General features: G+C 43.9%; 1 protein-coding gene across 1 annotated transcript; it reads left to right on the top strand.

The window, feature by feature from the left end:
• Nucleotides 1-43,392: 43,392 nt before the first annotated feature.
• LOC147662673 (pepsin A-like) lies at nucleotides 43,393-109,888 on the top strand. Its single transcript, XM_086950991.1, has 8 exons — nucleotides 43,393-43,540; nucleotides 54,877-54,994; nucleotides 79,810-79,928; nucleotides 81,715-81,911; nucleotides 87,319-87,435; nucleotides 92,454-92,598; nucleotides 102,762-102,860; nucleotides 109,699-109,888. The coding sequence occupies exons 1-8, from the start codon at nucleotides 43,523-43,525 to the stop codon at nucleotides 109,834-109,836; spliced, it is 951 nt and encodes a 316-aa protein (XP_086807117.1). The 5' UTR covers nucleotides 43,393-43,522; the 3' UTR covers nucleotides 109,837-109,888.
• Nucleotides 109,889-144,179: the final 34,291 nt, after the last annotated feature.

Below are 144,179 nucleotides of genomic sequence, written 5' to 3' on the forward strand. Positions count from 1 at the left end.
TCAGTAGTTGAAGTAGATGCCAAGTCTATCGTTACCGTCTTGTCAGAATCTTTCTTGCGTAGTTGTTCGTGCGGTAAAGGTTGCCTGGAGGTGCTTGTTTCACTATCAGAGACTATGCTCTCTTGGGATGAAGTTGTTTGTTGTTTCTTTCCTGTAAAACGTCTTTTGGCGTATACTTCTGCCCAAGTATAGGCCTCATTCAATTTATAATCTATTGTATCACGCTTAAATTTGCGTAATTTTGTCTCTTGCAGTTCTTTACCATATTTATCAAGTTTGGCATCAATCTCCTCCAAATATTTACTCCAAGGGTCTTCATCAATCCTTTCTGATAGTTCCCTTTTCAAATTGTAAATTTCCTCCTCTAGGTCTTTAATTGTTTTGGCAAGTTCTTCAACAAGTAACAGTATTAGGTCCAAGGAGCATTTATTCAAGATCTCGAACCATTTTTCCATAAACTTCGGGTTACTATTTAGTCGATATAGCATTGGTCTAATTGCCAGCCTCAATCCTCGTGGGATCCTTCTAACACGGTGGTATTGTATGAGAGTAGTTGCATGTAGACGTTGATTGAGTTCACGTTTTGAAAGGTATTCTAGTTGTTTGAGTTGTTGTACAACTGAGCCTCCCTGTGCATCAAAAGATTTGGTCTCCTTTATTAGCTTGTATATTTGTGTTGCTTCATCAGGCGTATATACTTTAGTGTTAGCTCGGTTGTCTGTTATTGCTGCTATAGATTCAAAAGACATTTTTTTACGTGGTGCTAATTCCTCGTGGTGCAGTAGTGAATTAATGAATAAATGGTTGGAAAAGGGGGAGGCCTCGTTATCATGGATTCTGAATTTTACACTAAGAAAGGGAATGAACATGTTCTAGATGGAGAAGTTTACCTCAAACTCCCACAAGACCCCACAAATGAGATATCCCACAACCTGGACCAAATTCTAGACAGAGCTGAAGAGTTAGGATGGATTACTCTCACAACAAAAAGATATCTAAGACAAATGTACCCGAGGAGACCCAAAATATACTTCTTGCCTAAAATTCATAAATGTTTGCGAAATCCTCCCATCAGGCCAATAGTATCAGGATGTTCTTCAATATTTGAGACCTTGGGCATATTCATCGATTCCCATATGCAAGCTTTCATACAAGACTGGCCTACTTATCTGGAGGATACCTCACATTTTCTGAGAAGCGTGAATTCTCTTAATTTGGAATCAGAGGAAATCTTAATACTTTGCACGATTGACGTTGTGTCATTATACACATCGATCCCTCACAAACTAGGCCTTGAGGCCATGGAATGGGCATTATTGAGAACGGACAAACCTACAGAGACAAAATATCTAATCCTGCAGTTATTGGAATTTTGTTTGAACAATAGCTACTTTTCTTGGCAAAATGCATACTACACTCAGTTGAGCGGTACGGCCATGGGTTTTCCTGGCGCATGCATCTACGCAAACATCTTTATGGCCAAATTTGAACTTGAGTACATACTAGAAAACATCACTTGGCAAACTGGCATCTTATACTATAAAAGGTACATTGATGATATCTTTTTAATTTGGAAGAAATCAAGAGCAGATCTGCAGCAGAACATTGACAGCTTGAACAAAGTGAACCCCAGGATTAAATTCACAAGTCAAATGAGCACCGTTACTTTACCATTCTTGGATGTTCAAGTCACAATTGAAGATAACACAATTGTCACGCAATTATACAAAAAACCCACGGATAAAAACACTTCACTTCAATATTGTAGCTTCCATCCAACCACTTTGAAAGACAACCTTCCAGTCTCACAATTTATGAGAATTAAAAGGATATCATCTAATGAGGACCAGTGCAACAGAAGTCTCGAACATCAAAAACAAAGTTATCTCAGTAAAGGATATCCCGAAAAACTCATTGACATGCAAATGGAAAGGGTCAAAACAATACCACGGACAGAACTTCTACAAAAAAAGACCAAAGTAGTGAATAGAAGAATGGTATTTGTCTCAAAGTATTCAACAGCAACAAGAGAAATCAAAAGAACTATAACTAGAAGATGGGAAATCCTACAAATGGAAAGTGATTTTGGATGTTTGTATGAGCAAAAACCTCTTTTTGCATACTTGAGGTCAAGAAACCTCAAAGAAATATTGAATAGATCTGACGACATGGAATTAAACATATCTACTCTCAAGGGCACAACTAAGTGCTATAATTGTAAGAACTGTAATAACGCAATCCTTGGCAATACGTTATCTCATCCTAGAACAGGAGAAAGCATAAGTTTGAGGCACTCAGCAAACTGTAATGCAGAACATGTGGTATACTCCATAAAATGCCCATGTGGATTATTATATGTCGGCAAAACAGACAGGAAATTGAGAATACGTTTGGCCGAACATAAAAGCAGGATCCGAAACAAAAATATGACATCACCACTGGCAAGACATTGGGTTGAAATGGGACACACCATTGCACAAATTCGATTCCAAATCATTGAACAGATCCCACAACGATTGGGCGTTGATAATGCTAAAATTCTCCTTAGGCGAATAACTTTTTGGATACGCAGATTACAAACTTTGATCCCAGACGGGTTAAATGACAAACTTGAAATGATATGCTTTCTGTAAATGCTAGTTTGAATTCCACAACAAGCAGCCAATTCCTCATAAGGCGAAAACTAACATGGCACTGTTAACAATAAGTTGCGAATGAAAAGACACTGATTACCGTATATTTTACACCATACTGTTTCTAATCTTTAGATTTATGAAATCCTTTTGTCTTTTGTTAATTCAGAAAAGTCAACAATTATGCTATTATGTGTATTGATTAGTCATGGTATCCAGAACGTTCTATAATGTTTGCATAAAATTATAACGCTTCTTCATCCCCTTTTTTTTCTCAATTAAGAATCACGATTTCTATTCACACATAGATGGAGCGTTTATTAAATATCATGAGCAACAATACTTTTGATGTAGTTCACACCTAATAACCAGAAACATTATCCCATTTAAACATGGCCGCTATCAGTTAGTGACGCAGTCCGTTTTTAATGTCAGGTTTCATTACCTAAATTAGAGAAGGGACTCATAATACCACAATAGCATCGGTACATATACCAGGGGAAGACGCCGTTACAGCGCCGCTTTACACGCATTCCCGGTAAGATTAGTGTTAGAAATGCCTCAGTAATATGTAAATTGCTTGCTAAGGCAATCGAATATCAAACTCGAAATTAGAAATACTATCCCATTTAAACATGGCCGCTATTAGATTGCGACATAGTCCGTTCTTAATGTCAGGTTTCACTAACTAAATTAGAGAAGGGACTTATAATACCACAATAGCATTGGTGCATGCACCAGGGGAAGACGCCGTTACAGCGCCGCTTTACACGCATTCCCGGTAAGATTAGTTTAGTTAATGTTCCAGCAATAGGCATATTGCTTGCTAAGGCAACTAAACACTAAACTCGAAACCTGTTTGCTTGTTCACCCTAGCATGGGAACACGCCGGTTTATAGCGAGACCACGAAACATTGACCAAAGGCTCGCAGGTAAACTTTTTTCCCTGATTATCATATCTACAACTATGTTTATAAATGTAACCATCTAAAAGCGGCAATAAACAACAATCATTATTGTTCTATCCCACCAGATCCCAGAATATTGCAGTTAAATTGAAAAGAACTGCAGGTGAGACTAGTGCTTGAGTTGACTCACAATACAAAGATAATCAATATACCCTCATAACTCTGTTGACTATTCACATGCATTACAAGACCGGTTAATGGTACTTATTTTTTTCTATTTTTTCAATTATTCCCAGATAGGTTTTCCTTTATATGGAATCAAGGTAAATTTTTTTAAAAGCTCTAACAGAGCCTTCAGTGCTTTCAGATGTTTGAATCATGTTACTGATTCATTTATGAATTTGTTTAGATACCTCCAATAACTTCACAAATTACGCAACCATACAACAAACAGTTATCTAGGTAAGAGTATTGTGCAATATTATTGATAGTTTAGTTTACACCTTCACAAGCATCGAGATTAATTAGGTGTTCCTTTCTTTCTTCTCTCTTTTTTTAGACCCCCGACGAAGGGGTGTAATCCCCGAAATGCATTGGGTTGTAGAAATAACTGTGTTGTGTATTGATTGATTTATGATATATGTATAAGCAATTCAAATTGACTGTTCATTGACTATGTACAAATTGATTCTATGTAAATAATTTTCACTGAAATCATGATAAAGCAATATGTGAGAAATATGTATTGAAAATGATTCATTATGCATGAAGCTTTATTCGTAGTGCGCACTAGAGTCCTGGTGATCTAGCGATCCCAGGCCATATTCATTATTCTATAGGAGTTCTGCAGGCACTAATCTAGTGCAGCACACATACCGTACAAACAATTTAGGTTGAACAACTGAGTGCAATTCCTCCAACCATTTATTCATTAATTCACTACTGCACCACGAGGAATTAGCACCACGTAAAAAAATGTCTTTTGAATCTATAGCAGCAATAACAGACAACCGAGCTAACACTAAAGTATATACGCCTGATGAAGCAACACAAATATACAAGCTAATAAAGGAGACCAAATCTTTTGATGCACAGGGAGGCTCAGTTGTACAACAACTCAAACAACTAGAATACCTTTCAAAACGTGAACTCAATCAACGTCTACATGCAACTACTCTCATACAATACCACCGTGTTAGAAGGATCCCACGAGGATTGAGGCTGGCAATTAGACCAATGCTATATCGACTAAATAGTAACCCGAAGTTTATGGAAAAATGGTTCGAGATCTTGAATAAATGCTCCTTGGACCTAATACTGTTACTTGTTGAAGAACTTGCCAAAACAATTAAAGACCTAGAGGAGGAAATTTACAATTTGAAAAGGGAACTATCAGAAAGGATTGATGAAGACCCTTGGAGTAAATATTTGGAGGAGATTGATGCCAAACTTGATAAATATGGTAAAGAACTGCAAGAGACAAAATTACGCAAATTTAAGCGTGATACAATAGATTATAAATTGAATGAGGCCTATATTTGGGCAGAAGTATACGCCAAAAGACGTTTTACAGGAAAGAAACAACAAACAACTTCATCCCAAGAGGGCATAGTCTCTGATAGTGAAACAAGCACCTCCAGGCAACCTTTACCGCATGAAAAACTACGCAAGAAAGATTCTGACAAGACGGTAACGATAGACTTGGCATCTACTTCAACTAATGATCCTTTTTTAGAGAAGGGTTCAAACCTAGGCAAACCACCGGATCAGATAACACCACAGGTTGGCGACAAAAGACAAGAAGAGGACAAGGCAAAAGAGAAAGAAAAGGAGAAAGAACAAGCGAAAAAACCGGGACTACGGAGTCAGAGCAGAACATAGTCATTAACATCTCCAAATATTCACCATCTAAATTTGAAATGCAGTTAATGAATAAAGGACCGACTTTCGTAAGTACTTACCGAACAAACGAGCTCGAGACCGAAGTGGCCTTTTTCAAATTTATGCGTATATTACGCTTGAAATACTTTTTCACCATTTTGAACCCAATAGAGTCACCGGATAATGTTACCAGCCAATTTAAGCCTAAAAGCAACTATATGGCTCCTGTGTCACACAAAAGCCTGGATTTATTTGAGACTCTAGTCAAGGCAGACATGGCCAAGATACAATACAAAAGCAAACTGCAAAATTTGACACGAGCAGAGCAGAGTGCATTGCGCACCCTGCGTAACAACAAAGATATAGTCATCCAAAAGGCTGACAAAGGGGGAGGCCTCGTTATCATGGATTCTGAATTTTACACTAAGAAAGGCAATGAACATGTTCTAGATGGAGAAGTTTACCTCAAACTCCCACAAGACCCCACAAATGAGATATCCCACAACCTGGACCAAATTCTAGACAGAGCTGAAGAGTTAGGATGGATTACTCTCACAACAAAAAGATATCTAAGACAAATGTACCCGAGGAGACCCAAAATATACTTCTTGCCTAAAATTCATAAATGTTTGCGAAATCCTCCCATCAGGCCAATAGTATCAGGATGTTCTTCAATATTTGAGACCTTGGGCATATTCATCGATTCCCATATGCAAGCTTTCATACAAGACTGGCCTACTTCTCTGGAGGATACCTCACATTTTCTGAGAAGCGTGAATTCTCTTAATTTGGAATCAGAGGAAAACTTAATACTTTGCACGATTGACGTTGTGTCATTATACACATCGATCCCTCACAAACTAGGCCTTGAGGCCATGGAATGGGCATTATTGAGAACGGACAAACCTACAGAGACAAAATATCTAATCCTGCAGTTATTGGAATTTTGTTTGAACAATAGCTACTTTTCTTGGCAAAATGCATACTACACTCAGTTGAGCGGTACGGCCATGGGTTTTCCTGGCGCATGCATCTACGCAAACATCTTTATGGCCAAATTTGAACTTGAGTACATACTAGAAGACATCACTTGGCAAACTGGCATCTTATACTATAAAAGGTACATTGATGATATCTTTTTAATTTGGAAGAAATCAAGAGCAGATCTGCAGCAGAACATTGACAGCTTGAACAAAGTGAACCCCAGGATTAAATTCACAAGTCAAATGAGCACCGTTACTTTACCATTCTTGGATGTTCAAGTCACAATTGAAGATAACACAATTGTCACGCAATTATACAAAAAACCCACGGATAAAAACACTTCACTTCAATATGGTAGCTTCCATCCAACCACTTTGAAAGACAACCTTCCAGTCTCACAATTTATGAGAATTAAAAGGATATCATCTAATGAGGACCAGTGCAACAGAAGTCTCGAACAACAAAAACAAAGTTATCTCAGTAGAGGATATCCCGAAAAACTCATTGACATGCAAATGGAAAGGGTCAAAACAATACCACGGACAGAACTTCTACAAAAAAAGACCAAAGTAGTGAATAGAAGAATGGTATTTGTCTCAAAGTATTCAACAGCAACAAGAGAAATCAAAAGAACTATAACTAGAAGATGGGAAATCCTACAAATGGAAAGTGATTTTGGATGTTTGTATGAGCAAAAACCTCTTTTTGCATACTTGAGGTCAAGAAACCTCAAAGAAATATTGAATAGATCTGACGACATGGAATTAAACATATCTACTCTCAAGGGCACAACTAAGTGCTATAATTGTAAGAACTGTAATAACGCAATCCTTGGCAATACGTTATCTCATCCTAGAACAGGAGAAAGCATAAGTTTGAGGCACTCAGCAAACTGTAATGCAGAACATGTGGTATACTCCATAAAATGCCCATGTGGATTATTATATGTCGGCAAAACAGACAGGAAATTGAGAATACGTTTGGCCGAACATAAAAGCAGGATCCGAAACAAAAATATGACATCACCACTGGCAAGACATTGGGTTGAAATGGGACACACCATTGCACAAATTCGATTCCAAATCATTGAACAGATCCCACAACGATTGGGCGTTGATAATGCTAAAATTCTCCTTAGGCGAGAAACTTTTTGGATACGCAGATTACAAACTTTGATCCCAGACGGGTTAAATGACAAACTTGAAATGATATGCTTTCTGTAAATGCTAGTTTGAATTCCACAACAAGCAGCCAATTCCTCATAAGGCGAAAACTAACATGGCACTGTTAACAATAGGTTGCGAATGAAAAGACACTGATTACCGTATATTTTACACCATACTGTTTCTAATCTTTAGATTTATGAAATCCTTTTGTCTTTTGTTAATTCAGAAAAGTCAACAATTATGCTATTATGTGTATTGATTAGTCATGGTATCCAGAACGTTCTATAATGTTTGCATAAAATTATAACGCTTCTTCATCGCCTTTTTTTTCTCAATTAAGAATCACGATTTCTATTCACACATAGATGGAGCGTTTATTAAATATCATGAGCAACAATACTTTTGATGTAGTTCACACCTAATAACCAGAAACATTATCCCATTTAAACATGGCCGCTATCAGTTAGTGACGCAGTCCGTTTTTAATGTCAGGTTTCATTACCTAAATTAGAGAAGGGACTCATAATACCACAATAGCATCGGTACATATACCAGGGGAAGACGCCGTTACAGCGCCGCTTTACACGCATCTCCGGTAAGATTAGTGTTAGAAATGCCTCAGTAATATGTAAATTGCTTGCTAAGGCAATCGAATATCAAACTCGAAATTAGAAATACTATCCCATTTAAACATGGCCGCTATTAGATTGCGACATAGTCCGTTCTTAATGTCAGGTTTCACTAACTAAATTAGAGAAGGGACTTATAATACCACAATAGCATTGGTGCATGCACCAGGGGAAGACGCTGTTACAGCGCCGCTTTACACGCATTCCCGGTAAGATTAGTTTCGTTAATGTTCCAGCAATAGGCATATTGCTTGCTAAGGCAACTAAACACTAAACTCGAAACCTGTTTGCTTGTTCACCCTAGCATGGGAACACGCCGGTTTATAGCGAGACCACGAAACATTGACCAAAGGCTCGCAGGTAAACTTTTTTCCCTGATTATCATATCTACAACTATGTTTATAAATGTAACCATCTAAAAGCGGCAATAAACAACAATCATTATTGTTCTATCCCACCAGATCCCAGAATATTGCAGTTAAATTGAAAAGAACTGCAGGTGAGACTAGTGCTTGAGTTGACTCACAATACAAAGATAATCAATATACCCTCATAACTCTGTTGACTATTCACATGCATTACAAGACCGGTTAATGGTACTTATTTTTTTCTATTTTTTCAATTATTCCCAGATAGGTTTTCCTTTATATGGAATCAAGGTAAATTTTTTTAAAAGCTCTAACAGAGCCTTCAGTGCTTTCAGATGTTTGAATCATGTTACTGATTCATTTATGAATTTGTTTAGATACCTCCAATAACTTCACAAATTACGCAACCATACAACAAACAGTTATCTAGGTAAGAGTATTGTGCAATATTATTGATAGTTTAGTTTACACCTTCACAAGCATCGAGATTAATTAGGTGTTCCTTTCTTTCTTCTCTCTTTTTTTAGACCCCCGACGAAGGGGTGTAATCCCCGAAATGCATTGGGTTGTAGAAATAACTGTGTTGTGTATTGATTGATTTATGATATATGTATAAGCAATTCAAATTGACTGTTCATTGACTATGTACAAATTGATTCTATGTAAATAATTTTCACTGAAATCATGATAAAGCAATATGTGAGAAATATGTATTGAAAATGATTCATTATGCATAAAGCTTTATTCGTAGTGCGCACTAGAGTCCTGGTGATCTAGCGATCCCAGGCCATATTCATTATTCTATAGGAGTTCTGCAGGCACTAATCTAGTGCAGCACACATACCGTACAAACAATTTAGGTTGAACAACTGAGTGCAATTCCTCCAACCATTTATTCATCAATCTTTCAATGGCCACTGTTGCACAGAGTCTGCAGAATCAAACGAGTTCACTGACAGTTTCTCATAGATGGTAACATTGTATTTTAATCTCACAAAGTTTGAGAATACCATCATTAAACACTCTCTTGATAATGTTCGGAAATGTTGTAACTATCATTCAATTATAAGGTCTATTTTTATATCATACATATGAACACTAGAGTATTGTTTACGTCTTTCATCTCATTTGACATATTATTTTCCATCTATGGAGAAACATCCTTATGTTGCGTATAAGCAGAATTGGGCTACATAAGCACGTTATTATTGCAGACCCAATTGTAGTTGCCAATCAATTAAAAAAAAACGGTCACGGTATTCTCCTAAAGTGACATGACAAATTAATCCCAAAAAGAAGCATGTATTTTTGAAAGCTCTTACAATGTGTCTCCTATTCAAAATCATGTGTCTGGAACGAGACAGAGAGCCAAGCATCGCCAAGACGCACTGTTCACGGCTCCTCAAGTGTGCAGTTATCTGTAATGAGAGACGCAATCAGCGCCATAAAGCGAAGGTATAACAAATGAAGAGCTACACTGGCTTTCGTCTCATTGCACCAGCACCAGATGTTATAGCATGTGCAAAATGAAGGAGTGCATTTTATTAATCAGGAATATTTCTAGAAATGTGAGCATCTGTTAAATGCATGTTATTTTCATATATGTCCTCCACCAATGCACTCATTTCCCAGGATAAACCTTTCCTGTCAAAGACAATCCGGTCTACCAAACTTGAGGGACGAACAGGTGTTGTTAAAACGCGTCTGATGCACAAACGCCTCAAACAAAAGCTGTAAGCGCGCGATAAAGTATGGAGCTGGCTTATATTCGTTGTCCACTATTGCTACGTAATTTAGAAATAAAAACGAGAGCCCGCTGTAGTATTTTAAGTGAATCAATTTAGAGAGACCGTAGAAAGCGTCCCTTGTTAAGAAGGCGCGTGCGGGTCACAAGTATCGCTATTGAAACAACCACCGCCATATTGAAGTGGTATACTGAGCATGATGTAAAGCTAACTTCAGTCTGTTATACCCAATATTACCGCATAGCTCACATAGAATTATAATGACCATGCTTTCGTATTTAGATGTTAAAAGATTGTTGAATACTGTAATGTGCGTAATGACGCACTGTTGTCTCCTGGGGGCATTGGAGTTATGCTGCCACCATCATGGTCAGGTCATATAGGTTGTGTTGATTTAGCTCCAGCTCTCGCATGCTCTTTTCCTGTCCCAACATTAGCTTTTTTCTCAGTCAAGGCCCTCTCAGCTTCACCTCTCTTTTCCTCCTTTTCCAGCTTTAATTTGGCCTGCTCTAACTTAACCCCTTTGCTGCGGGGTGTTTTCCCCCCGCTGGGCTGGGGAAAGGGGGGCCACGCGTGGCGCCGCTGTGCTTGTGACGAGCTCGGCTCGTCATGAGGCACAGTGCAGCTGCACTACAGCCACACCCGTTTTGGAACGTTCAGCAAAGCGGGGAAATTATCCCCGCGTGTGAACGTTCCAACGTGCAGCTCAACCGTGCCTCATGACGAGCTGAGCTCGTTATGAGCATGGAAGAGGATAAGCTTCCTTTCCTTCCTCCTGTACTCCAACTCCTCTGCGGTCAGGCCCCTGGAAGACACACTACGCCTGGCACCAGGAGGGATTTCCAATCCTGGGAGCAGGTTACCCCCTTCTCAACAGGCTGCATTCCAACACCCTCCTGTAGGTCCTGCTCTGAACCTTCCTCATCCTCCTCTCCCTCCTCATCATCTGTTTGTGACTGGTTGTCTTCTCCCGGTGCCCTCAAGGCCTTTTGGAGCTCTGCCTTCTTGGTGCTCATTTTAGCGGGCAGCCCGCTCTCCTGGCAAAACTCCTTGAGCTGAGCCATCGTGTAGCTCTCTACGATGACAAGATTTAATGCCATCTTTGCAGGTGAGGTCACAGGCACAACTGTCAGGTAGAGTGGGATTGAATTTGGAAACAAAATGACCAATCAGGAAGATTTTAGAAATTAAATTCGTCTTAGATATGGAATGGTATATGTTAGAAACTAGGTTTCTAGTTGGCAGAGGTATGCAGCCTGTCGAAGCAGGAACCACAATCCTAGGCAGGGTAAATCACAATACACCCTAAATGATCCTGTGCTCACCCTCTGGTAGCTTGGTACAGAGCAGTCAGGCCTAACTGAAGAGGAAATGTGTAAAATACACTCACAGTAACACAATAAAAACACCACAAAGTAACTCCACACCAGGTTAGGGAAACAGATACCAAACCAAAATAACAAAAATCAAACAAGTAGAAATTGAGATATGAATTTTTGAAGAATAGCGCTTAGAAGCAAAAATCGCTTAAATGGGTTATATGGTCATGCTGAACTGGGGTAAAGTTAAAAGGTTAGTCTGAACGCAATGCAGTGCAGGCTGAATACACGGACCCACTCCAGCCTGCTCAACCAAAGTACCTTGATCTGGGTCATCCTAGATGAAGATGTGAGCTGCGGCCAAAGAGATGCCTCAGTGTCGAGACACGCAGTGGTCGAGATGCGTTGATTTTCTCCATGTAACTCCGTGATGCATCTGTTTCGAGTGTGAGGCGCTGGTCCTGAATGTGATGCATGGCTGCTCCCCCAGTAGGTGATGCGTCGCTTCTGAAGACGAAGTGCTGATTCTGAGTGTGATGCCGCAGGTCTGCTGCATGCAACAAAGAGGATGCGCTGGTTCCGACTCACGCAAAGGTGAAGATGCGCCTGTTCCAATCTGGATGCATGGGTTCTGGTTGAAACAGCACTTTATACCCACTTTCAAGGGCATAAGACTGAGTTGGCACCACTTGGTAGAACACGACTTACAGAAACCAACATCTAGGTGCACCAGCAGGACAAGTTGAAGTCTTTGATGTACCTGAGACGTTTAAGAGGCGGTATGCCAGCAAGCCTTTGGAGGCACTCTGAGTTCAAGGGATGCATGCTCAGTCCTTCTTACCCAAACAGGAGAAGAGCAGGCAGCAGGGCAACTCAGCAAGGCAAGAGTCCAGCAAAGCGGCAGTCCTTCCAGTAGCCCAGAAGTTCCTATTACTGTCAGAATGTTCACAGGTCCAGAACTGTGCAGAAGTCACGATGTCAGAGGTCCATTACTTATACCCAGTTGTGCCTTTGAAGTGGGGGAGATTTCAAAGAAAGCTTTGAGGTGCACAGGGATTCTCCCTTCCTGCCCTGGATCAAGACTCACTGCAGGGAGGTATGCAGTCCAGTGTGTGGACAGGGCATGACCTATGCAGGTGTAACATCAACACAGTCTTGTCAGCCTGCTTCCTCACCCTTCGCATGATCCAAAAGATCTTCAGATGGATCCCCGTCTGCACCAGGAAAACGGTCACTAAAGCTCTGATCACCAGCTGGCTGGACTAATGAAATGTGCTGTACAATGGAATCATCACTCAACTTGTCACAGGCCCCAAACTATATAGAATGCAGCAACCAGAATCATACTAAACCTCTTCACATGGACTCACATCACCCCCACCTCAGGGACCTCCCTGGCTCCCACTCCAAAAGAGATGCAAGTTCAAGATGCTGACACACGCCTACAAGACACTCCACAACCAGGGTCCAGCCTACATCAACCACAACCTGAACTTCCACCAGCCAGACACATGGGCTCTGACTCCCTTGACCTCGCACATACTCCCCTCATCCGCCGAAGATACAGTGGAGGTTGTTCCTCCTCTTACTTTGGTGCCAAGTCCTTGAACGACCTGCAACTACGAACATCTCTCTATCTTACGGAATTCAGAAGGGAACCCAAGACCTGGCTATTCAATTGATCCCACCAAGGTTACAGCGCCTGGATACCCATGGGGGTGCTTAGCAGTACTGTTTGATTGATTGATTGATGTTTTGATAAGTGTGAGGCTGTGCCCAGCTCCTCCTTCCCATCACCCAGGATGGCACATCAACCCACACCTACGCTTCCTTTGTGTGTGGCTGTCTAGAGCAGGGGTCTCCAAACCGGTCCTGGAGGGCCGGATCCATGCCAGATTTTTTGGATATCCCCATTGAGATACATGTAGTTATTTTAAAAATCTGGCATGGATCCGGCCCTCCAGGACCGGTTTGGGGACCCCTGGTCTAGAGGGAGTACACCAAGCCATCTGTCACCCATTCCATACTGAACAGAAACAGGCAGCAGGCACCAAATGGCTAAAATAAGTAAATGCCAACTTTCTAAAATTGGCATTTGCTAAACTGTAATTTATAATCCAACTTCACCATAAAATGTGACTTTAAATATCAGTCTTGTGACACCAAACTTAAAAAGTCTATCTCTTCACAATAGTGAATTACACTTACAAGATGTAATAAGGTAATCACAATGTTATCCTATAGTAGAGATAGCCCTTGCATAGTGAAAAAATGAATTTGGAGGCATGTAAAACTTAAACATACATGTCCAGCATTTAATTTACAGTCCCTGGGTACATGTAGTGCATTCTCCTAGGGACTTATAAGTAAAATAAATATGTAAATTTGGATTAAGTCAATGTTACCATGCTTAGGGGAGAGAGCACGAGCGCTTCAGCACTGGACATCTGTGGTAAAGTGTGCAGAGTGCTAAAAGCAGCAACAATAAGGTCAGAAAAAGGAGGGAGGCCGGCAAAACTTTGGGGGAAGACCACCCTAGGCTGTCTGGTCTAACAGTAGTGTACACCACTGTATGGTACTGCACAAATGCAAGTCCTATCCTCACCGCTGATCACCAATGTTAGGAATTGGGTTACTGATTGACTGGGGTGTGAGTCCTGGTAAAGCAGAAACCAAAATCTTAGTCAGGGTAAGGCACAAGCAAACACATAATTAACCTGTGCTCAACCTCCTGGTAGCTAGGAACAGAGGAGTTAGGCTTAACTCAGTGGTAGTGTGTAAAGTATTTGTGCAACACTTCAAAAAGTAAAACAGTTAGAAAAATAGAGCTGACTTTGATACATAAAACAAGAACAGAATGACAATCAGTAGAACCAGAGTTATGTTTTTCTTACGAATAAACTGTAAAATGTGCCCAAAACAATAAAACACCAACCACAGTTATCTGATTGCATGGATCAAAGTCAAGAGTCCGGCAGAAGGTTGACTGTTGAATTTTTGTAACAAGCATTTACAATGCAATGGTTTCGCCTTTGGTAAAGTTAGAGCTATTGGCATTGTAAATGACAACATTTGTATTTATGTGTTGGTTTTGAAAACAAATAAATAAATGGCATTGTCATTTACATTGCCATTAGCTTCTGGATAGGAGCAGACCAGAGTGCCCCACAAGTTTTGAAAATTTCACGAAGATTCATCAATCAGCGCAAAAGACATTGGGAATAGAATGTTGCGGATTTCCTATGGAAAATAGGTCCCAACTATAACTACCTACTGGCGACCGGCAATAGGTAATTCATATATATATTTTTCCTTAAAGCCACACCACAGGTTTCTAGGCTCCCGAAAGGTGGTCGCCTAACTTGTGTTCTGATGTCTTTCACAGGTACAGGAGGCTCAGTTAGTATTCTGTTCCTGTAGCTGGATTTGATTTTGGCCAAGTTAGATGTAGACTTGCACTCTGATGCGCAATACGAGAAATCGTCTGTTAGTAAAAGTGACTGAGATGAAGAGAGTAGAGCAAAGAGTATAGATCGAGGGAGAAGGACTTGCACTCCTGTGGCGTTCAAAAAGCTTAAATGTCAGAGAAAGACATAAGAAGAAAAATAGATCTCAATGCGGGCAGTTGGAGGACACTCAACCAATCGGCGGGAACGGCCACAATCAAAAGCACTCACCTGGACCTGGACTTCCTCTGGCGGTGGTCGGCCGCGGAATGACCAAAAGAAACATGGACGACCAAAAAAATAAACCCCGCCCACCGCCGCACTGACGTCCTATAAGAGGCTAGATGAGAAAAAATCTCAGGAACGCCCACGAGTCGTCTCGCAGAATGACGGACGCCTCTCTCTTCTAATGGCTAGCCTCCATTTATGGAGCTAGCCAATGGAAGACAGAGGCGGGAATAAGCCACATACTTGTAAACAAAAGTTTTCGCCTGCGCAAAACGCTGCTTGCGCAGCTGTTCGCCAGGCGAAACCTAAACAGCATCATTTCATATTGAACAGAGCATCAAATATCAGTCCTCCTATCAGAACTTTGAATCAAGTATAATGGTTTGAATTCTTAATCCCCTTCACAAAACATTCACTTCATGGAAGTCTGTTCTGCTTTGTTGGTAGGGGTTGGGAAATATCATAAATAAGGGGCCTTCACTAGAAGCGGGCTCTGTGGATAGTCCATCAAGAGCAGCAGGAGGAGGGATCCTTTGCTAGCTCAGATTTTTCTCGCTTATGCTGTTCACTGTGTTTTTATATTGTACTTTTTGTTGTTGGTAGGGGTTGGGAAATATCATAAATAAGGGGCCTTCACTAGAAGCGGGCTCTGTGGATAGTCCATCAAGAGCAGCAGGAGGAGGGATCCTTTGCTAGCTCTGATTTTTCTCGCTTATGCTGTTCACTGTGTTTTTATATTGTACTTTTTGACGACTTTCATCTTTCAAATTGAACGTTGTAGGCCATTTTACGGTTATTGTCTTCAACTTTCTAAGGGTAATTTCATGTTTCTTGCTACAATTGAGAGTAGCAGGTTTTCACCCGGGTTAGGTTTGAGTTTTTACAATATTTAGTACTATTCAGGAAGGTAATGTGTTAAGAGTTTGCTTTATTGCTACACTTAACAAAGATGTCTTATTTTGGGTATGCATTTCACAACCATACCTATTATTATGTGCATTGTTGATGGAGGCATTTAAGTAGCATATGCGTTAGAATGTTGGTATTACGTTAACTAACCTCGTGTCAAGGTACATTTTTCAACTTGTAATTATTCATAAGACTTAACTACTTTTCATTTTAAATTATCGAACCACACTGGTAATTTGCTGCGCCGTTATTTGCACCCTGTTTACTGCCACAATGTTTTTCTTACGCGACGTTAAAGCACGCCTCTTGCCCCCAATGTTGGTATTTTTGCCAGAAGCCATGTGGCAGGGGATGATTGGTTTGTTGCCCTCCAGCCCGCTGATGAGCCACCTGTCTGGTCCCGCTTGTCCTTTGAGCCATCAACAACACGCGAATGTTCGAACCTCCACAGAGAGCGCGGTAACAACACGCAACAACTGCCTCACGCGGCTGGCAGCGAGTCCGGCTCCCAGCTGCCCGAAGGGTGAAGCTATTTGGCAAAAGTTGTGGGAGACAGCATTCCACGTCTCAACCCCCCCACCCCCCCTCCCTCCGACACTTGTAAACATGGGCAGCCGGTGCTCAACCGTAAGGGTGAATTAAAGATAGAGAATGGAACGCTGAGCCCTGGTCGGACCACGCTGCTTACAGGAAAGGGGGGTTACTCCTATCCAATTCAAACACACCCTGCAGCTCCCCTACCCCTCGCATTAACTTCTACTCGCCGAAAGCAAAACAAAAACATATTTCCTGCGTGGTCTGGGCAGGGCACGGCGGGTTTCCTGAAAAAAGGCCAGAATAGGAGCAGCCAAGGAAAGCCTCCCCTCCCTTCCATGCACGATAGTTTAGGAGAGATTAGTTAGATTCCTGTCCACTGAGCACTCCGTGATGGCTTCTTCCAAAGCACCCGCCTTGCACTCGTTTTCAGTAAGGCGCCCCCAGTGAAGCCAAGACATTGACACGGGAGGGTGGGGGTATTTTATACAAAACACGCACTAAAAGGACAACTTCCTCTGCAGCAGTTTCTTCTACATGTACTAGTTCATTTTACTCACTATTCTCAAAAGACAGAGTGCAACTCTCGGATTTGAGGAAAGGGGAATGTATTATAATTTATGGGAATGTTCTACCCACAGTAGGCTTCAACATTTTGACAGACGGGTTTCTAACTCTTAACCATGAAGGCACACTCGTTTTCTTCCATTACATAAACAGTAGGCTCCTAGACGGATTAGTACGCATCTATTAGGCAGCTCCTTTATAAGTATAAGTTAAACTGTTTACATGGTGTATTTGCCACTTTCAAAAACTCATTTCAGCATTGGTCGGAAGTAAGGCTCGGGAAGATTATGTGCTCTTCAGAGGATAACACTGTTAATCAAGTGAGAGAACCGGAATTATAACTTGGGCCTCTGGTTCCACACTGAGACGAAAATCATTAGACCAGAAAAGCACCCACTTCGTGCATGGCAGGACTGTCACTGTAGGCCATGACAAGCTTGTCTAAGTTTCACTGGCAAGATGTTATTTTCGCAGTAATGAATAAAAACATTTAAACCTGGAGCCTGATTTTATTTGTCCCGGGCCAGCAGCCAATCACAGCGCGGCCCGGGGAATGACGTCAGGGGGGTGTCCCGGGCCGGCAGCCAATCACAGCGTGGCCCGGGACACACGGCAACAAGGGGCGGGACTTAAAAAAAGAGTCAGAAACGCCCCCAATTCGCGTTCTGACCGGGAAAAAGTGACTGACAACGATGTCTTCCAATGGCTAGCCTCCATTTATGGAGCTAGCCAATGGAAGACAGAGGCGGGAGTGAGCCCTATACTGTAGGACATAAGATTTCGCCCTGGGTGGAGCACCTGCTTCGCAGTGCTACAGCCAGGGCGAAACCTAACAAGAGTCCAGTTCATCTTGAAGAGAGTCGCCGGAAGCAAAGAGTGTTGTGGGTAGTGAATGGCGTTGCACGAAGAGCAGGCTTGGCATTATAGATGGGCAGCTGGAGCTTTGCGTATGAGAGCCCCCAAGGGCTGTCGATGCTGCTGTGTGAAGAGATGGGCTGGCAGCGGCTCAAGTTGAAGTTCAAGTTCAGGAATTTGTATAGCGCACTACTCACCCAGAGGGTCTCAAGGCGCTTGAGGGGGGTGGGTGCAATTATTTATCGAATAGCCAGGTTTTTAGCTGCTTTCTGAAGGAGAGGTGGTTTTGTGTAAGGCGGAGGTGAGTGGGGAGAGAGTTCCAGGTCTTGGCCGCTAGGTATGAGAAGGATCTTCCTCCCATGGTGGATCTATGGATGCGCGGAATTGCGGCGAGGGCTTGGTTGGAGGATCGTAGTTGGCGGGTGGGTGTGTAGAAGGACAGTCGTGTGTTGAGGCATTCGGGTCCTAGGTCGTAGAGGACCTTGTGAGCGTGGGTGAGGAGACGGAACGTTATTCTCATGTTGACGGGGAGCCAGTGGAGGCCTTTCAGGTGACCGGAGATGTGAGCTTGACGGGGGATGTCCAGTATGAGTCTGGCTGAGGCGTTTTGGATGCGTTGGAGTTTTTTCTGTAGTTTGGCTGTGGTTTCGGCTTAAAGGGTATTTCCATAATCCAGTCGGCTAGTGACCAGTGCTTGGGTGACTGTCTTTCTTGTTTCGGTGGGGATCCAGCGGAAGATTTTTTTGAGCATGCGTAGGATGTTGAAGCATGAAGATGAGACGGCGTTGGCTTGTCTGGTCATCGAGAGGGAGGAGTCTAGGATGAAGCCCAGGTTACGTGCGTGATCTGTAGGTATGGGTGCTGTACCCAGGGCCGGTGGCCACCATGAGTTGTCCCAGGCGGAGGCAGATGATCCTAATATGAGGACTTCCGTTTTGTCCGAGTTGAGTTTTAAACGGCTGTTCTTCATCCATTCGGCTACTTCTTTCATTCCTTCGTGTAGATTGGTTTTGGCGGTGTTCGGGTCATTGGTGAGGGAGAGGATCAGCTGGGTGTCGTCTGCGTAGGAGATGATGTTGAGGTTGTGTTGTCGCGCGATGGATGCTAGGGGACTCATGTAAACGTTGAAGAGGGTGGGACTGAGTGATGATCCTTGTGGTACGCCGCAGATGACTTCGGTGGCCTCTGATTTGAATGGGGGGAGGCGGACTCTCTGGGTTCTTCCAGCGAGGAACGAGATGATCCAGTCCAAAGCTTTTCCTTGTATTCCGACGTTGCTGAGGCGTTGTATGAGGGTGCTATGACAGCCTGTGTCGAAGGCGGCGGAGAGGTAAAGTAGGATGAGGGCAACTGTTTCTCCGTTGTCCAGTAGTGTTCGGATGTCGTCTGTAGCAGCGATGAGGGCGGTTTCGGTGCTGTGTTTGGCTCGGAAGCCGGACTGTGAGGGGTCGAGGGAATTGTTGGATTCAAGGAAGGCGACGAGCTGACTGTTGACGGCTTTCTCGATGACTTTGGCAGGGAATGGGAGGAGTGAGATGGGGCGGTAGTTCTTAAGTTCAGAGGGGTCTGCTGAGGGTTTCTTCAGAAGGGCGCTGAGTTCGGCATGTTTCCACATTTCCGGGAAGGTAGCAGAGTTGAAGGAACAGTTGATGACATTGCGGAGATGGGGTGAGATGATTGAGTCTGCTTTGTTGAAGATGTGGTGGGGACATGGGTCGGTTGGTGAGCCTGAGTGGATGGAGTTCATCAGGCGGATGGTGTCTTCAGTAGTGATTGTGTTCCAGGCGCAAAGGTTGTGAGAGTGCTGTTTTGGTTCGGGGGTGGGTGGAGTGGACTGTTCTTCGGACTGGTTATCAAAGCTGTTATGTATGTCAGCGATTTTGTTGTGGAAGAAGGAGGATAAAGAGTTGCAGAGGTCTTGGGAGGGAGTGATGTCGTTGGTGCCGGCGGTGGGGTTGGTGAATTCTTTGACGATGTTGAATAGTTCCTTGCTGTTGTGGGCATTGTTGTCGAGTCGATCCTTGAATGCTGATTTCTTGGTGGATCGGATCAGTTGGTGGTGTTTGCGGGTGGCGTCCTTGAAGGTGGTCAGGTTGTCAGTGGTTGGGTTTTTTCTCCATGTTTTCTCGAGGGTGCAACATAACTTCTTGGATTTCTTAAGGTCATCGTTGAACCAGGGGGCCTTTTTATTACCTTGTTTGATCTGGTGGTTTTTCAAGGGTGCTAATTCATCAGCGCTGTGGGTGATCCATTGTGTGAGTTTGGTGGCAGCTTGGTTTGGGTCCGATGATATGGTAGGAGGGTTTTGGTTAAGCGATGTGAAGAGTTGGTCGGTGGTGATTTTGTTCCAGTTTCTTCGAGGAATAGGTTGTGGGGGGTTGTGGATCGTGGTCTTATTGTAGCTGAAGTGAACGCAGCTGTGGTCCGTCCAATGGAGGGCTGTGGTGTGATCGAAGGAGATGTGTTTGCTGGAGGTGAAGATAGGGTCGAGTGTGTGTCCGGCTAAGTGGGTGGGGGTGTCAACAAGTTCTTTGAGTCCGAGACTGGCCAGGTTGTCTAGAAGGGTGGTGGTGTTGCTATCGTTTTTCTTTTCCAAGTGGAAGTTGAGGCCTCCCAGTAGAATGTAGTTCTCGGAGGTGAGGGCATGTGGACTGATGAAGCCAGTGATGTCTTTGTTGAATTGTGTGCGGGTTCCGCGTGGTCTGTAGATGAGGGTGCCTCTAAGTGTGGTTCTGGGGTCAGTGTGGATCTGGAAGTGAAGGTGTTCGGCGGTCGCGAGGTTATCGTCGGAGCTGGTCGTGATTCGGATGGTGTTCTTATGGATGATGGCGATGCCACCTCCAGTTTGGTTGATGCGGTCCTTTCGGATGATCTTGTAAGCGTCCGGGATGGCTATGGCGATGTGGTTTCTGTGAGGAAGGCGACGTCCGGCGAAGCAGTGTCAAGTAGGTCGCAGAGTTCAGTGGCGTGTCGGTGGACCGAGCAGGTGTTCAGCAGGATGCACTTCAGGTGGTTAGAGTCGGAGCTATGGTTAGAGGAAGAGGATTTGGTGTGGGTCCTGATGCAGGCGAACTTGCAGGAGTGGCAGGCGAATGGTCCATGGGTGTGTCCTGGGGCAGCTTCGCAGCATTGTGGTGTAGGTCCGGGGTTAGGGGCAATGAGGGTAGCGGCGTCATACGATATGCGGTTGGAGTGGGGTTGGCAGGGGCCAAGGGGTCTGGCGCTGGGCGCAGTCCAGGCGTAGACGGGCTTACCTTTGGCGCACCTTCGGCGCGCATGGGGCGCGTCCGCTGCGCGCTAATGCAGCTGACATATGTGGATAGTGGAGGGGGCGGGGCGAGGGAGGGTCAGCTGGGAGGCGGGAGCGGGGTGGAGGGGCGGGCTGGAAGGCACAACAAAAAATGGCAGCAAAACGAAACGAAACAGGACGAGATTGGGGTGGGCAGAGGCGCAGGCACAATCAGGCACAGATAAGCAGAGAATACAATGTGAGCCTGCAAAAGCACTACGATGGCACACCAGCGCTACAGTATGCAACACACTTTGATTAGCACGATGTGGGCTGTTCAAAAATAGCGTTACGCTAAATTAGGCAATGCGGCAATATTAAGTGATCAGTCACTAAAGGGCGCAATGTTAAGGCACAAGACAATGATTGCAGTGAGAGCGCTACGATACCAGCTGCTGGAGCCAGGGAGCGAGGGGAGCGACCGCTTCTGACGGAGTGTGAATTTCGGTGCGGGTGCCTGGTCTCAGTGAGAATGAGCCCAAAAGCTTGTTGAAAGAAACAATTAACCATATCAAGCATACAGGAACTGAGAGGCACCACTTGGGGGCAGGATCTTACTGAAGACGTGTCCTGAGCTGCTGGTGGTCTTTGATGTCCCTGACACTCAAATCACGAGGCCAACATACTAGTCATGTAAGTCACTCTAAGGTCCTGGGTTCAAGATGGAGTTGCCGGTCTAGTTCTTCCCCAGGCAAGAGGGCAGCAGGAAGCAGGTCAGCATAGCAAGGCAGCAGTCCCTTTAGAGCTCCAGTCCAGCAGAGTGGCAATCCTTTCAGCCGCACAGCAGTCCTTCTTCCTGGCAGAGTGTCCAAAACAGTACGGAAGATTTGGTGTCTGAGGGCCTTCTTTTATTAACATGTGTGCCTTTCAAGTGGGAAAAACTTCTAGAGGTATGCCCTTGAAGTGCACAGATGCGATACATTCCTGGCTTTGGAACCAGACTGACTACAAGTGGTATACAGACCTTTGTGTGGAGACAGGACACAGCCTATTCAAGTATAGGTGAGGCTGTGACCAGCTCCTCTCCCCCATCCTGCCAGTGAAGGCCAATCTAGACACATCTAAGCTCCCTATTGTGTGTGACTGTCTAGGAGGAATATACAAAGCCCAACTGTCAATCACACCTATCCATGTGACCCAGAGACAGACTGTTGGCACCAAATGGCTACAGCAATAAAATGGCAACTTTTTAAAGGTGGCATTTTTTGAATTGTAATTTAAAATCTGATTTCACCATAAGGTAGGATTTTATATTAGTATTCCAGAGACACCAAGCTTGAGCTGAATATCTCTTTCCATTTGGAAATTACACTGATAAGATGTAATAAGTCAACTCCAATGTTATCGTACGGGAGAAATAGGCCTTGCACTAGTGAACAACTAATTTAAGAGTTTTTCACTACCAGGACATGTAAAACTGAAAAGCACATGTCCTAATTTTTAAATATATTGTACCCTGTCCTCTGGGCTGCTCAGGACTATCCTAGGGGTGGCTTAAATATATTAAAAAGGAAGGTTTGAGCCTGGCAAATTATTTATATTTTTTAGGTCAAAATGGCAGTTTAAAAGGCTACTTTAGTGAGTGGACAATCAATGCTGCAGGCCACTAGTTGCATTTCATTTACACATCCTGGGCACATTTAGAGACACTTTACTAGGGACTAATATGTCAATTACACTGTCAGAAAGCCTTTTGGCCCACTTGGAAGGGAGTAGAGTGTCGTCAGGTCCCAGTGCCCCTCCAAGACTTTCCCGCCGCCAAGATTTATACTTGCACGAAAAGATACCCTCAGGGGGGAAAGGGGTTTGGGACAGAGAAGAGACTGCCAAGTATTCACTAGTTTTTCTCCTTCTTCGGACTCATTTGGTGGATCTGTAACACTTGCATTAGATATACATTACTCTTACTATGTCTGTTCTATATTATCTTGCTTCTCTATATTATTTATTACCTACTTAGCTTTCACTTGGCCTCAGCTTCTCTTCTTAAGGAATTTGCATATTTTCAACTTAAAACTTCTATGTGTTTAATTTTTCTCTGCAAATAGAAAAAAGGTTATGTAAACATATCTCTGTTAACCTCTTTGTGTTTTGATTCGATTTTACTTCCAGGCTCCCATTCTTACCTCTTGTTTCACCTTCTAGTAACATTCGTAAATACCATGTATAAATACCCTTTTATATGGTGAATTCTTACTTCTAATGTTTGGTATGTTTTTTCTTTCAGGAATACTGACACTCGTGCTGCTCTCAATTTCAGGATTCAACTAAGCTACTGGTAAGTATTCTTGAAATAACTATAACGTGTAACTAATACATTCTGTCAGTAAACCTTTAACCTCTTAGTCTGTTATACTTGCTAATAACTGCAATGTGTACCTACACTACTTTTACAACCATATTCTGTAAGGGAAGAACAAACTTATACCACTGGTAACTCGATACTAACTCCCTAGTGAATTCACTGTTTCGTCACAATATATGACTTATAAGTATTCCTGTTCAAATTAACTTCACACGAAAGCTCGGTAAACCAAGCACATCAAAACAAGACGTGCTATTTCACCCTCACGTGTAATACAATGTAGCCACACAAGTTTTCCTTTGTGCATAATCCTTTTTTCGCCCTCATGTGCTCTCTCAGAACTCGCAGACGCAACTCGGTAAAAACAAAAGGAACAGTCTTATATTAGTCAGAAGACCTCTCAAGAACTCAAAGTACTGGAATTTCACTCAACGCAACAATTCTGAAAACGACGAAGCTGCGATGCCTATAACCAACTGCCTTTCACGCCACTTCAAGAAATGCTGCCTAATCCCCTGGAATCTCAGGTGAAGTGCGAGATTCCAGAGGCAACGTTCTGGGACATTCTGATGGGTGCACCTGGGGACGGGGAGATACACTAAACTGCTGACCTTTTTTTTGGGGAATTTCTTTTAGCACTAGCTCACCCCATACGTCTTACAATGTGAGTTTGTTTTTGGATAAAAACATTCATTGACTTCTTGTTCAAAACTGAATTACAGCAGGTTCTAACATGCACATGCCAATTGGGTACAAGCCAAAGTTACCATGTTTTAGGGAAAGAGTACAAGCATGATAGCCCTGGTTAGCTTTAGCAAAGTATGAAGAGTCATAAAGCAAGCAAAAAAGAAGTCAGCAAAAGCAGGATGTCTGAATGTAAAAGTTAGGGGTAAACCACGCCAAGGATGCCAAGGATGCCAAGTCTATCACTTCTTAACTGAAAATTAACGAGAATCACAATTAGGAAATTGCTGTTCTAATGTTAGTACATCTAGCCTTAGGTCTATTGGCCACTTCACCTCTGGATAAATAGTTAGGGTAGGTGATTTGTACCATGATTATTTGCAAGGCCTCCTTTAAGTAGGTTTTAAATTGTTCTTTCTACTGTCATTTTGTTTACTGTTTGGAGTAATTTTTTGCTAACTGTATTTTTTTATATTTGTGATTCCCTTCCCCTTTGTGAATATAAAATAAGAAACTTAGTTTAAGAGTAGGAAGTTGTCCACAAGTGTTGGACCTCACATCTTTAGGATGGTCTTTCCCTCAACTTTTTGCCTTTTACTTCTCATTTTCTGTTGGCCATATGACTTTGAGCACTTTACCACTGCTGATCAGTGCTAAAGTGCCTGTGCTTCTCCCCTAAAAATGGTAACATTGGTGTATACACAATTGGCATATTTACTTTACTTGTATGTCCCTTCTAAAGTGGTATGCCATATAACCAGGGACTGTAAATTAAATGCTAATAGTAGGCCTGGGTCACTGATTGTACCATCCACGCAAGTAGCACCCTGAAACATGTCTCAGTCCTGTCATTGCAAGGCCTGTGTGTACAGTTTCTGCCACTTAGACTTGGCATTTAACACCTATTACAACAAAAACAATACAGTGGTTTGAAGTTCTAAGCGAGTGTTTTAAGACCAGCACATAAATATATTCCCCATACACAACCTATTGCCAAGCCTTACAACTCCTATTTTACTTCACACAGATCACCCCTAAGGTGGGCCCTACGAGGCTCTAGGGCAGGGTGTTGTGTAACTAGAAGGCAGGACATATACTTTTGAGTTTTACATATCCTAGCAGGGACAAAGTGCTAAATTCGTTTTTCACTGCTAGGAGGTCTACTCATTCCATAGGCTAGAATTGAGGATTCATTAAATACCTTTAAGCTGTAATTCCTGTTTGGAAAGAAGTAGCTACTTCATGTTTATTATCTTTTGACTGGTGCACAAAGAGTGGGAGTAGTTCAAAGTTACATCTGAATAGGTTGTATCCTGCCTTCACACAAATGGCTGATTTACCCACTACTGGTAGCCTGTAGCCAGGGCTGAGCTAAAAGGGATATTTATGCACGTCAGAGGGTTCCTTCGAAGTCACCCCATACAACATAGGCACTTTTGAGTATAAGTTCTAAGGCTCTGGCCCTATCAAATCAGTATACTACTGGACCTGGAAATTAACTCTGCTGGAGTTAAAGCTGCTGTGCTGAAAGATTGCCACTTTGCTGTGCCTGACTGTTCTGTGGAACTACTTCCCTGATTTGTTGAGCTTCCCTGTTGCCTGTTGACCTCTGCCCTGCTCAAGAACCAAGAACTAACCGCCAGAGTGACTTCAGGGCTTGCTGACCTGCCCCTTTTCTGAAATCTCAGGGCATCAAAGATTCCAAGGACACAGCACTACCATGGGACTCTGTCACTTGTGAGTATGGTAGCACTACACCCTGGCCAAGTACCATTATTGAGTGCTCCTTGATTTGTACTCTTTGACCCAGTGCAAATTGAGTGATCTCTCTTTTCACCAACGTAAAGGTGTGTGCCCCAGCACTGCACTTACCGAAGCAAAATCGCCGCACCTGTGTTGCCGTAGCAACCCTGTTCCCTTCTACCACATGGGAGACAGTTCTGAAGGCTGCAGAGAGGTTGAGGAGGATGAGAACCGTAGTTTCCTCCTGGTCGAGGAGGTGTCTGATGTTGTCCGTAGCTGCAATCAGGGTTGTCTCTGTGCTGTGTCGTGGCCTGGAAGCCTGATTGGAGGCGTTGAGAAGGTTGTTCTGTTCAAGGTATGCTGTGATCTGGCACTTGATGGCTTTTTCCAAAACTTTGGTTGGGAAGGGGAGTAACTAGATGGATCAGAAATTCTTTAGTTAACTGGGGTCAGTGGAGGGTTTTTTCAGCAGAGGCTTGACCTCCACATGCGTTCATGCGGTGAAGACGGTGGCTGATGTGATGGATGTGTTGAGGATCTCTGTGAGGTTGAAGCTGATTTCTTCTCTCCCTAGGTTGCAAAAGTAGTGAGGGTAGGGGTCCGAGGATGCGCCAGAGTGGATTGAGTTCATGATGGTTGTGATGTCTTGGATCGAGAGCTGTTTCCAGAAGGATAGTCAGTTGATGTCAGTGGTGTTGATGTGTGAGTGGAGGCAGTTGAGGTTGGTTGGTTTCGGGGCGAAGCTCCGGTAGATGTCAGTGATCTTTTGTTGTAAGTAGTGTGCAAGGTGTCGCAGAGAGCTTGAGAGGGGTGAATCGTGGTTTAGGTGGAAACTGGGCAGGAGAACTCCCTGGTGAGGGAGAAGAGCTCTTTGGTGTGGTTGGTGCTTTCCTCGATTTGGATGGAGAGGGCGTCCTTCTTGGCTTCCCTGAGGTGGAGGTGGTAATTGTTGAGGGCTGATCTAAAATAGCTTAGGTCAGAAGGATTCTTTCTAGAGCACTAATATCTCTCTAGTTCCTTCCAGTATAAGTAGGGTATGTAGCTCGGACGTAAACCAGCTGCACATTTTGTGGTTCTGATGCCGGGGGGACATCCATAGGGGCAATGTTATCTGCTGCTGTGGTGATCCACTTAGAGAAGTTCAAGGTTGTTGGAGGGGTCAAGCCTGGTTCTTTGGGGGCAGACTTCCAGAGGCGCTCTGTGATTCCATTCCATTTTCAGGGAGGGTCAGGTGGGTGGTCTGGTTGGAGGTTCTGGGAAGCAAGTGAGGGTAAAGTGGATGATGCTGTGGTCAGTCCAGGTCATTTTCACTGTGTGAGAGAACTTGATTCTGTTGCTGGAGAAGAAGACAGCGTCCAGTGTATGTCCTGTGAGAGGCTGAGGTCACTCATGCTTTCCAGGAGGATGGTGGAGTTGGTGTTGATGGGATCTTCGGGGTGGAAATTCAGGTCCTTCCGTGGCATGCTTATCCTATGATCGAACGTTGAGTAGCTTGCAGTGGAGATTCCGGTGTCAGCAGGATAGGCATTATTGGAAAGTTAGTATTGCAGATGAAGTGGCAGTTCTGGCAGGTGAAGGGGCCTTCTGTGGTTCTGGTCACTGTGATGCAGCAGTTGGTGTCTCTGATGTGGATGAGGGACTGAAGTGCATTCAAAGTGTACCGGAGGGGGGACCACGGGTCCTGGTGTTGGGCGCACTACAGGCGTGGATGGGCACAGACAGGTTTGCCTTTGGCGCTCTGGTAGTGCACCTGCTACGCGGCCACAATGTGGCCTCCATTAAGTAGTTACTGGGGGGAGGGGTGCCGGGATGCAGCAATGGGGGGTAGGAAACAGCAGAAGAATGGGTGGCACAGCTAGAAACACTAACTAAGCAGGAACAACAAGGCTGACTAGCAGGGGAAGCAGGGGGCCAACTAAACTATACAGAAAAATTGAGCTGACTAGCCGGGATCGAGGGCACACAACTATACTAAAATAGGCTTCTTAGCAGGGTGATGGGGGTACACAAACTAAACAAAGTAAGGCAGACTAGGTGGAGGGGGACACTCGCACACAGGGCAACAGAACGCAGAACAAGGCAGCAGGCAGGGAGCTGCAATAGTGTCATGAGGGGTATCTGGCACAGTTGAAAGGGAACAAGTGATCTACAGCAGAGGGTGTTCGGCTGTGAAATCTCTCTTTGCGGTTATCTTTGTTTTAATCTACAGGCAAAGTTATTCCAGAATCCTCAGCAATCTTTGATTGCACAGCAATGAAGGAGCAGCCTACTCCTTCAGAGATGCTAATGGACTCTCAAGCTGTGCCTCAGGGAAACTGCCCAGGCCACTTTCTGCAGACTCCACCTGTCCCCAGTGGAGTCTCTAGTGGATTCATAGTTGAAAGCTCCAAGGGCTCTTGGTACTCTCAGATGCACAAGAGGAATAAAAGAAACATAATAGCCTTGGTGAAGACAACAAACTGAGCATCGTCAGCCCCAGGAGATGCAAACACTAGGTAGAAAGCAGGAGGCCAGCTGGTCATCTCACCTCGTGCCAGAAAGAGCTCAGCCTTCCACTCCTTCATGTTATTGGCGTGCATGAAGCTGCACTTCTCACTTGATCCTGAGTTATGTTTGGGTACCAGAGGCAGGTACCTACCTCTTCTAGTGCTGTCCAACGTTCGGCATTGCTAGCTCATCCAATCCTTTTTTTCACTTTGCATTCTACCGCTTGTAGTCTACTTGTTATAATGTGGTGGAATACCTGTTATGCAATGGCAATAATCCCCATGACTGGATAAGCTACTCATGAATTACATGGCAAAACCTGGGAGCACTGTTCAATCCTCTCCCACACTATTCAAAGTACATTTTCTAACGAGAACAACATTTGAGTTCATTCATTTCTGTACCTGTCATGGGGAACTGGTATGATCATGTTAGTGTATAATACGTGTGACTCAATATGAATATTACCTGCAACTGAGAGTGAGTTAAAATGCACCTTTCACAATCAATTTGACGTGGCAGAACCTACTGACTTTGATAGGTCACACTATGTGATTGCTTTCACACTGAGTTTTTGCATGCCTTCGATGCATGCAGCCCTGGCTGCTGTGCCCAGAGAACCTTTATTGCCAGACACAAAAGAAAGAAAATTAGAGGGAACGATCCTGACCCACTGTGAATCAGTATTATGTGAACCAACTTCATAATGCATAAATCGATTTGCAAAATGCCAATGGATGCAGTAGAAATTGGTGACCAAACTACAACCACTTCCACAGAATCAATGTTTGTACATTACAAACTGTAAAAATTATACTTTGCAGTTTCCAATTTTCAAAATGAAATCTTTGTACATGAAGGCCCTGGCCCTTTCTCTGGTTTGGTTGCCCCTACTCTGCACTTTGGAAGGTGTCATGTGTATGCACACAGAATGTGCAGGATTCCTAAACCTGGTGTTGACACCGCTCACTTGCCTCCACAGAGTACACCCTTTCTGAGTGCTTCTGGCCTCGTGGATTTCCCTCTGCTTTTCTTTCCATTTTATCTCTACAAAGTAAGCAGAATATTTTGAACCACTTATCATTATCAGTTGTTAATGCAGCTGCCAAGGTGAACATACCTGCAAGTTGAGTCGCTATTCTGAAGTTCTTTGGCCTTTCCCTGTGTTTTATCTGTAAGTGGTATCAGAGTTTTAATAGTTTATTATGACTTTGCTGTGTTATATTTTATTACAAGTTGATAAGAAATACACTTGGGGCCTTATTTGTGAAAACAGCGATGCAGCAGTGTTCACTGCATCCGCCTTGCTACATGATTGAAGCGTCATATTTACTGTATGATGCATCATGTCGCAAGGAATGACAGATATTGACGCAATGCCGTCCTAGAAGTGGGACAGTGCAATCTCATAGATTTCAATGCGCCACTTCTACAGGGCTTTTTGTGGGGGAACGACCACACTGCATACATTATACCTGGCGTAGGTATAATGGGATGTATGACATTACAACGCATGCTTTTACATCGCATGCCTTTACAACGCGGTTTTTACAACGCAAACCTTTACAACGCATAGCGCTTTGGGGTGCTGGATAGTGAATAGTTTAATTTACTATTCCAACTCCAGTCCCCGTGGACACTAGGGAAGGTGTTGGACAGTAAATTAAACGTATTCCCTATCCTAGAGCGCCCCCCAGCGCGATGCGTTGTAATGGTTTGCGTTGTAAAAGTTGCATCGTAAAGGCACTGCGTGGTAAAAGTTGCGTTGTTAAGGATGTTTCCTGTTATAATGTGGCGTAGAGGTTTTCAAATTGACGCATCTGCCTAGATGCGTCACTTTGCAAATTGGGTTCAATGTGGCACATTTTTTTATGCCGCCGGTGTCTCTTAAAAAGTGATGCACCGGCGGTGCAAAAGTGTCGCAAGGCCTCATAAATAAGGCCCTTGATTTTGAAAGATCCGTGGTAGGATTATTTACAGGGGAAAGAAAGTGGTCCCTTTTGAGAGGCCAATGATACACCTGAGGACCAACCAGGGGCAAAGATGACCTTTGTCTCCTTAAGGGATACAGCAAAGAACCAACACACTCCCTCTGACATTAGGGGTGGGCGGAATGTTTCATTTCACCCGCAGAAGTGGTGGAATTTGGTGACTCCGCGTTAGCCTTGTAACGCAGAGTTCTGTCAAAATCGGTGTGTGGCTGTATTTCTTCCCTCCAGGTTCCAGAAATGCAAGTGATTTTTGTAAAGCGGACAGTTGCAAGCGATCACAGCAAGAGGGCTGCTTCTGGAGTAGATTTGCTGCTTCTGGAGTAGATTTGCTGCCACTCAAGTAGATTTTCTACTTGAGTGGTAGCAAAATCAGCTCAAATGGCCGGGTGCTCTTGCGCACTTCATGGTGCCAATCATGCAGATTTTCTAACTGCTGCTCAGGTTACTGGACTAAATTGCAGTGTCAATGTAGCAATGTGTCAATGTAGCATTCCCCCCAAGGGGAATGTCCTCAAGGCGCTAAATTGGATCCTAACCCAAGGATTAAATACTTTTTAGAATCCTTTTGTAGAAAAAAGACAGTAAACCAATTTGAATTCATCCATTCGGTGTATTAATTATAGTGTTGTTACGTGAATTGACTTAATTCATGTAGTTTACAGGTTCCAGAATGCATTGAATGTATTACTTTGATCAATCATATTATCCGCATTCTTGGTCTTCCCTTAAACTTACCAATGCATTTCGGGCACAATGTCCTTCATCAGGGGGTAAAGTTTGTGAACCTCCGTGCAAGTCGCTTCGGTTCCTTTGAAGAAACCTGAATGCTTCATGGATGTCCGTAACATTCTGGTCCGGAGAACAATACCCCAGGAGCACCTTTCATCTTATATCAAGAAGAAGAGTACTCTGAACCTTTGTAAACCAGTTGTGCATGGGCTACTACTACCTTTTAAGTAAATTGCAGCGTGACATGCATAATTCTGCCCATTTGCAGAGTTCTACAGAATATTGCAAAGTTTTTATGTAACTCAACAGAATTCCGAAGAGTGGAACTCCACAAGTTCAGCCCACTCATATTTGACATAAGAAAAATATTGTTTTAAAGAAGCTAGGGTAGAAATAAGTAACAACAATAGAAAGATGCACAATTTGTGAATTGTGTATAACATGAAGTATACTAATAAGGTGCTGTTTCCTTTAGCATGAATTTTTCCCAATTATTTTTAGACGTGGATGACTGAATTGAGCAGAAGATATCTCACTGGGTAGATTTTCTCCTTGCACGAATTTCAGATATGAAGTATGCCCTCATGTTCAACTTTTATGAGAGGTAACGGCCAATGATATTTTACACAAAGCTTTCATATATTTTGTACAAAACTTTGCAAACTTCGCAGACACCTACATGGGATCTTACAATGTACAATTCACAATTTTGAGCTTTTAAAGCTATATGTGCACTAAAATGCACACGCCACAAACGTGCTAGTTATGTTATATGTTATGTTATATATGGATTTGTATCGCGCACTGCTACTCAAGAGTGTCCTGGCGTGTTGGGGAAAGCAGTGACAAAGCAGACCGGGGTGGTTATACCATTTGTTTAAACAGATAAGTTTTCAGAAGTTTTTTGAAGGTGGTTAGTTCTTTTGTTTGTCTTAGCGCATCCGGCAGGGCATTCCACATGGTGGATGCTCTAACCGCCAGGGACTGACCTCCCAGGGGGGCTCTTTTAAACCTAGGGATTACCAGCCGCCTTTGCGCAGCAGAGCGCAGATTACAGGTTGGGAGGTAAAACGCAAACCTAGCACTCCGGTAGGAGGGGCAGGGGCCATGAAGAGCTTTATGTGCCAGGACCAGGGCTTTAAAGCGTATTCGCTGAACAACCGGGAGCCAGTGAAGATTGCTCAGTTGCTTGCAGACACTTAGTCTCCTCGGGATGTCAAAGAGGAGCCTGACCACCGCATTCTGCACAACCTGTAATTTCCCCAAGAGATATCCATGAGTGCCGATGTAAAGGGCATTAGCATAGTCCAGGAGCGAGAGCATGAGCGCCCTGGCTACAGCCTCCTTTGCAACGCGAGGAAGAAGGGGGAAGAACTTCCTGAGGGCTTTCAGGGTACCAAAGCAGGCTCCTGAGAGTCTCATGATCTGTTCGCGGAAGCTCAGATCGGCTCCGAACCAGAACCCCAGGTTCTTGGCTACCCCACAGTCCCCTTTGGGACAGGGAAATCCCTTGGGCCAAAGGGATTCCCTGAATGCCATCGGAAATTGACCATAAAGGAGCACTTCTGATTTGTCCTCGTTGCACTTCAGGCTAGCCTGGGCCAGCCAGGCAAAAAACCGAGGAAAGACCACGCTGGACCTCAACCGTCTGGAGGTCGTCACCCTTCGAGGTGAAGAGGAGTTGGGTGTCATCGGCGTAAGCCCTAATTTTGGCCCCCATTCTCTCCGCCAGATAAATGAGGGGGGTCAGATAAATGTTGAATAGCAAGGGACTCAGTGTTGACCCTTGCGGGACCCCTGTGGCCACTTTACTGTCAGTTGAGTTAAAGGGGGGCATCCATACTTGTTGAGACCGATCTTCCAAGAATGCCTTGACCCAGGCAAGGGCCCTGCCCGTAATACCAATATCTGACAGCCTGGCGAGGAGCTGGAGGTGGGGTACTGTGTCAAACGTGGCAGAGAGATCCAGCAGGATCAATGCCGCTCTGCCGCCCCCATCCAGACATTCTCTGATGGCTTCAGTAACCTCCACCAACGCTGTCTCGGTGCTGAAGGATCTTTGGAAGCCTGATTGAGCAGGGTGCAAAGCACCCGAAGATTCCACAAATTTTTCGAACTGTCTGAAAGCTACCTTTTCACACTCTTTGGCCAGGGCAGGAAGAAGGGAAATGGGTCGGTAGTTGGATAGTAGGAGCGGATCTGCCGTAGGTTTTTTGATAAGGGGCAGGAGTTTGGCGTGTTTCCATTGAGGGGGCAGCATGCCTGATTGAAGTGACTCATTAATCAGGGCCCCCACCACAGGTGCAATTATTTCCGCCACCCCGCTCAGAATCCTCGCAGGGCAAGGGTCTGCTGGTGACCCCGATTTTAGGGATTTCAAAATGGACAGAACGTCCTTATCTTCGGCCCGGTCAAAATGCGTGAAGGGCTGACTCGGCATGTTATTCTGTGGTGACAACAAAGTAGGGAGGTGTTGAGCTGGGGTAGTGAGCCATAGGCTTGCCTGAATTGTTTGAATTTTATCAATAAAGAAGGTAGACAGCTCCTCGCACCACTCAGCAGAGATGGGGGCAGAAGATGATTCAGCCACCGGTGACATAAAGCTGCGAACAACAGCAAAGATCTCTTTACTGTTATTGTTGGCTCTGGAAATTCTCTCAGCAAAATAATTACTTTTGATTACGTTAATGGCGGCATAGTATTCTCTTTGTGCGGTGCGAAGAGAAACCTTAGCTCGGGGACAGTATTCCCGACGACAAGCCCGTTCCAATTTTTTGCATCCTAGCTTCGATGTTTTTAAGTGGTCGGTGAACCATGGTCTCTATGGAGGGTCCCGTATGCAACCACTCACAGAAGGTTGCGGGAGAGAATTGATGGCCCTGCTAATCCATTCCGAGAATCTCTCTACTGCACCCTCTAAATTGGAGGCTTTGACAGGTGATGTCAGAGCCAAGGCTGTGGCCAGAGCTTGGATGTTAATCTTTTTTGGAGGAGGGCCAGGGGTTTTCTTGCCCGGCAGGGAGGGACTGCTGATATCCCACGAAAAACTGACCAAGTAGAGGTCCGACCACGTTACTGGCCATGGATCCCCCAAATCAAGACTAAAGGTAGAGCAGACTAAGTCTAAAATGTGGCCACAAGTGTGGGTGGGGTGGCACACATGCTGGGTAAGGTGGGTGAGTTCACATAGGTCAGACATATCCCTTGTCCCCGGGGCCAGGGGGTTCTCAAAATGAATGTTAAAGTCGCCTAGCAGCAAGAACCTTGAGAATCTAATCACCCCTCAGGTAATGACTTCCTCTAGGGATTTAATAAAGGTGCCTGACGAGCCAGGGGGGCGGTAGATCAGAACTCCACCCAAAGTGAAATGCGGGGATAGGGCTAGAGAGAACTCCAGCGCTTCCCCTTGAAGAATTTCTCCTGTGCCTTGCTTTAACAATGTCCACCTGTCCCTGAAGATCACGGCAATGCCGCCTCCTTCACCCAACTTGCGGTCAAGTCTGGTGATCTTAAACCCCCGTCGAGTTGCAAGTTCAATCGCTGGTGCACAAAAGTCATGTAACCATGTTTCCATAATAAAGAGGAGATCTAGCTCCTCGTCCACAATCAGCTCATGTACATCTTCTGTATGTTTAACCAGCGAGCGTGCATTGATAAGAGCTGCTCGAATATTGGCCTTGTGTTTAATGCGAGCGGGAGAGGGTGAGGCAGAAGGTGATGTCTTGAAGTGAAAGTGGCAAAAGGGGCAGGTCCGTGACATAGAATGCAATACATCCCAGCGCTTATTGGTGGTGCATGAGTTGTTATTATACATAAGCAACAACTCACGGCTGTAGCCTAATATGTTGCCCCCAGCCCCTGGCTCATTATATCCAGCGTTTCTGGCTCTGTGCGCTGTCGGTGCGCGGACGGGCGCAGACGGGCTTACCTTAGGCGCACCTTCGGCGCGCCATCGTCGCGCCCATTGCGCGCGTCCGCTGTGCGCACGGGGACACATGTGCTTTGTATGGTGTGCTCCCCCGATAAGCTAGACCGCTAACTCCGGCCCAACCTAGCTTCGGGACACAACCCAAAATGGCACCTCGCCCTCCACACAATCGGCACAATCAGCCGCGGTGGAACGGGGTGAGGGAAGCCGCAGGAAGGTAGAAAGTGCTCTGGCAGTGATGTGCTCAAAAACGATATTAAAATTGGTATGTGACAAGTTTTAAAAATACATCGGCGCCAGCATCTAAATCATGCTAGCGCTGTCAGCGTGACGTAGAACAGGCACACAAATGGTCTGTTAAAATAACCCACTTCTTAGACCACACTACGCACCCACATCTGCATTGTACATGAAATGCTGAATACTTTTCACCTGTTAAATTATGGGATATTTGACCTGCCAAAATGTAACGAAAGGTGATATATTTTACTCATGCATTAATTACTGGGAATGTTAAATAACACTCAACTCGTGATTGCGACCCCTGTGCAAAGAAACAGGCTGGATCCTTACTGAGTGACCTCTTGGTGCACAGTATGTCCATCAAGTAACTAACATGTAAAATAAAGAAAATTGGGGGGGACTGATGTTAATATCCATTTGCCAGGCCTCATGCTCTCAAAATAATATGTGTCGATCTGAGGCCAAGAGTGTCCTTTGTTATGTAATTTTCCAAGACTCACCACTATAGAAGAGCACTCACAGCAGAGGGGTCACCTACACACAAGCATTGGCAAAGGGAGATATGCTATTCATCCCACTAGTTCACTTCTGCCAACCAGGGGCTCTGCTCTTTAGGTTCGGTCTTTCAGAAATCTAACAGCTGGGACTCAACTAGCTCAACCTAAGGATTACCTTGGAAAGTACTGTAAATTGCCACACTTTCTGTGGTACTTTGGCCACTGATGTGCTTCTTGGACCTTAAGTTATTGATTGTCACTTGAAGATTTCCAAACCAAACCCCAGATCCCAGGGTCACATCAGTTCATGTTCTAAATAGTAATGCAGCTATAGCATCTTTGAAGCTACGTGCGAAGGTAACTGTTTCGGTCCTTTCTCAGTTATGACCTTCTGAGTTTCATTAACAACTACAACTGTTAACACAGTTTTATGTGTTCGACAAGCATTTCACTGACAGGACTTTCCATTATTACTGGTTCCAATTGGTTGTCATAGTCTATCTGGACCCAAAGCATTACCCTTCCTAGAGTCAGCCTTGGCGCCTCGACTGCTTTACCAGTGGAGACTCAAATGTACGAAGAAGCCTTGGCAAATTATTCAGAACAGGAGTTCACATGTATGTGAAACATGATTGGAAAACAAATACACCAACCAAGGAAATTGCCCAGTGACCAAAGCTGCTTCAAAACCTTGAGGACAGTCCTGATATGGGGCCTGAAGCACAAAGCATTTTTGAGGTCATTAATTACCCAATATGCTTTTTGTTCTATACAAACATGAACAATGAATGGGTCGTTTCCAGGTGCTCTATCAGTCTTCCTTTCTATGTTATATGTATGTTTTTGGACTGATGTGTAGAAATACATTGTTCAATATTTATTCACAAATCTTTGGCCTGTGGGGGTTTGCACTTTTGGTAAGGTGTGTCTGTTAGTGTGTAGGTAGCTAGGTATTTTACAACAAGGATTTATCTATTAATTGTAATTAGCGTACTCCTTTGTTGTTTATTAGGATTCTAACTTTACATTGTAGAACATTCATTCTACTGGTTTGTTTACACCCTCTCGGGTGATTGGTGCACTATGCACATTAACATAACATATCATAGCTTATTTTAGGTTTAATGTGGGTTACTGATTGTCCGGTTCTTACTTATTGTTTGCTTTGTTCTTTTTGCAGGGCTTCTCTGAATTTGCGTGTAGGGTGGGTTCTCCTGTGTGTGGCTTGGAAGGGATTCCTCCATTTATCTACTGTGTTGTTGCTTTTTACTTTTTGAGCTATGGTGCTGTCATAGACTTACCACCATGGCATTTGGAATTTGGGTTGTCGACTGTGTCCAGAGCGGTGCAGTCTGCCGACCCAAGATTGTGTATATTAGTCCAATAGGTGGCTTAGTTTGTGTTCCATCAGTGGACTTCTTATAAGAATGTTGTAGTGAATAGCTACCTTTGTTAGAGGGACATAGGCTAGTGTAAACTGACTGTTTGTTGCATATACTAGACTTGATGCATATTGCTGGAGATGTCTCTAAATGCTTTGATTAAAAGGGTGGTAACCGCCTTGATTGGCTGTGTGGGTAAAGTTTAAGTATTGTTTGTACTATAGCTTGTTCGAAGTCTATTCATATTTTATAATATTGTATGTGGGGAGTAGTTGTTTCTTTTCATTTTCATGTGGTTTAGTAGTTTGTAATAAGTCTCACTTTGTTTAATAGGTAGCAAGGCGTATATGAGGGGTATATTAGTGTTTTGATATTTAGGATGCATGATTTAGATCAGAATGGTTTTGGACATATTTTGAAGGTTATGTCCAAAATCTATGTTTTGATATTGGCTTACGCTTAATAAGGTATTTGCTGTAGCAAATATAATAATGCATTTGTCATTATTTAGATTCTCATGTGGAGTGAAGGGTTTATCATTATGTGCGGTCATTAAGCAGGACAGCAGGAGTGTCACTGGTGTTTTTTTTATCTATTAAGCATTTTAAAGTGGATATGTCTGGTAGCTCTCTTGAGATTTGTGCAGATGCTTTAGGAATATTTTTGGAGGTGTATCTTTTAGTATTTTGGTTGTGGGCTCTTGGGGACTAGTGCTCTCCTGTTTTAAATCTTTAAACACATACATACTTCACTTTGGGTGACATTTGGGTGTGGTTGTGTTCTCTCATGTTAATAACATCCTTTTTTGTTGTAGCTCTCCCATAACATGAATTACAGTCGTTTTTGTACAATTCCAGTTAACATTTTCGGTGCTTGTGCTCGCTTGGCTGAATATGTAGCCCATTTCTTTTTTGGTGTGGCAAGTGTTGAACTGTTCTGCGACTCTTATATTGTATTCTAATTGAGGGTCCGGTTATGATGGCGGATGGACTTGAGTCTGTCTTCCATCGTCACGGGAATTGAGACAGTCGCCTAAATGGCGGTGGTCCTGCCCATGGAATCACAACTCAACCGTCACAGTGGTGGTCGCAATGGTAAAAATGCAGGGTTTGCATTTCACTGCACTATGTGGCAGGAACCATGCAGTGCCTGCCACATAGGTGCCCCCCAAGTGCAGGAAGAAAGTGCCCATGCTAAAGGGTGGCCCGCTACAGGCCCCCAAAGCCAATATCGGCCCGCCTTTCAATGGCGGGTGAACCGCCATTCAAGGCTGGCGGAGCTGAAGCACCCTAATATGGTCGGAGGGTGCCTGTTAGGCACCACCACCATTCTAGGTATGTTTTACAGGTCGCCAGGCAATCAGAATTATATCCTGTGGTGGACCCGTGGCGGACGGACTTCCCATCCACCAGCAAACCATTTGCCATCATAATTTGGCAGGCAGAGAATGGCCGCAACATAGAGGTGAATCCACTACCGGCAGACATCACCGCTATTGTAATGAGCCCCTATGTTTCTATTTTTATTGGCTAGCTTGCTTTTTTTTTGCCTCGTTTATTATCTTTTATGGTGGATGCTAATTAGTGTTCATGGTGAAGGCTAACTAATATTTCTGTGATCTTGTGGATGCATTGTTTTGTTTAATTTTGTTAATTAATGTTTATGCTTTATATTACATTAATTGGTGTAAGTATTTTTTGTTTGCTAATTATTTGATCATTTGAAATGTATTTAAAGTACTTTTTATATGTATTTAGAGGCTATTTTATTGTTATGACATTTAAATAATGTAGCTAGATGATTTATTGATTTATGTACTCTTTAATTTTTGTGTTGTTTTAATTAACATAGTTATTATATTATTTTGTAATATTGTATTTATTTTGTGCGCTATTAGTGTAGACGTTGTTGTGTGTTTTGATATTTTTGAATATTCATGTATAGGTAAGAATATTTTTGTTAAGGATATTTGTGGTTTTGATATTAGTAGAAAGTGATATTTTTAGCTGCAATATATTAGTCATCTATATATTTGTTGTTGGTAATTAAGTATAGGAAGGCAATATTTGTGTAAATTGTATATTTGTTCAGATATTTTTGTGAATCGATATTGTTTTCAACCATTTTGTCATTGATCCCAAATTTGTCACCTACCTCATTGTAAGTTTCTAAGTAGTTCCTTATAATAGTATGCAAGGTGCCTTAGTTCTGACACTGTGATATAATATAAACACGTTCTATAGGAAATGTGCATTTATGTGTTGATAGATTAGCCTGCCCTTGAAAGTAGGTTCGCATTCTTCCTAAACTTTATCTGACCTATGCTACTGACAAAAGTGTGCTTGCGTCACTAACATTACTTAAAGTTACAGAGATTAGAAGTGTTGGAAATGGTCTCTTATCTGGGCTTTTGATAAGATTTGTATCTCATATCTCACTCAAACCTTCTTATCAGGCTGTGAAGGTTGTGTGAGGGGCACCCACAGCAGTATATTAGGGACCCTCTTGACTTTGCCCTTCACAGCTGAAAACCTGAGTCTTAGGTTCATTCTGATACTTTGGACAGAAGTGAGAGCCATGAAGTGGCTGCTGCTCCTGGGGCTGGTGGCCCTCTCTGAGTGTGTAGTCAGGTGAGTAGTTACCAAAAAGCTTATTTCAGCAGAGGGTTCTGAAGGAGAAAGATTGAGGTATTCAGTTCCAAAGTACAGACTGAAAACTGTGTCACAGAGACTGGAGGACTGACATAGAAGGGGTCCTCAGAAGTTGTTCAACTAAGGGCACATTGAAATGGAGTTTGGCTGAGACTGTGCTGTGACATTTCCATATTGCTGATCAGATATCCATGAAATATGTAAGGTGTGACTACTTATGTTGTATACATGAAAAACTTTCTGTATAACAATTCAGAACTTACTTTTTTGCTAATTCTAAGCAGATTCAGTAGCAAATGCTACTATTTCATTTTAATTGTTGTCATATGATGATTGATCATACTTTGAAGAACAAGTGGCATAGTTGGTCCTTTGCATTCAACACACAGGGCTCAGATTTACAAAAAAATCATGCAACGTGGCACAGCAAGTAAAGTTCCTGGACTGCGATGCGCTAACAGTCAACAGGAGAGCTGTTCCATATCTACCAAGATGTGGTGCTGCTCTGCTTTCGCTCTGCGCTGGTCCACTTTTAGCTGCCATGTGCAGATACAGACACCCTTGCACCAGAGTGCAATGGTGCATGTGTTGTGGTAAGCATAGATTTTGTACAGGAAGGGATCCCTTCCAGCACAATGAAAAGTGGGAAAAAAGATACATGAACACATTTCTCCTTGTTAAACCTGCCCCTAGGGAGAACAGGATATTGGCACAAACCTCTGTCTGCAATGTTTTTAACATGAGGATGTGTCAGCACCCATGGTTGGTTGCATGGCAACACTCATGCACCCCCCATGGAATGCCATCTTGACCCAAACTACTTCAAGGAAGTGAAAGGCTCAGCTTTGCGTTACTTTTGATGATTTTCCAATACAAATCACAATTTGTGTGGAATTGTAAATCCCACACTACACTTTGTGGCAGGTTTGTTTTTAAAAAATAGCACAAACTCGAAGCAGTGCTGTGATATACAGAGTTGGTTGGTTGGCAGAAACACTTGCCACCCAGAGCCCGACAGCGGAGATAGAGTGTACTTACCAGGCAGCAATTCATATTGTAGAATATCATTAATGAAAAATGTATATGAATGAAACCTTTCCATTTCTGAAACGTGCCCTAACTAGTGAGTTTGGGAATAGTGATTATTAGTACAGCTCTGGATTTGGGGTTACCCATATTATCATTATTCTAAACCTGGGCCGATATGTCGGCCACATGCATGTGTCCCACTGGGTCATCTTGCCAGCCCATGATTTATCTGGCACAGAGAGCACCCATTGTGAAATGTGGTGCAATACTGCAAATGTAGGACTAATGCTTCCCAAAATATAGAGCAAAGAGATCTTGTTTACTTTATATTTACACACTTGTGGAGGTCAGTGCGTTATCAGCTGTCCCAGGCAGGGTGTTTAGCAACAAGCCAGACCCAGAGTGACTTAAAAGAGGTCTGCTTTGATGGACACCATTGCTGCAAGGCTTGTCTTGCTGACCCTTAAGGAGAACCTTTCAAAGGACTCATATCCCATTAAACACTGGACCGGTGAGTGTAGTGGGAGCTCCAGATACCCTCTGTAGCACTGAGTGCCTGTTTTTATTTCTGAGGCCACTTCCTCCTTCAAGGACCTGATGGTCAGATATTTAGGTACAGGTCTTCATCTCCTGGTTCACATAGTCAGAGGAGGCAGCATCCTCGGCTCCGAGCAGGCACCTCTCCATTGCTGAAGGCTCATGGTTGTGAGGGAGGGGGGCGTGAACCTGGCCATGCTAAAGGCTTGGATCATCAATAAATCAATCAATCCGGATTTGTAGAGTGCAGCAAATCACCCGTGAGGGTCTGCAGGCACTCCAATGCTGGCTGCTTCGTGGGGATCTGTTCATTCGAACAGCCAGGTCTTGAGTCCTTTCTTGAATTGCTGGAGCGTAGGGGAGGGGCAGGGGAAGGTTGTTGCAGAGATTGGAGCCCAGGTGTGAGAAGGAGCGTCCTCCGCTGTTGGCTCGATGTATCTGGGGATGAAGCGTCCTCCGCTGTTGGCTCGATGTATCTGGGGACGAAGCGTCCTCCGCTGTTGGCTCGATATATCCGGGGACGAAGCGTCCTCCGCTGTTGGCTCGTTGTATCTGGGGACGAAGCGTCCTCCGCTGTTGGCTCGATGTATCCGGAGACGAAGAGTCCTGCTTTGTTCGCTAGGTGAATCTGGGGAGTATCTATGAGGAAGATGGAGGCGGAACGTATGTGTCTGTTTATGTGCTTTGGTCCCTCGTTGTGCACGGCCTTGTATGCGTGGATCAGCATCTTAAACCTACACACATCTATATACTTGCTAATGCCCACGAACATACTGTTCCAACTATGGAAACACTTGTGAATTTAAAACTAATAAAGACAGAGGGAGGGTGTGTAGGGAGCCCCCCCATATTTCATGTGATGTGGGGACAGACAGCATCACAAGGGGAAACATTCCGGCTCTTCAGAAACCTTGCACCTGTGTGAAGGCATAAACTACAGGACTTTACAGGGACCAGGAGGAGAGTTCCTTGAACCCAAGTCTGACTGACAGTCCCAGGGGTACTCAGAGGGTGTTTAAAAATCACCAACCCCCTAAAGTCTATTCTGGATGTAGGAAGAGAGCTACATGAGTAGACTGGAATTCTTCAGCAGGACTTTAAAACAAAGGGACTGGTTTACAAAGAAGACACTGTTGAAATACTTTGTGTGGCCCATCGCCACTGTACCCGTGCACTGCTGATCTGAGCACAGGAAGGTTCTTTGTGTGGCCCATTGCCCCAGTGCTTCTGCATGGCTGATCTGAGCTGAGGCAAGGGTTTTGTGTGGCCCCTCGGCCCCTGTACCCCTGCACTGCTGAGCTGAGATGAAGTGCTTGGTGTCCCCATTGCCCCTGTACCCCTGCACCGCTGATCTGAGCAGAGGAAGGTGCTTTGTGTGGCCATCACCCCTGTACCCGCTGATCTGAGCTGAGGAAGCTGCTCTGTATGGCCCATACACTGCATGAAAATATCTTTGGGTATTTGTCAATGACATGGATTTTTCCACCTCGTGGTTCAAAGTGATACTATCATGAACCCTCACCTCACTCTTGACCCCTATCTAATGTCACTTGAAACCCTTGATGGAAAACAATCATGCTATTAACAGAGATCCTTGCACCTATATATGCCCATCATTTCATAAATACAATTGAGTCCTTCCTCAGGTTGAAGTTCAATGCCTCTTCTGCTCCTGCCCGCTCTGTCTTCCTCTTACTGTGTCTTCCTTCCCCACAGGATCCCTCTGACAAAAGTAAAATCCCTCCGTGATCATCTGAGAGAAGAGGGCAAGCTGAGCGATTACGTGAAGACGTACGAAGAAGTAGTGGCCAGTAAATTCTCCCAGACCGAGGACGCTGTAGTCACATATGAGTCAATGAGGAATTATTTGGATGTGAGTAAAAGAGCCCTTTTCAGCCACAAAAACCCTTCCTTATGAGGACTGTCTGCAACATGCCATGATTGCATGCATGTTTTTTTTTCTTGTGGACCCTATGAGCTATAGTGTCTGCCCATGGACAATCAAAGGCCCAGAGGGGTCTAAGAACATTGGGGAAGAGATGAGGGTAGAGGTGATTTACTTGTCTGCCCATTGTACCCTTGTATTTATAGGAGGCTTTAAAGATAATCACAAGGACTAGGTGGGTGTGTGGTGGGTCTGTCTTTGGTGGGGGTGAGTGTGTTGTGGGTGTGTGTGTGTGGGTGTTAATTGGGTACGTGGTGAGTGTGTGGTGTGTGTGTGTGTGTGTGGTGGGGTGTGTCTGTGTGTGATGGGTGTGTGGTGGATGTGTGGTGGAATGTGGTGGGAGTGTAGTGCGGGTGTGTCTGTGTGTGGTGGGTTGGTGTGGTGGGTGTGTGGGGAGTACGTGGTGGGTGTGTGGTGGGTGGTCAATGAAGGTCAGGCTACACTTCTAACACATCTGCATGAAAAGTGACATTACCTCCATGTGTGGCTGTTCAGCTATCCATTGGAACACTTTTGGATCATAAGACTCTACTTTTATGAATGTAGGGTACCTCTCTGGTATTTTAGCTGATAGGCTTAGAGCACAGAGGTTGAAAAGAGATGTGATGCAAAAAAAGATGTAAAAAAAGAGATGGGTAGCATTGTTCACATACCCTCCTCCTCTTTACTTATCAGGTCTTCCATTGAAACCAAACTGTGAAATAGGCTTTAAGGAAGAGCTTGTGCATGGTATGTTATTTTCTCAAGAGCATACAATGCTGCCATAGGCGGACCGTGGTGTCGTCAGGCTTCAGTACACTCTATACACAGATGAAGGGGCTCATTTATGGGGAAGTCAACCAGTGAAGTGCAACAAATGACCTTTCTACACTGCCTGACAGGGACTGGGCAGAAATATTCTGTATTTAAGGCAATGCTGCACATTCCTGTCCTTTCCCTTCTGCTTGCACCCTTTTGGCAGTCTAGTGCCAACGCAGGTCCCCGTGCACCATAGTGCCATGGTGCCTGCATTACATGCAGGATTGTTTCTGGGCAGAAAGGGTCACTTTGCTGCCTAAAAACAATCCTTCGAGGCAAATTCACGTTTCTATGTGTGCTGCAAAATGCAGCACAAATAGAAAGAGGAAGAAACTGGAAGAAACAGAGATATATTTCCGTGGTATGGCTGCCCTGGAAAGATGTGAGAGTTTTGCACATCCCAATGTTTACAAGTTCTTGTAAAACCTAGAAATTCGTTAAAATAAATGGGATATGTGTGGGAACACACGCAACACTCACGGAACACCTCCTCAAGGTGGAGTAATCAAATGCAGCGATTTACGATGTGTTGCACTACTCCAGATTTTGGCAGCCACTCAAAGCCACACAAAGTGGCTGTGCATGCCTTCAAAAATCTGTCTTAAATTTTGCATCGCTCCTGCACCACATTACATGGTGTAAGAGCGATGCAAACAGGTTCATAAATAGGCCCTGTGTATTCATTTTATTTGCTGTTTTTGTAAAGAGCAACTGCCTGGCCTCAATTTGAATGCACACATTGCATGTATGTCCTTCATGTTGTCTCTTCTCCGTTTTCAGCAGCCGCCTCAAACAAAATGTAGTGGGCGGTGGGTGGAGCGCGGGGAGGTAGGGAAGAACTAACCCATGTACCCAAACGGGGCCAGGATTATCTTGATTTTATTACATTGAGCATCAGACCCTACCTTTTAAAGTACTTTATGATGGTCTCACCATCCTCGCTGGTGCGGTTATATACAACCCCCCTGGATAACAAGTTAGTCTTAGTGCCAAACTACTAAATCAACTTCTGCCACTCTGTCTAAAACATAAAAACTATCTAATTGTTGCCGACTTCAATATGAGAAAAAGGATGCGCCAGGTGCTTCCCAGTTGGAATATGATATGGGGATCCTCAATCTCAAGCAGTGGGTAGTGGGCCCCACTCATATAGCCGGTCATACACTAGATCTACTATTTACTAATATCGAATCCACCAACATAAGAGAGGTCTACCCCTTATCTTGGTCGGACCACTCCCTCATATCTTTCTCATTTGACCTCCCCGATAAATCTCTGAAATCTAAGGTAGTCCCTCAGATTTCCAAACGAGCCTGGAGGCTAATCAACGAATCCAACTTTGAGAAACATTTCCAAGAGGCTAATGTTAAACTACTGGATGGCTCCCCTGTCTGCAATGACGTTGCTCTGCTAAATACTGGAATACTGCAAACATTAAACAATCTAGCCCGATGCGGGAATCCAGGAAAAAATCTATAACAGAAAAATGGTATACTCCTCACTTAAAAACTCTTAAAAGGGAATGTCAAAAATTTGAACATTTCCGGAGACAGTCTAAAGACAGTGAAGCCAGATTAGTCCATGTCCATAAACAGAGGCAGTATATTTTGGCCATCAAAAAGGCAAAGAAGCACTATTTTGCTCAACGCATTCAGGAAAACAGTAACTCAGCGAAGGAACTGTTTAAAATAGTGAAGGAGTTGAGTAAACCATCTAGCACTTCACAAACACTCACCCCTTCGGCTGAGGCCTATGAACGCATTAACACCTTTTTCTCTGAAAAAATCAAGGGAATCTACTCCACCTTCACTCCCCGAATTACTCAAAACAACTCCGACCATCTATCCAAGACTGTGATCCTTCCTGATGTCCTCACTGCTCCACCTGACCTAGGAAATGTACCCACGTTTAACCAGCTTCGACCTACTCTCCGAAGATGAGGTCCCATCAGCCCTGACCACAGTGAAAGCTGGCTCCCCCCTGGACCCTTGCCCCCACTTTGTGTTCTCAAGAGTTGCGTCCACGCTCTGCCCCTTGATAACACAACTTTTTAATAAATCTTTAAGCACTGCCATCTTCCCGGATGCCTGGAAACACGCCTCTGTAACCCCCCTTCTGAAGAAGGCGGGATCTGATATTCTCAACACAGAGAATTACAGACCGATCTCCCAGCTTCCCTACCTCTCTAAAGTCTTAGAGAAACTGGTGAATATGCAGCTGACCAGGTACCTAGAAAGTAACTCCCTTCTGGATTCTACCCAGACTGGCTTTCGAGCCAATAACAGTTCTGAGGCAACGCTGCTGGCAGTGTCGGACAGTATCAGATCCTCCACCGATCAAGGTGGAGCGGTGGCGCTGATACTGCTTGACCTGTCAGCGGCATTTGACACAGTATCCCACAACTGACTGTTGAACATACTTCGGAGCAAAGGCGTTCAATCTACGGCACTGAACTGGCTACAGTCTTTCCTGAGCAACCGCACTCAGGCAGTACATATGGGTCAGTTTCACTCCAGGCCCAACCCCATCAGCTGCGGGGTCCCCCAGGGCGCCTCACTGAGCCCCACTCTTTTCAATGTCTATATGTCATCTCTTGCCGACATTGGAAGGAAGTGGGGCATCGGCATCTGCTCTTATGCGGATGATACGCAGCTGATGGTGACCATGGATGAAGGGCCTGATGTAACCAAGACCAAGCAACATGACTGCCTTTCTGAAATGGCTCAGTGGATGCATGCCCATTGCCTAAAGATGAACGCAGGCAAATCAGAGATTTTACTGTTTGGTGGTGCCAAACGTGTATGGGATGCCACATGGTGGCCACCTTCACTGGGTTTGGCCCCCACTCCAAAGCAACATGCCAGGAACCTGGGAATTATCATGGACCATGACTTGTCCATGAAGGATCATGTACGATCCCTTTGTGGCAAGGGCTTTGCCATTTTAAAACTCCTAGCCAAGAGTTTCCCTTGGATACCCCAGGATTGCAGACGCTCAGTCACACAGGCCCTACTGGTCAGTCGCCTGGACTATGGCAATGCACTATTTGTGGGGATGAATGAACATCTGTTCTCTCGCCTGCAGGTTTTGCAAAATCTGGCAGCCAAACTTATTTGCAATAAGGGCAAACTAGACTTGGCATCGGAATGCCTAAAGACACTCCATTGGCTACCGATGCGTCAGAGGGCTGCCTTTAAATTGCTTAGCCATGCCCACAGGGCTTTATATAAAACTGGCCCCACAATTCTTCAAGGGAAGATAGAATTTTATGTTCCCACTAGGAACCTTCGCTCTTGTCAATCTGCTTTGGCCAAGACGAAACGCATCTACAAAGTTAGAACAGGTGGTCACTCTTTTTCCTACTTGGCAGCAACAAGGTGGAATGAGCTCCCCACCGACCTGAGACACACCATAAACTATCTCCAGTTTCGGAAAAAACTGAAAACCCACCTCTTCTCCAAACTCTAGCTTCTAGCATCCGCCATCAGTAGTTGCTATCTGGTATAAGCGCCGTGATATCCCGTGGGATGAGTGTTGCGCTCTATAAAAACCGCAAATAAATAAATAAATAATTACGGGTCAATAATAAATGTTTTTAAGTATCCTACTTAAGCTCCTGCTGCCCTCTTCCTGGGTCCCAGCAGCCCCTGGGGCAGACTCCCAGCCAATCCCTGTGCTGCACAGCAGTGCAGGGATTGGCCAGAGTGGGCTGAAAAGACACCCTGCTCACACCAGGGAGTATGCAGGACTTTTTCTAGCCTGGTTGCAGAATGCAGCCAGGTTGGAGAAACCTAAGTGCGCATGTGTGTTTTGGTTGGCCTGAGACGGCCAGCCAAACACACATGAGCACTTCGGGAGTGCTTCAGCACTCCTCCTCCACCCTCCCATGTCCCTCCCCTCCATGCACATGCTGGTGAACCAAAAATAAAACCATGCTAGAATATTGTTTTAAGGTTTCATTTGCTGGCTCTGCGCCAGGCAGTGGGGCGACGCTGCAAGGCCATTGCGGAGGAGCCGCCACTGCTCTTCTCTGCAGTAACCCTCCCTAATGATCCTTAGAGCATCTGTATCAAATATAATTCTCTTTGTGATGGGGCTATTACTCAAAGATGTATTAAAACATCATTTAAGCCTGAGTGATAACATCACCTCTAGTCATAGTTCAGACTCAGATCTGTGGACATGCCAGCCTGCAGAGGAAACTTACCTCAATAGTACATCTTGCAATATTAAGTTTGGGTTTAGAGCGAGGACACTAAACGTTCCAAGGAAAAGGGCAATCTATGCCTTCGGGACCTGAGTAAACCCCCAGTCATTGGTCACTCTCAGGGGGTGCAGACGGGTACAGAGGGCCTCCACCAGAGAAATAGGAAGCATTTAGATGCACTAATACCTGTTTGCGCTGACCTCACACCTGCAGATTGTCCGCCGCGGAATATGAGGCACAGGGATATCCGCTGGAAATGCACTATCTGCCAGTATTATATGAATGGTGATGGGGATGTTGTGAGCCTCAGAATGTGGAGACTTTACTTAACCCCTTCCCTGCTGATGACGAGGCCACACACTGTTCGTGTCCTGATGACGAGCTCAGCTCGTCATCACGCCCACCCCTGGAAATCCCTCTGGTGTGGGCACCAGAGGGATTCCCTCTTGGTACAGAGCAGGAATATCGCCGCAAAAATATCGCCTAACATAAATATCGCCGCAAAAATATCTACAGGAAGAAATATCGATGACAAAAATATCGTCTGACCAAAATATCGACAGACAGGTAAGTAATATCGTTAACATTAATATAGTTGTAATAAATATCGTTTACAAAAACATAGTTTACAATAATATCGTTTTTTAAATAATTATAAGTAATGTAGTGTTTTTAATGATTATTTTTAGTCAAAGTACTATTTTTAGTAGTATATTATTATTTAATAATGTATTTTCAGTTGAATTTAGTATTAATAGTTCCGTAGCGGGTTGTGGGTTTATAGGGGAGTAGGGTGGGAAGTAATTTAAATATAATGAAATAATACATTAATTAATGTTTTAAATGAATATAAATAGTGTAATAAATAATAGTTAATTAATTTCAATTAGTTAATTGAATAATAATTATGTAAATAATTATGTTAATTTTTTAATTATTTTTAGGTGTGTGTACAGGATTTTTTTAGTGAAAATGTTTTTGGGTAAAGGGGTATTTTTAGGGTTCAGGGTCAGTTTTCAGTTTTTGGGTAAAGGGGTATTTTTAGGGTTCAGGGTCAGTTTTCAGTTTTTGGGTAAAGGGGTATTTTTAGGGTTCAGGGTCAGTTTTCAGTTTTTGGGTAAAGGGGTATTTTTAGAGTTCAGGGTCAGTTTTTAGTTTTTGGGTAAAGGGGTATTTTTAGGGTTCAGGGTCAGTTTTTAGTTTTTGGGTAAAGGGGTATTTTTAGGGTTCAGGGTCAGTTTTCAGTTTTTGGGTAAAGGGGTATTTTTAGGGTTCAGGGTCAGTTTTCAGTTTTTGGGTAAAGGGGTATTTTTTGGGTTCAGGGTCAGTTTTCAGTTTTTGGGTAAAGGGGTATTTTTAGGGTTCAGGGTCAGTTTTCAGTTTTTGGGTAAAGGGGTATTTTTAGGGTTCAGGGTCAGTTTTCAGTTTTTGGGTAAAGGGGTATTTTTAGGGTTCAGGGTCAGTTTTTAGTTTTTGGGTAAAGGGGTATTTTTTGGGTTCAGGGTCAGTTTTCAGTTTTTGGGTAAAGGGGTTTTTAAATATAATGAAATAATAGATTAATTAATGTTTTAAATAAATATAAATAGTGTAATAAATAATAGTTAATTAATTTTAATTAGTTAATTGAATAATAATTATGTCATTAATTATGTAAATTTTTTAATTCATTTTAGGTGTGTGTACAGGATTTTTTTAGTGAAAATGTTTTTGGGTAAAGGGGTATTTTTAGGGTTCAGGGTCAGTTTTGGGTTTTTGGGTAAAGGGGTATTTTAATTATATATATGTATTATTGTTGTTATATAAAGTAATGTGTAAAATTAATTTATATGTCCACATTTATTAAGTTTATAATTAAAAAGTGTAGTAAATTTGTTTGAAATAGTTAAAAAATAAAAGTAATGTAATGTATTTTGTTAATAGTACTTATATTTATTTATTATGTAATGTAATTTTAATTATTTTAAAAAGTCGATATTTTTTACATCTATATTAATTACAACGATATTTTGGAGTCGATATTTATGTACTTACCTGTTTAAGTATAGGGTGTCGATATTTTTGTAAACGATATTTTTGCAACGATATTTATGTCAGCTATATTTTTGTTATCGATATTTTAACACCCTACCTCCCTCTTCTCCCCCAAAGCCTCGGGAGCTGGGGAAGAGCTTCCCCAACTCCCGAGCCCCCCCTGTGGTTTCCCTGAAATGACTATCAGCGTGCACATCGCGCTGACATCATTTCAGTGGAACCGAAACTGAAATGAGCCAAGAGGCTAATTTCAGTTTCCCTTTCTTCGTGCTCAGGGGGCTATCTCAGCCCCTGAGCACGTAGAAAGACAGGAGAGGTATCATTGGAAAGGGGAGAATCCCCCCTTTCCAATTGTACCCCTGCCCAATGGATCCCTGCTTGGGGATCGCCACAGGAGGGCGATCCCCAAGCAGGGATCCACCCACTAGACCCCAGGGAGGGGGGAGCGGCCCCTTGGGCAAGGGCCTTTGCTCCCCCCAATTTCTTTTTGGCAATGTTGTGTCTTTTTGCCCCCCCTGGGGGGCAGATGGGGGCATAAGCCCCCAATATGCCCCCCGGGGGGGGGCAAAAAGCCCACTCGACACCGGGGATTTTACAATAAAATTAAAATAAGGGAGGGGGCTGCCCAAAACGGGCATGCCCATGCCCCACCCCCCCACAATTGTTACAGTCGTTCTGCCCCCCCGGGGGCAGATGGGGTATTGGCCCCTAATCTGCCCCTTCGGGGGCGGAAAGCCCACTAGACACCAGGGTTTTCTTAGATAGTAAAAGTAAGGGTGGGGGCTGCCCAAAATGTGCATGCCCATGCCCACCCCACGGAATCATTACAGTCTTTCTTCCCCTCAGGGGGCAGATGGGGCATTGGCCCCTGATCTGCCCCTTTGGGGGCGCAAAAAGCCCACTAAAAACCAGGGATTTGTTATTTTACTTTTTTAGGGAGGGGGCTGCCCGAAACGGGCACGCCAATGCCAAACACCCACCCACCACCATTACAGCCTTTTTGCCCCCCCCGGATAGTAGATGGGGGCAGTAGTCTCCAATCTGCCACCCCCGGGGGGCAAAAAGCTCACTAGACACCAGTGATTTCTAATTAATATTTTCCCAAAAAACTCCCTGGCATCTAGTGGACTTTCTGACCCCCCTAGGGAGCAGATGGGGGCATTACCCCCCAATCTGCCCAGCCGGGGTGGCAAAAAGCCCACTAGATGCCAGGGATTTTTTTGGGGCAAATTTGAAATAAGGTGGGGCTGCCCAAAATGGGCATACCCATGCCCCCACCCCCTCTTCGACACAATTACAGCCTTCCTGCCCCCCTGGGGGGCAGATGGGGCAGTAGCCCCTAATCTACCCCCCCCGGGGAGGGCAAAAAGCCCACTAGACACCAGGAAGCAGAACAGGCTAAAAATGTATTTTTAAAAAATTGTAGCGTTTGGTATTCACAAGAAAGCACCGAGAATTATACTGTTTTGGGGTCATCCTAGTCACAGGCCTTTGGCCCACCCACACAAGTGAGGTATCATTTTACTCGGGAGAACAAGGGGAACGCTGGGTGGTAGGACATTTGTGCCGGCAGGGAGATCCCACACAAAAATGTATGGAAAAGTGTTTTTTTACCTAATTTTAAGGTTTGCAGGGAATTCTGGCATACCTCGCTGGACTCCCCCGGGTGTCTAGTTTTCAGAATTGTTTAGGTTTGGTAGTTTCACAAGATGGACGCCGAGCCCGGGGCAAAAAACTCTGGTGACCCCCACAAAATAAGGTAGTTTTGCTGTAGGTAATTTTTAAGTCTTCACCGTAAGATTTGGGCCTTTTCCAGTTGCAGCCACTAAGCCTACCCACGCAAGTGAGGTACCATTTTTATCAGGAGACCTGGGGGAATGCTGGGTTGGGGTATATTTGAGGATCCACGCAGATTCCACAACTTTACCACACAGAAATGTGAGAAAAAAGCAATTGTTTTTGCAAAATTTGAGGTTTGCAGTGGATTCTGGGTAGGAGGATGATGGGGGACCCACGCAAGCCATACCTCGCTGGACTCCCCTGGGTGTCTAGTTTCCAGAAATGTATGGTTTAGGTAGGTTTCCCTACATGGCCGCCGAGCCCGGGCCAAAAACTCATCGGAAATGCCTTGCAAAACCAGGTTGGTTTGTGATAGGTCATTTTGATGTCGCCTCATTAGGTTTTGGTCCCTTGCCTGTTGCGGGTCCTTGAGCCACCCACGCAAGTGAGGTACCATTTTTCTCAGAAGACTTAGAAGAACGCGGGGTGAGAGGAAAGTTGTTGATCCACGCAGATTCCAGAACTTTCCACCACAGAAATGTGCGGAACATGCGTTTTTTAGTACATTTTTTAGGTTTGCAAGGAATTCTGGGTAACAGAACCTGGTGTGAGGCAGTCAAGTCACCCCATCCTGAATTTCCCTGGGTGTCTAGTTTTCAAAAATGTATAGGTTTGCTAGGTTTCCTTAGGTGCCGGCAGAGCTAGGGTTAAAAAACGACAGGTAGGTAATTTGCCAAAAAAAGCCCAATTTTCACTGCGAAATTGAGGTGCAACCACGTTGTGTTTTTCGCCATTTGCTAACGCAGGCTCTAGGCAGACCCACGCAAGTGAGGTACCATTTTTCTCAGAAGACATTGGGGAAGGCCGGGTGGGTGGAAATATGTTGATCCACGTAGATTCCAGAACTTTCCACCACAGAAATGTGAGGAAAATGCATTTTTTTTTGTCAATTGCTTAGATTTGCAAGGGATTCTGGGTAGAAGTACCTGGTGGGAGGCAGTCAAGTCACCCCATCCTGAATTCCTCTTGGTGTCTAGTTTTCAAAAATGTATAGGTTTGCTAGGTTTCCCTAGGTGCCGGTAGAGCTAGGGTGCAAAAACTACAGGTAGGCACTTTGCAAAAAAGGGTCAATTTTTAACTGTGAAATTGAGGTATGACCACGTTGCATTTTGCCCCGTTTCCTGTCGCAGGCACAAGGCCGACCCACACAAGTGAGGTACCGTTTTTATCGGGGGACTTAGGGTAATTCAGATTTGTAAATCAACTGTTATTACCTTTTTGAGTTTTCCTTGATTTTATCCCTTCCCAATGAAAAACATTTTGTAAAAAAATATATTTTTGTAAAATGACCAATAATTCTCAGGCTAGTATGAGTATTCCCAACTTTGAAAATGTGCAAATATGTACTGTTTCTAATCTCTATAATTTGTACCCAATTCATAAATACATAGGTGTCTTTCATACCGATTTTTCCATGTATACATTTTCCCAGAATATTTGCTCTATACCCTGTACATATTAAAATACCATTGCTAGTTACTGCTCAGTTTTTGGCTCTGGGTTGGTTGGGATCTTAGCGAAACTACAAGTCCTGTATATCCCCACAACCAGGAAGGTCTAACGGATGTAACGGTATACTTTTTTTAAAGAGCAGTCAAAATTACAAGAAGTTACAGGTGAAAACCATAAGACAAAAGGCTGTTATTTTCAACTAATTTTCAATTTTTCCAATATTTAACTGTTAGTTTCTATAAAGAAACCTTCATGGATTTAGACAAACGACCCCTTTCTGAATTCAGAATTTTGTCTACTTTTCTAAAATGTATAGCTTTCCAGGATCCATTATTGCTTTTGAACTCATTTCTACCGTTAACCGGAAGGAGGTTGAAAGCACTAAAAATAGCAAAAATAGGCTATGTCCCAGAAAAATGCCAAAACTGTGTTAAAAATGTTGGTATTCTGACAAAAGACTGTCATTCCCTAAAATTTTAGAAAATTCTGATTTCAGCCCCAGATACCCTTTTTTGATAACATTTGCAGGGAAAAACCCAGAGGCTTTCATTTGCAACCCTTTTTCCACATTTTTCTGAAAAAAAAAACATTTTACTGTATTTTGCCTAATTTCTAGGACCCCTCCAAGGGAATCCACAAACCCTGGGCACCTTTAGAATCCACATGATGTTGGAAGAAAAGGACGCAGATTTGGCGTGGATACATTATGTGGTCAAAAAGTTACAGGGGCCTAAGCGCGCACTACCCCAAATCGCCAAAAAAGGCTTAGCACAGGAGGGGAAAAGGCCTAGCAGTGAAGGGATTAAGGAGCGAGGAAATCTTATTTGAGTATATTAAAAACTTTTACAACTAAGTGTGCATTGCGGGTGTGAGTGAAGAATATGAAGGAGTCACAGTTCTGCAAATTGTAATTTATTTTCCCTTCATTGTCCTTCAGGTGTGCTATTATGGCACAATCTCCATTGGGACCCCACCTCAGGCCTTTAGGGTGATGTTTGACACGGGCTCCTCCAATCTCTGGGTACCGTCCATCCACTGCAACAGCCCTGCCTGCAGTAAGTATGTGTATGAGCATGGAACAGTCAAGAGTCATACCTTCAATCCCTCATTTTATGTCACTCTTTATCAATGCAACTTCTTGAACTGCAGACACAACCACACATGCACACCAGCACATGCCCACACATACACACAATCACACACACAGCCACACACACACTCACACATGGACACACACATGCACACACACATACACATATAAGTGCAAACACACAGAAGCACACACATACACACACCAACACATGCACACACACCCACATATGCATGCACACATACACACACAAGTTCACACACACATGCACACACATGCATACACGCACACCCCCCCACATGCATACACACACAAACACACACACATGAACATATATTTCATGCAACAGAATTAAAAACAAGTTACGCTGTGGTGCGTGCTTTCTTCTGCCTGGCAGCTGGCCCAACAATGAAACATACACACATGCATGCATGCACACATGCATACACAGAAACACACACATACATTATATGTAACAAAATGAAAACCAATTTAAGCTTTATTGTGTGCTTTCTTCTACCCAGCATCAGGCTTAACAATACGATGCAACACGCATACACACACACGCACACATGCATGCATACACACACACACTCGCGCAGGCATTCTATGCAACAGAATAAAACACAATTCATACTAGCAGATCAATGGGGAGGAAAAATACCATTTAGCAATTACACAAGAATTGTTGTTCAATAGGGGTCCACTAGAAGGTAAGCGTGCATCAACAAGATTCACTTGAAGGCCTTGGAGCGAAGGGCGCTTACGGAGCCTGGTGGGGATGGAGTCAGGTCTGTTACCTTGAAGGGTGAACGCTCTACTAAGTTTTTCCAGTTGCATTAGCAATACTAGCTAGCTGATGTTTGATGTGTAATCACAAGAATGTTCTCACAAACAAAATATGGGGACAGAACTCACATTCAAACAATTTTCAAAGGGTTTAAGGGTCAGACAGGGATTCTGCCACAACCCAACCTGTATTTAGAACTGTACATGAATAACTTAGTAGTCTCTTTAGAAGAACCAGCATCCTCAGGAGTGCTACTAGAGAATGCATTGATTAGTACCTGCTCAACACAGATGGTCTTTCCCACTCACATAAAGCTCTTAAAAAGAGATGCCTGTTACACAGAGCTGGAGCACGAAGCGCTGAAAATAAGTAAAACTATCACCAATCCAAAGCAATGGTCTTTAGAAAAATCCGAGGTCAAAGAACAACCAAAACCAGTTTCTGCTAAAGGAGGACATCTGACCAATTAAACCTGGGGTCAGATTTATCAAGGTTTTGTGTCAAACTAGTGCCATGCAGGGGGGCTCAAGGGCGCTGCGAAACCTAAGTGAGATGTAGCATGCCACTGAAGCCCACTTTGTGTGGCCCTGCACGGCTGGATACATCTGGAGTAACACAACATACCTCGCTCCCTTGCATTACTCTGCCCCAGGGAGACATGCCATGGATCGAGCGTGGGTGTTCACACGCATCCACCCATGGATTTTGCTGCATTCACAGATTTATAATTAGTGGTAGACCTGCGATTGCATCAACATTTGACACCTCCCCAGGTAAGGCAATGTGAGGAGAAACATCTTTATTTCTCCTTGTGTCTTCCTCTTTTTTTTTCTTATTTAATAGCCACAAATCGAAATGCATTACAGGAGCAAAAGAATTCATAAACAACAAACCAATAATAAGAATAGGCAGAACACAGAGGGGCATAAACAGAAAAGACATAACAACATTTTTGTAATTATCCAATACAGATACCGTTGTGATAAATGGAAACAATTGTATAGTGTAGAGGATTAGGAATGACGGAAAGAAAAATACTTTGAATTCTCAATCCCATTGGAGGCAAGACCTTGTCCTTTTAAATTTAAGCCAAGAGCTGGGGCCTCTAACTTTAGCTAATGCCATCTCCATTTCATAAATTTCCCTTAATAAGGCCCAAAATTCATTAATACTTGGACTCCTACTCCGGATCCAAGAACGAGTGATACATACACGAGCACAGGTCTATATATTAGAAGCCAAGGATTTATTAAAACAGCCTAGCTCTGAGAATATTATCAAAGCCAGCTCTTTGTCAGTGACCGGATTATCGTACTGCCCAGACTGCGAGGACGAGGGTAATGCTAGACCCAAAATTCGTGGGACATGTAAAAAACAAATGACGTAAGTCAGCGGCAAATTCCTGAAATTTCCGACAGTATGATTTTGTTTAAACTTAAATTAGTAGTCCATTTAGAAATTCACTCCGGAGTATAATAAAGCATAAATGTTAATCTAATTTGCTGAAGCTTCAAATTGACTGATGTTACCGCTGAATCAAATGTTTCTAAAGATTCATTCATCTCCTCCTCAGTTACATTGTAATTAAAGATCTGACTTAGTTTAGCTGCTATCTGTACACCATCATCAGTAACCCTCCCGATGAGTTTCTGCCTATAACTCCTCGTCTAGTAATGCCAAAGAATGCAGACAGAACCTCAGAGGGGCTAGGTAACTCTGTCAAACCTCGCCCCCGAATAAAATAATCCCTGACTTGCAAGTACTTATAGAAATAAGTTTGTAGCAGGCTGAATTCTTCTTTCAGAGACTGAAAGGATCGGAAATCCTGTCCGTCATATACATGACCCAGCTGTATCACACCCTTACGTTTCATTTATTTTCCAGCATGGTCGTGGAATATACTAGGCAATAAAGGATTCCCTCATAATGTAGTGTATACATGTAAGTCAGGAAATACATATGTCTTAGAAATTTCGCGCCATATATTAGTTATGTCCCTAACTATTTTGAATCGTACCCACTTGTAGTAATTCGGGTCAGATGATTAAATACACAGAACCGAATCCACAAATCAAGTGGTATGAAAGCCTGCTAGCACCAATTTCAGGTCCTTTGACTAAGCTCTGTATTCGCCCGGCAAATGCAGCCCAAAAATATAATTTAAAGTCTGGAAGTTTGAAACCACCCTGGGAAAGAACCAAATAGCTGTTCTTCAAAAGTTATAGCGGTCAAAGCGTTTACCAACATACTTGAAAAAGCAGCAATATCGTCCGCGTATGTGGTTAGTTTGAGATCCATCCCATTTAAAGTAACCGGGGTTATATCAGCACTGGATAATAAATCCTTAATAAATGGCTCAATTTAAATGGCGAACAGTAAAGGGGACAGCAGACAGCCCTTTGGACTACAAAACAAGCAGATGATTGGCCGTTTAGTTTGATGGCAGCTGTTGGGCTCCTATATAGCTTTCGTGCTGCCGAGATGAACCCTTGACCGAGACCTCTAAAAGACATTGTTGCCCATAAAGCTCCCCAACTTACTCAGTCAAAGGCCTTCTCGGCGTCCAGCATCAACATCCCCAACTGCTGGCCTAGTTGTCCCGAGACATTGAATGCCGCAATCGAATTATTAATATGTGCAGCTGTGTCTCTTCCAGGAACAAAACCATGTTGCTGCTCTGAGATTAACCGTTAGCCGCAGCCGTTTTTTGCGGCAGTGTGGCAGTTTGAAAGAGTGGGTGGGCTGCGTCAGCTGTTGGACGTTCGCAGCACCAGCAAATTAGTGCTTGCGACGTCCAACGTCCGACGGCAGCAGGGAAGGGGTTAATAAATGAATAATGGGGGGCAAAACTGTAGCAAGAATTTTAGAACAAGTTTTGCATCTGCATTTATCAGTGCTATTGGCCGGTAAGAGCTCATATCATCTTCAGGCTTCCCTTTTTTAGGAAAAACAACAAAATTCGTAACGTTTCATGAAGGGGGAACTTCCTCACCTTGCATAACTGCATTACATATCTCGATGAAGGTTGGGGTTAATGTACTTTTGAAAACATTATAAAATTCCAGCGGGATCTTATCCTCACTGACTGCCTTGCCAGTGGGCAAAGCATTAATTGCTTCCTCGACCTCCCTCACCCAACATCTTTTTGCAGAGGCTCGGATTGGAGAGAGTCTAAAACTGGCATTGCATCCTCCTGTATGTAAGCTGAAGCAATTTGTTGATCAAAGCAAGCAAAATCACTGAACAAGTCAGCATAAAATAGCCTAAATTGTTCTACATAATTCGTAGATCTAGTGTAAACCTAACCGTCCACCACTTTGATTGATTTGACACATAATTTAGCTCTATGATCTGCTATTTGATTAGCCAACAGGCGACCCACTCTTTCGCCGTATCCATACTGTTTAGTTCTAAATTTGAAGTATCTATTTGCAACATTATCCCTTCGCCTTCTCTTTATCTTGGCTCTGGCGTCAATAACCTGCTGATAGATCAGTTATTAAGTGACATCTTTTAAAGCAATAGCTGTAGCGTGTTGACGCTCCAGTTCTAAACAGCGCTTTTGTTCTTGCTCCAGCTGAAAGAAGCCCTGTCGATTTTGTTTACAATGTATTGCAACGTAGCGCCTCTTACACAGGTTATTAGACAGTCCCTTACTATTGCAATAGGAGCCGTGCCCCTGATTATTATCAATGTACTCCTCAAGTGTGATTCTCATAAAATCAACATATTCCAAATTACTGAGGAGATGTCCACGAAAAGTAAATTCCCTAATTGGTTCCTGAGCATTAGACTGCAACTGCACTGTTAACATGACTGGATTGTGATCAGATGTAATTTTGGGACATACCGTGACGAATGCATTTTTCCAAAATAGCCCTATTAGCAAATATGTCAATCTTTGAATAGTGTTCGTGCGGTGTGGAGTAAAAAGTATGACCTGGTATGTTTGGAAATAACCTCCTCCATGAATCTTCCAACTGATGTAGATGGAGAAGTTCTAGGACAGCCGCCCTGGTTCTACACATTCTAACACGTGCAGTAGTGTTAGTAGTATCAATCTTTCAATCCAAAATACAATTAAAATCTCCCGTCACAATCTTTTCGCCAGGCCACTCGAGTAGCTCAGAACTTTAATGAAATATAACATCCCGGCAGTCAATATTCGGGCCAAATACCATACATATTGTAAACTTACGACCATAAATCATCATTTGCGAGACAACCATCTCCCGTTGGAGTCAGCAAGTGATTGAAGGACAGCAGCCCTGCATCTCCTGGACTTTAATAAAGCCACCCCTCGAATAGAAATACTTTGCGACGCACAGACAATAACGTCATATCCATTGTTTTAACAGAGCTTTATCCTTGTATGCAATATGCGTTTCCGCCAACCCTAACATATGGGGATTAAATACATGCAGCTCTTTTTTTACTAGCCATCTCTTTCCAGCTTGATTAGGTCCTGCTATGTTCCAGCCCATGCATTTAATTTCCATACCCCAATTACATGCCCCTTTCCCCAGTGCTCTGCCCGTGTGAGATCCATTCAACTGTGGCTTTTTAAATCCCCCCTCCCAAGACCCCCTCCACTTTCCCCTCCCACCCTACCCCTTCCCCATCCCTGTACCTACGAAAAGGAGTCGCCCCCTTCCTTGCTGTCCCATGTTGACAGCATGCAGAAGACATCCTCTCAATCCCCCCACCACGGACCCCGTGACCACACCATACCCGACCCAGCACAGCCTATCAATATTATTATGTTGTGTCTTTTAACAGAATACCCAATTAGAGTATCAATCAATCAATCAATCAATCAATCATTTGTAAAGCGCACTACATACCCGCGAGGGTCTCAAGGCTCTGGGGGTGAGTCGCTATTGATGGAACAGCCAGGTCTTGAGTATCCTCCTGAAGGTCAGCAGGTCTTGGGTCTGTCTTAGGCTCAGTGGGTGGGTGTTCCATGTCTTGGCGCGAGGTGGGATAAGGATCTCCCACCGGTGGTTGTTCTTCAGATGCGCGGGTCAGTGGCGAGTGAGAGGTCGGCGGAGCATAGCTGGCGGTTGGGGATGTAGGAGAGCCGTCTGTTGAGGTAGACTGGGCTGGTCTTGTGGAGTGCCTTGTGTGCATGGGTGAGGAGCTTTAAGGATATCTTCTTGTTGACAGGGAGCCAGTCCAGGTTTCTCAGGTGGGGGGTCATGTGGCCATGGCGTGGTACGTTGAGGATCAGTCATGCAAAGGTGTTTTGGATGCGTTATAGTCTTTTGATGAGTATCATTTTAGAGTCTTAAATCTGCAAAAAAAAATAGGAAAAAGGGGACCTCTCTTATAACACAATGATCACCAAATTAAGACTTGAAATCATTCCCTGCTGGTAACTTGCCATCTTAACAAGGTTTGTTTAGCGTCCTGCTCATTAAAGAAGAAGTGTTGTCGACTGTCTTTTATAATCTTGAGACGAGCCGGTTCTAGCAGGAACACTTGTGAACACACCGCTTTGAGAGATCCATTAATTTGCAAAGTTTCCATTGTTTGTCCATTGTTACCTTACACAGGTCAGACTGTACAAAAATGGACATTGCATTTACCTTGACTGGAGACGATGGGCGCACCGTAAAGTATATAGCTTGGCGTAGCAAAAAATTGCCCAGACACACAAGAATAGGTCTAGCAAAGATTTAGCCTGACGATGGCAATCTGTGGGCCCGTTGAACTTGAGTCCATATCCCATTTTGCAAGATCCGGAAAGACCCCTTGTAGTGTAACCATAAAAGTCTATGGATCGTTGCCTTCATTGCTTTCTGGAATACCGAAAATCCGTAGGTTATGGCGCCTCTGCCGATTTTCAAGATCTTCGACCTTAGATTGCATTAGCATCATTTGGGAATCCTGTGTCTTAACAAGATTGAATGCATATGTGTTGGATTCTTCCACGGTGGCTACTCGCTGCAGTAGATCCGTGACTTCAAAGAAAGCAGACTGACCTTGAATGTTACCTCTGCCAAGGCTTCCTTAATTTCCCTGCTCTCAGTGGGCCTGGACCTCTACCCTCTGAGCATACAGTACTTGCATAGTATTAGATAGCGACAGCTCCTCTCCTGTCTGCTCCTTATTTTTGACTATAGAATGTGGTTCTGACACAGTTAATGGTGATGGTGACACTGCGGAGTTTGATATTGGGGAGAAAACTGAAGAAGTTGGAAGATCGCAGCTAATAGCAGATGCAGATTTTTCTAGGGCGTCTGCCTGGCCAATGTCAACTCTAACTCCCTCTGATAGTTCTGTAGGGTGGTTGCCATACTGCTGGCATTAGATAGCCTAGAAATTATGTTTTTCACTTCACATTTTGAAGATACCCATTTACGCAAGGGACCGACCTCCTTAAGTCACCCCTTTGCATCAATCAGTTGTTGCTTTACTCCCCCGCTGCGGCCTTTACCACCTTTGCCACCTTTGAATGTCTCAGTAGTTTTGGGGCTTTTGACTCTTGCATTTCTCATCCCCCCCCCCTCTGCCAACGGTGCTGTCTTTGTTATTCTCCCAGCTTTGAGCCATGTTAACCCACTCGGTATCGGGTGCCTTGCGAGAGACATTGTAGTACAGCTTGAGCCAACCGCCCCTGCATTGGACACAGTGGCCCACATGCATCAAAGCAAAAAACGGTCACAAACGGGCAGATTCTCAGAATCTGCCCCTTTGTGGCCGGTATTTTTGCATTTGGGATGCATCATCCCAAATGCAAATGGGTTCTAACATTCGCAAAGTGATTAGGCCATCACTTAAAGTGTTAAACATGAAATTGGTTCCATATCGACTGTATGCATCTCCCGCAAAGAATCACAAGGTAATTTCCATTCTTGATAAAAATGTATGCAGCTTGTACGTAATTAATTGCATCTATGTACAGCAACTCCACACTGTATTATAAGACTGGAATTAGGAGTAAAATCTTTAACATCACTCCACTATAGACGCATTGTGAATTACTTCTGCGTATGTACAAAAGCAGACCCAACATCACTAAAACATGTAATATACCAAGAACTGTTAAATCTATATACAAGGATATGGAGTTGCACATCTTACTGGTGGGCTTAGAATCTTATGACCTACCTGATCTACAGACACTGGGGCATATTAATTGATCTGCCACAAAATCCTTCTTCGTGATACCTTTACTGCTGAATAGCTGAAAATAGAAGCATATGGACCCAGTATCCTTTACCTACTTTGTTCAGAGACTAGAATTTTTAGGGTACAATTTTCCCAGCTATGAAAAAAAGACATTTTTCAGGTTTAGTTTGTTTAACATTCCAATTATTGAGTTTATAGGGAAATGGAACCCAGCTTTTAAAGGTAAAACATCCTGTCATCTCTGTGGTTTTGCAACTGATACCCTTTTACATATCAAATGTATTGGTTTTAAATTGATGTATTTAAGGAAAAAATACTTACGCTCCATGTTTATCAAAGAAAAAATAAAGATCAACTGTGGAAGCTGTTAGATATTGATTTAGAGTCAGTGAAGACAATGCAATAATACGATTTTTATTTTTAGATCAGACCTACAAAGCCCTAGCTGTATGATTTTATGATCTATACTGTTGTATTTAAAGATAAAGATTTAAAAGTGTATTATCTATTTGATATCCCTATTTTCCTTCAGCGATAACTTGACTTATTAGCACCATATTGGACCAGGTAAGAAAAGTCAGTAGGCCAAGTAAGATCAAAGGAAGAGGCCAACAATTGTGTGGTGGTCAACAGTAAAAATAGCAAAGCCAGTGCTTCAAAAGTTCACTCATGCTTCTTTATAAGTCATGAGAGTAAAACGATTATGTATGGATTAAGTTGCATGCAAACTGCTCCTAAAGTTTGAGTATAAATATATGTCTTATAAGGCGAGTGCATTTTAGAAATTGTATTTAAGAAACTAGTTTTTTATGTAAATTTTAGATCAGATGCACTCATTGATTATGATGTAAAGGTAACTTTCATTCTTGAAATTGTATGCCCGCAGTTTAGATGCATTGAAAATGGCTACTTCTATGTCGCTGTTTAGAATCCTATCATTTTAGAACTTAGTTACACCGTGTGTGATGTTTTAGATCTATTATTGTAATCCTTGATTAATACAATAAACTCTACCTACTACTACACTTTGCTTAGTGCAAAATCAGGAGACCCGTTTAACAACTATGGTGAACAAGCTCCATACAAGGTTGTAGGCACAGCCAGGAAAAACGCGTTACCCAGATAGGTTAATTTAAGCCCCATTTGGTGTCTTTCTCAAAGCTGTCCGTTACCCCATGTGCCATCACCAAAGTTTGGAGGGGGTTGGTTTGAGGCTTCATTTTTAGATAAACAATATTGATCAAACAGATGGTATTTCTAAATTCAAATTCAAAAGTAGTCTTTATTCGATAAACATATCATAAAAGACAATACATTAAAAGAAATTGTATCATGCATTATAAAAGAATCTTAAGCAGTTCATCATCAACAGGACAATGCCTCAGAGAAAGTGATTGATAATAAGGTTATCTATACAGTAAGTAATAATCAATTTTAAAATACCAGATAAAAACCTATACAATAAATTAATTTAAAAAAAAGTCTGAGGTCTGAAATCGTTAGCAGCACAAAATTGTGTATATACAGAATGTAAAATAAAAACACCATTTCAATTCTGGCGTAGCTTTCGCCTCCTAATTGCCCACATCCAATGTAAACATTTTGCAATCGCAACTACAATGCATTCTTAAGTATCAGTTTGGAAAATCCTTAATGCCTCCACCCCTGTGGTGATGCCCTTCAGCAGACATACGGGCTTCAACCACTTGTGCCGAGGATGTTTACACACTGGGCAGATGAACAAAATATGAGCTATGCTTTCCGGCTGTAAAGGGCAAAACTGACAAAATATGTTATTCTTAGTTTGCCATTTGCAGGTGAAGCAATTAACAGGGAGGGTACCCACCCTATATTTGTGGTACTGTTTATGGTCTTCAGGAAGAGTAATAAAATCCCAGTAAGCCTCATACGAAACTTCATGTTTGAGCTCTAGGAATTTCCTTGACAAAGATGGGGTGTTGCACATTCTGAAATTTCGCATTGATACCATCAGCCAATATTGCTCCCTGAAATCTTTTCATGTTGGGAAGGGATTAGTTGTGGGATTCTCCCACAATTAAGCATGGGCGGAAAATCCGTTTCGCTCGCGGATTTTGCGGATTTTCGGGAAATTCGCAATCCGCGAGATTCGCGAATCTCCCGCAAAATCCGCAAATCCGCGAGCAGCGGATTTGGCTCGCACTGCTCGCACTGTTCGCGTGAGTTCGCGCCCCGCGAATAAGTGCAAAATTGCAGAAATACGCTCTTAGCAAAACTGAAAGTAACTACTTACCAGGTTCAAAAGTTCAGGCTCATCATTAGTAGCCATTTCCTGTAGTGCATCCTGAGGGGCCCCTCTAGAGTTCAGTTGCCAGTTGCAACTATTATGTGACCCTGCTCTGAACCTCAGAATAGTTACACATATGCCACAAAGGTCCTGAATTACAGCTAAGGGAGACAAGCAGGAGCCAGGCTGGAGGTTCAAATCCATTATTCATCCCCTAATTCATTATTGTCAGTTGGGGCAGGGCAGGTGTTGTAACTAATTTTGCAACAATGAAAGCACTTAGCAAGTTCAACAGATCACTAATCAGGAAGCACTAAGGAAGCAGGTGCCAGCTAAAAAAATATTCTGTGACACATTAATCAGCCCCAAATTAATTCAGGTCACTTGAGGCAGGGAAGGTGTGCTTGTTGCCACAATAACGTACACTGACTGGACAACCAGAGGGTGCTGTGATGAAACAGAGGGTGGCATGGGTGGGCCAGAGGGTGGCATGAGTAGTCAGAGAGTGGCAGTGGTGACAGAGAGTGGCAGTGATGAAAGAAGAGTGTCCCAACCAGGCTGGACAAGTAGAAACAACAAGTTCGCGAAACTTGCGACCCGACAGGTAAGTTCGCAATTTGCGACATTGTACAAAACCCTCGCGAACTCGCAGAAACCCGCGCAAACACACAAAAAAAAAAAATCCGCAAATTCGCGAGAATTCGCGGATTTTGCGGATTTGCGAGTTCGCAAATCCGCAAAATTCGCGAACGCGAGATTCGCAAAATTCGCCCATGCTTACCCACAATGAACCAAACCCATGGCGATGTAAACTGCCTTTGCCTCTCTCAGCCATGTAATACTATTGGCTGTGTCTGCATCATGGACTTCGAGGAGGGCCTGGGCATAATGGGAGAGTTCTGGTTTAACCCAGAGCCTCCTCCAGTAGGCCACAGGTCTATAACGTGCTACATCCTCCACTCGCTGACAGCCCAGGTCGTGGTAGAGGGGCAAGAGTGGCGTAGATGGAGGTAGACCTGCTAAGCCCCTCACAAACTTATTTTGGGAGCTCGTCAGTTGTGCCAATCAATCAATCAATCACAGCATTTATATAGCGCACTACTCACCCAGAGGGTCTCAAGGCGCTAGGGGGGGGTCTGCTACTGCTCGAACAGCCAGGTCTTGAGTTGCTTCCTGAAGGCGAGGTGGTCCTGGGTCAGGCGGAGGTGGGTCGGGAGGTAGCGGAGCGTCGTAATGGGTCTACCGGCATGCTGTTAATATCTTTTATCAACTAACCAGTGATACGAGAGACGGCGGTTGTGAAAAAGCGTAGACACCTGGTATCCAGAGAACGATCTCGATACAGGACCTTCGCAGACAGGACTGAAATTTAAGGCACTTTAAGAATCCAGAGTACCTAAACGAATAGACTGCAAAACCTCACGACCGGAGTAGCAACATTTCCCAGTCTCGGCATTAGAATATAACGTCATACGGAGATTTAGCTGTGCATTAATACAGATCTCTGCTCTCACATCAAGAAAGGCTATCTCCGCCAGAGACGCTTAAAATCTTAGCACCGGCCAGTCAACCACGGTGCATACCTGGGCAGTAAAGATAATGTCTATGTAAAAAAAGAAAATGCTGAATTCCTCAGGAAGGCAATCGGCCGAAACGCGTTGAAGGGAATATATTCTGTATTCAAGAAACAAAATTATGAATTGTTTAAATTAAGATATTTTATGAATTAATCAGTGTAAAGTTACTGTCATGTGTTATATGTATTGAAAAAAAATTGTTGAAAAAAAACAAAAATGTTTTGACAAAATGTATAAATGAAATAAGATATAAGAAAAAAATCTATATACTTTAAAAAATAAAATAGAAACGTTTAACAGAAGCTAGTTGGTGGAAATCAGTCTATTATTAAAAAACAACGTCTTGCTTACTCAGAAGTAAATGTGCACGTAACCCGGTGTGTACGGTTCATTGTTACAAAGGGGTCGGGAGGGAGTTCCATGTCTTGGCGGCGAGGTAGGAGAAGGACCGTCCTCCTGTGGTGGCTCTTCGGATGCGGGGAACAGTGGCGAGGGCGTGGCCGGTCGATCGAAGCTGGCGTTTGGGAGCGTAGAAGTTGAGGCGGCTGTTGAGGTATCCCGGGCCTTGGTTGTGTAGGGCATTGTGTGCGTGGGTGAGGAGTCGGAAGGTGATTCTCTTGTTGACCGGGAGCCAGTGCAGGTCTCTCAGGTGTCCGGAGATGTGGCTGTGATGGAGGATGTCCAGGATAAGACGTGCTGAGGCGTTCTGGATCCACTGGAGTCTCTTCTGGAGCTTGGCGGTGGTTCCGGCGTAGAGGGAGTTGCCGTAGTCCAGACGGCTGGTGACGAGGGCCTGGGTGACCGTCTTCCTGGTCTCGGTGGGGATCCACCGGAAGATCTTACGTAGCATGCGCAGGATGTTGAAGCATGACGAGGAGACGGCATTGACTTGTCTGGTCATGGAGAGGGAGGAGTCCAGGATGAAGCCCAGGTTGCGTGCGTGGTCTGTTGGTTGGGGTGCGCTGCCCAGGGTGGGGGGCCACCAGGAGTCGTCCCAGGCGGAGGGTGAAGATCCCAGGATGAGGACTTCCGTCTTGTCCGAGTTCAGTTTCAGGCGGCTTTTCTTCATCCATTTGGCTACCTCTTTCATCCCCTCGTGTAGGTTGGCTCTGGCGGTGGCGGGGTCGTTGGTGAGGGAGATGATCAGCTGGGTGTCGTCGGCATAGGAGATGATGTTGAGGTTGTGCTGGCGTGCGATGTCTGCGAGGGGGCTCATGTAGACGTTGAAGAGGGTTGGACTGAGCAAGGAGCCTTGAGGAACGCCGCAGATGACTTCGGTGGCTTCAGATCTGAACGGGGGGAGGCGGACTCTCTGTGTCTTTCCGGCGAGGAAGGAGATGATCCACTACAGTGCCTTCTCCTGGACTCCGACGTTGCTGAGGCGCTGTACTAGGGTACGGTGGCAGACAAAGTCGAAGGCCGCGGAGAGGTCTAGGAGGATGAGGGCCGCTGTTTCTCCTTTGTCGAGCAGGGCTCGGATGTCATCTGTGGCTGCGATCAGGGCGGTTTCGGTGCTGTGGTTTGCCCGGAAGCCAGACTGCGAGAGGTCGAGGGATACGTTTGTCTCGAGGAAGGCGGCCAGCTGCTTGTTGACGGTCTTCTCGATGACTTTTGCAGCAAACGGGAGCAGCGAGATGGGGCGGTACTTTTTGAGGTCGGTGGGGTCGGCTGATGGCTTCTTGTGTAGGGCGCTGAGTTCGGCGTGTTAGCAGCTCTCTGGGAAGGTAGCGGTGTCGAAGGAGGTGTTGATGATGTCCCGCAGGTGGGGTGCGATGACTGCATCGGCCTTGTTGAAGACGTGGTGAGGGCAGGGGTCGGTCGGAGATCCGGAGTGGATGGAGTTCATCGTGCGGACTGTGTCCTCGGTGCTGATCGGAGTCCAGGCGCGGAGGGTGGTGGTGGGGGGCGGAGGTTCGGTCGTGGTGTGCGTCGGTTAAGTGCTGAAGCTGTTGTGTATGCCCGCGATCTTGTTGTGGAAGTAGGAGGCAAGGGAGTTGCAGAGGTCTTGCGATGGGGTGATGTCGTTGTTTCCGGCGTTGGGGTTGGAGAGCTCTTTGACGATGTTGAAGAGTTCCTTGCTGTTGTGTGCGTTGTTGTCCAGTCGTTCCTTGAATGCGGTTTTCTTGGTGGCGTGGATGAGTTGGTGGTGCTTTCGAGTGGCGAACTTGAGGGCAGCCATGTTGTCCGAAGTTGGGTCTCTGCGCCAGGTTCTCTCGAGGGCTCGGCAGTTCTTCTTGGAGCTCTTGAGTTCGTCGGTGAACCATGGGGCTTTCTTGCTGTCGGGTCCGCTAGGCGGGGTCCTCAGAGGGGCGAGGTCGTCTGCGCAGTCGCTGATCCACTTGGTGAGGTTGGTGGCCGCCTGGCTTGGGTTCGTTGTGCTGGTGGGAGGGTTCATGCTCAGGGAGGTCGCGAGCTGGTTGGCTGTGATCTTGTTCCAGCTTCTGCGTGCAACCTGTTGCTGGTGGTGGTGGATCGTGGTCCTTCTGAAGCTGAAGTGGACGCAGCTGTGGTCCGTCCAGTGGAGTCCGGTAGCGTGGCTGAAGGCGATGTCCTTGCTGGATGAGAAGACGGGGTAGAGTGTGTGTCCGGCGTAGTGGGTGGGGGTGGTGACCAGCTGCTTGAGTCCCAGGTTTGCGAGGTTGTCCAGCAGGGTGGTGGTGTTGCCATGTTACTAAACCTCCACAGTTAAGCCCCATATAATATAGATGCACTTATTTTAGTTCTATAGATTTTCATTGCTGGGGCAATAGGTTTGGTCGCGGAAAGACGCAGTTCCCTAATCAAAGCGCCCGCTAGCTGAGCATGTTTGGTAGCCAGCTGATTATTGTGCGGTTTACATTCTAGCTTGGAACCCAGTGTTATGCCCAGGTAGGAGAAGAGTTGGGTCTGTTCTAACACTTCATAATTCATAACAACCCTCCCTCTCACCTGCTTGGACTTATGCATCACCATAAACTTAGTCTTAGAAACATTAACGGTGAGGACAAAATCTTTGCAGAACTCTTCAAAGCGCGCAATAGCCTTCTGTAGGCCTTGCTGCGTTTTTAGATATTAAGAGAGTATCATCTGCAAACATTAGCAAGGGGATTGATGATCCATTTAATTTGGGCGCATCGGTTGGCTGGTTCGTAAAATACTCGATAAACTCGTTAATATACAATGAAAACAATGTCGGGGCTAGGACACACCCTTGGCGTACCCCTCTGCATGTGGGGAACCTGTCTGTGACCTTGCCTTGCTGTCCCCTCTGGACTTCCGCAAAATTGGCGTCATGTAGTTTGATTTAAAAGGCAAGTAAATCCAGTGGCATACCTTGTTCTGCTAGGACTCTCCACATCTTAGAATGCGGTACCAGATCGAAAGCCGACTTAAGGTCGACAAATGCCGCATAAAGAGTGCCCCCTCTGAGAATTACCACCCGCCAGTAAATTAAAACAAATCTAAAAACCTGATCTATCGTGCTCATGTGGCTTCGGAACCTGGCCTGGAGAGGTGACAAGAGTTTTTCGTCCTCACACCATGCTTGGATCCTTGACAAGACGAGCCTTGCTATTACTTTCTGAATACAATCTATCAAACGTATTGGCCTGTAGTTGGCTGGATCCGAGCGATCCCCTGTCTTGTAAATCGGGATTATCTCGGCTCCCTTCCAGATGTCTGGTATTGGGGAGCCTTTTGCGATGGCATTTGCAAGGGACTGGATATATGGTGCCCAAACTCCCCTCCCTTGTATAAACAAATCAGCAGGAACACTGTCCAACCCGGGTGCTCTACCCTTTGGGACTAAATTAAGTGTTCTATTTACCTCATTTAGGCTGAAGTGTAATGGAAAAATTTCTTGGGGAATGTTTGGGATATCAAAGCAGACCTCCTTATCGAAGGATGGACAGGCAAACTGGGTCATAAAGTGCGTGACCCACAGATCTGGGGAGACATAGTTTTGTGGCTCTTCCCTGGGGCGCCCCTCCCCCCATTTCACCAAGTCCCAGAACGCGCCCATATTCCTAGCTCTACTGGCATTATACAGCTCTAACCAATACTGTTCGTCCCATGTCCGCTTTGCTTCTTGTTTCAATTTCTTGTACATAGCTCTAGCATAGCGGATCCGGTCCCTATCTTTTGATCTTATTGCTTGGGCCAAAGTTTTATATGCATCCCTACATGTTTTGCCATACCAAGTTTCCACCCTGGGTTTTGGCCTGCACTTCGATTTTTTGACCTACGTAATAAAAAACGCCCTAAGCTTATTAAAAAGATTGGTATGAATTAGAATAACCCTCTGCACCATATCCTGCTCAGTGACGCAGTCCTGAAGCGATAGTGTGGCCTCTACCGCAAGCCCACCCATACCTGCTATATGGTCCTCTTTAAGAATACAGTCTGACCATTTTACCCTCCTGGTATCATTTGACGGATAAATATCAATTGTATTTGGGCTAGATTGTGATATTTTACCACCATACAACTCGGCAGATAGTATTAGTGGATTGTGGTCACTTTCCACATGATTTGATACAACCCTATCCTTAACAGAGGACCAGTACTCTGTGTTAAAAAGAATGTAGTTTATACGACTGCTACCTTTCCCATTATTGAAAGTGGGATCGCCCTGCTTGTCTGACTTGGTTCTTCCATTTACCGCCCTGAGTCCCTGTCAAGACATAAGACTTTAAGCTTTAATGCAGCTTCTGACCACTTTTTAATGGGGGGTATAGACAATTGTTGGATATCCCAAACAAGGTCTTCCTCCACTGTAAGTTCAACATCATTTTTGTCTAGTGGTTCGAAGCAGCAATTCAAATCTCCTGCTACAAGTGTGTTCCCCTTGCCATTATACTTATCGAGATATGGATCTAGCATGGACATGGTCTCTGAGGCTTTCCCCCCTGGCTTCCCCCTAGCATAGATATTAAAAATGTACAGATCTCTGCATTTGGGGCTTTGTATTTTGACAATTAAAATGTCACTACTCTTAGAGTCCATCTCACTTACTTGATAACTATCGTCCTGTCTGATCCAGGTGGTTAGCCCCTAATGGGTCTGCCCCTTAGACTTGGGGTAGCCAGATTATAGAAATTAAGATAACCTAGGTGATACAGGGGTTCCTTTTGCCAGGTTTCCTGGAATAATAGGACATAGTGGTTGTCTGTAAATGATAGCCAGTCTTGAGATGCTAGTTTATTCCTTAACCCTGAAATGTTCCAAGAGACCAATGATTGAACTATAGTGTCGGAACTAAGCTGAGCACCCAACCGGGACCCACTATCTAGGGGGACAGCATTAAAGGTCACTGGGCCTAAGGCTGGGCCTGTAGGCAGGTTTAACGTGAGGAGGGGGCTAATAGTCCCTAAATGGTCTGCTCTATTTTCGTCTGAGCCACTATTGCATTCGTGTAAGCCAGAGGGAAGTGGGGTGGTGACTTCATCTCTATGGGTGAGGATTGTAGTTTCACCGACACCTAACCCTGATGTCAAACCTACTAAATGAGTTCTAGGGTTCATAAGGGTGGGCAGTCATTCGTTGGCGTCTAAAGTGCTCAGCAAATCTAATCGATTAGACACCAAAATTGCCCTATGTTAATCTATTGGCAAGTTACTTACTTGCCTATTACTAAATTGTCGTGGGTGTATATCGGGTCAATAAAAAGAGCCCAACGGGAGAACGATAATAACCACACTGTTAGTTCTAGGGTACACTGTCTGGTCCAATAAAGCCCGAACCAGAGTTGGTGATCTAAAGTTCTGTGATTCAGAAAGTGGAGAGCCTTGTTCTTAAGAGATGAACAATGCTCGTCTTATTGGGGTGGGAGTATCGGTACATTTGCTAAGATGACGGTAAATGGGGTCGCCTCAGGTGGGAGATGTAAAGAACCTCCCAATTGTGGCCGATTACCGCAATCCCTGATGCTCCCTGTTGGGCCCCATGCTCCACCACTGCCGTTGAGGTCTGGCGGTATTGAATGATTTAGTGGCATTGCTTTCGATTTAGGGGGAGACTAACCATATCTCTACCTGGGAGCTACATGGTAATCGTGATTCCCTGGCCTTAGGCTCCGTAGCTTGTCTAGTGCCTGGGATGACTACCGAATCTTTAAATAGGTGCTTCTCTATTGTGCATAACCTTTGAGCAATTTCATCCAGTTTAGTTATAACAGCGTTAATCAATGCAAAAATCTTTTCTTCTAAAAGTTTCACTACATCCAATGTGATATGTGAACATCCGGCATTCTGCACTGCCGCTGGTAGTCTAGGGCTCTTCTCACCCCCCATTGGGCTATCTAAGGCCATCAAAGACACTACTGACCCACCCTGCACAGGATCTACATTCCTGTTCTTCGCCTGCTTAGCGATTTGGTGATTAATTTTGGGAGCGCTGCACGCTTTTCGCTTCTTTGACTGGTCTTTCCCTTTAAGGGCTTGTGTAGGCTTCGATTGCCTAGTGCAAGTATGTGTTGGAGAAGGAGGTAAGAGTGAGCAGGGAAAGTTAACTGATGTTCCATTTTCAAATATTCCCTGCTGGGAACTTGGTACCATATTTTGTGACACTCTAGGGCTCGTAGCTGCAGCAGGGTTGTGGTCAATCAAAAACACATGTGATGTAGATGGAATGGCTGGTTCTAAAGAGAGCCTCCCTTCTGTTAGCTGTATCTTGTGCATTAGCACAGATTCTGCCCTGGTTAGAAAAGCATCTAGTGTGCCTGCTACTCCTACCCCATTGCCCCCTTTGCATGGAATTTTACTCATTGCCTGACTTTACACAATCACTTCTATGAAGCAACAACACTGGTTAATCAGCAACACCCACCAAATAGCACTTGTTAAAATATAGCAGTTGTATTGAGGAAAGAATCCTCCCACTCGTGCTTATGGGAAAATGAATGTGTTAATAGCCCCTGGCCAGGGTCAAAAAGAGGTAGTTCCGCTTGCTTTCTGTCCTTGTCCAAGTATGGATGAAAGGGGGGTGGCCCAGCCGAGCCTCTAAGAGTCGCTGACAGGCGTGGACGGTCACGCCCTTGACCCGGGCTATGCCTGGGCAGTGCCCGGGTGTGCCCATGCGAGTCCCGCACTGCGGGAGGTGCCGCGTTGTTTTAAGCGCCTCTGGGTGCTTTGTTGTGACGTCCTTGCTGTATGACCCGGGAGTGCTGGAAGGTGTAGTCCTGAGCCCTGCAGCAAAGAAAAGAGTGCTTCCGGGCTGCTTTGCGGATCCTGCGGCGATACAGCGGTGCCCCGACAAACAGGTAAGGGCAGAGAAAAGTGTCCCGCATCGCGGAAGGCGCCGCGTGATTTAAGCGCCTCCGGGCGCTTTGTTGTGACGTCCTAGCTGTGCGACCTGGGCATGCTGGGAGGTGTAGTCCTGAGCCCTGCAGCGAAGAAAAGAGTGCTTCCGGGTAGCTTTGCGGATCCTGCGGCGATACAGCGGTGCCCCAGACAAACAGATAAGGGCAGAGAAAAGTGTCCCAAAAGTTCACTCATGCTTCTTTATAAGTCATGAGAGTAAAACGATTATGTATGGATTACATCGCATGCTAACTGCTCTTAAAGTTTGAGTATAAATATATGTCTTATAAGGCGAGTGCATTTTAGAAATTGTATTTAAGAAACTAGTTTTTTATGTAAATTTTAGATCAGATGCACTAATTGATTATGATGTAACACGCTGCTCCTGAGGCGGAAAGCCGGGAGAGCGCTCGCATTTTTTAAATTGTTTATTGCGTAAATTCTGTGCTTTTAAATACTTGCACTCTTACCCCAAGCCTATGCTACACAGAAGCGGACACTCCGCTGTTGTAAAATCGGCGCGCAAAGCGATTGCCAGCGCCACGGCCGACTGACAGGCCACGCCCCCTTCGGAGGCCACGCCCACCGCCCACAGAACAAAAGCGACGCTGATCACGAGCGTCCCTTACTGTTGACATGCTGCTCCTGAGGCGGAAAGCCGGGAGAGCGCTCGCATTTTTTAAATTGTTTATTGTGTAAATTCTGTGCTTTTAAATACTTGCACTCTTACCCCAAGCCTATGCTACACAGAAGCGGACCCTCCGCTGTTGTAAAATCGGCGCGCAAAGCGATTGCCAGCGCCACGGCCGACTGACAGGCCACGCCCCCTTCGGAGGCCATGCCCACCGCCCACAGAACAAAAGCGACGCTGATAACGAGCGTCTCTTACTGTTGACACGCTGCTCCTGAGGTGGAAAGCCGGGAGAGCGCTCGCATTTTTTAAATTGTTTATTGTGTACATTCTGTGCTTTTAAATACTTGCACTCTTACCCCAAGCCTATGCTACACAGAAGCGGACCCTCCGCTGTTGTAAAATCGGCGCGCAAAGCGATTGCCAGCGCCACGGCCAACTGACAGGCCACGCCCCCTTCGGAGGCCACGCCCACCGCCCACAGAACAAAAGCGACGCTGATCACGAGCGTCCCTTACTGTTGACACGCTGCTCCTGAGGCGGAAAGCCGGGAGAGCGCTCGCATTTTTTAAATTGTTTATTGTGTAAATTCTGTGCTTTTAAATACTTGCACTCTTACCCCAAGCCTATGCTGCACAGAAGCGGACCCTCCACTGTTGTAAAATCGGCGCGCAAAGCGATTGCCAGCGCCACGGCCGACTGACAGGCCACGCCCCCTTCGGAGGCCACGCCCACCGCCCATCTACTTACTATCCTATAAGTATGTGCCTCTACAGGAAACGCAGCGGACGAGCGCAGCGGGCGCGCCTAAAGAAAGCCCGTCTGCGCCCGTCCGCGACCGACCGAGACCCGAGGCCACATACCCTGCTCCCCGCATTCAATACTCCCATTCGCAACTCATTGCTCAGCAAGGTAGGTGGACTCTACCTGCCGCTGCCTTAGCTCGTATTTCTGACCTGGGACTACTAACTGTACACGAGTCAGTCCACCCTAACATCCCGTCCACGCCCCTAAAGACCACTTCCTCGAACCCACCTCAGGACGTCCTCCCCCCTCCAGCAATAACGGCTATGTACCTAAACACACGATCAGCAGTAAAACACCAGCTTGATCTTTTCACTCTACTGGAATCCCATCAACCGGATTTATTATTTCTCACTGAGACCTGGTTCTCAGACAGTTCTCTTCCCTCCCTGCTGGCGATACTCCCCCCCACCTATTATGCCATTCGAGCCGACCGCCCCTCGGCCAGGCCTGGCGGAGGGGTAGCCCTTATCGCACGTAAGGAGCTCACTTTCCACCCCCTGGCCTCCCCCTCCATGAGTACCTCAGACTGTTTAGTGGTTTGATCCCTTTCCTTTTCTCCCCCTCTGAATTGTGTCCTTTTGTACCGACCCCCGTCTTCCCCTCAAACGTTCCTCCCCTGTTTTCAAGACCTAATGGCGACTTTGGTTGTTAACCATTCTTCCATCATTGTACTGGGAGATTTTAATTTCTGGCCCTCCGACCCTGCGGAATGCGCCACGTCTAAGGAATTCTCAGACTCTCTTCAGTCGCTCAACTTTACATCAGTCGTCAATACTCCCACGCACAGGTTGGGTCATATCCTAGACCAAATCTGGCAACGCGACTGCCCGATCAGTTCTCTTTCAATCTCCCCATGTCCATGGTCGGATCACTCACTGATCACCCTATCCCTAGCCCCCGTCCCACCAGCCAAGCCCACTCCTGCGAGGAATGTCTGGGCGCGCTCATGGAATCGTGTCGACATCGAAGCATTATCGACCCTCCTCTCCTCTTCCAGCCCCGACCTGACTGCGCTACCCTCTTCTGGCCAGGTAGACGCCATCACCGACTGGCTACGAGCCGGGTGCGACACTGTCGCCCCTCTAAAACGCATCGCAACCAAGCGCTCTAAAGACGCAAACCGCTGGTTCTCAGACGATCTAAAGAACCTAAAACTCGTTCTCCGCCAAGCCGAACGACAATGGAGACGAAACTACTGCCCCATTGCTAAAACCAGGTATACTGAACTCCTCACTCAGTACAAGAAAGCCATATTAGACACAAAGAAAAACTATTTCTCCTCTAAAATCCAACTAGCGGAGAACAGGCCGAGAGAAATCTTTTCTATCATCCAAGACCTCGCCTTTTCCGACAGAGCTTCACTCAAACCATCACCCTCTCAATCACTATGTGACTCCCTTAATCACTTCTTCTTAGATAAAATCAGGAAAATTAAAATTAAAATTCCCCCCCCATCCCCGATCTTCACTGACCACCGACGTCCTCCAGCCACCGCTAATCTGGACTCAATCCCCCCCCTATCGACCGACTCATTTCTCTCAATTCTTCCGTTGGTCAAGTCCGGCTCCCCGCTGGACCCTTGCCCTGCTTACATCTTAAAGCAGATCTACACCTTCTGCCCCTTACCACCTTTAGCGCTCCTCAATAGCTCACTGGCTCAGGGCGTCGTTACCCCAGCATTTAAATCGGCAGTGATCGTACCGATCCTCAAAAAACCTGGAGCAGACCCTTCCGACCCTGCTAACTTTCGTCCAATCTCCCTCTTGCCTTTCCTGGCAAAGGTATTGGAATGAAACGTGGTCAAAACACTGAGTGACTTCGTGGAAAGTCATGGGGCCTTGGCCCCAAGACAGGCTGGCTTCCGCCCAGCCCACTCAACTGAGTCCGTCATAACATCAGTCCTGGATAACCTCCGACAAGGAATGGACACCGATCAACATCAGGCCCTGATCCTCTTAGACCTTTCCGCCGCATTCGACACCGTGGACCATACCATCTTACTTTCACGGGTCGAGGCGGCGGGAATCCGAGGAACAGCCCTACTATGGCTGTCCTCCTTCTTGAGCGGTCGGACTCAGGCGGTTCGTCTGGGAGAGTTCTCTGCGGAATCGTTACCCATCCAGTGTGGTGTACCCCAGGGTTCCTCACTATCCCCCCTTTTATTTAATCTCTACATCGCCCCCCTTATTTTTGCTTTACAGCAGCTGGAGGTCTCTGTGTACAACTATGCAGATGATCTCCAGCTCATCTTTCACCTTCCCTCTGCCCCAGAGTCCATGTCCAAGGTTCAGTCCATCATGACCTTTATCCAGGACTGGATGAATTTCAACCACCTGAAACTCAACCCCGATAAGACGGAGTTGGTGTTGACAGGTGGTTGCTCCAGTCCCTGGTCCCCCTCCTTCTGGCCCCCATCACTAGGTCCCCCACCCACTCCTGTATCCTCTGTCAAAACCCTTGGTTTCAAAATCAATAACCAACTTTCCTTACACTCCCAAGTCTCTGTCGTGGTGTCATCAGCCTTTCTCTTTTCTCTCAACTATCCGCAGAGTCTCACGATTTTTTGCCCCAGACGCGCTCAAACTAATTCTACTGGCCATGGTGACATCTCGCCTAGATTATGGCAATGTCCTCTACCATGGCATGCCTGACTACCTCATGAGGCGCCTCCAGCTGGTTCAAAACCAGGCAGCTCGGCTGGTTTTTAACCTTTCCAAATCACACCATGTTACCCCTCTTCTTATTTCCCTCCATTGGCTCCCTGTCCGGCAGCGCGTCCTATTCAAGCTCGGCTGCACTATCTTTAAAGCCAGGACAGGATCCGCCCCCTCCTTCATAATCTCAGCTATTCAACCCTATACTCCATCACGAGACCTCCGATCCTCCTCCCACCACCTTCTCGTGGTTCCCCGTTTCAAACGGAAGAAATGGGGTGGTTCCAAATTCGCTACCACGGGCCCAGCTTTTTGGAACTCTCTCCCACTGTCCCTCAGATCCTGCACTCAATACCCCCTTTTCCGCAGAGATCTCAAGACTTTTCTCTTTACCCAAGCCTTCCCATCCTGATCCTTTTTACCGTCCCCCCCTCTTCCGACCGAATGAGTAGCTGTTACCAGTGAGCGCCAAGAAACCGCCAGGTGTACGAGCGCTATACAAAACCCTTCAAATTCAACTTTCATTCTTGAAATTGTACGCCCACAGTTTAGATGCATTGAAACTGGCTACTTCTATGTCGCTGTTTAGAATCCTATCATTTTAGAACTTATTTACACCGTGTGTGATGTTTTACATCTATTATTGTAATCCTTGATTAATATAATAAACTCTACCTACTACTACACTTTGCTTAGTGCAAAATCAGGAGACCCGTTTAACAACAATGGTGAACAAGCTCCATACAAGGTTGTAGGCACAGCCAGGAAAAACGCGTTACCCAGATAGGTTATTTTAAGCCCCATTTGGTGCCTTTCTCAAAGCTGTCCGTTACCCCATGTGCCATCACCAAAGTTTGGAGGGGGTTGGTTTGTGGCTGAAAAGCTCTCTTGACACTTCCTAGTGTATTCAAGATATCCTGCTGCTTCACTTCCTTCTCCATCTAACGCGCCTTGGTTTGTCGGTGGAAACAGAGGGATGCTTCCTCGTGGATTTAGAGCCTGTGGTCACAGCGGGGGCTCTAGAGATGGATGATGCATCCTTTCTTGCTTGATAATTCTATCCATCATCTTTGTCCAGAGCTATCTTAAAGAGATTCATTAACATTTGCAAAGGTCTATTAAGCAACCACCCAAACCAATGGATTGGTCATGTGTGCTGTGGGGAGAACTTCAAACAGGATCTCAATTCCCCAAGTGTCTTCAGTGCTGTCAAGTCCAGCACAAGTGCAGTTCTCTGTCCTAGCAGAGTCTTCTGCCCAAGGTCACAGGCTTCACTTTCAGATAAACAATATTGATAAAACATATGGTATTTCTATGTAGATACCACCATGACTAATGTTTGCCAGTCTCATCTCTTGTTACCAGCACGGTTTCACTAGAGGTAAGGGTTGAGCTTTTCACAATGGAGCACAAGAGCTGGAGAACAAAAACTGATCTCAGCCATCGGTCAAAGTTCTAGATCAGGGACTCACAAGAGACAAATGAGACCACCAATGGGAGGCAGGAGCTGGAGTGAGAGTCTCAGCACATTCCCATGGAAAGAGAGAGTGGCAAATGGTCACGTTGGTATCATTCAAGTGTTCTTAGCTGATACATGATCTTGTCTTCCTTATAGTTAAGCAATAAACACGTGTGTATCCGCAGGAAATCACTGGAGTTTTGATCCTGCCAGTTCTTCAACTTTCAAGTCCAACAATGTAACAAGTGTCCTTGAATACGGCATGGGAAGCGTGTCCGGAGTCCTGGGCAATGACACTGTCCAGGTAAGTGGACTGGAGAATGTGCATGAGTTTTGCAGACTATGACATGAGAAAGAGAACAGAAACCAGGGTATTGCCAGGAGGAGGGGCTGAGCCTATACAATTGTCATAGTACTAAATGTGTAAATATTCACATTACACATAGATAAAAATCAGGAAAAAAGACATGAAATAATTTGCACAGAATAACATGGTTTTACTTCAATAAAACATTTTGGTTTAAAAACCTTGGGGCATATTTACAAGCGCCTTGCACCGCCGGTGCATCACTTTTTGTGACGCACTATCGTCGCAGTGTGATGCTCTATATTTATATATTTCACGCTGACTGAGAGAGACGAGGAGTGATCCCGTCGTTAGCAGAGCATACGAGTGAGATGGTATGCGCATAAATTCTATAGCGGACTTATCCCCGTTTGTACTGTACTACCGTGACAACAGTGTGGGAGGAGTACTTTTGAACTTTAGTGGTCTTCGGGGAGAAGCCTTAATTTGATCTGGAAGGCTTGTCTGATTTATATCCGTTCAATATTATGTGCAACGTATAGTCCTGAGGATGGTCTTAGTGTGAATTGTACGATAAAGACTGAAACGTCAACGCCCTTATACCGTTTGGTTTACAATCACCAACAACAGGATTTGTACAAAGAATTGATTAATCAGCTGACTGACGTTTCAGGAGCACTTTATGTATATATATGTTTGATACATATTGTACCAACGGTATAATGCACTACAAAAAGATGTATTGAATAGGGTAGTGTTGCCTAGTCTTTGTAATAATTTTTGTAATAATTCTTGACATACATTTGTTTAAAGTGTTATATAAAGTTGAACAAAAGATACTGCGTTTCTTATGTTCTTTTCAATCAATGGTACATATATATGACTTGATATAAAATGAGTAATGATATGAAATGATTCCTCAAGGTGCATTTTTCTAATAAACCCATATTTACAAGGACACATAAACTCACCCTGCGTACCTTTTCATGTCCTTGTAAATGTGGCCTCTTTTCGGGCAGCACTTTGCATGAAAGGGGTGTTCCATGGGTGTGCCCACGCAACACCCATGGATTCTGCTGCATTCACAGATTTGCAACGTGTCGTAAACTTGGGAATACGTCAGAATCCTATGTCTCACCAGGGGAGGCGCAAGGAGCCACAGTGAGGAGAAATACTTTTATTTCCCCTCATTTTTTCTTCTTTCTATGCATGCTGCATTCCAAAAACAATCATCGCTGCAACGCAGGCACACTTGCAACATGGTGCAAGGATGCATGCATTGGCGCATAGTATCTATTTGTGCACCAGCGCAGGGGAGAGCTTGGGAATATTTCATATTGCTGTAAAGATGACGTATCTCTTTGCCTGGAAGTAATGCAGTGTGGCACTGCCAAATGGCTTGCAACACTGTGCTGCGTTACTTCCTTGTAAATATGACCCCTAGTCTCTGCTTTAAAGGACACCTCAATGAGAATACATTTATCATTTAAGGTTCTCGAAGGAGACTCCTAATCTCCAAACCTGACACTTTGCATCATCTACCTGAATTCCTTCTTTTGCCCAACCCAAGTAAGCTTTGGAGATGGAAACAAAGATTCCTGTTTTCAATGACTGTGATGCCCCATGGCTGGGGGTTCATCAAGCCGTGTGTTAGAAGGGATGTCCTGTCTGTCTCACTGAGTTACATTTCATGTACCTTCATCTTCTTTTCTTGAATGTCGCTATTCACATATTAAATTACAAAGATAAAGCTGAACTTTTCCTGACCTCTTTCTCCTTTGAGGTTGGAAGTCTTGTGGTCACCAACCAGGCCTTTACTTTGACCTCTGCTGAAGACAACGTCTTCGCCAATTTTCCTTTTGATGGCTTCCTGGGACTGTCATATCCCGATATGGTTAATGATGGGACCACCACCGTGTTCGACAACATGTGGAACCAGGGTTTGATCCCCGATGAACTTTTCTCTATCTACCTGAGCAGGTAGGTGAAATTTCCTATGGTAATAGGAAAATAATGTACAGTGTGAGATGTCAATCAAAAAAAGCATTTCCATTTAGAAATTGAGAAAAGAGTGACATTTTGTGCTTGAAAACTAGAATCCTGTCACTGAAATAAGACTACAAATAGGAAGTATATTACTGTTTAACACTTTGCGGTCACCACATTTTCTGCTATGCGGTGGCCACCAGTATGTTACTAGTGGGGGAAGCAGATACTAGTGCATTTCATTTTCAGAAGCTGAACATGTACTCAGAATACTCTAATTAAAGGCACATAAAAGGTACAAAACAAAAGAAAAGAAGTATAATCAACTGGATAGACTTAAAGCATTGTTACATTTGCTTGGAAACCACATCTCCAGTTTAATAACCCAGAATGCTTCCTGCAATACCCATCTCCTATCTCTTTCACCTCTCCTTGGGCCTGCAGCCACATGCTTAATCTTTATAGATACAAGCTGGCACTTGTCTAAGTTCACCAAAGTGCTACAGAGTCATCACAGCTCCTCACCAATTTGAATATTGTTTTTGGTTTTATGAGCTTGCATTATTACATAGTGTTTTCTTGCCCTGACAAGCAAGTCACATTCCACAAATATGTGTTTAGATAAGCTACCTACTCTCTCCCTTTTTGCCTTCACCCTACTTCAATATTGCAAAGCACCCCATTCCCCTGGCATTCACAGCAAAGGGAAGACACAGACAAGGGCATTGCCTGTTTGAGCTTCATATGGCCTTGGGCCAGAAACCCTGTTCTTCTGAAACATATAAGGTATGATACAATCATGTGTCTTACCCTGGAGCCCATACTGCCAAGCCCCACAATCACACAAATACCAAAAGCACCCAAACACTTATCTAACATTCCCATAAAACAAAGAGCCAAACTCTTCCCTTTCTCCTCTCCTTTTTAATGTATACATTTTCCCTCTCATTTTTGCTTTACAGCAGATGGAGGTCACGGTTTTCAACGATGCGGATGACCTCCAGCTTATTTTTAATCTTTCCCCCTCCCCGGAGTCCATTCACAAATTCCAATTGGTTATGACCTTCATGGATGTGCTGTAACCACCTTAATTAAACCCATATAAAACCAAACTGGTACTCACAGGTGGCGGCTCCAGTCCCTGGAACGCATTGTTTTGGCCCCTTTCCCTGGGTACCCCTCCTTCATCCTCTCCTTCAATCAAGACACTAGGGATAATACTCAATAAACACCTCACTCTTCATTCCTAGATTAGCTCAGTGGTTTCATCTTGTTTTCTGACTCTCCGCACTATTGGCAAGATATCCCGTTTTTTCTCCTTTTCTGCTCTCAAACTGATTCTTTTGGCCATGGTCTTGTCTCGCCTGCACTATGGCAACATTCTGTACAATGGGGTTCCTGCTTATGATCTTCGGCGCCTTCAGCTGGTCCAAAACCAAGCTGCCCGTCTTATTTTCAGTCTTTCTAAATCCCATCATGTCACTCCCCTACTTAAAGCCTAGCATTGACTTCCCATCCGGGAACGCGCCCTCTTCAAGATGGGCTGTACGACCTTCCAGGCTCGCGCCGGAACCGCCCAAGCTTTCATCAATTTTGAAATCAAAATCTACACTTCTAGTAGAGAGCTGCGCTCCTCCACCCAGTCCCTCCTTTCTGTTCCTCGTTTTAGGAAGAAAAAATACGGGGGCGTGGAGTTGTCTGTCCTTGCTCCCACCTTCTGGAACGCCCTCCCCTTCACCATCAGGTCTTCTGCCTCATATTTTGAGTTTCGCAAAGCGTTGAAGACCCTACTTGTTTCACAAGCCTTCCCGCTCTAACGCCTTCCTCCTGCCTTCCTGGGTCTGCATCCCTAGCGCCAAGGAACCGCCGGGTAATCAAGCGCTTAATAAGTACTTTAACTTCAACTTCAACTTCTTACACATCTCACTAACTACGACGCACCCTCAAACTACAGAACACCCACTCCAACTCATGTTTGTTAATGATCCCTCTGCAGTAGTCCATAGACCTCATCACTTCTCACAAGGTTGATACCTTCTTCAGAATCATGGTTCAATCTAACATCCCTGCACACCTTGGGTGTCCTTCTTCCCACAGGCTACATCACCCATCATGTGGACTGCACACTAAAGTAGGGAAGAGTCCATGCTGTAATTTAAGAGTCATCCTAGTTCTTCACCCTAGGCTGTCCAGTGACACTCAAATCCATGGAGTTGCTGCTAAGAAATTTCCCACTATCTGCAACTGCAGACTTCACTTACCGTCTCTCCTAAAGGCCTCCTAAGCAGAACAAGGCCTTCATTGATGAATTCCCACATCTCTTCACCACCACACCCATCCAATATGCACGTACCACCTCCAAGACAACATCAGATCAAAGCAAACAAGAGACACACTCTTCAGACTCATTGACATACTAAATGTGGCACAGCATGTTACACAATCAAGACACTCAAAGACCATATCTTCAACCTTGTCTTCTCAACATCCCCAATTGTCCAATACAAATTGCCCATACCCCTGAGTTTGACCGACAACTTTGCCATGCCTATTTCTATTGTCAGCATTCTACCAACAAACTAAGCTCAATACAAAAGATAAGGCCAAACTGTCTGATCCTTCAAATACATCTCCATAGACAAGCTAATATTTGAACTCATCTCTCACCCTATCAATTCTGCGTCTGGGGCCACCACCCGTCTAAACAACTTAAACACTTTTTTGCGAAAGTGTGTGAACATCCATGCCCCATTTAAAACCTTCAAGTGCAAGCCAGAGCCTTCAGCACCGTGATACTATAAACGCCTTTCTGGCAATAAATAATCCATCTGTCGACAGGAAAGAAAATGGAGGAGAGACAGAATCTCTGATGACCTCATGGTACTAAAGTCTCTCCGTGCACACACAGATGGCTCTTCGCATCAGCCAAAGCATGGTATTATGCCACCACCATCAGTGACGCCACCAACAGAAGCAGAACTCTTTTCAAGACAATCAAGCATTGATAAACCCCCTGCTGGAACCACCTATTCACCACAAAATATCCAACAGCACATCAATGACACCAAGTCTGCTTCAACTCTTATGTCCGGTCCCTCGCACTGGTCAACCTTCAAAGCTCTTTACACTGATATACTCAACCCCTCAGAGCAACTTCTTATGAAAATTATATAATCCCCTCATCCTTCATCAAAGCTGTCTCTGGAGAGGCTCTCTCACCTTTGCTCACCATTGTCGATGCCTCCCTCACTCCAGGCATCTTCGCAGATGCACTCAAGACACATTAAAGAATCCTACACTGGACCCGATGACCCTACCATCTACCAACCCATCACTCACATAGTGTTCATCAGCAAGATCATTGTAAAAACAGTATCAGGCACATGCATCAACCATTTTTGCAAGCGCAAACAGTGCGATTCGCAAAAATCAGCAGTTTGTGCTCGCAAATAGGGCTTCTGCGATGCATTAACCTGTCAGGCTCTTGCAATTTTAAGAAATTGCAAATTATTGAGATTTCTTAATTTGCAATTGCATTTAAGGAATTGCAAACTACGTTTCCTAAAATGCAAGGCATGATGGAATCGAAAATTGTGATTTTTCTAATAGGAGGCGCAAATTACCATCAATTTCTATTTGATGGTAATTTGTAAAAACTTTGAAAAATACACTAACGTGCATTTTTCAAAGTTGTAGGTTACACACACACATGCCCTTGGGGCATGTGTGTGCGCAACATGTGTGCACAGATCAATTTCGGGGGTGCAACAGGGTAACCTTTTGACACCCTTGCACCCTAGAATTTGCATGCGCAATTTCGAGTACCTTTTGGTACTCCCAAATTGCGCTTGCAATCTCCCATTCATTCCTATGGGCCTTCAGGCATCTAAGGAATGAAATGAGAAGGCATTCCTTAATTGCGACTCGCAATTTGAGACTCGCAATTAAGGAATGTTTGGGAATCGCTAATTTTATAGCGATTCCTACATGCATAGGCTTTTGCAATTCCTTAATTGCAATTCCTTAATAATCGCAATGAAGGAATCGCAAAAGCCTGCATTGATGTATTTGCCTGTATATGTTCAACTCCAATATCACATTAATGGTAACAATCTCCTGCAGTGCTGTTGGAAATTACCATAATTTGTACAGTATTTCCTCAGATTTTTGCCATACAAGTTTTTGTTAGCCGTAGAACTCTGTGCACATTACCCCTGCTAACCTGAGGTAAAGTGTTGTGCTCCACTCCGCCCTTAAACATGAAGAAATTGGCATCTCTGATTAGTATATTTAAGTACCTTAGTATATAAAAACAGGGTGCAACCGGGGCTTGTAGGTTAAGTGTCACAATTGGACTGCAGCACCCATTGTGCCATCCACAACAGTGAAAATATATGACCCCCCTTCTACTAGACCATCACTCACATAGTGTTCATCAGCAAGATCCTTGTAAAAACAGTATCAGGCACAAGCATCAACCATTTTTACAAGCGCAAACGGTGCGATTCGCAAAAATCGGCAGTTTGCTCCCGCAAAAAGGGATTCTGCGATGCATTATCCAGTCAGCCCCTCGCAAATTAAGAAATCGCAAATTATTGAGATTTCTTAATTTGTAAATGCATTTAAGGAATTGCAAATTGCGATTCCTTAAATGCAATCATGATGGAATCGGAAATTGTGATTTTGCTAATAGGGGGCGCAAATTACCATCAATTTCTACTTAACAATAATTCGCAAAAACATTGAAAAATGCACTACAGTGCATGTTTCAAAGTTGTAGGTTACACACACTTGCCCTTGGGGCATGTGTATGCACAACATGTGTGCACAGATCAATTTCAGGGGTGCAACAGGGTGTCCTTTTGACACCCCTGCACCCTTGAAATTGCATGCGCAATTTGCGAGTACCTATTGGTACTCGCAAATTACTCATGCAATCTTCGATTAATTCCTATGGGCCTACAGGCCCATAGGAATGAATGGGAAGGCATTCCTTAATTGTGACTCGCAATTTGCGACTTGCAATTAAGGAATGTTTGGGAATCGCTAATTGTAGAGGGGGTTGATAGCAATGGCAGACTTGTGCAGCATAGTGAGATGTCTCCTATGCGTTGCATACGTAGCTGAAATATGAGTTGTGTTTATTAAAGTTGGTGCTGATGTGCTTACAGGGGTGACATACTGGGATGAATCGTGTCGCATGTTTTGAGTGTTGATTAGGTCTCTTTGAAGGAAAAGTGGGACCGGAGGTGCAGTTGTGATGTTTCTTGGTTCTTCGCGTGGCGGTGTGGATGTGCACGACGGAGGTACATCAAAGCACCATGTCTACATGCAAGGTAACTCTGGAAACGTCATCAGTTGATTGTCTTATCGAGCAATGTTCTCTCATTTATCTTCACAGCTATGGAGAAAGTGGAAGTATGGTGACCTTTGGGGCCATTGACCCTTCATACTACTTTGGAAACATCTACTGGGTGCCTGTCTCCAAGGAGGGATACTGGCAGATCACTATGGAAAGGTACTCAAATGAAAGCATGAATGAATGAATGGATGCTTTATCCTGCTGTTAGTTAAGAATACAAAATAAATCAAACGGCAAAAAAGGCATATTTTAAATTATGAAACACAAACAGCGGGATCTCGGGAAAATGTAAACCCAGTACAGCACTGGCCCAACACATTACAGACAACACATTGGGTGTATTAAATTAACTTAAAAAGATTCAAATACTAGTAAATATACCTCCTTCCTGGAAATAGCCCAGAACTGCGCTATTGAACTAAAAAACCTAGGGCCTCATTTATGAGAAATGACGCACCGCCGCGTGAAAGCAGCGATGCGTCACTTCTTAGTGCGCACTCCTTGCGACATGATTGATGCGTCATATTTACAGTATGACGCATCATGTCGCAAGGAGTTACAGATACGTCAATATTTCTGACGTATCTGTAAGCGCAAAAGTGACGCATTGCTGGAGTGTGTCACAAAAGTGACGCAACTCCAGCAATGCGTCCTTTCACATGGGGAAAGCCCCATGTGAAAGGGCTTGCATCAGTCTTACGCCTGCTGTGAGGCAGGCGCAAGATTTTGACGCAACAGCGTCCTAAAAGTGACGCAGCGAAATCTCATAGATTTCACTGCGTCACTATTACGAGGCTTTTTGCGGGGGAACGCCCCCTCTGCATACATTATACCTGACTCCAGGTATAATGTAGCGCAGGGGTTTACAAAGGGACGCATCTGCTTAGATGCGTCACTTTGTAAATAGTGCGCAACAGGAGGCATGTTTTACGCAGCCGGTGCGTCACTTTTTGTGAAGCGCAAAACTGACGCAAGGCCTCATAAATGAGGCCCCTAGACTTTATTAGGAATTGCTCAAAAGCCATTAAAATTGAGAGGAAAGCCTGGGGAAAGTGCCCACCAGAATACGAAATGGTTAGATAGGTAGTGTTGACACTAACAATCAGTTCAGTTGGCAGCTGTGATTGTGACATTAAAGGAAACCACATGTTTGAAAAACAATGGCTTGCTTTCATGGAGTTCGTACTGAAGAAAAACAGAAAAAATCTCTTTGCAGTGCTAAAAACAAAATAGTAAACGATTCATTTCTATATTCACTGTTTCTACAAGACATACAATTAAATGCTTGTTGATTCATCATAATTTTGAGGTATGCTAGTCCTTACACATGGCAATCCAAGGTGTCTAGGGGACGCGGAATGATACACCAAAGCCGGTGATTGTATGTGACCAGAGTAATTCTCTTCTGGTTGTGACCTGATGCTCACTTGCTTGGGTTTTGGCCTTCGGAGGTCTGCAGTAGTCTTGCTAACTGAGAAATTATGATGACAATTCTCCGTGCACAAACTAGAGGCGTGGGTACCAGGTTCAATGTCAGGACATCCTGAAGCTAGAGTGGGGGGTTTCGCCCTAGCTGCATAAGCTACAGCAAGCTCTCATGGGCAGATGAAGAACAAGCATTTGCATGTGCAATATTTCTCGCATTAATAAAGTTTGAGCTATTTGTGTTGCATTATTTAGCAATGTTAATAGCTCAAACTTTAATAATGCGAGAACTATTGCATTGCAAATGCTTGTTTTCTGTGTAAACGCCAAGAGAGGAGAGAAGCTCCTGTCTTGGCTGGGTAAAATTAGTAGTGAATTTAGATACTTAGGAATAACAATAGTAAACAACTTAGAAGATATCCGGAGGACCAATCTTAAGAGGATATCTAAGGAGATCGACCGATTGTTTTTAAGATGGGCAAATCTGCCTCTTACAATATATGGTAGGGTCAATCTAGTAAAAATGGTTATTTTGCCAAAGCTGACCTACCTTTTTAGCACAATTCCCCTCGAGTTTCCACATGAAGATATAAGTAGAATACAAAGCAAAATAGGAAGTTTAATTTGATCTAACAAAACGGCTTGGCTTTCATGGAAAAAATTAAGACGCAAGCTCCAGAAAGGGGGGCTGGCACTTCCTGATATACTTTGGTATTCCTTTGCTTTTCAGTTTAAAAACATTCGGGCATTGCTTTATACGGCAGAGGGATCTAACTGGGGGAGGATTTTAGGTGAGATGGTTGCTTTTGAAGGGGGTGGAGAGAGATTTTGTATAAGCTTGGTGCGCCCAGATTTTTTTGAAAAGGTTTGTTTGAAGGTTTTGACAGCTTCATTGAACCTGTGGTATAGGGTCAGGAAAGCATGGGGATAGGCTACTATTCTGATTTTGCTCCCATTTGGGATTCACCAAATGTATCCGATTGCTTAAAGGATAGCCTAGTACTCCCCATTAGGAAAGTTGGTCTTCGGATCTGGTCTGATCTGGTATCCGTCGATGGGATTCATCCCTGGGAGGTCTTAAGGCTAAAATAGGAGACTCTCTCTCAAGATTTAAATATTTACAACTGGCCTCATGGTTCACTGCAGAAAAATCCAACATAGGTGGACATTGGGAAATCAAGCTTCAATGCCAGAATACTCACCTCATAAAAAAGGAGGTTGGCATCTGGTATAGGAAGATTCTGGAAGCGGATGAAACAGCTGTCCCACTACAACACGCAGTTTGGAACTCGTCCGCCTTGGAGACCATGGCTGCCGAACTGTTTGAACCCTCTCTGCAGATGTCATACAAAAAGTGGTTAAACCTGCATCCTTAAAAAAGAACCACTTTTACTTAATTAATAGGCTATATTACACCCCCAAGAAAATCGCTAAATTTGCTCTTCTTACATCCTCAAAATGCCCTAAATGCGATTCTACCCAAGCCGATGATACATATATTCTTTGAATGTGGGGCTTTAAAAGTGTTTTGGCCGAATGTGGACTGTGCGCTTGATGCTATTTTTAAGGCCAATTTTAAGCTGCATTTATCCATGGTAATATTCGGTGTTGATAACAATCCCCCGACCATATTGTCTGTAGCACAAAAAGGTTTACTAATGTATCTGATTCTTATTGCCCGAAGAGAGATCTGTAGACTATGGAAGGATCCATCCCCCCCACTTTATGAGAATTGCCTGCGGGCTGCTCTGGCTCAGCTGGACTTGGGGCATGGGCGTAACATCTGGGTCCAGCTTCTAGACTGGGGCAAAGAGATGAGGCTGAGTTAAGATCTAAGTCCAATGATTACACCAGGCTTTGTACAAAGAATCTGGCCTGGTCAGGCCTATAGCCAATGCAATAGCAGGAACCCTGGGTGTTTAAGATAGAAGGTCGGTTTCTTGCTTATATTTGCAGATGCTTTATAGTGAGATGAGGACTAAAAAAAAAAAGAAAATTAAAAAGACAGCAGAGAAGCTATTAAATGCCTATTTGTGTGTTACTGAGTGGTAATAATTCATCAGCGTAGAGAATACTTGACAGTTGTTGTCCACCCAACTCGAGCGTGTGCTGCCAGCTCATCTAACTCTGTTGAGAGATCTGCACTATATAAACAAGAGTGGTTCAACACGCAGACTTGCTTTAAGCCCGTTGATGATCGAACTTTCTCTGATACATGAGTACCATCCCAATCTTCATCTTAACCGACATGTCAAGTATATTATATAGTTAGCTGTAGATTTTTGGCCCTAGCTAAGGCATAGTTCTCATCTGGTGTTCTTACCCAGAAGAGCTTGCAAACATCAAACTTTGGCTAAAAACACACATTCTCCTCACATTTCTGGAAGGCAATCTTCTGGCATCTGAGGGGATCCATAAACTTCCTACACTTATCATTCCTCCAAGTCTCCAAATCAAAATGATACATCCCTTGTGTGGCTGGGCTTAGTGCCAATGGCAGGAAAGGGCCCAAAATGTTACATGACTACTTTAAATTTTCCAGTGAAAATTAAAACCAACCCATTTTATTTTACGATTTTAGTGGGTGTAGGTGTTCGGCCCTAGCTCAGCCGGCACCTAGGGAAACCAGCCGAAGCAGTCTGGAAACAAGACACCCATGGAATTCCACCATGGCATGACTTGCGTGGCTCGCACCAGGCTTTCTCACCCAGAAGCCCTTTGGCTAAAAACATATATGTTCCCCATTTTTCCGTAACTGAACGCTCTGGAATCTGTGGGGATTCATACCTTTCCTACCGTCCAGTGTTCCCCCACATCACCCAATATAAAATGTACCTCACTTCTGTGGGTGGGTCTGGCGCCCATATTGGGAACGGGCCCAAAGCACAACTTAGACACCTCACATTTTTCAATGGAAGCCAACCCTCTTTTGCAATCTGGGTAGCTGTGGATTCTGGGAAGTAGTTCAGCCAGTCTTTTCAGGTATAGGAGTTTTCTCCCTAAACCCTATTTCTTTGAAATTATAGTTCTTTTGTTGCCAGCTTTCAAAGCTAATATTTAGTAGAAATACTTTTCAGGACAGTGTCTGCTTGTTACTTCCACGGGCCACTGACAGATATGGTTGACGAAGGGGAACCTTGTGAAATAGAGGCCAAGCTTAAAGACACACATGCGTGTATGATCATACAAGGGTGCTGTGTACACAGATGATCTATTTACAGTAACACGTTAAACTTCCCAGTGAAAACCTAGTGACCCAGCAGAGTTTGTTTCTGTATCTGATTATTAGGGAATGCAGTGTAGGAGGAGGGTTAACATTCTCAAATATGAATTGTAGGCTTGAGCCCTTTTCATCAGATCTCAAACCCTACAGAAGATTAATTGTTTGAGGTTAGGATATAAAACAAATCTGGAGATAGTCTGAGACAGACTGAAATCATTACTAAGTATTACAACTAGAAAACAAAACAGGATATAACAGGTTCTGCCAAGACACCTGTTACTGGATGAGTTGATGGTATATATATATGATACTGTTTGAAATGTGTATGTACATGAGGTGTTTTATTATGTGACTTTATGTCCAGTGAGAAGCCCAGATCAGGTAATGGTGCCTCCCATACGAAGATGAGAAGCTCTGAAGATGGTAGATCTGTTTCTCACAATTGAGACTTGAGAGCACTTGAGTTAGTTTTAAATTTGCCTCTTGAGAGCTTACATTGATATTAGTCTCTTGCTTCCAACCTCAGCGTCTCCGTGAATGGAAACATTATCGCCTGCGATGGAGGATGTCAAGCTATGGTGGACTCGGGAACAACTATGATTGCTGGTCCCAAATCTGGAATTATAAATATCCTCAATGTTATTGGAGCATTCTTGGACTCTAATCGGGAGGTAAGTGACAATAGCTTCCTCTTTCAGGTGTAGAACCAAAGAATTAACAAACTTTTCAGCTGGAAGCAATTGTTTCATACAATGATGGCCAACCCCTAAATTTAAACAGATTAACAATCAATCCGTCAATGAAAAAAGATAAATCAATCAGAAACATCACTATAACATTGATTTTTTAATACAGTTAAACTGACCTGTTAAAAGCCATATTCCATCTATATATACAAAGTTCATTTCTACTGAATTGCAAAGCTGATCCAGTGATTTAGTATTCAACTATATTATTGTAATATAGTCCCTGATGTCCATAAAAGCTAAACGTATATGCAGAAAATGGCATTCGCATCCAGCATTTTGGTAATGAGTGTTCTAGACAGTTTCTAAGTCTAATAATTTCTCAATAAATGTTTCATACTGCAAAACAATCTAGGGCACAACAAATTCACTAGAAATGTCCCACAATTCTAGATCCCAGTAGCTTTATGGAAGAGCACAAACATTTCCAACTTGATATTTAATGCAGTCGGGGAATCACAAAGGTATACCCAATTTATGCCGGCTGAAATTCACAAAAGGATTCCTTACAGGTACAATAACTACAGAGAAATCAGCAGTCTTAAACCCTACTCAAAACATAGGAAGTGAACTTGCCAAAGCATGGTTTGCCTTGGAAGTTGGGGAAAACTCAGCTGCTTGTAGGGCTGTGGAAATTCGCAAATTCTTATACATTACTCTACTATCCAACAAGTGCTTAGAGAATATAGCAGAATAGGGGTTGCTTACTATAGTTACCCCCACTTTTTGCTGGTGTTTCGCTGTTTCTTTACTTTACTTTGGATGTGGCCCTGCTAATCAAGACCCCAGCCTAGCTGCTTACTCTCTAAATATGTACTTTAGGTACACTCCAGATTGGTTACTGGGTTATCCTTTTGAGTACTTAGTATATGGTAACCTAGGTACCAATGGCATAGGTACCCCAGAGGCTTACCAGGGGCTGCAGCATGTATTGTGCCACCCCTGGGAATCCTTCCAACATGACACCACAGGTCTGCTACTGCAGCCTGGGTAAGGTGGTGCATGCACCCCTTACTAAGATATAGGTTACCTATATCTACCTTTAATCACTGACACATATAAATCAGTCACTCCTATGGCAGGCCTTATCAAGTCAAGAAAAACTTTATTCGGTTCATTTCAAAAACCACTAAAGTACAAAAACAAGCAAGACGGTCCACAAGGCACCAGGCAGCATAATGACATAAAAATACAGTATAAAAGGGAGGGAGTGCCTTATCAATCCTCAAGGCAGAGTGCTTGGTTTTGTGTGAGAGGGTGCCCATGCATGAGCAGGAACCCTCTGCAACTTTCTGAATCTTTTCTCTGAGGCTGTTCTGTGATGCTGTCAGACCATATAATCTTAAGTGCATTATAACCTCGCTGTAAATATTTACTTTGGAATGGCTGCATGAAAACATGTCGTGTTTGGTGTCAAACACTTTGGAATCCTACCTCCGCCAGTCCTGGCGGCGGGGGTAGAATTTCACCCTTCAAGAGGGAGAGACATGTACACACTGGCCTGACCAGTAATATTTTAAAAGAACTCTAGCATCACAAAATGGATGCCGCTGCCACAGACACAGGTCTGACCTCCTGCTGCTGGATGAAACTCTGGCAGGGGAGGCCTGGACAATATGTTTCCTGTCACAAGGAGGTGTAGCCACCTTCCAGCTGAGCTGCCCTTCTCTTGAATCCCTCAGACATCAGGCTGCTGCTGAGGCTGCTGGGAATGCTAGTGGCACCCATAACATTTATTGGGATGATGGACTCCTGTATTCAGAGACTAGAGACTCCAAGCCTGGTGCAGCCAGGAGATTGGTTATACCGTTGAAATTCAGGGGCTTCCTATTGACACTAACCCATGATATTCCTCTAGCAGGACACCTGGGCCAAAACAAGACTTGGGACAGAATTGTCCCTCACTTTCATTGGCCCCACATGTCTGAAGACACAAATTAGTTGTGTTGCTCCTGTGTCACCTGTCAAGCCAGTGGCAATGCAGGTAGTACTACAAAGACCCCCCTGATGCCACTACCTCTGGAGGCGGTTTCCTTTGAGAGGGTAGGGATTGGCATTTTTGGTCCCATGGATCCTCAGATAGCATCTGGGCACAGATCTATCCTGGTGGTAGTGGACCATGCCACTAGGTACCCAGAGGCACCTGTAGTGGCAAGAGCCCTCTTTGGAGTGTTCTCAAGAGTGGGTTTCCCTAAGGATGTAGTTTCTGACAGAGGTGCAAAGTTTATGTCTAGTTACTTGACTGCAATGTAGAAGGAGTGTAGAATGAATTACAAATTCACCACACCCTATCACCCACAATGCAATGGTTTAGTTAAGAGGTTCAACAAAACCTTAAAGTGTATGTTCAAGTGTCTCCCAGAAAAGCTTAGGCCGAGATGGGACATCCTACTACCCTGCCTTTTATTTGCATACAGGGAGGTTCCCCAGAAGGGGGTTGGTTACAGCCCTTTTAAACTTTTGTTTGGGCATCCTGTCAGAGGTCCATTGTGTCTGGTGAAGGAACCTCTCAAACCCCCTAAGCAGGACATAGTGGACTATGTACTTGGTCTCCGTTCCAGGATGGCTGAGTATATGAAAAAGGCAACCAAAAACCTTGAGTTTAGCCAGGAATTACAAAAAGTCTGGCGTAACCAAAAGGCTGTACTGTCCGTTTACCAGCCAGGACAGAAAGTGTGGGTGTTGGAGCCTGTGGCCCCAGCAGCTCTCCAAGACAAGTGGGGTGGACCCCACACTATTGCTGAACAGAAGGGAGAGGATACCTATTTGGTAGACCTTGGAACTCCCAGGAGTCCCCATAGGGTGCTTCATGCGCCGGGAAACCTACGGGTAGCTGCACGCTTTATAAACTTAAATATAATATAATATAATGTTAACAGACTCAAACCTTATGTTGATAGGGCAGACATGGGCTTGCTCATCGCTACTGATGAGGGACAGGAGGAAGAGAGTGATCCACACCCAGACCTACTCTCACAGAACCCTGATGATGGGTAAGTTGATGCTGTAGCCTTGAGCCTCACTGATCAGCAACACGCTGATTGTAGACAGGTGCTCAATCAGTATAGGAACATGTTCTCTCTGACTCCAAGTCAGACTACCTGGTGCACTCATGAAGTGGACACTGGGGACAGTCTGCTTGTTAAAAAGAAGATATACAGGGAACCTGATCATGTCAGGGACTGTATCAGGACTGAAGTCCAGAAAATGTTGGATTTGGGAGTTATTCAACCCTCAGATATCCCTTGGGCTAGTTCAGTGGTCTTGGTACCTAAACCTCACACCCAGGGTGGTAAGAGAGAGATGAGGTTTTGTGTTGACTACAGGGGTCTCAATGCAGTCACTAGGACTGATGCCCATCCAATCCCAAGCAGATGAGCTTATAGATTTATTGGCCTCAGCCAAATTTCTGAGCACATTTGATCTTACAGCTGGCTACAGGCAGATCATATTAGCTGCTGATGCAAAAGCCAAGCCAGAATTTTCTACCCCTAGTGGGCACTATAAGTTTGTGGTAATGCCCTTTGATTTGAAGAATGCACCTGCCACTTTTCAAAGGTTGGTGGAAAAAAGTCCTAAGAGACCTGGAAGGCTATAGTGCAGCCTATCAAGATGATATTGCTGTCTTTAGCTCCACCTGGGAGGATCACCTGGTTCACCTGAGAAATGTTTTGGAGGCGCTGTAGAAAGCAGTCCTAACTATCAAGGCTACTAAGTGCTAGATAGGGCAGAGTCAGGTTGTGTACCTCGACAACCTTGTAGGTTGAGGCCAGGCTCAACCATTGCAGAGCAAAATCCAGACCATCATGGACTGGGTTGATCCAACTTCCCAGACTCAGGTCAGAGGTTTCTTGGGCCTGACTGGGTATTAAAGAAGGTTTGTCAAGGGGTATGGTTCCATTGTGACACCCCCTGAATGATTAACCGTCTAAAAGAAGGCCAAAGAAAGTTCAGTGGACAGTTAGCTGTCAAAAGGCATTTGATGTCCTGAAGCAGGCCATGTGCACTGCACCAATTCTGCAAAGTCCTAACTACTCCAAAGAATTCATTGTCCAAGCAGATGCATCTGAGTTGGGGGAAGGAGCTGTGCTGTCACAATTGAATGATGAAGGTCAGGACCAGCCAGTAGCTTTTATGAGCAGAAGGCTGCCCCCTAGAGAGAAACGTTGGTCAGCTATTGAGGGGGAGGACTTTGCTGTGGTTTGGGCTCTGAAGAAGATAAGGCCATACTTGTTTGGCACTCACTTCACTGTTCAAACTGACCATAAGCCCCTCTTATGGCTAAAACAGATGATGGGTGAAAACCCCAAACTTTTGAGGTGGTCCATTTTCCTACAGGGGATGGACTATACAGTGGAACATAGACCTGAGAGTAACCATGCAAATGCAGATAGACTCTCCATATATTTCCACTTAGACAACTGGCCAAGGTTAGTTTAGTGTCCCTGCGTTTGGGGGGGTTGTGTAGGAGAGCAGGATCTGCTTTCTATGGTTACCCCCACTTTTTGCTGGTGTTTCACTGTTTTTTTTACTTTAATCTGACTGGTGCCCTGCTATCCAGGACCCTAGCCTAGCAGCTTCCTCTCTAAATTGATTGCATGTACTTTAGGTACACCCCAGTTTGGTTACTGAGGTACCCTTGTGAGTCCCTAGTATATGGTACACTAGGTACTAATGTGATAGGTACCCCCGAGGCCTACCAGGGGCTGAAGCATGTATTATGCCACCCCTGGGAACCCTTTCAAAATGGCACCAGAGGACTGCTACCGCAGCCAGGGTAAGGTGGTGCATGTACCCCTTAGTAAGGTATAGGTTACCTATATCTTCCTTTAATCACTGACACATATAAATCAGTCACTCCTATGGCAGGCCTTATCAATCCTGAAGGCAGAGTGCTTTGTTTTGTATGAGAGGGTGCCCATGCATGAGCAGGACCCCTCTGCAGCTTTCGGGGATCACTGAAATAATATCGACTGACAAAATATCGACTTGCCAAAATATCGTGGACAAAATATCGACAGTCAAAATATCGAGTTTGTATCTACAAACAGGTAAGTACAAAAATATCGAGTACAAAATATCGTTAACAAAAATATAGATGTAAAAAATATCGACTTTATTAAAAACAGTGTTAAATTAAATTAATATTAAATTTTAATTACTAAAATATACTTAAAACGACTTAAATTAAATTATAATAATAAAATAATAAATGAAAATAATAAAAATAATTTTTTTAAATCTTATTTGTTAACCCTGAACCCTAAAAATACCCCTTTACCCAAAAACACAAAACTGACCCTGAACCCTAAAAATACCCCTTTACCCATGACCTGAAAACTGACCCTGAACCCTAAAAATACCCCTTTACCCATGGCCTGAAAACTGACCCTGAACCCTAAAAATACCCCTTTACCCATGGCCTGAAAACTGACCCTGAACCCTAAAAATACCCCTTTACCCATGACCTGAAAACTGACCCTGAACCCTAAAAATACCCCTTTACCCATGGCCTGAAAACTGACCCTGAACCCTAAAAATACCCCTTTACCCATGGCCTGAAAACTGACCCTGAACCCTAAAAATACCCCTTTACCCATGGCCTGAAAACTGACCCTGAACCCTAAAAATACCCCTTTACCCATGACCTGAAAACTGACCCTGAACCCTAAAAATACCCCTTTACCCATGAACTGAAAACTGACCCTGAACCCTAAAAATACCCCTTTACCCAAAATGTATCAATATTATTTAATTACCAATTAATTATTAATTAACAATAACAATAAAGTAAATATATTAGAACATTAGGTGTAATTATTTTAATAATTAATATTATTTTATAAAAATTAATTACTTAAAAATAACACAAAATTATATATATAAAAAATGTACTCTAATTAATGTAATTAACTAATTACAATTAATTAATTAACAATTATTTACTAATACAAAATATATTCAAAATTATATTAATTAATTAACTAATTAATATTAATTAATTATTAATTAATTATTAATTAAAAATATTAACAAACATATATTAATTAATTATTATTATTAAATTACTTCCCACCCTATTCCCCTATAAACCCACAACCCGCTACAGAATTACATTACGCAATTATTATCAAAACAAAATTCATGTAATAAAATATTTAATAACATTAATACACACTATTCACACATATTATTACATAAAAATAGACTATAAAATATTATATATTATTAAAAAATCGATATTTTTGCTATCTATATTTTATACAGTCGATATTACTTCACTTACCTGAAAAACGATATTTTTGTAGTCGATATTATGTCCAGTCGATATTTTGTCCAGTCTATATTTAAAACTCGATATTATGTCCAGTCGATATTTTGGAGTCGATATTTTGTCTCTATACCAGCTTTCGGATCTATTCTCTGAAGCTGTTTTGTGATTCAGCCAGAATATATTCTCTTAAGTGCATTATAACCTTGCGGTAAATGCTAACTTTGGAATGGCTGCATGGAAACATGTCATGTTTGGTATCAAACACTTTGGAATCCTACCCCCACCAGTCCTAAGGCGGGGGAGGAATTCCACCCTTCTAGAGGGAGAAGATATGTACACACTGGTCTGCCCGGTAATAGTTTAAACAAGCCCCAGCATCACAAAATGGATGTTGCAGCCACAGACACGCGTTTGACCTCGAATACGGATGTACGCACAAGACGGAAAAAAAAGAAATTGTGTATCCACAAGCACTCGAATAAATAAATAGAATTAAAACACCACTCATCCGATCGCCAGGAAACTTTGGGAAGTTGTTGAGTACACTCCCGCGAAGGTTTCTGGCATAATTTTGTATGTAAATATCGGCCCCCCAGGGCCCTCATAATCTTTCGAATACTGATGTACGCACCAGACGGAAAAACAAAAAATCGTGAATCCACAAGCACTCAAAGAAATAAATAGAATTAAAACGAGACTTTTAAATGTTTTCCATATTAAAAAGAATAAGTTTCAATAAAAATGACACAATGTAAATTGAAAGTTATCATGACGAGTTTCCTTGAATTTTCTTTCTTCGGAGATCGCAGCAACGTGCGACTGGTAAGCTAGTATTTAGTATATATACCTGATATGGTTCTCCTCTCATTTGGTCATTCACAGATTATAGACTGGTAAAACAAGCTGCTTTACATTCCTTCAAGACTTAGCCTGAAGGCTGCTCTCCACAGCTATCACTAGAATAGCTTTCTATTAAGGTTGTCTTTAACCTACCATCAATAAGACTCATTTGGACTGGTGCAAGGTGCCCATTAGAATAGTGGACAGCATATGCCAGGCCAAATTCTCACAGCTGGGTCTAAACTGAGGTGGTACCGTGACCAAAATAGCAATGAACTGTGATGAGACAGGGGAAATTACCAGTGGCTGAGATTAATCGGGCATTCTATCCATCTTTATTGCCTATTCATCACTGTGTCGCCCTAAGCAGAACTGGTATGCCCGGGCATTGGTCCTCTGCACACTGCACCACTGGAAGCACTGGGCCTGGACATAATTGTAATTACTAAAGTTGTGCTGTCAGCAGTGTAGACAAATGTTGGCTGCGCACGTATAATAGTTCTCAATCTGTTTGTTACTTTATAATGCCCAACTTTTCGTTACTCCACCGCTTAGAAGTCACAATAAAAGAAAGAGATGTCTCCAAATATTCAAGCAATGAAAAGGAGCACACAATTATACACAATTAGTTTGTGAAATACAATCAATGTATCAAAATCCACAAAATCCCAAAAGTATTGAGCAAGGAGTCTTGAAGTGTCTTTTTTCAATGATTCTTTATTTGCTGTCATATGCGATATGCATACATCAGCCCAGTCAACACGTTTCTTCCAACATGGACTTACTCAGGGTTGGGTATATTTTTCAAAAATAGCTGAAACGATCTCCTTTATAGTCCGATATTAACATACGCTGGGATTCCTCGTAGCATCCAGATCATCATAGGTTTAAAGGATAATTGCTTTCATATCCAATCTTCTGTGTTCTTTATTCAAGTTTGAATGTCGTCTCAGGCTTCTTTATGGTTTAAAACCTTCATTCTTTCAAAGATCCTAACAATATATCCTGAACTGATCTGCATTGTACAGATAGGTCAGTCTCTAAACCTTGCCTGCTGCACCCATACCCCTGCTACCAGCACAGTGCTGTTAAAAGCACCAGTTGCAATTTTTGGCCATGAAGCATAACACAATACAATGCCACGCTCAGTACACAGTGCACTTCTGCACCTCACAAGGTGCTGGATACGTGGAAGATAATAAAGGTAGCTTTACAACACTGGCTTTTTGGTGACTCTAATGTCTTTTTTTGTTTCTAGAGACATTGCCAGTTACCTTGGCCTTTTTTAATCTTTCCAGTTCCTTCCTCTTATTTTCCAACATTATTTATCAATATATAGTTAAAGAAATCATTATATTCCAATTGTACTGAGTTGCAAAGCACAAATTAAACTACACTGGGGGGCTAACAAGCCCCTTGCGCCGCCGGCCGAATCACTTTTTCCCATGTTAAAAGTGACGCGCCGTCAGCGCGAGTGGCTTGTAATTAAGCCCCTGGATCTGTTCTTTTCACTGAACAGTAAACCCTCAGCCAACTATAAATGACTTTTGGGCATATTATCAAGGACCGGTGTTAAAATTATCGCCGTTTTATCGGCAGAAAACTGCAGATAAAGCGGCGATAATGGGCTTGATGATACGCCCTTGTTAATTCCCATAGAAGCCCAGGTTCACATCAAACCATGGGCTTCCATGGGAATTAACAAGGGCCTGTTATCAAGCCCATTATCGCTGTTTTATCAGAAGTTTCCTGCCGATAAAACAGCGATAATTTTAACACCGGTCCTTGATAATAGGCCCCTTTGTTCTCTGCAAATCACACACTTTCGAGAACACTTGACATTCCACAGTAGGCTTTTCTCTGTCTCACGCTAGGAAGACAGCATCATTCTTCGTATCTGGATTCTGGGATATTCCTTTGTCTTTTAGATTTGTGACTTTGCAAAAAATGTGCCACTGACAGGGATCCAGGCGTTCCCATGGGGGACATCACTTGGACTGGTCACAGAGGGATGAAATGGCATCAACTGCTGTCGGTGGTGAAAAGCACTTCGGATTATGAGCTCCTTGATGCTATGATAATTCTCAGAGACTATTGGATGGGGTTAATCTGCCACAGTAATATCTGCTTTGACATGCCTGATACCTGCAGAAGAGGCAAAGTGTATCTGACAGCAGAAGGGAATAGGACTTTTCTAAACAACTTAAAGGAATGTATCCAGTTCTACCACTAAGTGTCAACAATGCACTGTGAACAGGAAGGCTCTTGTCAGAGCCATCTCATTCTAACAAGTATACATCTTACTTTTATTAAAATCGTTCCAAAATGTTTTTGGGGTACAGCGTTACTCTCACAGTACTGTGACACCACGGCAGAGTTTATTTGGCCGTGCACAGCTTGGGTATGGACGTCAGGGCTTGGCTTGCCCAACCCAGCCGTGGGCACCCAACACCCTACTCTGCATAAGGTGAGTACTTATATAAGAGACCCCCATCCAGCTTTACTGATTTTGCGACAATCTGACAGCATGTCAGTTCAGAAGATGTAACCAACTTGCTGTCACTGGTATGGATCCTATTTATGTCTAACAGTTTCCCACTGGTACATATTGATGAATTCAGAAGCCACTACTTTTCCCTCAAGCCAGACAGAGCTCCATGTGTTTTCACCAGTGCCAGACTATACCCAGGGCCTCCAGGGCCCGATGGAACCACCTGATCTCTATAGAAACTGAGTCTGAATCTAGGATTTAAAAGCAAAGAGGCTATTATACTAGAAGCTGACCCTTGTTTCGTGATGGCCAGCACATTTCTCAATTCCATGTTTGATGCCAGCAGTTATATACATTTTAAGTGCATCTGACTTGCCATTTCTAAACAACAATTATTAACTTTACCTTTCTGTTGCCACAAGATATCTATGATATTTGCTTCTTACTTATGATAAAATGTTCTCTCTTCTTCTTAAACTTTAGTATAGTGTTGACTGTTACACTATTAGTGATTTACCAGACTTGTATTTCACTATCAACGGGAAGCCATTCAACGTGCCTGCCAGAGCCTACATCAACCAGGTAGGTGATAGTCAAGCTCTTTCCGTCCTTTGAATCTCCTTACACCACTCTTCTCTCAGACAGGCTGGTCCACAGCTCACATAACATGGCTGCTTTCTCCCAAATCTATCCAAAGTTGTTACCATCTTTGTCTCTTTCCAATGCTCTTTGGTTAATCCCATCACACATTCCTGTTCTTTCTCCTGCCTGCTATTTTCTGTGTCTCCTTTTTCACATATCCTTCTATCTGTGGTGTCTCATCTTACCTCTCTCTTCTGTTTAGTAAATCTGTGTTCTTTGTCATCTTACAACTATGCTGCTTCTCCTCCATCTCTTTCCATGCTGCCCTCTCCCACTCCTTTGTTCTCTGTTAATTCTCCTATCTCACTCTTCTGTTTTGGTTTTTCCCATGTCTTTCTGTGCTGTCCCCTCCAATCTCTGTTTGTGTCTCTCCTTTCTCCTTCTATCTTAATGCTCTATTTTTCCTATATCGATATTCCTTCCTCTAAAATTTCTGTTTTACATCTCCTCCCTCTATTCTTTCTCTACTTTCTCTCTTTTCTGCTGTTTCTATATCTTGGTTTTTGTTTGTTTCCTTCTATATCTCGGTTCTTCCACTCTTCTCATTGCATTATTAGTGAAATCTCTCTGTATCTTGTCCGGATCCTCCTATCTTTTTGGTCTGTCTCTACACATAGCCCTGTTTTCTCTGCTTCATCTCTGTGTTGTCATCACCCTGTGTTCATTATCATCATATCTCTGTGTTTTGTAGTTACCATCTCTGCACTGTCTTCTTCCAATGCTCTCTGTTTTCCCCGTCCTACATCAAAGTTCTTTCTTCTCTTTTATGTCTTCTCTGTCACTGTTTACCTCTGCTCTATCTCAACACTTGTCTCGTCTCATAACTGTGCTGTCTTCTGCCACTGTCCTCTGTTGTGTATGTTTTTATCTTTATTTTATTATTGTTCCCATGTCTGTACTCTGTACTTCCAGTTCTCTTTGCCTGGTCCCCTCATCTATGCTTGTTCATTTTCCTGTCATCTCTATGTTCTGCATTCTGCTATCTCTTGTATGCCTTCTCCCTTCTCTGTCTCATCCATTCTCTCTTCTCTGTGTAATCTCTCTTTCAGCTATATTGTTTTATACCTCTATTTCATCATCTTAAATATCTTTCTGTGCTGCCCCCTTCTGTGCCTTTGTTCTTCCTTCTAGCTCCAAGTTTTGTTCATCCTGACATCACTTCTTCCTCCTACCATAATTCTATAATTTCTTCTAATTCCCTATTCTCTTCCCCATCTCAATTGTTTTCTCAAGTGTCTGTTTTATTTCTCCTCATGTTTCTTCATTGCATCTCTTCCTAAATCTCAATTGTGTTTCCTCTGTTTTGTCTCATTCCATCCCTAATTGGTCACTCAGGGGCATATCAACAAGGCCCGGCATTAAAATTATCGCCGCTTTAGCGTCCGTTTTCGGGCGAATAGCAGCAATAAATTTATCACCCTATCAGCATGAACACGCTAACGCGTGAATCCATGCCTTTGAACCCATTTTCTTTGCCCCTCGCCTAGCATCGCTAATGAGATGCGAGGTAGGCGTTCCCGACTGAAATTCAGCAGAAACAATCGCTAACACAGCTTCTCCTTTCAACAAGGAAATCGCTAACCCGTTTAGCGACATAAAAAGTAGCGCTAACCGGATATATCGCCGATTTCTTACGCGTGCTATTTTCCCAACTTAGACATATGTATCATGGGAGGTGGATCATAATTCTGAGTCCACGTCTCCCTATCTACAATGTTTTCCCTAACGGTTCTTTTTTATCGCTGGTAATCCTGCAATATTGCTGTGATGCGTGTTGTTAATCGTGCGCTGACCGGGCGATAGAATTTGGCGATAAACGCCGTTAGAATTGTACACGCTAAAAGTGGCAAGCGATAAATATCGCTGCCGCTTGATGAAATGCCCCATATATCTTCTTGCTCTTTATCTACTTCCTTTCAGTGTCCTGTCGCCCCCTATTTCTCTGTGACGTCTCTTGCTATCTCTGCTTTTAGGGCTCGCCCCTTTCCTATTCCGCAGGAATAGGAAAAGAGCCCTAATGCAGCCAAACCATACTTTCTGCTAAGGGCTCTCCAGCTGATTTTGAGAAGTGCACGCCTCGTGCACGAGCTTGCCGCCTGCCCCCACATCAAAGCCATCTGTTGCTTTGCGCTCGGCCTCAGGCCGGCTTTTCTCCTCCCCTAATTATTCACTGCATGGCCGGCCGTCACATCAAAGGCTGCTGCTCCCCACGCGTCTCGTCACCCTTCCTCCATTGTTTTCACTTCTTTCACAGCCGCTCTCTGCTTTGTGCTCTGCTTCCAGTTTACTTTCAGTTTTCCTCTCTTGATATATAATGTAATACTGCAGCCTGCCTTTCTCTCACAGACAGACCAGCCTTAGTACGTTCGCTCTCACTCTCCAGCTCCGCTTTAGATTTCCCATTTACTTTCGCTTTCCTTGTTTCAGGACTCTTTCTCTCCTAGCTTTACTCTTTGCTATCTGCCTCAGTGTCACCCGTTGGTATTCATTTCTGCTACCAATACCTCCTCTGCTATTCCTTCTCTGTGAAGTGGCCCTGGGCACTTCTGTTAAACCTTCTGTCTCCAGTTTCTTTCCCAGCTCCTCTCTTGATATAACTTAATACTGCAGCCTACCTTTCTCTCACAGACAGACCAGCCTTAGTGCGTCCGCTCTCACTCTCCAGCTCGGCTTTAGATTTCCACACTTCTTAGTCTGTTTCCTCTGCCCCTTCTCTCATCCGCCTGTAACGCTGTCACTGATATTCAGAGCTGTTAGTGTCACAGGCATGGATTGTATCTGCGTGCACAATGTTATGTTTTTGGATTGTTACTAGTTGTGGCTGCACTCTTTCTGGGCTTAGTCGGTCACACTAGTCTTGCAAATTTCAGTGGTTAGTTTCTGGTATTCCCCCCGTGCATATCGCGCACCACCATTTGTCTGCCTAGCCCTAGGCATCAGTCTTCAAAGGCTGCAGCTCCCCCGCCTCCCCCCCCGCCACAGCAATGCCGAGAGCTTTTTTTTTTTTTTTTAGTTACGAGCAGAAAAGTCCCAGCAATTGCTCTGTTTTTCACCGTACTTGCACCACTGCCGAATACACCATGACTTCCTAGACTTGCATGCAGAAGACAGCATTATACTGGCCTGGGTTCTCATCAAGTATTCTACCAGAAAAGTCCCAGCAATGGCTCAGTTTTTCACCCTACTTGTCTCCTCTGTGCACAACCCTCACCCACACTCAAACACCCTCACTCACCCACACACCCTCACTCACCTCACACCCTCACCCACCCTCACACATCCCACTCTCACACACCCTCACACCCCCTCAACCTCACACCCCCTCAACCTCACACCCCCTCACCCTCACTCACCCTCTCACCCTCACACACCCTCTCACCCTCACACACCCTCTCACCCTCACACCCCCTCACCCTCACAACCCCTCACCCTCACACCCCCTCACCCTCACACCCCCTCACCCTCACACACCCTCTCTTACCCTCACACACCCTCACTTACCCTCAGTCACCATCACACACCATCACACACCCTCTCACCCTCACACCCTCTCACCCTCCCACCCCCTCACCTCACCCTATCACCCTCACACACCCTCACATCCTCACTCACCCTCACACCTCACCCCTCACCCTCACACACCATCACTCACCATCACACCCTCACACCCACATCCTCACACACCCTCAATCACCCTCACACCCTCACCCTCAGTCCCCCTCACACCCCCTCACCCTCACACCCCCTCACCCACACATCCCCACACCCTCACACACCGTCACACCCTCATCCTTACACGCCCTCACTCACCCTCACACCCTCACCCTCACAATACTCAAACTCCACCCTACAACTCAACCCTCCAACTCCACCCTCCAAATACAACATCCAAATACACCCTCCAACTACAACATCCAAATCCACCCTACAAATCCAACCTCCAACTACAACTCCAGCCTCCAAATCCACCCTCCAAATCCACACGCAAGACAACTACAGAACCCAACTCCACCCTCAAAATCAAACTCCACCCTACAACTCCAACATACAACTCCACCCTCCAACTCCACCCTCCCACTCCACCCTCCAACTCCACCCTCCAACTCCACTCTCCAACTCCACCCTCCAACTCCACCAACTCCCTCCAACTCCACCCTCAAACTCCACCCTCCAACTCCATCCTCCAACTCCACCCTCCAACTCCACCCTCCAACTCCACCCTGCAACTCCACCCTCCTACTCCACCCTCCAACTACACATTCCAACTAAACGCTCCAACTAAACGCTCCAACTCAACGCTCCAACTCAACTATCCAACTCAAAGCTCCAACTCCACATTCCAACTCCACATTCAAACTCCACATTCCAACTCCACATTCCAACTCCACATTCCAACTCCACCCTCCAACGCCACCCTCCAACGCCACCCTCCAACTCCACCCTCCAACTCCACCCTCCAACTCCAACCTCCAAATCCACCCCTCAATGCCAATTCACCAATCAATGCCACAACACCACTTAATGCCACAGCACCACTCAATGCCACAGCACCCCACAACACAACAGCACCACTCAACGCCACAGCACCACTCAACGCCACAGCACCACTCAATGCCACAGCACCACCCAACGCAACAGCACCACTCAACACCACAGCACCACTCAACGCCACAGCACCACTGAACGCCACAGCACCACTCAACGCCACAGCACCACTCAACGCCACACCACCACTCAATGCCACAGCTCCACTCAACGCCACAGCAACACTCAACACCACAGCACCACTCAACACCACCGCATCACTCAATGCCACCGCATCACTCAACACCACTCAACGCCACATCAACACTCAACGCCACAGCACCACTCAACGCAACAGCACCACTTAATGCCACAGCATCACTCAGCACCACTGAAGACCACAGCATCACTCAGCACCACTGAAGGCCACAGCATCACTGAACGCCACAGCATCACTCTTTGTTCTAATATGTTTTCTCAATGTTTTAAGCTTTATTAGAAATGTTACAAAATAATGTTAATATTTCACTTCTGTTCTTGGATTTTCATCACAGTAAAATACACTGAACATAATCTTCCCATAAGTTATTTACAAAAGTTTAAGCTACTGCCATTATACATTACAATAACTTTTATTTAAGTATTAATTATTAAAACAAATAAAAGCCATTGTTATTTGGAATATTAATACTTCAAAGTCATGTAAATACAACACATGTTGCATTAGAATGCCATAAGTGTCACGTTTGCAAAAGTTAAAAATATTGGCATTGTAAATGACAAAGCTAGTAATTTCCCTACTTTCAATACCAACACATAAATAAAATATTTGTCATTTGCAATACCAATACCTCCTCCTAATGCGAGACCTATTGCATTGCAAATGCTTGTTTTAATAATCCTCTCTCCCACCTCTCTCTCTCACTCTCTCTCACTCACTCTCTCTCTCTCTCTGCTATCCCTTCCTATATTTCTATTCTTCGCCTATTTTTCTGTTCTATGTTTTCCTGTCTTTTTATGCCTCCCCAACAGTTTCTGTTGTTTGCCCTCCTATCTCTTTGTTTTGTATATTTCTGTCTCTTCTATTTCTGAGTTCTGATTCAATCTCTCCTGTATCTATTTCTCTGATCTGTCTCACCCTATTTCTCTTTCCTATTTTCTCACATCTCTTTGATCTGTTTGCTCCAATCTTTTTGTTCTCTCTTACAATCTTTGTGCTGCTCCCATCCATCTCTCACTTGTTTCTCACCCCTTTCCAGACATCTGTCTGCCCCTAGCTCACTGTTCTGTTTCCAGGCATCTATCTCTGCTTTGTCTTACTACCTCTCTGCGCCTCATCTATGTGTTTTCATCTCTTATCTTTCTATTTTATGCCAACTTTCTCTGTATTCATCGTTTTGCTTCTCTCATTCATTTCTACTCTTTTACCTGTTGTATCTTTTATCTGTGTTCAACCTCTTCAATTCTCTCTTCTCTGGCTCCTCCCAAATCTTTGTTGTGTTTCCTTCTAGCTCTTTGATTTTACCTGCATACATCTGCCTCTCTCTCTCTCTCTCTCTCTCTCTCTCCCTCTCTCTCTCTCCCTTTCTCTTTCTTTCTCTCTCTCTCTCGCACATGAACAAATTCTAAATACACAAGTTTGATTTTGTAAAAGATTTTTTTTTACCTAAGACCTTGAGAGTTTTTCCAAAGAGTAAAAAGCGTACATCAGACTGTAAATGGTGTGAATGTCTCATGTACTTACACAAATGGCCCAAGTCTTTTGGGGCATCAGGGTGAGATTTTAGCCAGCAAAACGAGTGGGGGAACAGCCAGTCCAACATGATCGTCCGCCCACCCTAAATGGAGTGGGCCGGCCATCAGCATGTTGGAGAGATGCTCCTACGTTTGTGGTGGAGTACCCTGTCTGTCAAATTCTAAATAAGACCCACAGTCTGAACCAAACGAGCATTAGAGATACAATTTTGCAGTTTTTTGGGACAATGGTCGCTACATCTTGGCAATATTGTGTACAGAGCACCCTGCTTGAATCAATGTGAAATTGCCCACTTAGGGAGCTCTAAACAAATGCTTGACCCCACACTAACCCATTCATGAAAAGACACAGTGCATGTGGATGGAAAAGTAAATATCACTTGATATCCTGCATGACAGCAACACACATGACAAGGAGTAAATCAGCTGTAAATAATCAATGTATTGAATCATGAAGTCGATCTTGCTAATAGATGACGCTCTTTCTGTCCTCCAATAGAACACCTGCACCGCCAACTTCATCATGACCCCTTCCAACATGCCTGAACTCTGGATCCTTGGAGATGTCTTCATGAGGGGGTACTACACCGTCTTCGACAGAGCTAACAACAATGTTGGCTTTGCCACCGCCGCCTGAATATAGCACCTCGGCACGGCCCTAGACTGTGGAGTAGACAGCATTGTCATTTAAAAAAGTGCGACTGTGAATACTCAATATGATCTCAAATTAATAAACAGTCATTTTGAAGGATAAATTCCTTCTTCATTTGTTGCGTCTGTTGAAAGATGGTGGTTGAACTTAAGCCAGAAATGCACAAAGATGCAGCAATGAAACCCCAGTCTCTACGGTGCTGAAGATGCCCACAATATGACATATTTGATCATCATCAGGCCAGGCCAGCATCATGTCACAAGTGCCTGCAGTATGCCAAAGATGTGCAGGGTTATACTGGGATCAGCTGCAGACGTTCACTGTATGACTACAGATGTCCACAGTATGACTACAGACGTCCACCCTATGACTAAAGACGCCCACAGTAGGACTACAGATTTCTACAGATATCCATAATATGATTACAGATGTCCACAATATGACTACAGACGTCCACCCTATGACTAAAGATGCCCACAGTAGGACTACAGATTTCTACAGATATCCATAATATGATTACAGATGTCCACAATATGACTACAGACGTCCACCCTATGACTAAAGACGCCCACAGTAGGACTACAGATTTCTACAGATATCCATAATATGATTACAGATGTCCACAATATGACTACAGACGTCCACCCATGACTAAAGATGCCCACAGTAGGACTACAGATTTCTACAAATATCCATAGTATGATAACAGAAGTCCACAATATGACTACAGATTACTACGGACATCCACAGTATGACTACAGACATCTACAGCATTACTACAGATGTCCACATTATGACTACAGATGTCCACGTTATCACTACAGATGTCAACAGTATGACTGCTGATGTCCTCAGTATGGCTATAGATTTGTACAGACGTCCACAGTATGACTACAGATGTCAGGAGTATGACTACAGATTTATACAGATGTTCATAGTATGTATGAATACAGAATTCCACAGTATGAGTACAGATCATTACAGATGGCCATAGTATGACCGCAGATTTCTACAGATGTCCACAGTATGACTACGGATGTCCAGAGTATGACTTAAGATTTCTACAGGCATTCAAATTCAAATTCAAAAAGCTTTATTCAGTACATTTCACATGACTATAAAAGCATACTAAAAACATATACAAAAAGAAATATATCCTATTTGCACAGTCACTATTAATTTACAGATACAGTCCATGTTTCCATAAGGATCCGAGAAAACAATTATTTCATTCAAATCTTATGAATTCATAAATCTTAAAAAATCATCTCACATGGTACATAAAGTGAATTCAATTATAAATATCACATGTTATAAATATTGTGCATTATGTTATCCATGTTCAGTTCTCATAATTTTCATAGGTTAAAGCCTCCAGTTGGGAATAAGTCTTTCTTTTCTTGAAAGACATTGGAATGAAATTACAAGCAGCATTCATAATTTTTTCATCCTCCAAGCTACATATAATATTAAAAGCTTGTTTATAATGATAATATGTATCTGCTTTAAAAAGCGGTTTTAAGGCGAGTTTACAAATGTCCCTATAAAAATCACAAAATAGTAAAAAATGCAGCGTGGTTTGGGGAGATTTCCTATCACATGGACAATTTGGTAATACATTGTGCCTTCTCCTGGTCTTTGGGAACACAACTAAGTAATGGAGGGTACCAAGTCTTAATCTGGTCAGAAAGAACCAATGCTGGACATTTCTTACTGAAATAAGGTAGGGTTGTATGCCCATAAAAAGAGCTTTTATGATAAGTGATAATACCTTGTTTTGTACTATGTTCACCCTCCCTTCTAGGTCCATAGCAGTAATAAGCATTGTATTCAGTTCTATCTTGCCATATTCTTGAATAGACATAGGTTCCTTTGGCTCTAGGTTTAGATTGCAGATTTTTAGTAAAGCTTGTATATGATTAAGCCACAAAATGTTCCTACTATAATCTAGGGCCAAGCAATCAAGTATTATACTCTTGGTAAACCTAGCTTCTTCTTGTGCCCAAATCCCATGCCATAATTGTTAACCCAGCTGTTTTTATAAAATCGCTAATATAAGGGACAGACAATTATCTATGAACTAGACAATTTGATGTAGAACTTGGGATTGCTAACACACGTTTTAAAAACGTAGGGGCATATTACCAACAACTAGCGATAATTTTTGTCTCTAACTTGTTTAGAGACAAAAAGTATCGCCGCACATCGGCGATTTTTATCGCAGATAAACCTTGCTATTAGCAAGGTTTATCGCAAATGCGATAAAAAACGGCCGCAGTGCATGAATATCGCTGAAAAGTCAGCGATATTCATGCATTATCGAGCAAATGCTCTTAGCCATGTTATCCACCTCCCATTGGATAACATGGCTAAGAACTGCTCAGGGCAGGTGTTAGCTTTTGGAGATATTCGCGCTTAGAGCGAATATCTCCAAAAGTTGGTAATAGGAGATAGCGATGTTAGGGACTGTTTCCAGTCGCTAACATCTTGGCACGCCCACTTTGCATGTCATTAGTGATAAATATCACTGACTTGCAAAGCGGGGCCCAAGATGGTCGCTATCTCCTATTAGCTGTCACTAACTGGTGTTAGCGACAGCTTGGTAATAGGGAGATAATTTTATCTCCGCTTTCTTGGCTTTTAAAGCCAAAAAAGCGGAGATAAACCCCCTTGATAATATGCCCCGTATTCTCTTGTGTTTGGAGAATTGCAATATTAGCTCTCCCCCATAATGCTGCACAGCAGCATGAAGTAGAATTTGCTTCACTTCTATATAGGATGAGCATTTCCCTCATGGGTTTATTTCCTATTTTGTCTGAGAGTCCTAAAATGCCCTCTATACTTCGTGTGAATTTCAAATTTGATAAGTTAATATGTGAGCCCCATGTACCATTTTCATTAAACAATAAACCCAAATAAGTGAAACTTGAAACTCTCTCAAACATAGTGCCATCCAGATAGTGCTTTTTAATCCTTTTTCTAATTTTGCCAAAAGTCATGACAAAGGTTTTTGCTAAATTCAGTTTTAAATCCTTTTTGGTCATAAAATGAGCACTTTTTCAATCAGGCATTACAAACTGTTTGCTGTCCTTGAAATAAGGACGGCATCGTCTGCATAGAGGAGCACTGGAGTGGGGCGGGGTCCTGCTTTCGGTGCATCAGCTTTAAGATTCTGTAGGCGGCAATCAACATTATTTATATATAGTGGGAATAAAAGGGGTGCTAAAACACACCCCTGTCTTATCCCACGTGTTACCCTAAAATCAGGCGTGCAGTCTTCCTTGAAACCGAATCGGACTCTGGTCAACAAAAAAGTGTAAATCTGGGATAAATAAACAACAATATCCTTGGTGGCACCTATCTAAACCGGTGTTTGCCACAATTTCTCTTGATTTACCAGGTCCAACGCACTGGTGAGGTCCACAAAACAAAAGGTGTAAGGACCCCCCTTTTGCTAGGGTGTATTTACCCACCAAAAGATCCAAGTTTACACATTGTTCTATTGTCCCGATACCTTTCCTAAACCCATACTTGGCCTCTCAGAGAATGTTTTTCTCGGTGGCCCAGGTCTCTAGTCTTCCCAACAAAACTCTCCTCATTAGTTTCGATGTAGAGTCAAGGAGGGATATGGGACAGTAAAACTTAGCATTTCCTCTATCCCCTTTTTTTAAAATGGGGACTATAATACTTTCAACCCAAGATGTAGGCAGTTTTCCATCGAGGGTTGCATTAAAAAAATTCAAGAGGATAGGTGACCAGAATTCAATGTCATACTTAAATACATCAATAGGGACCCCATCAGGGCCAGCGGCTTTACCACTGCCGCTTTTGTTAAGCGCTCCTTTAATTTCTTCTAGAGTTATCAGGGATATCCCTATGTGTTCAACTGTTATACAATTTTTCTCCTCCTTTTGAGGGGTATTTATCCATCCTGGACTAAAAATGCCTCCGAAATGAGTTGTCCAATCCTCCATTGGCACTAGGACATCTATCTTTACCACTGCAGCATCTCTAAAAAAGGATAATTAATTGTTTTCCAAAATGAAGTAGTATCTCGAGTTGCTGCAGCTTGAATAAAATTTGTCCCAGGCATCTTCTCGGATCTCTGTATTCCTGGCATTCAAAGCTAGATTATACTTTCTCCTTAATTCTCCTTTTTCGGAATTATTCCTAGGTTTAATTTTTAAAATGCTTTTCAATTCCCTGATCAGCCTTGAGCATTCCTGATTAAACCATCTGGGTTCTTGGTTATGCACTTTGTTCTTCTGTTTTATTTTTAAGTCATGAGCTATTTCAGTGATGATGTTAAAAAAAACACCAAAATTATCTGAGTTAGTTGATGAGCTATCTAAATAGGGGTCAATGTCATGTTGTTTTTTCCCTGTAAGATTTTCCATAAACAGAGGGATTCACTCCTGACCATTTAAATGAGACTCCATTGTTACCTTGGGACCCAATATGTTCATCAGCAACCTTCCCTCTTTTAGCCCTCAATGTATTTATCTTTAGAGTCAGGACTAAAGGGTTGTGATCTCTAAATAAGCTTGCAGAACCTATAAGGGAGCCCACTAAATCCTTATGTTGTTCTGTAACAATGAAATGGTCGATGGTTGAAGACGATCTAGCGCCTACAAATGTATAGGTGGGCGATTGCTTATCTACATCCTATGATTCCAAGATTACTAAATCATATTTATGGATGGCAGAATTTATAGCTTCTCCATAATTATCATGGGGAAAATGCAAGATTTGATCTCCATGATCACTTAAGTGTCCACATTGTTCCCCAACTATGACTCCGCATTTTTCAATGTTAAAGTCTCCGGCCCATATAAGCATTCAATCACCCCCTGTCCCTGTCAGAAAACCATCAAGATCCTTTTCTAGAGAATTGATTACATTGGATCTTGTGTTATCGAAAAAGTTGTTATAGAAATTTATTACAACAATGGACTGTTTCCCTTTGACTTTAAAATAAAATAATTGATAAAATTGCGATACAGGAAATGATTTTGTTTAAACGAGGGAGGAAGATAGCGAAACTGCGACTGCAAGGCCATCTTTTGCACGTCCCATTCTAGTTGGTGTGGCATTAGTGCATATAGTTTGGTAGCAATTTCTAAAAATTGATTCAGTGTTCCACGATTCTTGAAACATAATTAGAGCACAGTTCTCAAATCTTTTTAGCCATTCTTCATCGTTTAATTTAGTTTTTACCCCTCCCACATTCATTGACATTATATTTAAGTTGTCTTGCAAAAGTTGACATACACCAACCGCTTGTCTAGTACTCGTCACTTCCCTTTCACAAGCTAATGACCATTGTTCCCGGGGTATCTTTCCTACACAATCGTCTTTGGTGGACAACCTACTCTATTGTTCATGAAGTGTCTTTTTATGCTTAAAATTGGCTTCTTGGTCATCAGATTTCATTCAGACTTTTATTTCTTGTCAATCTATATCACTACAGAGACTTAGTGGCATAAATCTGTTTGGTGTGGGGTAATCCCTCTTACTACAGACATTCCTAAATTGTTGATTTCACTATGGCAATGTTCATTTTTTGGCCTTGAAAAATATCCAAGATGGACGGCGGTAATACAATCGCCTGAACATATAAAGGGTTCTGCTATATCATTGTAAAACAAATTTAACAAGTTACCAACCAAATCCCTGCTACAAATGTTCAATACCTTCCAGTCTCCTTGACAAGTTTTCCTTGAATTCCCTACCCAGCTTACTCTTCTCAGCATTATTATGTGTTGCTGTAGTAGGTTAGTATTAAATTTAGACTTATTAGAGATCCAGTGCACCACCTGGGTTTTTAGTGTATCATATGATTCTTTCTTAGCCCCCTCACTTTGGGAACATTTTTCAAATTTATCACATAGGGGGTTGCCTGTGGGGGTAAATGTAATACTTCAGCTGAGTTATTAGTTTATGGTTTTTCCCATCTGTCATTTCCGAATTATTTACTGTGGTTTTGAAGCTATCTTTGTCCATTCTTGATCTTTGACCTAGTGGAATGTTGTTTTGATATGGTGGTACTTGAGCTATAGATCTGATTTTTACTCCCTGCAATTTGAGTCCCAGGTTGTATCCCAGAGCAGTCTTTCCGTGTCTCAGCAGATGGCTTTGTTGTCAATGTTTTTTCCAATATATTTGGCAACAACAAATCTGAGACCAGTTCCAGGAGATGCCTAACATTCTTACTCACTATTTCTGACGTCGGCATTCAATACTGTCCATTTTCCCATGGAGTTTTTTGAAGAGGTTTTCTGAATTTAATTATTTTTTTTGCGTAATTATCATTTAGTATACACCCTTCTTTTTTTGCTCCTTTATTGACTTTTGATTTAGACTTGACATTTTTTTGCTGATTTGATGTCAATATTTATTTTGCTCTAGAGGGTTGTTGTTTCAGTTTTTTGGCCGGTGGAGAGACCATTTCCAAGGAGTCGGACAGTACAGAAATTTCTAGTGGCGTTGTCATAATGCAGGCATTTGCCATACCTCTAGTGTTCACTATAGAACTTTCACAATGGCTAGAGGATATAGATTCAGCCACGCAAACCTTTTTGATTCCCTGATCAACATCCTTTGACGCAGTGGGTGGTGAGACATGTTGCGTTCTTTCTGCCTCTAGGTACGACTTTTTCATTACTGCATTTAGGGCATCTGTTGTGGCTGCAAGTTCTTCTTCAACCTGGCTTATTTCATTATTAATTATCCCCACAGCACTTTTCAAAAAGTTTGTTATAGGGACGTTTTTAGTACTAGTCTTCCCTTTATTTGGCACTAATTTTCTCTTGCCCATGATCTGATATTTTACTTTGCAGTTATTATAAACGGCGACTTCTTACCGGTAAGGTTTTACTCCTAGGGCCAAGTGGGGTGGCCCAGCCCAGCCTTGGCCTGCCACGGAAGGGCGCAGACGGGCCCGCCCTTGGCCTGGGCTTTGCCCCGGCGCACCCTGGCGCGTCCCGCACTGTCGGAGCCCTTGCCCCTTTTTCAACGCCTCCTGGCGCTCAAGGCAGCGGTGCGCGGAGAGCGGCGTGGGCGCCGCAAGGGATGCCGGGAGATGGAGTTCCCTGGTGGTGGAAGTCAATGGCGGGAATCGGGCATCTACACAGCCCTGCAGCGGCGTCCCAAGAGTGATGGCAGCAGCAAACACTTGGCCTTTAAGAGATACGTTTGTATGACTACAGATGTCCACAATATGACTAGAGATCACTACAGATGTCCACAGTGTGAGTACACAAGACCACCATATTACTACAGATCACTACAGATTTCCACAGTATGACAGCAGAAGTCCACAGTGTGACTACAGATGTCCACAGTATGACTACAGATGCCCACAGTATAACTACAGATGTCCACAGTATGACTACAGATGTCCACAGTATGAGTAGAGACTAGTACCGACGTCCACAGTATGACTATAGATGTCCACAGTATGACTACAGATGTCCACAGTATGACTACAGATGTCCACAGTATGACTACAGATGTCCACAGTATGAGTAGAGACTAGTACGGACGTCCACAGTATGACTACAGATGTCCACAGTATGGCTACAGATGTCCACAGCACGACTACAGATGTCCAGAGTATGACTTAAGATTTCTACAGACATCCATAGTTTGTATGACTACAGATGTCCACAACATGACTACATATCACTACAGACATCCAAAGTATGACTACACACGTTCACAGTATGACTACAGACGTCCACAGTATGACTACAGGTGCCCACAGTACAACTACAGATGTCCAGAGTTTGCCTTAAGATTTCTACAGACATCCATAGTTTGTATGACTACAGATGTCCACAATAGGACTAGAGATCACTACAGATGTCCACAGTGTGAGTACAGAAGACCACAATATTACTACAGATCACTACAGGTGCCCCAGTATGACTACAGATGTCCACAGTAAGACTACAGATGTCTACAAACGTTGATGGTATGGTTACAGAAGTCCAGAGTATGACTACATATTACTACAGCTGTCTAAAGTATGACTTGATATGTCCACAGGATTACTACAGTTGTCCACAGTATCACTACAGACATCCACAGTATGAGTACAGACTTCCACAGTAGGACTACAGATATCCACATTATTAGTACAGAAGACCACAGCCACAGTATGACTACAGATGCCCGAAGTATCACTACAGACGTCCACGGTATCACTACAGACAACCTAACCATGACTTCAGATGTCCACAGTATGACTACAGATGTCCACAGTATGACTACAGATATCCACAGAATGACTACAGATGTCCACGGTGTAACTACAGACATCCTAACCATGAGTACAGATGTCCACAGTATGACCACAGATTTCCAAGGACATCCATAGTATGACTGCAGAAGTCCACGGTATGACTACAGATGTCCACAGTATGACTATAGATTTCTACAGACATCCATGGTATGACTACATAAGTCCACAGTATGGCCACAGATCACTACTGATGTGCACAGTATGGCTACAGATGTCCACAGTGTGAATACAGATTTCTACATACATTCACAGTATGAATACAGATGTCCACAGTATGACTACAGATGTCCACAGTATAACTACAAATTTCTACAGCTGTTCACAGTATTTCCCTACATATTTCCACAGTGGTTCTACAGACATCCACTGTTTGACTACAGATGTCCACAGAATGACTATAGATGTCCACAGAATGACTACACATGTCCACAGTATGACTACAGATCACTATAGTCTCCCACAGTATGACTATAGAAGTCCACAGTCCTTTTGCTCACTGACAATGTGCAAGACAATGTGTGGAAACTTCCATGCACTGCATATCTTCAGCCAACACAGCTTTGAATCAAAGCCCAGCTCTTTTCAAATTGATAGGAGATTTGTGTTAAACCTAATACCATTGGTACAAGTGAGAAACTGATCAAACTGATTTGAAATGTGCCCAAAATTATTCCATATCCTACATTTTGCATGCATGGAAGTGCTGTTGAGTTGAAAACCGTATCACAGCTAATAGTTCAACCATGTCTGAGCTCAATAGATTTGAGTCCAGGAGCAATCTTAGTAAATATCTGATTCTCCATAATGTTGGACTTAAATCCGGAACACAAACCCAACAGCAGCCCTGTCACAGATCAATGCAAGACCAAGAACCCTCTGGGATTCACAAACGTTGCCTATAACTCTGCACAGTTTGACATAGACTTGACTCATCCCATACGACAGCACATGCAGCAACAACAGACCTGCCATACTTTTCTCTATCTCTCTGCATCTCTAAATCTATAGTATAATTTATGTCACCATATAAAAGTTGAGCAAAGACATACCTTTTTTGTCAACTCAGAGAACCTGGGGGCATATCATCAAGGCCATGCGATAATTATGGCTCAGCCCTCTTAGCACAAGGATAATTATCACCGGCCAACTCTGAATTTTATCGTAGAGATAGCATGCTATCAGCAACGCTTATCTCCAAAGCGATAAAATTCAGAGCGCAAGCTGCTAATTGTGCGATTATCTCTGGAAATACAGCGATTATCGCACAAGGTTTGGCGAAAGCTTGCTGATTGGGCCAGACATACTTAGCCATGATATCCACCTTACATAGGATATCATGGCTAAGTCAGTTTTGAAGCAGGCGTAAGTAAAGTAGTGATAACAGAGGCTATCGCTACTTTGCTTGTCACTCTGCAAGTTAGCGTGCCCATTGATAATTGGAGAAATGTCGCTTAGCGACATTTCTGCAGTTATATCAGGGCAGGAAAGCTCACTTTGCATCTCATTAGAGAAGCAAAGATGGACATTGAGGGAAAGGACGATAATGCAAGGATTCACGCGTGACCTTGCTGATTAGGCGATAAAGTTATTGCCACTTTCCGTCCGAAAACGGACGCTAAAGCAGCGATAATTTTATCTCCGGGGGTTAATGATATGCCCCTTAACTAGGTAAAACCTCACTAACTTAACATATCATGAGAAGACTCCCCATCTTCGGCACTTCATAGCTTTGACATGCATCCCCCATCACATATACGAAACCAGTATAAGACACATTATGCAAATATATAACTTTTTGAAAAAAGTCTCAGAATCTTGTACAAAAAAATACAAAGTGTCTTGATACCCAGAAATACAGCACAGCTCTCCAATCCTAGGCTCTACTCTAACCTGTGTGTAGCCGGGGGCCAGACCCAGAAAACGATGTTGGCATGAATTTTAACTTTTTTACCATACTATCCAACGTTGAGGATTCAAGCTGGAAAAATGAAAGGAGGAATTTGTGACTAGGGACTGCAATTCAACAAGGGGCCCTTCGGTGTGATTGTACCATTTAGGGTATGCCCCCAAATCAGGAATGGAATGGGCATTCATTTTTTAGATGTAGCCAATCCAAAGCAAGTGGTTTATGAAAATGTAGAATTCAATAACAACATGCGGTTCGGGATGAGATATGCACGATGCAAAGCTTCAGTGCCTTGTACCTGCCAGCTTTTGGAACCCGAAACAGATTTAAGATCAATTGTATCTTTCCACAGCTCATAACCCCCTAAAGCTAATTGATCCATAAAGGACTTTGAATTCAATAATTTAGTGTGGGTGAGTCTAACTTTGGAAGAGGACTTTGCAGTCATTTTGAAATAAAAGGCTTCAGGATTTGATCGATTAAAATCAGTAAAATACGTACATGTTTTCAAAAAAGTTTTCGAACTGCCTTCAATGGGAGCCGAGCAATGTTCCCATTGTGTATAATTAACCACATTTCTAAACGTAATTGCTTTATGCAGGAAATGAGTGCCATAGTGCTGATAGCAGAATAAGTCTGCATAATTAGCAGAGTCTAAGTACAAATCTTGAGCATCAAATACAGCATAATATTTCAAATCAGAAAAAAGAGCCTCCACGGCTTGGACATCCCAATCATCAGCTTATATTTTGTTTAACCACATCCCCCATTGAATCACGAAGTACATTGGGTACATTAATAACCTCTGTAGGGCCATGAATTTGAAATTTTACAGCATCCCAAACAAGCCCATCCAATACAGACCAGTCAGTGATGTTAACAAAAGTCTGGTCCCTCTTCATTCTCTGTGAATAGGAGTGGGGTGCTAAAGTTCCATCAATTCATCTAATTGTAGATCTTTCTTTAAGATAATGTCCATTCACAAGATGAAAAAACATAATTACAAATCCAATCAACATGAACAAAAAAATGGAGAAGAGCACCAACCAAAAGTCCAAGGGGGAATTAAAAAGTGTCTTTTAAACCAAACTGAAAAAATAGAAATTTGCGATATGGCTCTTGATGTTGTAGAGTCAGATTCAAATGAACTGCACACCAGGCAATGACACATCCGTGGGATAGGTATACTCACTATCTTTAATTGGGATCACTATAGGAGAGTAGGATCTGCTTACTATGGTTGCCCCCACTTTTTTCTGGTGTTTCACTGTTTCTCTACTTTAGTCTAGCTGTTTCCTCTCTAAATTGATTGCCTGTACATTAGGTACACTCCAGATTGGTTATTGGGCTACCCTTGTGAGTCCCTGTATATGGTACCTTTGATACCCAGGGCATAGGTACCCCAGAGGCCTACCTGGGGCTGAAGCATGTATCATGCCACCCCTGGGAAGCCTTCCAAAATGGCACCACAGGTCTGCTACTGCAGCCTGGGTAAGGTGGTGCATGCACCCCTTACTAAGATATAGGTTTCCTATATCTACCGTTAATCACTGACACATATAAACCTGTCAGTCACTCCTATAGCAGGCCTTATCAATCCTGAAGGCAGTGTGCTTTGTGTTGTGTGAGACGGTGCCCATGCATGATCAGGACCCCTCTGCAGTATTCGGAATCTATTCTCTGAGTTTGTTCTATGATGCAGCCAGACCATATACTCTCATTATAACCTTGCGGTAAATGCTATCTTTGGAAGGGCTGCAATGAAACATGTTGTGTTTGGTGTCAAACATTTTGGAATCCTACCCCGCCAGTCCTGGTGGCGGGGGTAGAATTCCACCCTTCTAGAGGGAGAAGACATGTACACAATTACCTGACCGGTAATAGTTTAAAAGAGCCCCAGCATTACAAAATGGATGCTGCAGCTACAGACACGAGCCTGACCTTCTACTACTGGATGAAACTCCGGCAGGGGAGGCCTGGACAATAGGTTTGCTGTCACAGGGAGGGGTAACCACCTCCCAGACAGGCTTTAGTGTATTGGGGATTGGTGGGTTTATTCACAGAATGCTTTTCAGACAGTGCTGGGGGCACACCTGGTGTCCCTGTGTATACCCCAGTTCATACCGGATGCATGGGGCACTCAGCCCCTGCTCTGGCGTGAAACTGGACAAAGGGAAAGGGGTGTAACCACCCCCTCCCTGGGTCCTCCCATAGGTGGGACCCTAGATTAAGTCCAACCCCTAAACTTAGAATAAGGTTAGGAACCCAGTCCATAGGACTTTAGTTTATACCTGGACAAAACTCTGCAACATTTAACCTGGAACTTCTACATTCTATTTCGACTAGAAGACGGAAGAATCTCCCTTGGGGTCCGGTCAAGGAGTGACTCCCCTGTTCAAACAGGCACCAAGAAGCAACTTGCGGGTCTGCATTTTCGAGGCTCCCGCCGGACTCCTAAGTATCTGCAACTCAGGACATGGACTTCCAGACTTCTCAAAGGCCGAATCTAGATCCCAGCAAAGCTGAGACCCGCAGCCCTCACGAGTGATGTGGAAACGGAACTCCTGGATACCGTGCACATTTGCTAGAGCATCCACTTCCCAAGCTTTTCTGAAGTTGTGCATTGAGCTACTTGTAGTCCATGCCCGAGCACCATCTGCACTAAAGATTGTGGGCCTAATCTCCACGGGTGTTCCATCAGCCCACTTCTAGCATTTCTGCACGAGGCTCCTTCACGATCCCTGCTCCATCAGCTAGTGGGTCCCCACGAAGGTTACTCTTCTTTCCTTTGGGCTTTCCTGGTTGCTCCTGACGTGCCCTGACTCCCTATCACAAGGTGAGTCTCCCAGACCATGCTGGTCTGCATTGAATCCAATCTCTGCTTTCTGCATGGGTTGCTGTTGTCAAGGCTTGTTGGTTCCAATCCGGAATCCAACACCGCAGCACTCGACATCCACCGTAGAACAGCTCGAATTCAGTACCTGGTTGTCATCGACACCTCCTGATCCTCGTGGCTGAAGTGTCAAACTTCACCTCCTTCGCCTGCAAGCACCCAACATCGGTGGGCATCCGCTCATCGCCTTCCTGGTCACTGGCTAGTGACCAAGACTCTGTCCCCTCTGCTTTCAGATCTTCTCTGATCCAGGCTTGGATCCACCCGGACACTTTCCACTTGGACGCCAGCAGTATTTTGCAGCAGCTCTCCATTGAAATCAACGACGAAACCTGACACGAAAAGACACCTATGCACCTGGCTTCCCTGGTTGAGGTAAATCGAGTACTCCAGTGCTTCCATGGGTGTTGACTCTAGAACCTGTTAGTGTTAGCTGGGGCCAAAACAGAATTTCTCAGCATTGCTGGACAAGAGACCGCTGGAGTCATACTAAGAAGAATTGGCCACGCGTTGTAATTTGGCATTGTCAATTGAGATGTACCTGTTATTCTTGCGACGAGGAAGTGGAGGTAATATGACTGTTCTTGTACCCTGCTCACCAAGCACTGGAACCGGTGCACGATAAGAGGGGCCAAATTTCGTGTTCTCCACCTTCTCACGGACCAGGTCGCTGACTCGAGGTAGCCAGCCAACTACCGGAATCTGAAGTGCAGCATCAGTTGTGGAGGGCAAGTGTTCCTTTGCAAGACTGTCTCGAGTCTCTTGTCCGTTCAGTGATACCGCAGAATAATCATCTATGTCAAAGAGTGCGGCAGACGCCACCATGTCTAGACCCGCAAGATCTGGGACACACATCTTTATGCCAAAGAGCATTTTGTATGGGGTACGCCCACCCAGAGACCTTCTATGGAGATTATTAAGTGTACGTTGTATGCTATACAAATGGGCGAACCAGTTCCTGCCAGTATCTAAAACCGTAGCTGTCAAGGATTGCTTTAAGTCACGCTTCATCTGCTCCACAACAGAATTGCCCTCAGGCTGGTATGGAGACAAAAATTTGACCTAAACCCCCAAAGTACGCCTTAGAAGTGATTGCAGGACCTTGAGCAGAATGGAGGGTGTCTCATGCATTCCCACAAAGACACGCAAATCCCTGATGTCAGTTTGAGCTTCAGCGCTGCGTTGTGGCCAGACCCATAAAAAGTGTGTGCACAAATCCTCTGCAACTAAGATAAACTTATACGCAGTATCAAAAGAGAAAGGACCACATTGAGCTAAATAAACACACTCAAGTGGTTTATTAGATATGTACAACTATGTTTGTGGTGGACGCACAGCAGTTGAAGGTTTATTCTGCTGGCAAATTTCCCAAGTAAGGACTTAATCGCGAGTCTGTTTGTACAATCCGCGCCACCATTAACATTGCTGCATGATAGAGACAGTCTCTGAAACTCCGGCATGAGCCGAGGCAATCCCCTCATGAGCAGCTGTTATCAAAGAAAGCCTACGGTCCATGTTGGGAATCAATCTGTCACCAATGTTGTTAAATCTCACATAGGGAACTTTATCAGGACTTAAAGTATTTAGAAGAGAAGTCACTAGTGTAATCACTTCCCTTCTCTGTTGCGGCAATAGCTGCTAAGATATATCATCAATCTTACTTTTTGATCTTGTAACTGCTGCTACTAAATATGTCGCCACTGCTGTCTTTGCTGCCTCGTTAGCAAGACTGTTACCAAGAGTATGAATTACATTTACGAGAGGCAGTAGTAAGAGTCACTTACAATAAGAGTAGTCTCACGGTGATCAGCAAACACTAGTGCAAGCACCAGAGCATGTAGCTCTGCCAACTGGGCGGTGAAGTCCCGTAGTGTCTGCGTGTGCATGACATCGGACCTGAACTCTCCATCCATCATGGTACCAACCACTATTGCGTAGTCCGCTGAATAAGCATGCTTAGATCCTGTCGCCGGCTGCGCCGAACCGTCAGTATAAATGATACATTGGTAATCCTCAAACGGGCGCAATTACAAAGAAGCAGGATGAACAATCTCATACTGTAAGAACTCTTGAGTCTGCAATGAGGGATCAAAAATAAACGTGACATCCGGAGACGTCAGTGAAGTAGCCCATTGTATCCAACAAGGAAGTAAAGCTTTTGAATTTGGCACACTGGCTTTCATCACTGCCTCAAGAGCAGGATATGGGGTAACAACCAACATGCGTTTTCCTTTTGACAACGCTTTCGTTTTAAGAATCGCCATCTGCACTGTTGTCAAAACTTTCTCAACAGTAGAAAATCGCATTTCAGCCCATGTGTACAAGTGTGACTTGTAAGCAATAGGGACTGTGTCTCCTTCATTAAATGTCAAAGTATGTGAAACCCACTACGCCTGGCACAATTCGTATTACCAGATTTGTGTAGTTATCATGTGTCAGTAAGAATTTAGATTCAAGAAGATCAGCCTGCAATGATTGCAGTATAGCTGAATGCTCTGGAAGCCAGCAAGATTTGGTAAAAGTAGGTTGTATCAAAGCACATAGTGGCTTGATAAGCTAAGGCATAATCGGGAATGTAAGTACGCCCGAAATTCAGAAAACCCAACAAAGAATGTAGTTTTTTCAGACATGCGCATTTCTGCAGGAAGTGAGGTGCTAAACCTCGACCTTCATTGTTGAGCTCATAGCCCAAAACAACACTGTGTACTCTGCAAAGTGTGATTTTGCAAAGTTAAATTTGTAACAGAAGCCCGCGAACATAGCAATGATGCGGTCAACGTGACAGAGATGCTGCATAATTTGTCGTCAGTGAGATATATATCATCGACGTACGAGTATGCATCAGGGTCGTGCTTCACTAACAGAGAGACCACACAAGCGGCAAAGACACCTGAGCTGTTTTTGTAGCCCATGGCCAATCTTTTGAACTGGCTTTATTTGCCGCATGAGGTAAAAGCTGTCCATCGACTACAAATCAAGGACAGATTTTGGCTAAAAAAGCCATTGGAAATGTCCACTGTGGTGTTAAACCTTTTTCTCACGAGACTATCGAGCAGGGCAGAACTGTGGGTATTCTGTTCAGCGCACGTCAGACAATGAGAGTTCAAATGTCGATAATCGTATACTAGGCTGTACGACCCATCAGGCTTGGTCACAGTGAAAAGAGGATTATTCATGGGAGACACACTTGTTTCAATTACAGCTTGATATTCCAAATGTTCTGGGATTTCTACTACGGGAGCTTTCGCTTCTCGCCGCATGGGATATTGGGTTGTGCTGTGGCATTGACCGCAATGGAATCTCGTGTCTGGGCGAAAGTTTATCCCACCCTACTTGAGTACTGTACAAAGCTGCCGTAAGCGCCAGAGCCCACTCTTCAGCAAACTTTTGCACCTGCTCCTTGGGCAAAGTGTGTGCAAAACTAGGGAGGATTACCTCCTCCCCTCTCGGAGCAGCCAAAATGAAAAGTTCGGGCCAGTCTGTCTCCGCTAACAAAATGTCATATGTGGGAGTCAGATTTTCACCAAAAATCCCTTTTATTTTAAGTTGTATGTCACCCTCAATTATAAGGACTATTTCATATAGTCTGTCAGCGGGAGCCACTCTAGTGTCAGCTGTCTCCACGGTGATAAATGTTTCAGTTGCGGTCACCTTCAAATACGGACGCGGTGCTTGCCACACTACTATAATCTCTGCTGCGCTGTCTAGCCGCTTTAGTGCCCATGTCTGGTTCCGAAGCTGTGTTCTCACTATCTGTGGCATACTTCGCTGTTAATGCAGTAACTTTCTTTTTCTGAAACTGAGGTCGCTGACGTTGAAAGTCGTCCTGCTTGCCTTTACCATCAGCCGGTCGGGGCTGCTCACGTCCTTGTGGGGCACCCCAACCTCTGGCGTGTTCTCCTCCACTGGCTTTGGATGAAATTCTGGAGAAGCTTGTGGTCAACTGTGTATGAGCAGGCAACATCAATCTTCAACCAGGTATTTGTGTAGGTTATCTACTATGTTCAAGATAGCAGTTTCCACATTACATCCATTTCTGAAACCACATTGGTGTGGCTGCAGGAGATTGTTTTTGTTTATATGTTGGTTAACTTTTGAGAGCAGACATCTCTCTGGAGTTTTGGCTAGGAAGGGGGAATTTGAGACAGGTCTAAAGTTATTGAGGTCGTTGGGTTCTGCTCCTGGTTTTTTGAGCAGTGGCATTATTTTCTCGAGTTTGAGACAGTCAGGCATCACTTCAGTCATCAGGGAGCTGTTTATAATCTTGTTCCAGAGAGGGTTAGTGCATGATAGAATTTGTTTGCCAGGGAGGCTGAGATTGGTAGGAGGAGGATTTGGGTATAGCCAACAGAATGGATATGCCCACCACCAGGAGTGGGTTGAATAACTTTGTGTTTCTAGGAGTAAGGCTCTTGGATATGACTGTACCCATTTTTGTCCTGTGGAGTGATGGTTGCTAGGATATCCGTGGAGGGAGAGGAGTTGTTTTTATCTCAATTTCTGGAAAAAGGGTTCCACTTGGAATAGTGGTTGTGATTGTCAAGGAAGAGCTTGATCTTGATTGGTTTGGAGGTTTGTTGTTTAATGATATTGAAGATCTTTTTGGAGCTGTGTTTGGCCTTGTCTAGAATGTTACAGAAGAAGGAGGCTTTTCCATTCATGACATGTTCTTTTTTTAATAATTCTTGCATTCCCTCCTGAGTTTGGTCAAGGTTTGCTGTGAAGGGATAGGTTTGCCAGAGTCTTTCAGACGCTCTGAGCTGTCTTCTTTCCGAGTTGACGTCTTTGCTGAACTAGGATCTTAATGGTGTGTTTCTCATTTTGTTTTGTTTCAGAGGGGCTACTTGGTCTAGGATGGAGGTCATCATTGAGTTGTAGTGAGAGGTGAGTTCAGTGGTCAAGAGGTTATCTGATGGGGGGAGTAGTGACAACATTCTTTCTTCAAGGTCCATAAGAGTATCGTGCTTTATGTTTCTCATCCATTGGAGGGTTTTTTGCATACAAATTATGTTTGGGACTACTTTGTTCATATGAAACTAAATGATGTGGTAGTCTGACCAGTCAACAGGGAGGTCTCCATCTACTGCCAAGCCAAATCACTTACTAAATGTAATAGAGCAAACAAGTGTTTGTAAATGGGAGCCAGAGGCCTTGCAACGCTAGGAAATGTCAAACTTTACCCCACATGTCCGACTTTTGAAATACAATTAACTCTCCCCATTGAGCCATTAGGACCTACCTTAGGGGTGACTTCTACGTATTCAAAAGAAAGGTTTGTGACCAGCAAAGGGTTTATTTTGACAGGTCGAAACAGCAGTTTAAACTCTACTACAGAATGCAGTGGCAGGCATGAGACATTCTTGATAACGCTGCTTAAGAGGATGGCACAATGAGTGCTGCAGGCCCACTAGTAGCATTTAATGTACAGGCCCTTGGTACAGTTAGTACCATTTACTGGGGAGTTATAAGTAAATAAATAAGCCAGAGGTGCAATCCAATTTTAACATGCTTAACCCCTTCGATGCTGGTGACAAAGCCAGCTCATCATGGGCGTACACTGCGCTACGCGCATGACGAGCTGGCTTTGTCACATAACGCAGGTGTTTTTTAATTACTGCGCGCAGCGGGAAAACCTGCTAGCGCGCATGCGGTTAAAGAGAGTCTACAAGCACTTTAGCTAATGTCAACCAAAGCAAATTCAACAAAAGCAGTCTGGAGCTCCTACCCAACTTATTCACAGTCATGTGTTTCTCGAGGGATAAGTCAAATTATTGTGTACTGCAGAAGATTGACATTATCAAAACTATCCAGAAGATCAACAAGCTAGATAGTACAGAACATACATTATTTGGGACTTTTCATGATTTATTCTTATAGCAACAAGGATTCCACCGCTGCAGACTCCTCGACTTGACAAACTCCAGGAAGAGGTGCACTTTAGGGAACATCCCTTGGTAAGGACATTTCTTAAAGGATTTTTCAGGGCAATTGTTAGAAATTGGGTTTCTAGTTGACAGAGATATGGAGCATGCCCAAGCAGGAACCACAATCCTAGTCAGGCTAGGTCAGATACACACCCTAAATGACTTGTGCACAACCTTTGGTAGCTTGGCACAGAACGGTCAAGCTTAACTTAAGAGGCAACGTGTAAAGTAGTTGTGCAACAATTCAAACAATAACACAGGGAAAACACCACACAAAAGGTACCACACCTGGTTAGAGAAAAAGAGCTTAATTTAATTTAATGAACAAAACAAGACCAAAATGACAAAAATCCAATAAGTAGAACCGGAGTTATGAATTTTAAAGAATAAACTGCACTAACCGGGGCTATCTGGTTGCGCCATACTGGGTCAAATCCAACAGTTAAAGCTGACAGCAATGGACAATAGGCTGAATACAGTACCAGATAAGTCTTGCTAAAGGTTTGCCTTCCCCTGAATTGTGTTGAGCGTCCTGTTTGCAGGATAGCTGTTCGCCAGGACCAAGGACAGTATTGCTGATTGTGGTCCGTGAGGTGCGAAGAGCTTACGGGCATCACAGATGGACAGGCTGGAGTTTTGTCTTCGGAAGCTCCGATACTTGCTGTGCAAAGAGACAAACTTGGAGTCACTCGCTTTCGATTTTTCATTCCAGAGTGAAGGGGGTCAATTCACGTTCCTAAATGAGCCCAAAGCTCGACTTAAAGAGTATGAAGACCACTTTCAAGGGCCCAGAACCTGAGAGGCACCTCTAATGGGCTAGGAGCTCATTGAAGATGGGTCTAGGGGCTGTGAGGAGTCTGTTCTATCTCTAAAGTTCAGATCAGGAGGCCAGCAGAATAGCCCTTTGAGTCACTCTAATGGCCATATTATCAAGGAACGGCGATAATATTGTTGCAGCTTTAGCGACAGGAAACTGCTGCTAAAGCGGCGATAAGGGGTTGATAATATGCCCTTGTGAATTCCCATAGAAGTCCAGGTTCTGGTGTTAACCTGGGCTTCTATGGAAATTCACAAGGGCATATTATCAAGCCCATTATCGCCGCTTTAGCGGCAGTTTCCTGACGATAAAAGCGGCGATAATGTATTGCCCTTTCTTGATAATATGGCCCCAAAATCCTGGGTTCAAGGTTTGTTCCAGGTATAGATCTTCTTCCTCAGGTAAGAGGCCAGCAAGTTCAGATCAGCACAGCAAGACAGCAGGTCCTTCATAGCAGCAGCCCAGCAGAGTGGCAGTCCTTTCAGCAGCACAGCAGTCCTTCTTCCTGTCAGAGTATCCTTAGGTCCAGAGGTGTACTGAGTTAGTGGTGTCAGGGGTCCTGTACTTATACCTAGTGGTGTCATTGTAGTGCAAGAGACTTTAAAAAGAGGCCTTTGAAGTGCACAGAGTCCCTGCCCTTCCTGCCCTGACCCCAGACTCACTACGGGGGGGAGTGGTATGTAGCCCTTTGTGTAGGGACACAAGACAACATATTCAGGTGTTACTGTCAGCTCCTCCCTCCCATCCTGCCCAGGGTGGCCCAGCAGGATGTGGATGACACATCAGTCACAACTAAGCTCCTTTTATATTTTGCTGTCTAGAGGGAATGCATAAAACCCAGCTGTCACCCACCGCAGATGTGTATTCAAAGACAGGCAGAAGGAACCAAATGGTGAAAGTAAGAAAATGACAACTCTCTAAAAATACAAAAAAAACTGCTGGGTTTCACTCTTAAGTAAACAAAATACAGTCAAAAGTTAGCTTTTTAAAGTGTGAACCCTGGGTAACTATGATGTGTGTCTTAGACACAGGATGCACTACTGTAATCCACAGCAATTGTGTAATCTGTTTAACCTATACAAGGTAGATGATTTTAACAATATATAACAAGTCCAAGACTATGTATAATCAATGTGTTAACAAAATGTCCATGGCAAAATGAACACTTGGACACTGTGACTTGCTCAGTTGGTGTAATATTCAAACGAGATGAGTCTTGAAAGAAAAATATTTTCCATGAGACTGATTCCAATATTAAAATATAAGCATCTAATAGTGCGCCGATCTCAATGCAATTCAGGCATTCACATTTGCCCTTCATCAGGGGGATCTACAAATGGAAAATACTTAAATCAGTCACACAAAATGTAAATTTATATAATTCTGTCTTCAAACATTCACTTGAATTTTGCAGCAGATTGCAATGGTCAGAATGTCATCTAAACCATCAAGTGTCTGTGTGGATTATACTACGACGGCAAGATCGAAAGGATACTGTGCATACTATGTCCCTGAGACTTCAATCAGGAGGCAAGTCAGCAAGCCCTTGAAGTCACTCTGGTTAAATGATGTGGGTCCAGTCCTTCACAACAAGGCAAGTAGGGCAGCAGGTCAGCACAGCAAGAAAGCAGTTCATATAGAGCAGCAGTCTAGCAGAGTGGCAGTCCTTCAGCAGTACAGCAGCCCTTCTTCCTGGCAGAGTATCCACAGGTCCGGAACTGTACTGAAATGATGGGGTTAGAATTCTGGTTCTTATACCCAGTGGTTCTTGTGGAGTGGCGGAGACTTCAAATGAAGACTTCACTTTAGGGGGTTAAGCAGTCTTTGTGTGGGTTGGAACACAGACTTTTCAAGTCTAAGTCTGACGATGTGTTCACCTCCCATCTTCCATTCTCAACAGGATGACATATCAGGATGTGGATGGCCCACCAAGCCACACCTAGGCTCTCTTTCGGTGTTGCAGTCTAGAGAAAATACACAAAGCCTAGTTGCCACGCACCCCAAATGTGCATTTGATACGCGCAGCAGACCCACAGCGCTAAGAACAGAAAAATACCATCTTTCTAAAAGGGGCTTTTTAAAAATTGCAATGATAAATGTGGCTTTTCCAGCAAAGAAGATGTATCATTACAATTCTATAGGTACTAAACATGATAGCTCTGCTTCCTTCTAATCGGGAATGACATCCAAATAAGAGTAATAAGGAATCCCCAGTTTTAACCTGTGAGAGGGGGTAGGCCTCACAGTATTGAAAAACGAATTTGGGAGTTTTTCACTACCATCACATATAAAACTGAATGTTCCACCTTTTACTTACATATCACCCTGTGTGAATGTTATAAATTGCTTGATTCTAGGGACTGATCTGAAAAAATGACTAGAAAGGGAAGCTATGGCATGGTGATGGAGAGTGCTGTAGCAAAGAAAATCAAAGGATGTTATAAACTCCGAAAAATGTATTGTTATAAAATGATGTTACTTCCTTTTACAGTAGATGTTTTCAATAATCTGTAGGATTTCCTTTCATTCTCATCAATATATCAGTATATTTTGGTTTTACTTTGTTTAGTGAGCTACTATTCATCTATGTCCATTTTAGTGGCTTGTATATAATTGAAACTCTCAGATGTGACATGTTTGACATTTTGCATTTGCTTGAGCCAGCTCCCTGTGTTTTCAGGCAGCATAAAACTGGGCAATCCCTTTGACTCAAATGAATGCTGCACTTAAATGTGTCATTGTGTAACTCTCAATGTACAATAAAACTCCCATTCTGCTGTAAATCTCTCTTTAACATGAACCTTGAAGCAACTTCCCAATGAATTAGGAGTTGGCCCTCTGCATGATCGACAGGCAGTCATGACTGTTACTTAACTGCACAAACTAATGATCATGTTGCAAGTCGATGGCCCAGATTTGCAAATGCTTTGAATTGTGGTTGTATTACTTTTCTAACACAATATCGACAAGAGGCTCATTCACAAAGGGCCCCCTCACTCATGGCAGAGGACCAGCAGTTATTGGGGGGAGTCGCAGGCCCTTGGTGGGGGCTCTGCAAAGGGTAACTGCAGCACGGAGGTCCCCTACCAGGAGTGTGTAGACTCTACCATGACTACGGGGCCTCATCCCGAGTCTGGAGACGCCACCATGACTGCAAAAACCCTGCCTAAGAGTGCTGAGATGCCACCATGACTGCAGGGCCTCCGCCACAAGTGCAGAGATGCCACCATGACTGCAGGGCCACCTCTGCAAGTCCAGGGACGCATCCAGGACTGCAGCGCCTCTGCCAAGAGTGCAGAGATGCCCCCATGACTGCAGGTACTCTGCCACAACTGTGGGGCCTCCACCACTATTGCGAAGACTCCACTAGGACTGCGGGGCTTCACCACAAGTGCGGAGATGCTACCATGACTGTGGGGCCTCCACCACAAGTGCGATAACTCCACCACAACTGCGTGACCTCCGCTATGACTGTGGAGACTCCACCATGACTTTGGGGCCCCGGCCACGAGTGTGAACACTCTCCAATGACTGCGAAGGCCCCGACATGAGTGCAGACACTCCACCCTGACTACGGGGACCCAACACAATTACGGAGACTCCACCATGTGTGCGTAGCCTCCACCACAAGTGCAGAGATTCCATCCTGACTGCCGGCTCTCTGCCACGAGTCCAGAGATGCCACCATGACTGTGGGGCCTCTGCCACAAGTGCCGAAACTCCACCACAAATGCGTGGCCTCCCCCACAAGTGTAGACACTTCACCATGACTCTGAGGCCCCCGCAACAAGGCTGAAGACTCCCCAGTGACTGTGAGGCCCCTGCCACGAGTGTGGGGACTCCAACATTACTGTGGGGCCCATGCCACGAATGATGAGACTCCACCACAACTGCAGTGGCTCCACCATGAGTGCGGAGACTCCACCATAACTGCAAGGCCTCGACCACGAGTGCAAAGATGCCACCATGACTGTGGGGCCTCTGCCAAGAATGTGGAGACACTACCACAACTGCGGAGGTCTCCGCCATGAGTGCGGAGATGCCACTATGACTGAGCTATACAATAGAAAAACGCCAATGCTGCCTATCTCAATTTACTGTCTATTTTTCATCTCACTTTTAATTTCACTCAATTTGTTGATGAAGTCCATCGTATCTCTGATGTATGATTTAACGTTGGGCAAAAATGGCTTCAGGAAAAAGTCCACAAATTTGGATATCGGTTCCATTAACGATTCGCACCCTGAAACGATGGGACGTCCAGGGGGAGTTTTTTAATTTTTATGGACTTTTGGCAAGATGTAAAATAGGGGGATTCTTGAATATTCGATCTTAAGATATTCAGACTCCTTTTTGCCGATCAAGCCTTGTTGGAATGCCTCGTCTAAAATTGAGTGCAATTCATTTTTTAATTCTGGGGTGGGGTTTTTATTGACCTTTCGGTAGCAGTTGACATCGCTTAGTTGTTTTTTGACTTCTTCAACAGATAATATGCGATCCCAGACAACAATGGATCCCCCCTTATCAGCTTGCTTGATAATTACTGATTATTCTTTTTTTAAGGTGGTTAATGCCATGGATTCAGATTTCGTTATATTATGTTTAATCCATTTTATCTTTTTCTCCATTTCTGAGATTGCGGACAGTATCGTTTGTTCAAAAGTTATCACTTCTTTGGGTATTTTGTGGTTTGGAGGGCAAAACGTAGATTTATTTTATAGGCCAGTTGTTTTAGTCCCTGAAAAAAGGATTTTCAACCTAATTTTTCTACAAAATTCAATTGTTTCCGTGTTTAGTTTAACAAAGTCCGTTCTTTTAGTTGGGACAAATGAGAGTCCTTTTTGAAGGATGCTTTTTTCTTCTTCCGTGAGGATTTTATCAGAAAGGTTGAATATGAGAGAAGGTGGTAATTTTTGTAAGTTTGGCGTTGGGTCGACATTTCCCAGGGTTGGTTGTATCTTACCTTTCCTCTGGTTTTTGACTGGCCTCTCGCTAAAAATTTATTACACCCTTGTTGGTTCTGTCGGAATGATCCTCTTTGATTACTGTTAGTCCGAGGGTCTGTATTGTCTCCTTCGCTACTGCTTCCTGAAGAGGAGGTGTCAGAGAATTTGATATATTTATTTGTTGATCTCCCTTGATAGTCTTGCAAATATTTACGTGATTCAGGGCGGGAGTAAAAATCTGATAGTAGGTAAGGATAGACTTTTTCCAAATTGAAATTTTTTTGGTCCTTCTCAAATTGATTTGTTTTTTGATTGATAGTGTAGTCTTTAAACTCACAGATTTCCTTTTCAACTTTTTCCAACAATGATTTGGCGTCCGTTATTTGTTGATTTCTTGAAATACTTGATGTCAGGCCCTCAATTTCCTCCAATTGGGCTTTAGATAGTCTTTGTGCGGTTTCAATTGTTAGGACCATAAGGTCCCTACTACACTTAGAGTTATATAAAACTATAGCCCTTCTTATAGATCGGATCCTCTGTAAAAATGACTGGTATATTTTTTATTTGTAATCCTCCTGGAATTGTGCCAGCCCGTAGATGTTGTAGCAAGAAGTGCCAATGTTGATCCGTCCGGATTTGTTTTTTCCTTAATCTGAGTAGTTTATCTGTTTCGTTTTGATTTTGTGCGGTTACACTTAGAGAGGCTGATGCGAACAGGGGTGGAGCCGCTAGCAACTTCTTAATATGGTCTTTGCTATATGCAAAGGTCTCGTTTTCTGACGTATTATTCAGACACACACTCACTCAATATCACCACTCGTTCTTTCTCTCTCCAAAAGACTTCAACCGACGTAGGACCAAGTTTCTACTCCTCATCAGAGGATTACAATACTTCAAAAACACTAGAACACCAAAAGTCTCGACTTTAGGCTACCACACAGGCAACTGCCAGCTAAAAATGCTACTAAACACCACTGGGCACGGGCTCCCAAGCAGCAAGGCCAAGTCACTGCCTTCTGTACTATACAATAGAAAAACGCCAATGCTGCCTATCTCAATTTACTGTCTATTTTTCATCTCACTTTTGACTGAAACATAAAGTGAGGGGATCTTAGTTTCTTCAATGAATCATGAGTTTTATTTTGTTTTACTTCATTTGAACTTTTTGATAATTTTTTATCAAATTTATACATTTCAAAAAAACTTATGACAAACAATATATGAAAAACATTCTGTACAATAAAACATTCCCCTCCAAACAATCTCACGCTCTATCACTACAGGTCACAGTCACAAACTTTCATGCAAATGTACATTCATACCATTCCTATTTACAATCACAGATCCAATAATTTCATCACAAAACAAACTTTTTATAGATAGCCATAGATTATTATGTAAACATTATTATATAATCTACAAGATTCTATTTATTAGTTGTTGTGTGTATGGCTTTGAATACAAGGTCTACGCGTTTCGAACTCTTCTGATTGTGGTGTTCTCATCAGGACCACACACTGTGAAAGAAGAGGGGAGACCTCTGTTAGGTGTGTTTTTCTATATTGAAGTTGACTAGATGGCTCAACAACCACCTCCATGCATCTTACCTCCATATTTTGAAACAACTAAATTGTAGTGTTCCTCGGGCCCATGGCGCGGAACAATGTAAATGACATGAAAACACAAAGGCTTGGCCTTGCTGCTTGGGAGCCCGTACCCAGTGGTGTTTAGTAACTATGACTGAGCGGCCTCTGCCACGAGTGCAGAGAAGCCACCATGAATGTGGGGCCTCTGCCATGAGTTCACAGACTCCACCACGACTGCGGGGCCTCCAGCATGGATGCCGAGACTCCACCACGAGTGCAGAGATGCGACCATGACTGTGAGGCCTCTGCCATATGTGCAAAGATGCCAACATGATTGTGGGGCCTCCGCGACGAGCACAAAGGCCTTTTTGAATCGGGCCCAAAGTGTGCAGGTGGGATTTATTATCCAGCACAAACTATGATTTGCATTGGATTAATTTTTGGTCAACAAAGGGAGAGATAGGGTTATAGGGCACTCTTAGACCCCAGTCAATTATCAAATAAACAAAGGAAGAGTGTCCCTCAGAGAAGCGTTATAGCACGTAGGATAAGAGGCCAGGTGGAAGTGGTCCAAGAGGTGGACCAAATTCATGAAAAAATACAAGTTTTTTTCAGGAAACCCTCACTCACCCTAGTGGTGACATGCTTCATCATCGGGTCCACCGGGAGAGATCGAATACCTCCCCGGTGTGCTGCGACGCCAGGAGACTGCGGAGCAGGTTTTGTGAAGGAGAGATGTGAAAAAAGTGAGGTTTAAAAATGTCAAAAGTTGTACCAAAAAATAATTTATTAGCTGGTCAACTTGACATAATAAAAACTAACTATGTGAAGGGAGAACTAGCCAAATAAATTATACTGGTGTCTCCCTATTACAGAGAGGTCAACATGTTTCTGCCCATGGTATGTGTGACTTTACAGGGCTTTCTTCAGGACCAGTAAGCGAGTGTTACCTTAACAGGTGTGGGCGCGCTAAGGCTCACCCTGCTAAAGGCAGTGAAAGTTAAAAATAGCACTATGTGTAAAAAGGTGCAAATAAAAAGAACAAACTAATAAGTTGGGGATTTACCTCTCTTGTGAGAAACCTAGAAGTCTGTGAACCAAAAGGTAAGACAAACAGACAAGTAAACAAACAAATAACATGAAATCAATGAGTATTGGTCATTTAGCATTATTATTGATGCTTTTCAGTGGCGTGATACGTGCTGGCATACTTATCAAAGGCCGTGGCCGAGATGCTTGGGAAGTAGAGAAATAGTTGTGCCGCAAGCCGGAGTGGTGGGCCTCAACTAGCGCTAAAAAATCGAGTCCAGCGCGATCTGTTGTACGTGTAGTGAAGCAACAGATTGTCAAGTGGAGACTTAAAGTGTTAAGTCTGACCGTGAGAGAAGCCAGGAAATGACTACCCGTAATAAATTGCTACCTATAATAGGGCGTCGGGGAAGTTATCCCCGAAGTGTACAGCGGAAAAGCAGAGCTGCAATGTGAATAGCAATTGCTCCGCTGGCCGTGACTTATAGTTCTAATCAGGCACGCAAATGTGAGCGAAAAAAGTAAACACTTCTCACTTGTATAGAAAGTGAACCACGCCCCATAGAACTCAGGAGGGGGGTGGGAGCGACAATGGCACACCCTAATTAGGGAAGGAAACAACAGACAAACACAAAGGGTTTTTAGAAATCTGGCAGAGTTTGCAAGGAATAGACTTATCTGATCAGGAGTATCAAAAACGAAGAATTCTTACGCCCGCAACGCTCAGCACCCTCTCGGTACCTAGCTGTTCCCTCGCTGGATCTCGTGGATCCTGAGCGAAGGGCGAGCCCGGTAATATGAGGGAGGTGCCTGAGCGCGGGCCTATGGGAGCTGTTAGTTCATAGTGAGGCTTGGAACTAAAGTCGCGTAGTCCCGCGAGAGTTGGTGTCAGCGTGGGATTACGTAGTAAGGATATCATATAGAGGCTTGGGAGTTGTGAAGCTTGAAACGCAAGCTGAGGGCGTTTTGATCAAGCTGTCGAAATTGTTGACATACTCACAAATAAAACAGGAGCCAGCCTGAGGTGTTACAGAGGGTAACGTCCGACACCAAGGTACAAGACATAAAAAATATGGATAAAAGATATTCAGTAAATTATCCATATCTTGTCCAGGTGCTGGGGACGGCAGAATACTCTGCGTGCAGTGTGATTTAACCATTAATAGTCATGCTGGATTGGAACACAGAGACCAGTAATATGCCCAATGGTACAAGGGGTCAAGCTCGACTGACAGTGAGTACACGGGGGCAAAAGGCGGCCAGTAAGGCAGAGTGCATAATAATTGAGGATGATATACTGGACCTGGGCAAGGCTAGTATTTTAGGACATTAGTCCAAGGTATTTGGTCATTAAGCCCATGAATGTGGGTGCTGAGTCTATAGACCCAGCGCTGTTCTTTCTCAAACAGGATGCTGTCTCTGTTTCTGGGGCTACTGACTTGCTCAATAATTGTCCAGGTCATATCATTGGGAGTGTGATTTGCTTGCAAAAAATGTTCACTGAGTTTCGTTGTAACTTTTTTGCAACGAATGTTGCTACGGTGTTCACCAATGCGTGTTTTCACTTTTCGTGTTGTCATGCCAACATATTGTTTTGCACAGGGGCATGTTATCAAGTAAACAACATTGACAGAGTTACAATTAGTGTGAGATTTTTGAATCCATACTTTGCCAGGTTCCAAGTTGAGTTGTTTAGTATGGGTGGTCAGATGGCACACACTGCAGTCAGTACAGGGAAAATGCCCAGTAATGGGTGGTAAGTGCCATGGTTCTGTAACAGATCTGGTGAGTATGGATGAAATGCCTGGTAATGGTCTAGTATGTACCAATGCGTCTTTCAGGCTCCTGCCCTTTTTAAAGGAAAACAGGGTTTTTTTCCAATCGTTCTTGTTACTTGTGATTATTCTCCAGTTTTTGTTGATGGATTTCTTTATCTTGTCTGACAAGGTGCTGTATGTGGTTACACACGAAAGAGGCATCTCTATGTTAGTTTTTTCAGTCTCTTCAAGAAGGGCATCGCAGGGTTGGTTGCGTGCCCGAGTCTGGCCTGTATTGAGAATTCTTTGTGGATATCCTCTTTGTTTTAATTTTTCTGTAAAATCATTTGCCTGGATTTTATAGTCTGAGATGTTACTACAATTCCTTCTCAGGCGAAGAAATTGTCCATAGGGCAGATTCTCTCGCAGAGGTCTCGGGTGAAAGCTGTTAAACTCCAAGAGGTTATTTTTTGCAGTGGGCTTGTGGTGGGTCACGGTTGTAAGACATGTGCCCTCTATTTTGATCTCTACGTCGAGAAAGACAATAGATTCCTTGCTGTGATTATGAGTGAATCTCAAGTAAGGATCAAGAGTATTGATCCAGCTCAGAAACTGAGTGAGGCTGTCTTCATTCCCTGTCCATAGGAGGAGAATATCATCAATATACCTCCTCCATAAGCCTATGGAGGAGGCGAAGGGGTTTGTTGTGGGCAGGATATGTTTGGTTTCGAAATCATATACATACAAACCCGCTACGCTAGGAGCGAAGGTACTACCCATTGAGGTCCCTGTGCTCTGTAGGTATAATTGTCCTTTAAATTCAAAATAATTTTCTTTGAGTGCCATCCTTGCACATTGTAAGGTAAATCCTTTCGGGTTGTGTACTCCCAGTTGACAGTGTCTACTGCTTCAGCCAGTACCTGTAATGTTTCTTCCTGGGGGATGCGTGTGTAACCACATACAGCACCTTGTCAGACAAGATAAAGAAATCCATCAACAAAAACTGGAGAATAATCACAAGTAACAAGAACTATTGGAAAAAACCCTGTTTTCCTTTAAAAAGGGCAGGAGCCTGAAAGACGCATTGGTACATACTAGACCATTACCAGGCATTTCATCCATACTCACCAGATCTGTTACAGAACCATGGCACTTACCACCCATTACTGGGCATTTTCCCTGTACTGACTGCAGTGTGTGCCATCTGACCACCCATACTAAACAACTCAACTTAGAACCTGGCAAAGTATGGATTCAAAAATCTCACACTAATTGTAACTCTGCCAATGTTGTTTACTTGATAACATGCCCCTGTGCAAAACAATATGTTGGCATGACAACACGAAAAGTGAAAACACGCATTGGTGAACACCGTAGCAACATTCGTTGCAAAAAAGTTACAACGAAACTCAGTGAACATTTTTTGCAAGCAAATCACACCCCCAATGATATGACCTGGACAATTATTGAGCAAGTCAGTAGCCCCAGAAACAGAGACAGCATCCTGTTTGAGAAAGAACAGCGCTGGGTCTATAGACTCAGCACCCACATTCATGGGCTTAATGACCAAATACCTTGGGCTAATGTCCTAAAATACTAGCCTTGCCCAGGTCCAGTATATCATCCTCAATTATTATGCACTCTGCCTTACTGGCCGCCTTTTGCCCCCGTGTACTCACTGTCAGTCGAGCTTGACCCCTTGTACCATTGGGCATATTACTGGTCTCTGTGTTCCAATCCAGCATGACTATTAATGGTTAAATCACACTGCACGCAGAGTATTCTGCCACCCCCAGCACCTGGACAAGATATGGATAATTTACTGAATATCTTTTATCCATATTTTTTATGTCTTGTACCTTGGTGTCGGACGTTACCCTCTGTAACACGTCAGGCTGGCTCCTGTTTTATTTGTGAGTATGTCAACAATTTCGACCGCTTGATCAAAACGCCCTCAGCTTGCGTTTCAAGCCTCACAACTCCCAAGCCTCTATATGATATCCTTACTACGTAATCCCACGCTGACACCAACTCTCGCGGGACTACGCGACTTTAGTTCCAAGCCTCACTATGAACTAACAGCTCCCATAGGCCCGCGCTCAGGCACCTCCCTCATATTACCGGGCTCGCCCTTCGCTCAGGATCCACGAGATCCAGCGAGGGAACAGCTAGGTACCGAGAGGGTGCTGAGCGTTGCGGGCGTAAGAATTCTTCGTTTTTGATACTCCTGATCAGATAAGTCTATTCCTTGCAAACTCTGCCAGATTTCTAAAAACCCTTTGTGTTTGTCTGTTGTTTCCTTCCCTAATTAGGGTGTGCCATTGTCGCTCCCACCCCCCTCCTGAGTTCTATGGGGGGTGGTTCACTTTCTATACAAGTGAGAAGTGTTTACTTTTTTCGCTCACATTTGCGTGCCTGATTAGAACTATAAGTCATGGCCAGCGGAGCAATTGCTATTCACATTGCAGCTCTGCTTTTCCACTGTACACTTCGGGGATAACTTCCCCGACGCCCTATTATAGGTAGCGATTTATTACGGGTAGTCATTTCCTGGCTTCTCTCACGGTCAGACTTAACACTTTAAGTCTCCACTTGACAATCTGTTGCTTCACTACACGTACAACAGATCGCGCTAGACTCGATTTTTTAGCGCTAGTTGAGGCCCACCACTCCGGCTTGCGGCACAACTATTTCTCTACTTCCCAAGCATCTCGGCCACGGCCTTTGATAAGTATGCCAGCACGTATCACGCCACTGAAAAGCATCAATAATAATGCTAAATGACCAATACTCATTGATTTCATGTTATTTGTTTGTTTACTTGTCTGTTTGTCTTACCTTTTGGTTCACAGACTTCTAGGTTCCTCACAAGAGAGGTAAATCCCCAACTTATTAGTTTGTTCTTTTTATTTGCACCTTTTTACACATAGTGCTATTTTTAACTTTCACTGCCTTTAGCAGGGTGAGCCTTAGCGCGCCCACACCTGTTAAGGTAACACTCGCTTACTGGTCCTGAAGAAAGCCCTGTAAAGTCACACATACCATGGGCAGAAACATGTTGACCTCTCTGTAATAGGGAGACACCAGTATAATTTATTTGGCTAGTTCTCCCTTCACATAGTTAGTTTTTATTATGTCAAGTTGACCAGCTAATAAATTATTTTTTGGTACAACTTTTGACATTTTTAAACCTCACTTTTTTCACATCTCTCCTTCACAAAACCTGCTCCGCAGTCTCCTGGCGTCGCAGCACACCGGGGAGGTATTCGATCTCTCCCGGTGGACCCGATGATAAAGCATGTCACCACTAGGGTGAGTGAGGGTTTCCTGAAAAAAACTTGTATTTTTTCATGAATTTGGTCCACCTCTTGGACCACTTCCACCTGGCCTCTTATCCTACGTGCTATAACGCTTCTCTGAGGGACACTCTTCCTTTGTTTATTTGCATTGGATTAAACCAAGGTTATGCAAAGATGCACAATGCACCAAGAGGGCATTCCACGGGTGGGGCATGAACATCCCATGCAACCACCTATGGGTTTGAATGAATATAATTAAAATCATCACCACCAAGAAAAGAAGACTGTGATTTGCATCTGATGCCTACACTTCTTAGAGGCTTTTGCAACAAGCAGACATGTTTTCGTGTCTCCCTGGTTTTCCCACTTTGGATATGTGCTACACTGTAGAGCACACATACAAAGAGGAAAACACCTTCATGAATAGTTTTATGCTAGAAGGGACTCCGTCCGCATCAAAACCTATGCTTCTCACAATGCAGAAACCCTTGCACCACAGTGCAAGGTGTCTGCATTTGAACATGGCAGCCAAAAGAGCACCAGCACAGGGAGAGAATAGCGTCAAATCATGGTATATATGGCACGGTTCTGCTGTGTACATTCGCGCAACGTAGTGAATCAACTTTATTTGCTGTCCAGTGTTGCGTGACTTCTTGATAAATCTGGCCCTATGTTCCGTATTTATGACAGCCAAGGCCAGAACACTGAGGAGCATATTTACAATGGAAGTGGTGAATCACGGCGTTAGCCTCCTTGGCTGAATGCCTCGCTCCGCCACTTCTGAAACACGGGACTGAACCATAGTTACAACAATATGGTGCAGCCCTGCGTTTCCCCCTGCACTGGCGCTAATTTAGCTGCCTAGCACAAATGCAGGAACACTTGAACAATAGTGAAAGGGCGCCTTCGTTGAGGGGAATGATTGATTATGACCAGGAAGGTGTCCCCTTACTGCACATAAACAATCTGAAAATGGAATTTAGTAACTGGTCTGTAGGCTGCTTTGTACAGAACATTTAGAAGTTGTAGAACTTAGGGGGATATGTACAAAGAAGTGGTGGAGCGTGTCGTTAGCCTCCTTGGTTTAACGACATGTGGTGCATCCTTGTGTTTACCCCTGCAATGGTGCTTAGTTTAACAACTTAGCGCCAACGCAGGCACCCTTGCACCATAGTGCAAGGGTCTATGTGTGCAGGGGAGGATTGTTTATGTGTAGGAAGGTGTCCCTTTCTCCACATAAACAATCCTAAAATGCAATTCTGGCACTTTCATGCATGCTGCTTGATGCAGCACACATGAAAGTGACAAAATGGCATTTTTTAAAAATGTTTATGTGCAGGAGGGGACACTTTCCTACACATAAACAAACATTGGCATTTTCTTTTTCCATGTGTGCTGCATGTGAGAAGTTAGCCTGGCATATGATGTCCACTAGTTCTAGTGGGCACCTTGCACCAGTCTAATCGACCCTTATTGATGGTGGTTATGAAGTCAACTTTATAGAAAGCTATCCTAGTGGTATCATGGACCAGCAATCATCAGGCTAAGACTTCAGAGAGCGTAATAAGCAAGCTGTTTTACCAATTATAATCCCTTGAGTACCAAATGAAAGGACACCACACACGGTATATATCAAATATATATGTATTTATTCTAAACACTACCCCTCTGCACTCTTTATGAGGTCAGAGGTAAAAATATAATACAAGTCACTGAGTTAATATACGATAAGTTGCACAGTATACGTTATGCCCTAGGGGCCTCACAAACCATATACTAAAATAGTGGTATAAGAACCAAGAGAGAATTAGAAAGCAGGCCTGTGGCCTGTGGAATCGCTGGGGCTACTCTAAACAACCAAAGCTT

This window comes from Lissotriton vulgaris, unplaced genomic scaffold (genome assembly GCF_964263255.1).
Source record: "Lissotriton vulgaris unplaced genomic scaffold, aLisVul1.2 SCAFFOLD_275, whole genome shotgun sequence".
NCBI lineage: Eukaryota > Metazoa > Chordata > Amphibia > Caudata > Salamandridae > Lissotriton > Lissotriton vulgaris.

Bases quoted from the DNA above. Each gene is read 5' to 3' on its own strand.
- LOC147662673 (XM_086950991.1), top strand. The intron at 54,995-79,809 runs GTAAGTATGTGT...GTGTATCCGCAG, and splicing joins CTGCAACAGCCCTGCCTGCA to GAAATCACTGGAGTTTTGAT. The intron at 92,599-102,761 runs GTAAGTGACAAT...CTTAAACTTTAG, and splicing joins TCTTGGACTCTAATCGGGAG to TATAGTGTTGACTGTTACAC.